Here is a 137,963-nt window from a genome sequence, read left to right on the forward strand (position 1 = left end):
CTCAGCTCTCGCTGTACAGCCAACGTGGCGTCAGAGACGAGTGCCAGGCCAGTGATGTGCTCTGTGTACAGTTTTACCAAGGTGCTGCCAGCTCTGAGCAGTCAGAGACAGTCTTCTTCAACAGTGATCTGCTTGAATTGCTGATTGTGAAATGTTTGCTTCTAGTATTATTTGTAGGACAACATTAGAGCGTTTCAAATGTGTTTTTTTTTTTTTTTGTTCTTCAAAGGAGGTGACATCCTTCAGGATTTGAACAGTTTTGTCCTGTGTGTCTCCTTATGAGCAATCCTTTGGGTGATCTTCCCAAAGCTTAAGTGATAACTTTTGATTTTTTGCTGACCTCGCCCTTGATGTCAATGAGTGGTTCCCAGTTTTTCCCTCTTTTCGGATTCCTTTAAATGTGTGTGCTTCTGACTGGTATTGCTCTAGGGCTTTTAAGTATTGGCTTGGGAATCTGAACACCAGACAATGCCAGCAGTTTTCTTTTACTGCAAACTCTGGTGTTGTTCTCCCTTTGCAGTTAATTCAGTTTGCTCTGTTTTGAGTCTTTGATTACTGGCATTCATGCAAAATCCTGCGGTTGTACATTGCCAAAGCTAAGCAGGTTCTCAGCAGATGTTCAGAGCTGTCAAGGGAAGCAGGGAAACTTTCCCTAATTCCCTTTGTTGTGACATGCTTTTCCTTTCCCAGTAACGTCCTTGTCAGGTGTAGTGACCTTAAGTCATTAGGTCCTAGTAGTGGGTGCACTGGTGGTGCACTTATTACATGGAAGTTTTACTCTGATGTGTTTTATTTTTTTTGGGTGGTTAGATGTAACAAGTCACTGTTATATGTTGAGGGTGTCTGCCTTATTGTTGCTGTCTCGCTAGTCCAATGTCCTGGGTGGACATTTAAGGCTATGTCCACGCAGGACATAGCCTTAAAAAATTTAATATTAACTTCAGTGGTCCTAGCTTTCATGAAGACACCATAATGTTATGTTTTACTTAGTGCTCCCTCTTCCCAAAGACAGTTGAATTTGTGACTGTCTTGTTTATCTACTTTTAAAAAGGTTAATCCCAAACCTTGGTAGTTTGTAGGCTCTCAAAAGCTTGGTAGCCAGAAGGTACCAGAACCTCCATTTCACTTTTTCAGAAATAAAAGCGAGGCCTTTGATGCCTTCAGGTGGCAGCCAGGCCTTTATTGCTGATGTTTGGGCTTGGCAGCTTCTGCCTTCAACCTGGAGGTCACCTAAAGCCCCTGGCACTGTGTGAGGAGGGGTCCAAGCTCACAGGCATCAGCCCCGGTCCTTCTGGGGCAGGCACTGAACGGTGAGGCCGGCCGGCCACGAGCAGCGAGCCCTTCACGGAGGGGAGACATCTCGCCCCTCTCTGCCTTCAAAGCTCGCAGGCTGCAGCTGTCCTGCTGGCTGAGGTGCCGGGCTCTTGTGCAGCGAAGTTCTGCAGCCTGGGGGGTCTGCGCTCACCCTGCTGCCTGCATCTGGGCACCAGGGTTTGGGTTCCAGGTGGGTGAGTTTGAAAATAGAAATTTTGATTTTTAAACACAGTAAAATGTGCTGCAACTAACACATACCTAATTAAGAGACATGAACTTATCTGTTCAGCATCCATCGCTCCTCGGAAGTGGCAAAGCCACTCTGAGGGTAGCGTGCTGAGGGAGTGACACAAAGAAAGTAGATTTTGAGGTAAGATGATTTCCTGGGGGAGTTGTTTGTCAGAATATACAGGAATATCCAGAGGGCAATTTTAATGGTGACTAAACGGAGGAGGAAAATTCACTGATCTGAATTATTCTGCTGCTAGGCCAGCGCTTCCCCTCCCTCAGGTGCTCCTCTGGAACCACATTTCTGCAGCAAAGTTACGCGGTTGTGATCGGGGCAGCCCTGCCCTGGGTGGATGAGCACCAGAAGGCAACACTGTACGAGGACGGGTGCGCGTTGCACAGCAGCAGGGTTAGTGCCCTTCTCAGCGGGAGCTGAAGTTTCATGCTGCTCCCTTTTCTGTGAACTCGTAGCAGCGCCTGGCTTCCTGGAACGTCAGCCTTTGAGCAGGCAGCGCGGGCACAGCCTGAGCTGCGGAAACCTTGAGCGCAGCGTGGCGGGCAGGCAGCAGGCTGCAGGGCGTTTGGCTGGCGCTCTGTGGAGCAAGCTGTGAGTGAGCGAGGCTGTGGGGGTGCTGCCTTAGATCCTCGTTCTGCTCGCCATTACCTGCGATAGCTCCTGCCTAAGGTGCAGGCCTCACACTGTGGGTGCGTGGCACATCCCCGGTGTGCAGGTTGGGCCCTGGGACAGCCGTGTTTAGGGTGCAGCCCTGTGGTTTGGGTCTCTGAGGGCCTCATCCTGCCGGCTGCTGAGCGCCAGGCAGAGGGTGATGAGGAAACGGCAGGAACGGGCTTCGCGTGGTCGAGATCTTCCTGCAGCCCAGCCCAGCGGGATGGTTGGGAGAGCAAATGACTCACCGGCTCCAGCCCTGTTTCTGTGGCGGTTGAAGGCATAAAATGAATGAGGGTGGGGAAGGCAGGGTGAGGAGGGGCACCTGCAGAGAAACTCCATCTCCCTGCGAGTGGGCAGGGGTGAGTCACCTGGGCATCAGCCTTTTCCCTTTGCTTTGGGATTTTATGGGGTGAGGGGGGTATTTGAGCAGTTACTCAGTGCTCACATCCTGCTCGCACAGTGCTGCGTGTCCCATGGGGAAGGGTGGCGCAGGGGGAAGTGTGTGGCCCAGGCAGGGCGAGTGGTGCTGGGTGCTGACCCTGAGGGTGCAAATCGCTGGTTTTGTCCTGTGAATTAAGGACCCATCCCTGTGTCACAGAAAAACTGCGTCAAGTCACAGCCTGGCTCATCTCTAATGCCTGGTGCCACTTCCTGAGGCTGCTCCGAACACAGTTAGGGCCGATGGGCAGTGTTGGTCGAAGAACAGCTTGGGCTGAGTGTGCTTTGGAGGAGGGAAAGGATTTCTCCGCCCAGCCCTCCTTGTTCCTGTGGTACTGGCTTTGCAAGTTTTCCCAAGCAGCAGGCGGCTCTGACGCACCTGGCTCAGGGAGGAGCCGGCCCCCACTCAGCACCCGGGCAGGGGCACTGAGGGAACAGGGCTGAGGTTTGGGTTGCTCCTTGCCATGCATGGAAACTGCTCCCAGCCTCTGCTCGGATCACTGTTCTTTGTTGGGATGAACCAAACCATGGCTTGGCCACGCTGCTGCTTTGTCTTTTGTGACAGAATAAGATAAATGTGTGTGACTGCAAAACATTCAGTGCATGGACGGAGAGGCAGCTGGTGAAATCTGAAGGCTGCAGAGCCACAGAGGTGGCTTTGGCAGCCCGGCCGGATGGGGCAGGGCTCCCAGGCTGTTGCCTCTGGCATGTTTGTTCAGTTTAACGAGTGCTAATTCCTCTCTGGATTTCGTCCCTGGCTCCCAGCTGACTCCTTCCATCCTTTCCCAGGCCATGAGCAGTAGCAGTATGAGTGCTGTCCATGGCACCGTGTCACCCTGCGGGGGCAGACTGATCCACAGGGGTGTTGTGTGCTGAGGGTGGTGCTGATAGCTCTGGCTCTGACTGCCCTGGGGGGTTTGGGCAGGGGCAGCCTGATCTGTGCTCACTACTTGCTTCTCTCCCAGGCTCTCAAGAAATTCTCATTGACGAGAAAACTGTCAGCCCCCACCTGAGCCTGTCAGAAGACAAGAAAACCCTGACCTTCAGCCCCAAGAAAGCAAAGCTGGACTTGGACTGCCCCGACCGATTTGACCACTGGCCCAACGCTTTGGCTACTGCAGCTTTCCAGACAGGGCTCCACGCATGGAAGATCAGCGTGGAGAAGAGCTGCGCCTACAAGCTGGGGGTTTGCTACGGCTCGCTGCCACGGAAGGGGTCTGGCAACGAGGTCCGCCTGGGCTTCAACACTGCCTCCTGGGTCTTCTCGCGCTACGACAAGGAGTTCAGGTTCTTGCACGCAGGTCAGCCCCAGCCTGTGGAGCTGATCAAGTCCCCGGCTGAGATCGGCGTGCTGGTTGACTTTGCAGGAGGGGAGGTGCTCTTCTACGACCCCGACTCCTGTGCCATCCTCTTCTCCCACAGGGAGACCTTTGCGGCACCGCTCTATCCCGTCTTTGCAGTGGCACACCACAGCATCTCGCTTGTCCAGTGAGCGAAGCGTTGCGCTCGCCGGCGGGGCATGAATAGGTGATTGTATGTGCAGGGATTGTATATACAACACACAGTGCCTTCAGGTGGGGAAGGGTGCCCAGGCTGGGCTACCAGCTCACGCACAGTGGTCAGAAAAGACCTGCCTTCAACCTGCCTGTTCTCTTGTTTTACAACAGCTTTCTTCTCCTCCTTCAGGCTACCCCATACCTGATGTGTGCCCTCTGGGACCCCACTATTACCTTGTAGCAGGGACTTTTGGGGGAAAACCAGCATCAGTTCCACTGTTCCTCTCCACCCAGTGCCAGCCTTCCCGAGCACTGGGGGATGCCACGGGTGCATGCAGGTGTGCAAGCCGATGGCCCTGAGCATTGCAGCTCAGCCACAACCCCCTCTCTGCTGGGAGCAGACTGTGCTGCTGCTGTAACGTGCTGCTGCTGGCACTGCCTGGGCCAAAGGCTTTTGTGATCTCCCCTTAGCTTCAGTGCTGCTGGCTGGGCTGCAGGGCTGGATGAGGAGCTGGGTGGTGCAGAGCTCCTGCTCTGCAACTGGTTCCTGCTGAGCCCAGCTCTGGGTGGGGGGACCTTGGTCCCAACACTGCATTTTGCTCAGTGTGGAGCTAGGAGTGCAAGTGGGAGGGAGCCAAATTGTGAAAGCAGCTGTGCTGCAGCATGGGGTCAGCGTAATGCCTGGCTCTGCCAGCCCTTTTCAGGTGAATCATTTAATTCCTCTGCAGAACAAGGGCTTCTTTCCAACCCTGGCAGGGGGAGGTGCACAGGCAGGGGGCAATTCATGTTGCAGGAATGAAAAACCTTTAGTAAAGGTTTAAATTTGATGGTGGGGTTAAAAAATAAAAATAAAAATAGGGAATAAGATAAGTATGGAGAAACAACAGGGAGGAGGCGCATAGCAAGGGATGCTGTTGGGGACACACTTGAAGGAGACTCCGTGCTGCAGGAAGGATGCCACCAGGTGGGGCTGTCACCCATGGGGGACCCGCATTGGAGCAGAGACACTCCAAAGGGACTGTGGCCCATGGAGGCTCCCATGCCAGAGCAGAGCAGTAGAAAGTAACCCTTAGCACTGACCGAAACTGAGCTGCTTGTTGCTCACCACAGGGATAGGGAAGGCTGTGTGTAATGCAGTGAAAACGGGTGTTGCTATTAGGAGGGGAGAGAGGTGTTGGACTGACATTGCTGCTGGGTGAAGGGGAAGGAAGGTGTTTTCTTGGTGTTTAAAATTTGTCATCCATTTCTCAATACCCAAATTAATAATTAAAAGTTTGTTTTTTGCCAAAACGTTAAACTAAGGAGACATCCCCAACTCCTGACTGCTTTGCCTGCAGGAGGGCTGTGACTGCCTCCTGCCATGGCTCCAGGGGAGGGGAGGTGCTGGTGAGGTGGCAAACCTGAGGTCCACCGGGGTGTGGAGGGTCAGTGCCTGCTGGGTGCTCTCTGCTGGCTGCCAGTCACCAGGACAGGAGTACCCACAGCTCTGTGTGAGCAGGGAGTGACTGAGAAGGGACAAATCTTGATGTCTGCCTCCATCCCTCTGGACACAATTGGACAGGAAGGACTCTGGGTGAAATGCATCCTGTGCTGCTCCCAATCCAGTCCCCAGCTCCAGCAGGGGAAGACACCACCACTGACCCTCTCCCATACAGCATTTTGAAAGAACACAGCAGGAATGCTGAGCGTGCCAAGTTTACTTTATTGTATTAATGACACTATTGCTCTGCGGGCACTGCTTCTCCCTGCGCTCAGAAGTGTTTGTTTCTTTTCCTTGTCCCAAGCTGCAGCAAGAAATCACAGCGATGAGTGGCTCACTACTCAGCAGCGGCACTGGTCCTTCCCCAAAACGCAGCTGTTACAGCTACCCCTTCTCGATGAGGGCCAGCAGGTGGCTCAGCGTGGGCAGGACATGCCCTGGGGGCACCTCTGGGTGCCCACCCTGCCCGGCGGTGCGGAGCAGAAAGCTGTGCATGCCCACCTCTCGGGCAGCCCTGTAATCCCTGGCGTAGTCGTCCCCGATGTGAGCTGCCTGCTCGGGCAGGACCCCGCCGAGGCGCAGGGCTTCCTCAAAGATCCTCCTGTCTGGCTTGGTGAAGCCCACGGCCTCCGAGGTGAGCACGAACTCAAAGTGTCGCCGCAGGTCGCACTGCGCCAGGATGTCCTCCAGCCGGTTGTCAAAGTTGGAGACCACCCCCATGCGCAGGCCGTGCTGGCAGCACCGGCTCAAGGTCTCAGCGGCTCCGGGCAGCAGCTCCCAGTTGCGTGCGCTGCAGAAGTCCCGGTAAAGGTTTTCGGCCATCAGTGCGAGGACGCTGTCTTCGCGCACACCCGCGAGCCTGAAGGTTTGCTGCACCACGTCCAGCCACCACTGCTTGGAGCTCAGGCCCTGGCCTTGGCTGTAGTTGGGGAAGCGCCTGCTCTGCGCGCCGTAGGCCTCCCGGAACGCCTCGCTGAGCGCCTGCGGCTGCACCCGCAGCCCGTGAGCCTGGGCCTCGGCGCTGTAGCTCTGCCCCACGGGCTGCCGGAGCCGCAGCAGCGTGTCCTTCACGTCCCAGGTCAGCAGGCGCAGCCGGAGCATGGCCCCGCTGCCGGCCCGGGCTCAGGGCACCGCGCACACACACAGCGGGGGCGGGCGGGGAGCGGCTCCTGCCCGCATCGCCCGACGAGGCGGGGGGGGGGGGGGGAGAAGCGCGGTCCCGGGGCAGCAGCGGCAGGGCCGAGCTGCGCTGCGGGGGGAGGCCGGGCCCGCACCGATCTCCTCCGGGAGCCCGGCCCCGGTCCCCCCCCGGCGCCGCCCGCCGCGCTCAGGCCCGCCCCGCCGCCGCCTCCTCCTTCATCCAGCGCAGCAGCTGCGGCGCGAAGTACGTGATGATGGCGTCGGCCCCTGAGGGAGGAGCAGCGGGGCTGGGGCTGGAGCCGGAGCCCGCCCGGTTCCCGCCCCCCCCCTTCCCATCCCGGCCGCTTCTCACTCACCTGCGCGCCTGAAGGCGGCCATCGCCTCCATCACCGCCGCCTTGAGGCTGAAGGCTCCAGCCTGGGCGCCGTGCCACAGCATGGCGAACTCCCCCGAGACGTGGTACACCGCCAGCGGGTGGGCGGCGTGCTGCGGGCCGCGAGGTGAGCGGGGGGCACCCAGCGGGGTCCCCTCGGCCACCCTGAGCACCCCACCATCACGCCAAGTCGCAGCCCCTCTGGTTTTGAAGTGATGCTGCTGGACACCCCCCCACACACCCACTTCCTCGGGGGGTTCCCTGTCCCTGCAGGGAGCCCGCGGGGCTTACTCGGTTCTTGACGTCCCGCACCAGGTCCAGGTAGGGCATCCCCGGCTTCACCATCAGCATGTCTGCCCCCTCACGCACGTCCCGGTCCTGTGAGGAGAGCACGCTCGCGATCCCTGCAGCTCACAGCACTTGTCCAGCAAGCGCCCCGTTGGTTTTCCCAGCAGTTTTGAGCTGGGGTTTGCTTTTCCCAGGGATGCAGAAGGGTTGGGTGAGCCCCCAAAGGCCACAGGAGCCCATGGAGGAGCTGGCACTGTCCTTGCCAGCTGCTTGGTGAAAGCCAGGGCTGTGTGTTCCTTGTCCAGGGACATGTCCTTGTGCCCCCAAGCCCCAGCAGGGAACAGCACACCCAGCTCCACGGCCCCGAACACGCAGTCCTCGGGCCCCTGCCATTCACCAGCTCTCACTTGTAGAAGGCAAAGACCCTCAGCCCTTTTGGCTGGCGTGCCTCCCCCCTCCTGCCTCCAGCTTGTCCCAAGCCCCTCTGCAGTGCTGGGTGTAAGGTTTCTTGCCTGGGCGCTGTGTGAGGGGTTTCCAGTCCCCACAGCGACAGAACTGTGAGGTTTGACTCACCACAGCTCGCAGCCCCAGGCCCCTGGCGCCCGGTGGCAGCTGGTAGCATCGCCGGTCTCCGAAGGCAGGTTTGGATTGTGCAGCATCCCTGGGAACAAGGCAGAGGGCAGGGATTGGAACCAGCACGGCTCCTTCTGCCTCTCACCCTGCACCGCTTCGTGTGTGAGGACAGGCTGAGAAGACGGCCAGAGCAGCTGCCCCTTCTTCCCCATCCACAGCAGGATGTGGGAACAGCTCCAGCAAGTGCAGGAGCTGTGCTTCCACACCTAGAGGGCTGGGGTGAAGTTACTTCAGACATTTTCCTTTTGCTCTTTTCTGGGCCAGGTCCCTCAGGGATTCTCTTGGGGTCATGCCTTTCTTGGGATGTCTACTAGCTGGATGAGCTGAGGCTTGTCCTGAAATGCACCCTTTGGTGCAACACTGGCTCCTGTGACTCCCTGCTCCTGTGACTTGCTGCTCCTGGCAGCTGTAGGCAGCCCCCTCTGCCTGCCAGGATGGGCAGATGGAGGGGTGGGACAGGAGATCACCCAGGAATTCACCCAGCACTTTCCCACCAGCAGGCCTCTCCTGGGCAAGGTACGTTTGTTCCTTCTTTCACCAAGGAAATATGAAGAAGGTGCTCCAAAGCACACAGGTAAGCTCCAGCCCTGGCTCTGGCTGAGCCCCATTCCCAGGTGATGAGCTGGGACACACCTGGCCAGCCTGGTGCTGGCTGGGGACATTCCCTGCAGAGCCTCACCTGAAGGGACCGTAGAAGCATGAAGCAAATTTGGCGCTGTAGCTCATCACCGAGACCTGCAGAGAACGGAACCATGAGGGCCAGAAGCTCTGTGCTGCACCCCAGCTCTGGGGCAGTAGCGATTCCCTCCTACAGCTGCTTTATACTCTGCCCCACATCCTCCTTCCCCTGCCACAGGCCTGGCACCTTGCTTGCCCGTGTGTCTGGCTGAGGACCTTCCCTTCCTGCATGCAGTGGGGCAGGAAAACGCCTGCAGCATGTCACGAGCAAGGTGGGGGTTCACTTCTTCCACCCTCTGCCCAGGTTACTTCGTGGTGCGGCCCCCTGTTGGTGCTGCTCCTGACAGGCCCCACACTCACCTTGTTGCCCATGTCACTGGAGATCAGTGCCTGCTTTATGGCCGCGATGCGCCCATCCATCATGTCCGAGGGGGCAACGATGTGGCAGCCTGCGGGGAAAGGCCGGAGATACTGAGACCTGCCCAGGGCTCTGCCTGCCCGCAGGAGGCGACCCCAGGCATCTCCCTCTTGGGGCCAAAGGGAAGGGTCTGGGGTCCCCGCAACCTCCCGAGGGGTGCAAGTGGAGGGCAGGTGGAGGCTTCTGCAGCCCAGAGTAAAAGCACTCCCACTGGAGCCAGGGCAGGGTTTGCTTTTGGGCCAGCTCTGAGTGAGAGGGGGCAAGTTTGCAAGAGCCAAGTGTGGGCACTGCTGCCAGGAGACTGCTCACCTGCTTTGGCGTAAGCCAGAGCCACTTCTGCTAGCCGCTGGCAACTGAGCTCATTCTGGATGGTGCCATCTTCACGCAGGATGCCTAGGGGACAAACATGGAGTCAGCCAACAGGCAGGACAGCTGGGTGACTGCCTCGATCCCCGGGGTGGGAGCATGGCTCTCAGAACAAGCTCTAGAGATGCTCAGAGCAACCGTGGGGAATGCGTTAGGGAACTGGGTAAGGAGGGGCAGCGAGCAGGAGGCCAACAGCACAGCCCCCGTGAGCTGGACTCAACATGTGGGTGCTCCAGGGCAAGGAAGGCAGCGATGGGGAGACCTGGATGGGTGCTCAGACAGATTCAGGGACAGGGAGCCGGTTGTTTATCCACGTGTGCCTCCCACCCTGTCCAGCTGCTGGCAGAATCCAGGAGGTCTCCCAGGCTTAATGCAAGCACTGGGAAGTCTTGAGGGAGGAGCTGGCTTGGCCTCACCAGCGCCCAGAGCTCTTCAGCAAATCCCCAGAGTCCCAGGCAGGGGAAGGTGCTGCTGTGGGATGGTGCCCGCACAGCAGCACCCCAGGACCCACGCCGTGCGCTCACCACAGTGCCCGTGGGAGGTGTAAGGGCACAAGCAGACATCGCAGGCAATGAGCAGCTCTGGGAAGGTGGAGCGGATCTTCTTGATGGCCTGGATGGCAGATGTGTCCTCTGCATCAGCGGCAGAGCCTCTCTCATCCTGTGAGAAGAGAAATGCCTGGGTACAAAGAGCTGAGGGCCTCCCAGCAGCTCCTCCATGGCAGGAGATCTGCCCAAGAAACACGTTTTGAACCCTGTACCATAGAGCAGTGAGATCACCAGTGCTGGAAAAGGGCGATGGAGCAGTGACACCAAGCTGAGCGCAGGTCTTGGGGCCACCCTGCAACAGCTCCCAGTGCCGGGCAGGGCCAGGAGAGGGAGCACAGGGCACGGCCTCTCGAGCCACCCATCCTGCTGCCAGCAGTGCAGAGCTCTCTGCTTTCCTCCACCCTGCAGTGTCACAGCACATCTTCACAGGGACAGGGCAGAGACACCCAGGGTTTCCAGGAGCATTTTGGGTGTTGCTATGGTTTCCCATCCCCATCCTGCTCTGCACAGTGTGCCACAGCCCCTGAGCTGCCTGTGTTTGATATGGAGATGCCCTCCAGTCCCACACTGCTCTCCCCCACCTCTGTGGCTACCCCAAGCTCCCTGCCACCACCTGCTCACACACACTGACCTTGGGGACCTTGCTGGGCACCCCGAAGATAAGCACACACTTCAGGCCGTCCTCAACAAGGGGCCGCAGCATCCCCTCCAGCTTGTTGACTCCATACCTAGGAGCAAAGGGAAGTTCAACAAGGCCAAGTGCCTGCACCTAGGCTGGGCAATCCCAAACACAAATACAGGTTGGGTGGGGAATCGAATGAGAGCAGCTCTGAGGAGAAGGGTGTTGGTGGATGAGAAACTGTCCTGGTTTCAGTTAGAGCGGAATTAATTTTCTTCCTAGTAGCTGGTGGAATGCTGTGTTTTGGCTTAGGATGAGAAGAGTGCTGATAACACCCTGATGTTTTAATTGTTGCAGAGCAGTGCTTCTACCAAGCCAAGGACATCTCAGCTTCTTGCTCTGTCCTGCCAACAGGCAGGCTGGGGGTGCAGTAAGAGCTGGGAGGGGACAGACCCAGGACAGGTGACCCAAACTAGCCAAAGGGGTATTCCATAGCATCTGACGTCAGGCTAAACAATACATAGGGGTGGCTGGCCGGGGGGAGGGGGCCGGACTGCTCGGGGTTAGGCTGGGCATCGGTCAGCGGGTGGTGAGCAATTGCATTGTGCATCACTTGTTTGTACATATTATTATTATTTTCCTATTATCACCATTGTATTATTATTATTATTATTGTTATTATTATTTTCCTGTCTTATTAAACTGTCTTTATCTCAACTCACAGGCTTCACTTTCCATTTCTCTCCCCCGTCCCAGAGAGGGAGGGGGGAGGGTGAGCGAACGGCTGCGTGGTGTTTAGCTGCCAGCTGGGTTAAACCACGACAGAAACTCAGTGTGACCCAGCACCGTGCTCTTGCAGCCCAGAAAGCCAACTGTGTCCTGGGCTGCACCAAAAGGAGCACAGCCAGCACGGCGAGGGAGGGGACTGCCCCCTCTGCTCTCTGCGAGGCCCGACCTGGAGCCCTGTGTTCAGCTCTGGGGCCCCCAGCACAAGGACATGGAATTATTAGAACAAGTCCAGAGGAGGCCATGAGGATGATCAAGGGGCTGGAGCACCTCTGCTATGGGGACAGGCTGAGGGAGTTGGGGTTGTTCAGCCTGGAGAAGAAAAGGCTCCGGGCTGACCTTACAGCAGCCTGACAGTGCCTAAAGGGGTTGCAGAAAGCTGGGGAGGGAAGTGTAGTGATAGGACAAGGGGTAATGGCTTTAAACTAAACAAAGGGAGGTTTAAATTAAATATGAGGAAGAAATTCTTTACTCTGAGTGGTGATGCCCTGTCCCAGGCTGCCCAGAGGAGCTGTGGGTGCCCCATCCCTGGCTGTGCCCAAGGCCAGGCTGGATGGGGGCAGCCTGGGCTGGTGGGAGGGGTCCCTGCCCATGGCAGGGGTTGGAATTAGATGGGCTTTAAGGTCCCTTCCAACCCAAACCATTCTGTGATTCTCTGGTTCCATGAAGGGGGCTGCCAGGCACCAGCAGACACCGTGTGCGCCCACAGTGGCAGCACACAGCCCCCCGGCCTGACGGTGCTCAGCCACCCAGCCGGCCGTTCACAGGGCCCTGTCTGCAGGGCTGCTCCGATGGACCTGGGCTCATCACTGACCCGGGAGCAGGTCTGTAAGCAGCGCCGCACTGCAAGCAGCAGCGGGAGATATGGGGGAGCTGGTGCTGGGAGGAACAATGCAGGACCTTATCTGGGGCTAAGGACAGTTATCTGCCCAGCAGGGACACAGAGGGGGCTGAGCTCTGCTCTGTCTCTGCTCTGAAAGGACAAGCATGCCCTGCCCTTGACTCCCTTATCTCTGCTTTCCTGCTGCAGCCCTGAAAGCCGAGTTTGGGCTCGGCACGGTGAGCTGGGCAGCAGGCGCAGGTCCTGGCGTGGCACAGAGCACGGACTGTGCTGCACACGCTGCTCACACAACCGTGGCCACGTGCCCAGGGCCAGCAGAGCAGAGCTGTGAGCAGCGAGGTGCTGTGTGCCACTTGGCCGAGGTGCCTGCTGCCCTTCCCACACCGACCCACCTCCTGCTGCCCCGCAGCAAGGACAGATGTGGAAATCCTGCCCTGCACAAGGGAGATCCTGCCCACCCCCCGACGGGAACATCCCCCTCTGGCCTCCAACCAAGCCTTGCCAACACAGCAGCGAGTGAGGACAGGAGCTGATGGAGCAACAGGACCTAACGCAGGACAGGAGCCATGTCCGGCGCTGCTGGGCTCCCCGTTCTCTCCCAACTTCTCTGTGTGCTCAGCCCACACCGTGCGAGTGCTCTGCAACGTTGCAGGGCCCTGGCACCCTCCCTGCCCATGTCGGTATTTTCCAAACATCCCGATCTGATTTCTTTCTCTCCTTAAGCAGAGGGATGCTCCCACCCTGACAGCTGCTGGGGGGTCTCCAAGGCAGGGAATATGGAGGGCTGGGAGCGTCACCCCTGGCCTGTGCTCATCTCAGGCCCATGTCAGCCCTGCTCATGGCAGGGGGCACGCAGCTCAGGGTCTGTGCTCTTACCTGGCTTGTCCAGGGAGGCTGGCGATCGGCTCCACCGCATCAGGGCTGTCACTGCAGAAGTTGGATGGGACAGAGATGTGAGCACGTGGTGTGAGAAGGAAGATCGGAGGTGGGCAGTGCCCAGAGAACCCAGCCCCCATCCCAGGCTCATCTACAGGGAGTCTTTTGGGGGGTCTAAACCCAGCCGACCGCTCAGGGAGCACCCGAGCCCGTAGCTCTACGTGCAGCCAAACTGAGCTTGATTTGTCCCTTGGTTTGGCTCACTCACGTGACAAAAATTGGGTAGATGAGGTTGGAGGCATCGAAGGTGCTTGCTGTGCACTGCCAAGAGCGTAGCACGGGGTGGAAGTAGCCACTGTGAAGGAGCGAGTCCGCCTGCATCTTGGGAATTCACGAGGAAGCCGAGAAAGGAGACTGAAACACCAAAAACATCAGCTTAGTGGCTGGGTGCTAGCAGGGCCCGGCTATCAGAGTGCACGGGGAGGGGGCTGAGGCCCAAGGGCTGTCCCTGTGCTGCCCCTGTGGGGAGTGGGAGCCGCAGCCATACACGGGGATGGTGCCAACTCCTCCCTGCTGCCCCTTCCCATTCCATGCAGGAAACCACCGAGTTCGGGCCACCAGCAGCATCCTGCAGCACAGCCACACTCACACAGCTCAGTGCCACCACCCTGCAAGCTCCGCACAGCCCCACGGGCTCAGAGCCTGGCCAGAGGGCACATGGAGCTGGGGCACCCCACGGCTGGCCCTGGGCAGCTGCTGCTCCCCCACAGCAGCCACTCGCTGAGAAAAGCTCATTTATTGCCCCGTGCTTGCATCCAGCACCTCGTGCCTTGACAGGTACCAGCTGGAGAGCAGCCGGCCCCTCTGCTGTCGGCTGTAGGGGAGCTGCCCCGCTCCCTGCTAGCTGGGAATCCCAGCTGCAGGACTCAGCCAGTGACCGCGAGGTGAGTTACGAGAGCGTGGCAGCCCAGCGTGCTGTTCTGGCCCGTATCTGGTGAGCTGTAGTGAGGCAGCAGCAGCGAATTCCCCAGGGCATCTGCTTCCCAGGCAGCGGGGGTGAAGCAGGAGCCTCTCGCCCTGTAACCCAGTAAATACCATAACACCTTTGTAGTGCCCAGCCACAGGCTCTGTACCACCTCCGCACGGCCTCAGGACTTGCCCAGCGCTGCCTGGAGCTTTGTTTCAGCTTGTGAAGCTTGAACGGTGATTTTCTATGATGAGATGGTCTTTGCTAAATTCATTCTGCTTTTGCTTAGCTCTGTGTGATACAGCTGTGTGACACAGACAGCAGTCGAAAATTGGGCTGTGTAGCACAAAGTAGTCGTGGCCACAGTGGCAACGGGCAGATACCGAAACGTCTCGGTGCTGGGTGAAGATGAGAAGCCACGGGGTGGTGCTGAGCCACGAGGCTGTGAACACCGTGGTTACACAACACCAGTGGGTGCTTACCTATGGCCTGATAAAGAAATGCAAACGTGGGAGTTGGGCAGAAGTGCTTACGGAGTAACAAAGAGCAAGTATTCAGCATGCACAAAGCGAAAATAGCTGTGTTATTGTGGAAACTTCTTCCTTTAATGACTTCTTTTTTTCTCCCCTGCAATAATTACATCTCACTAATAATAATTGTGACTAGATAAGTCAGATTTAAGTTTTACAACAATAAATCCTTTGCTTTGCTTAAGCCACGCTGCCTTTTGCCCACAGAAAAACCTGGGGTGTACCACAGGGCTGGCACCAGCGCACCCAGAGCCGGGGGCAGGAGCTGGTGTTCCCTGGGGACGAGGCAGCCTGGGAAGCACGGCCCAGGGGCAGGCTGCTCCTTCGGGGCAGCTCTGAGCACTTCTGGCTGCACCCTTGGGCCTCATCCAGACAAGATCCTGCAAACACCCCGAGTGGAGGAGCCTCGGGTAGAGGAGCCGGAGGAGCGGCAGTGCTGGCCCCAGGGCAGCAGTGCAGGATTTAGGGCCCCCGGAGTGAGGGCGTGGAGCCCAGCCAGCTCCCGGGCAGAGGTCACGGGCTCCCCCAGCTCCATGTCTGCCCAGGAGCCAAGGTTCAGCTTCAGGAAACAAACAAACTGCACAGCATGGACTTTGTTTTGAGAGCTTGAGGGTGGACAGCTGGGGACTATACACTGGGGACAGCCCAGACCTGACTGTGTGATCCATCCCAGAAGCAGCCCCCGTCCCCAGTCCCATCACAGCCCTCCTGGGCCCTCCTGTTTGCTGCCATAAATCCGGGACCTGGGAGGGATTTCCCCAGCAATAAACCTCACTGATCCTCCTCTACCCATGCCCACCGTGCCCGGCTCTCTGCAGGACACAGAAACCTCTGGGTCTGCCCACCAGGACCATGGTCCAGGGAAAGACGGCTTACATGGGCACTTGCTACAGCAGGCAGCGACAGAGCTGATCAGGAGATGGCTCTGTTCCTCTACAAAACCTTTAATTTGAGGTGTTCACCTGTGCCACACTGGGATAAGCTCAAGACCCTTCAAACACTCCCACACAGAGCCCAATTCCCAGTCAGCAGCAGAACACCCCACTTGCAACAGGGGCATCACGTTCAGGCCAGGCTTGAACCGAGTCCTTGTGTTCCTAGCTTGGGGATACAGAAAGGGCACCTCTCGATTACTTGCCAGCTTACATGTATAAAAGCACTATAAAAAATTACAGCGGTGTTTGCGTGGGATGCAGACGAGCTGACAGCACGCTGGCAGTGTCAGGGCACCACTTAGGAAATAGCTGAGAGACCGGGGCTGCTGCAGCCGTCCCTGCTCGTGGAGAGCCCCCGGGCGCTGCTTGGGCAGGGCTCCAGGCAGGCTGGCAGCGGGCAGCCACTGGGAACAAAGGGTTCAGTGAGCAAAATGCACCTCGAGAATCCAGAAAATGCTCCGGCAGTTAATCCTGTGGGAGGCAGGGGAGGGGGACGGGGTGGGATGGGAGGCAGCCGGCCGCCACTGTGCTGTACGGGACAGATAGAGGCCACCACCCTCTGTGGGGAAGGTCCCAAGGGCCTGCAGAGCAGGGATAACAGCCACAGCTGGGGGTACCCCTGCCTGGGGGCCCCTTTGGCAGAAGCTGAGCCGCTGCATGCCCCAAAACTGTCTGAAAGACGGGGCAGGGCTGCAGCGGGCAAGGGAAGGGCAGCGCGAGCGGCTGTGAGGTGCAGCCCAGCCGGGAGATGTGACCCCATGGGCCAACGGCCCCAGAGCCACCCAGATCCCCGCACAGCTCCCACCCTGCTGCAGCTCAATTAACAGCCACTAACAAAGGTCAAGGCGTGAGGAAAGATTTCATCTTCCATCTGGAAACCCATGCACTTGGAGATGCCGAGAGAGCATCCATGTGGGAATCAGCAGGGTGCCAGCACTCGCTGCTTTGCACCCTCCCCACGGCCCCAAAACCCGGTACAGGTCCCTGCGGGGCACAGCCGGGCTCGGGCCCTCACAGTGCCTCAGTGCCGGGTCCTGGCACCAGCAGCGGGCGCAGCACCATGTGCCAGCTGGGTGCCAGCCACCGGCTTCATCACGAGGCACAGCCCCAGAACGGCCCCGAGCGGGCAGGGATCCGCAGGGGGCACCGAGTCCACCTCCGGGCTCCACACGGGACCACCCCAAAGCAGCCCCTGTGTGGTGGAGCTTTGTCCAAACGCTCCCGGAGCTCCGGCAGCTCGGTGCCGTGCCCACGGCCCTGGGGTGCCTGTCCCAGCCCCCGACCACCTCTGGGTGCAGACCCTGTCCCCCACCCCCACCCTGCCCCTGCCCTGTCCCGGCTCCACGCCGTCCCCTCGGGTCCTGTCGCTGTCCCCAGAGCTCAGCGCCTGTCCCCCGCTCCCCCCGGGAGGGATCTGCAGGCCGCCGGGAGGCCTCCCCTCACCCCCTGTGCTCCGTGCCGGGCAAACCGAGCCCCCCCCGGCCGCAGCGCGCCCCCAGCCCCTCGGCCACCCCCGCAGCCCGGCTCGGGGCACGCTGCAGGGGGACGCGGACGGGAAAACCGCCAGGCGCCGAGCCGGGCCGGGCCGGGCCGGGCCATCAGGGTGCTTCCCGGCCGCGGGGCGCTGCAGCAGCCCCGGGCACAGCGGGGGGACGGGGACGGGGACACCGAGAGCGGTCCCTGCCCGGTGCCGCTGCCCGCGGGCCCCCCGCCGCCCCGGCCCGCGCTCACCTGCTGCCGCCGCTCCGGCCGCGCGAGATTTGCATAACCCCGCCCCCTCGTTCGCCTGACCACGCCCTCTTTCCCGCCTCTCGGTAATTCGGCGGGAAGTCTCGCGCGGCCCCGTGCGCGCCCCCGGCCCGTCCCGCGAACTTCTCCCCCCCCCCCCAGCCCCTGCTCTCCGCCCTGTGGAAATGAAGGAGGCGGCGGCTGCAAAGAGTCCGGCTTTTATTCAAGTATTGGTCCCGCCAGAGCGCGCGTCCCACATTGGTACAGGAAGATTAAAAAAAAAGCTGGAAGCACCACTTGTGGGTTGTTCAGATGGGGAAGGCGCCGTCAGTGCAGCCTGTGCTGTTACTGACTGAGCGCCAAGTGGAAACCAGACAGCAGATCACTGGTGACTGAGCTCCCTCCAGGAGCTGGGTCTCTGCACGTTGTCACTGTGCCGTACAACTGGCAGGGCTGGGCAGCTCTAAGGGGTGCTCTGCGTCAGCTTCAAAAAACACAGGAGGTGCTGCTCCTCCCATGTGCTCATGATTAAGCTGCACATCAGCAAAACCGGGGGGGTTACTTAAATGTACCTAAAATGTTCTTCATTTCCTTCGCTAGCTTCGCTGAAATATTAGGTTTATTAGTCTTGAAAAAAAGATCAGTCAAAGAATAAAGCACTGCGTCCAAAAGAAGCTTATTCTAACCGGTAATTCTGCTGGTTTGGTCCCATTTTCTTGATGGGTACATGTAAAAAATTCACAGACTTGAGGCTGGCCTTCCTATGTAGGACTGCACTGCCCTCACTGCACTCCTGGAGGCAGGCTGCACACCCTGAATGTCTTCTGAAGTAATTAGTCCACTCCAATTCAGGAGGAAAAAAAAAAAAAACAAAAACCCACTGCTATTCTAACACTACATTTAGACTTGCAGAAAAGCCACCAACCTGCCTGCAGAAACTGCAGCTCTGCAGAAGAGGGAGGTGAGACCACCAGATCCACTGCTGCCCTGCAAACATCCCACGTGAGCCAGCCTTCTTTTTACTATTCCTCATACACATTTTTCCAGTTAGTTTTGCTTCATATTTTTCATTAAAAAAACAAACTCTTCATCTCCAAGGGCTTTAAAGACACAAAACAAGCACTTTCGGTATTTAGTTTGCATTGTACACAGTGAGGTTTTTTGATTTAGATTCGTTTAGGGAGAAAACCAGTTCAGTTTGCTGGCCCTTGTACAGTTGTGCTGTATTGCTGCACACTGCTGGTAAGGCTGAAAGACACAGCATCACTGCCAAAGAGCAAAAAATAGAAGGCACAGACAGAATGCAGGAAACCAAAGAAAAAAAAACTTTACATAGATAAAAAGCTTAAATGGTCAGCTTCTAAGGCTCTTAACATCATTGTGTAGTCTTTAAACCCCAAGGGGTTAACAAAGATTCAGCCTCTGACTTGGTTTAAGGAGCTTATTCAACAGTTCTCTCAGGTTCTCCTGGCCAGCTTCTATTTTTTTTCCATTCTATTTCAGAGCCAACCCAGCTTTACTGCCAGCTCAGAACCTTGGGAGGCTGCCAAGTCCCCTGCGCACAGGGATGAGGTGGTCCACCCACTAGAAATGTTTTAGCCAAATCCTTTATATACAAGCTAAAGCCAGAGATGGACCCCAAAAGAACAGTACAATGCTCTACTGGAAACAAGAGGGGACACAGCAAGATTTCTTTACAGCATTTATATCCCTACAAAAACCCAACCCCTGCATGTCTCGTCAGCAAGCTCAGTTGTCCACCTCCTCCTCCTCGTTTTGTTCTTCTTCCTCCATCCTTTCATCATCATCATCATTCTCTTCCTCTCGGCTCTTATCTTGTTCCTCTGAGTCTGTCTTTTTGTCTTTATCTTTTCTCGCTTCTTTCTTTCCTTTCTGTTCACGTCTGTAAACTAAAAAGAAAACAGTGAAAAACTGCAAGCCAGCCACTGCATGAACATTACAGTAGCTGAAGTCCAACGTCCACTGGCTCTCCAGGCTTATAGCAGGAGCAGTGAACTCAGAGCAGCAACTCACCCTATTATTTGAGCTGTGCTGACCAGCTCCATAGGAAATCAGGTTAAGTTTCAGCAGAAAAATGCTGAAAAGGTCGCAGGAGTTCACATTTACAGGCAGCACCTAAGACTTTCCTTAGATAACATAATAGGGGATTGATATCAGATGAGACTTTCTCAATCCTCATCAGTTGTGAAATAATGTTATCCCAGTTCTGCTAAGGTGCACATTATTAATCCCCAGGCAACCTGCAGTGTAGGATGCTGGGCAAAGAAAAGAGAAACAAGACAGGCAAGTAAGTGTTGCTTGTCCAATGTTCAAGAAAAATAGGACTTGCTGCTACTTCATTTCCCTTGACATGAGCTGAGGATGATACCTTCCAGGGATTCTTTCAAAGGGGCTACAAATCGCTGAAACTCCATTTCCTCCATGGCAGAGAGAACATCGCCAGCATTCAGGGTTTTCCTCTTCCCCTTCATGGCAAAGTTATTTGCACTAGGCAAAAACAAGAAGAAGACGGATAATTGATAAAACTGTCATCAATTTTTTCTTGTTTATTAAAGTCATAACTTCAAGAAAGAAAATCTCCTGAATATTCAGGGCTCTTAAATCACTTACTATAATAGTTTAACATGCCCTCTTGCTTACACTGGCTGTTAGTGTTTTCACCTAGTTGCATTGGTTTCCCACAACTTTAAGTTTTCTGCTTGCATGAACCTTTTCTATGAATAGCCAGGGGGAAAGAAGGAGAAAGTCTGAACATGGGCTACAAGGTGGTAATTCCATAAAGCCATGAGAGTACTCAACACCAGAAAAGCAACTGCTGGCAGAGCATATTCTTGGCAAGCACCCACCCCCATGCTCCCCACCCCCCAAAGACGTTGCTGTATCCATGTGGCCCACTCCAAGGCTGACTCTGCTGGCTCACATCTGCCCAAATGCAGTCACATGGTGAGCTTGGAAAGTCAGCTAAGGGTTCTTGCCTTCATCAAGTTGTAAAAGGCAATCCAAACCAAACTGTGGCAATCTGGTGGCGTGGGTTATGCTAAGGATTATTTTATTTAGTCAGACAATACCAGCATGCACACTGAAACAGATCTCCAGGACAGCCAGCACAGAGGTGAGTTACAAATCAACTGCTCCCATTATGTGAAGTGACAAATTCTTACCACGACGTTGCATAGAGCACGAACACACTTGCTGCTCGAGATATCGCGCTCCGAGCTTCTTTGGAAATGTTCACCCCATCAGGAAGCTAGAAAGCAAATTCAGGTTTTATCAGCAGCTGCTGTAAGCGACTTAACTTGCCTAACACACGTGTTGGGTTCTCTGACAGCATTCAGAGAGCTGAGCAGGACTGGAAACTCTACGCTGATCTCAGACACTACCGCAGGAGCTTTGATGCCAACCGATGGCCACCAGCAATTGGACTGTTTTCTCTCAAGCACAAGCTAGGAGGAGGCAATGACACCGCCTCACCCGGTGACCGCCACGCTGCCGATGCCCCGCAAGGCCCCGAGCTGCTCGCTGACGCCTGACGGCCCCAAACCCAGCGCGGCGCTGAGCAGGGCCGGAGCCCCCCGGGGGTTTTGGGCGGCGAACCCGCGGGACAGGGAGCCCCGGGGGGGCTGTGTCCGTCTGTGTGTGTGTGTGTCCGTCTGTCCGTGTCCGTGTCTGTCTGTCCGCCCGCCCGCAGCCCCCGCTGGGCACCCACCGCCTCCTTGATGATGCGCGTGATGACGGCGTTGGGCAGGTTCAGGTCCTCCGGTCTCTCCGCCATCCTGGGACCCCCTGCAAGGCAAGGACGGCGTCACGGGGCGGGGAGCGGGGCGGGGCGGGGGGCGCGGCACGGGCCGGGCCGAGCCGACCCCAGCCCGGCCTGGTCCCGCTCCCGCTCCCGGTCCCGCTCCCGGCCCCGGCCCCGCGCTGCCGCTCACCTCCGCCCCGTCCCGGCGTGCCCCGCGCCCCGCCCTTCCCGTCCCGTCCTGCCCCGCGCCCGCCGTTGCCTGGCGACGAGGAGGCGCCGGAGGGGAGGGGCGGGAGGGAACTGAGGGGCCGTGAGGGGCCTGGCCTCAGCTTCCATGCTGTTAATTTCACGAGTTTTTCTCTCTTTTGATAACCTTATGAGGTGATTACAGAATCACAGAATCACAGAATTTCTAGGTTGGAAGAGACCTCAAGATCACCCAGTCCAACCTCTGACTTAACACTAACAGTCCCCACTAAACCATATCCCTAAGCTCTACATCTAAACGTCTTTTAAAGACTTGCAGGGATGGTGACTCCACCACTTCCCTGGGCAGCCTGTTCCAGTGTCTAACAACCCTTTCGGTAAAGAAGTTCTTCCTAATATCCAACCTTAAATGAACTCACAGTGAGAGGGGGCAGTAGGTCAGTGGTAGCACTGTGCTGTGTTGGGGCGCTGCTTGGAGTTGGGAGCAGTAACTGGCGGTGCAGCCCTTTTTCCCCAGAAAGCCCACACGTTCCTGTGGCAGGGGCAGTATTGTGCTGGGGATGGTTTATGGGCGTTCGTGAGACAAGTTTATAGGTAAAGGTTATAGCTTGCGTTACATGTAATAGCACGCTGGGGACAGGGCCTGGCATTCGGAGCACACAGAGGTCAGACCCGAAGGAAGGCTTGTGTGCGTGACAGCTTGATTGCTTTTCCACTTATAGTGATTGAATTAATAAAAGGCTATCGCTTTACATCCAAATCACGTCTCTCGAGTCTCATTTCCAGCACGCTTTGTTCTGCTGTTAACTCTACGGTTACTTTGTGGCTCTCGGAGGTGAGATGCTGCAGCAGGTGGTGCATTACTTTTTAATGAAATAACAACTGATTGCACCGCTCCGTTTGTAACTGTAACAGACGGGGCTAGTGCCGGCCTTGGACAGGCTGTCAACTTGCTGTTGTTAGAAGAGTCATCAGAAGCTTGGTTTGTTTTCTGTTTTGCCAGAGGGCGAGGTTGTTTCCTATATGCCTAATTTAAGAACAAAGCAAGGCAGAGTTGTGTTATTGTGTGGCGGAGGGGCCAGGCTGGAGTTAAAACGGAGATGATGCTGGCCCAAAGCCAGGGGCACAGCCCAAGGCTCCTCCACTCTCAGCAAGGCTGGTTATGATGGACCCTCTTTCTTGGATGCAATGGTCACTAAAAAAAAGAGTGTGTGTGCCTCACTGTAAGCTGTAAATGAAACTTAATACTGCAAGTCGTGGTTTATATGTTTTATACATGATGAGACCAGAAGAGGTATTTGAGTATAAAAGCTCTGGAGCTGTGGGATGTGATGCCAGCTTGTCAGCCTGTGATGGCCTAGGATGCGTATACCTGAGGAGAACCCACACTGATTCTCTGCAGTTTTGTGCTGTTAACTTTATTTTACACTGTATATATTCTATTTATTTACTTATTCATTTATATTTCCTGCTAAAATATTTTGCACAAATTTTCTGTTCTGCAGACTGTTGACACTGATAATACCATCTTCCTGCTCTCCCTACAGGGGTAGTTGCAACGATGATGCCTGCAGATGTGAGCTCGTGGGATGAAGCTATTTGTGGCATGGTTACTTGAAAATATCCGCAGTGCTGGGATACACTAAAGAGAATTGGAAAGGAATGTGCTTAGATCTATTTAGGAAACTGATTCAGGTTTTACAGCCTTAAAGCGAAAATAAAGTTATGGTTAAATTTTTAATTTCACTGAAGGAAGGAAAAGAGCTTTCTTATGCCTGGAAAAACTAGCTTGGAATCCTCATGAAGTGAAGGCAGTTCTTGTTTTTACATGAGATAGTTGGTCGAGTTGAACACTTCTCACAGATTATTTTAGTTTATTTTTTAAGATGGAAGTGATCATTAGGTTGCCCAGTCTGACCTATATAGCAGGTGTCTTCACCAGAATTTATCTCAATATCTTGTTCAAATAAAGAATCTCTTTGGTGAGGTAAACTTGACTCCTGACTTCAAGGAGAAGATCATTTATTGCTTTGCTTGGCAGGTGGTTTCAATGACTTGTGAAGTTTAGGTGCTCAATTTTCAACATGATTTTTTTTCCTCATTTATATACATAAAACCTCATGCATTAATGATATAATTCTATGTGAGAACCTCAGCAACTTGCTTTGGTTAGGTCTTTGTAAATGAGGTTTGTATATCAGACTACCAGGAACTTGCTTTACGAACTCATTGATCACCACTGTTCCAGTGATTGCCTGTAGGTGTGATCTCCCGTTTAACCAAGTGATTCATCAGTATTAGACAAATCTTGTGGTTCTGTCCTTAAAGGGTTTTCTTCTGGCTGTCCTCAAGAATTGGATCACCACTGACAGATAGTCAAGAAGAAGGAATTGCTGTGCTTGCCTTGTATAATTTCTCAAGGTAGCACTGTGCGCAGGAGCCCGGCTGTTGTGGTTGCAGTAACCTTCATGCTCTTGGGAGGGCTGAGGGTCTGCAGGTCTCCTGCATGGCTCAGAAAACACCATGGGGTGGGAGATCTCAATTTCTTGCATTTTTATCACATAGGCCCTAGGAGTGTGGTCTGCATAAAGAAAAATTACAGTTGCTATCAGGTGAATTCCTGTTTGCTTAGCTGGAAATGCTGGCTGCTGTATAAATGGGGTCAGTACACCAACGGAGCTGCTGTGGCAGTACACTCCACAGTCTTTAACCATAGGGTCCTCAGTGCTCATCTTACATTTGCTTTACTTTTCTCAGATTAATTTCTATCACCAGAACTTGTGAACATCTCCCTGAGCCAGTCTTCAAGGAGATAGAGCAGATGTTTCAAATGTCACAGAGCTCTTTCCATCTCTGCTGCACCCTCTCTTCTAAAAAGCTCAGAAGAAAATACTAACGTTGGGTGGTGGTAGCCTGATTGTTTTTCTCAGAATTTCACAGAAATATTACATCTATGTTTCTGCTGCAGTGGACACAGCTTACTGAGTACCTTCTGTACTGTAAGGAACACACCATTAGTATAGATTTTTTTGAATCTTGCTTAACTTCTGTGAAAATGATACTTCAGTATCATCATGACCAAATAAATTATTATAAAAAAAGTACAGGTTATTCTCATGTGGAGTAGTTACTGTGGAACAAATACATCCTTTCCATTATTGTTGAAGCCCTGCTATGATAGATGTGATGCAAGAAATGCAGGTCCTGTAATATTGAGGCTGTCACTGACTCAAATTACGTCTAGTTTAACCTTTTCCCCTCCTCAAAACTGGGGAGGAAATATGCTGTAAAGTGGTTCACATACCCGCTGAAGCTCCAATCCATGCAACCTTCGCTCTGTGCACTGAGCACAGCCCCGCTGGTTCTGCCAGGGTTGCTCTCAGGCTGCAGGATCGGTGTAAGTAAGGCTCTGTTAGTCCCTAAGCTTGAAAATTATCAAGTGTATTCCTACCCCTGTAGGCTTGTGAACCAATTCACACCCCTTCCCCCTCAATGACACAAACCCAAGGCTGCTATTCCAAGCAAGTTGTCATTGGACACAACTCAGAGGGGACTGTGAAGTGCTCAAGGCCAGAGCTGAGCCCATGTCCTACTGCCTCTATCAGTGCTTGTAACAAAGAGGACACCAAACGCTCACAAAGCTGAAGGAAGGCACAGAGCTCAGATCTGAGTGACTTCAGTGGTATGGGCTAATGGGATATTGTTACAAGCGTTTGTTTTTACTAGCTTCTAGTTTAAATTTGTCTTATCTTAGAGACTGTCCCTGGCTGCTCTTTTTTTTGGTTTGTTTGTTTGTTTTGTTTTTGTTTTTGAAGGCAAATAAGTTTATCATTATTACTTTATTTTTTATATCTTCCAAATTGTCAAGTATAACAGTCCTGAAATTTGATTCCAATGTCTGGAATCATTCCTTTTTCTCCATTTCCTACAGAAAAAACAGCCACCGCACAGGAGTCCAGTTCCCAGTGCAGTGTGCTAGCACGCAGGTGCCACTTGCACACTTCTCTTCCAACCCCAGGTCTCTTAAGGGTAGATCACCTCTGTTTAAGGTTCTCAAATCCAGTTCTTTCAGCCCTGAGATATCATTCTGGGATCCTCTTTTACCATAAGCCAATTCAGTGGTTTTGACTTTGAAAAATGACCAGCCTGAAATTCTGCTGATTGAATAGATGTTCCTATCTGACCGAAGAAAGATATTTGGACAAATTATGTGTACAAGTTAAGGAGCTATTTTCAGCTGCATGTACCAATTATTACATTAATGGTAACTTTGTTAATTCACTTTGGAAAGTTAATTCACTTTCCTTTTGAAGAGGAAACCTGTAGGGTAACCTCTGATTTGCCTTTCATACTGTTTGCTTGCATTTGTTTCGCCATGAATCTTGCTTCTGTTTGTACTGCAGCTCAGAAAGACCTATTTTTCCAGGCCTGAACTCTGCAGCAGGGTCAGACATTATCTCACCTAGACAGATGAACCTCATGCTCTTTAATAGCATTGGAAAAGTGAATGTTTTCAGCTTCGGGGAAGGAAGAGCCCCTTGCTGACTACAGAGAACAGAGCTGTCATGAAACGAGGTATGTAATAATGAGGCTATGCTCTGCTAATTGATCCAGAAGGCAAATGAATCTACAGAGGTTGCTTAAGGTGGCCATGTTAAGGCTGAACTAATGGTATGCCACCACCCAAATGGGATGGTTTTTGGTGACAGTAAGCTGTTGGACCTGCCTGGCAGTACTTCACGCCTTCATTCTTAGGGTTTAGTTTCCAGGCCACGAAGAGGTCATTTTCTGCTGTATTAGCGAGCTAAGCTGGCTCACTGAGGGGTTGGGTAGTGCCAGGCCCTGGGTGAAGCAGCAGGAAGCAGAGCCCAGGTGCCTGGTGCCCAGCCGCTGGCAGAGGAGCTCAGCCACTGAATGTGAGCACAGCGTCGGGCTCTGCACACAGTTCAGCTCAGGAGATGGACAATAGCTTCTTGATTTGACAATAACTTAGTTGCTTTGGTCCATGTGACCACACTAAGGAAAAACCACAATTCTCAAGGAACTTTTACTAGATTAAAACTTATCTTTTACGAGAAATATTTTAAAGACAGGTCAATCATATCATTTTTACTGCATTAAACTGAATAAGCAACAACTTAGTACTTAGCATTTGTCCAAATCCAGTAATCCACAGCAACACTGCAGGCTCAGAATTGGCTCAGAAAAACACACCTGTAGAAGCATCTCATGCTGTAGCTGTATGCTAGCTTTGAGCATTAAGTTTAATCCCTAGCACGATGTTTGCATTCTGCTGGGAGGTGCAGTTTTGTAGAAGCATGGAGCCTCGAGTGCATCCTGCCTACAGTGTGAGCAGACAGGGCAGCAGTTTGGCAAATGCAGCAGCAAGGACCATGTGGGAATGCGGTGCTGGTGCTGCGGCTGGCTCACAGATTTGGGCTCCGGTGGGACACGCAGGCTCCAGGACATGAGCAGAGTGAGTGAGGAGTTTCTAAAGATACCCTTGCAGCAGGGGAAATCTGTCTCTTGGTCCCAGATTGGAAAATCAGCCAGTCTGTGGCTCTACTGGTTCCTCACTGGCATTTTTCAGGGAAAGACTGCTGTGCTTGCTGCAGAGATGGTGTCGGGGAACCCCTGCTACGCCCTGGACTTGAAGTGTGCTGCAGACCCCAGAGAAGAGAGGGTTGCTGCAGTTCCACTGCTGGGAAAGTGCTGAAGTTTTGTGTCTGCCCGGTATGGCAGACTTTGGCAACCCCAGCAGGATTACCCAGAAATAGCCTTTCTGTTCCTAAAAACCCTCTTGTTGTCTGGGAAGGCAGGTAATTTTCCCAGCCTGATTTAGTTTGTGTAGTTTCAAAGCCAGATTTAACCTTGTAAGTTTTCTGTGTGCGTGTGGCACCGTTTTGCCTGGCGTAACTGTCTGAGCATGTTTGGATTTGAATATCCAGCCAAAGGCAGATCCCAGTGCCGACAAACTGAAGTTTGTGATGGAGAACTGTGTTAAATTTTAAAAGAAAGTCATTAACTCCCAAGCCAACCAGCTGAATGTGCAGTTTGCTGGGGACTGTAATAGAAATGCAGGTTAAGGTCAGTCTCCAGGGGTTTGAATGTTAAGAGGGAAGTTAGAAAGAGTCAGTAACTCGCTGTTGGGAGCCTGCAAAGAGCGGGGCATGTCTCTGCTGTCTCTTCCTGGCATACAACTTAATTTGTGACTTCTAAGTCACAAGTTCTTCTCCCTTTGGACATTTCTACGCTGTTTTTTCCCCCTCCTTTTCAGCAGTGCCAAGGTCAAAGGCTTGTGGCAGCTAAATCAGAGTGTGAGCACCGAGTGCTGGTGCGTGGACGTTGCTGGAGCGAGGGACCGTCCTGCGTGGGAGCGATGGAGCAGCTGGGAGCGCCACTGCTGGCAAGTGAGTGCTCGGGAGGTTCCTCTGCTGAGTGCACAGTGCTGCTCTGCCTGCTGTGTGAAGTGTGCATTGCGTCTGTGCAGTTGCCTGGTTATCACCGCCGAACCAGATCCTGGTGCTTGGAGGAGATGAGAGACTGTATCTCCTACAGGCCCTTGGTGGGGTGTCGGAGATGCCCAGCTCCCTGTGGGACTGCGTTTGCCAGCGGCAGACTGTGGGGCTTTCTGTTAGTGCCTTGTGCTGCAGGATGGAGCGGGCTTGAGCCTGCTGGGTTTGAGAATTAAGACTGACTTTTGCAGCTGATGAACCCCAATCCCTTTGGATTTGTGGGGCCCCTATGGCTTTGAACCCTCAGAGTCCCACAGGGACTCTTCACCTCTTCTGTTATTTTGTTTGGATGGGAAAAAAATCTCTGTAATGGGATTCTTTTACCCAAATCTGTGAGACAGGCTGCTGTAGAGAAACTGCATTTATTTTTTACTGTCCTGTTTGTCTTTCCTTTGGCCTTTTAACAGCATTATGCAATAAATACAGGGAGAGGGGAGACTTTGTGTGAGCCTGGGGAGCTCCTAGGAGACAGGATGGCCCCGTGAGACACCTCCAGCTGCGTATGGCCATGTGCCAGGGATTGCTGCAGGCTTGGCGGTGCTGGAGAGGAGCAAAGCAAACTGTGGTCTTAGTGCTGCCATGGGGATGTGAAGTAGGCAAGGACAGGATGAAGCTGGGGCTAATGCACACTTTGCTTCTGTTAACAGAGATTCAGGGAGGTTGCTGGGGCTGTGGAATGAATCCCTTGCTTGTTTCCCCACTGGGACTGCTTGGTGTTGTGTGTTCTGTGGGTTGAGGTGTGTTGTGCTGGTCACTGATAGCGAAACATGCAATCCCAGGTGTGTCTTTAATTTATTTTTTTTCTTCAAAGGACTAGTGCATTTGTTGGGATAAATTCTTAATTTGGATGGTTGGCAGATGGAGATCACCAGGGATGTCAGCAAATGGGTTCAGCTGAACAAAACGAGGGGAAGAGTTTTTGATAAGCGTGAAGGGAGACATGTTCTGAAGTGCCTGTTTCCCTTAGAAATCGCTCTGTATCCCTGAGCAGTGCCCGTCCCACCTGCCTGCTGGTTCCTGATTGCCCAGGACAGAGCCTTGACACCATTTACCTATGAACTGGTGTGTGGTGCCCCAGCATCAACAAGGCTTCGGGGGAATGCGGTGAGGGATGGATGCTGGGGGTGGTGGCAAGGTCCTTCTTCAACCCTCCTGTCCCAGGGTTGACAGCAGCTCTGACTGTGACCCAATGCAATTGGGAGGCTGTCTTCTGGGGACCTCCATCTGCAACCTTGCTGTTAGAGCTGTAAGAAAGGGGCTTTGAGCCGTCGCGAGGTCTGTCTGCACCCCCTGGGGCTGGGATGATGAGGAGTCCCCAGACCCTCCCTGTGGGGAGGAAGGGAGAGCTCCTGTAATGCTGCGTAACGTCGAGACATCTGACTTGGCTCCTTTCCCACATAGTGCCTGTGAGGACTGAAGGGGTTCATCCCCCCAGATTGTCTGTTTTAATCCCTGCCCACGCAAAGCAGCCATGCCAGATGTGGGAATCCAGGTACTTGTTAGGGCAGAGATGCTTTTATCACTGAGCTCCAAGAGCTGGGTCAGGCCTTTCTCCACCTGCATCCACCGCGCTTCACCAGACCTGGCCCAGGTCCGAGCTCGGTGCTTCGGGTGCCTGTAGGAGAGGCAGGAGCCAACAGTGCCAGCTCCACCATGTGTCCCCAGGTCACAGGGTCCTGAAGGACTGGGGAGCTCCAGAGGCTGCAGGTATCACAGGGAGCTGTGGGGCCTCCAGGTGGCCAAAGGAGTTAAGTTGGTGGCCCAGGCTGCATGGTCTGGACCAGTGTCACCAGGCTGCACCTCCTGCTCCCCTCACTTACGTCTGACAGCATCAGCCTCACTGGGAAACAGGGATCTGGCTTTCCTCTGTGCTCACATCCTGCAGTGTCGTGGGACAGGACAGGTGTGTGGGAGCTGCAGAGAAACCATGGAGGATGTGGGAGCTCCTGGTGCTGTGGCTCCGCCTGTCCCACGGGGTTTCTGCTTGCTGAAATAACCTCTGCCACTTGTGCACCCTCTGCATTTTAAATAGGGCAGCAACTAAAGAAGAAAACACATGTTTAGGGTCCTCCTCTTCATCCTACTCTAATATCTGGGTCCCTGTGGAGAGGACAGGGGATAGATCTGGAGCCTGCTAGGCTCCCAGGCATTGCTGTAGCGAGGCTGGGCAGCAGGAGGGCTGCTCAGGTGCCGTGGTGTGCCGTGCCGTGCTGTGCCATGCCAGCAGATCTGTGGATGGTGCCTGGTGCCTCTTCCTCTGTCAGAGGGGATGGATGTGGATCCCTGAGCAGGTCAGTGGCTCCCACGCAGCCCGTGGCTCATGCTGCTGCGTGCAGAAGGGATAAGGAGGCACCTGGCCCCCTCCTGCTGTGGGGCAGGAGCTCTGCATGGGAGCTGCCTGCAGAAAGTCCAGGACCTTGCAGGCTCTAAATATTTTAGGAGGCCAGTAAAGCAGTGGGTGGTGTTAACTGGCTGCTCGGCCAGGCGCCTTCTCAAGGCCTGTAGATTGCCAAGTAGATTGCCAAGGTTTGGGCTGAGCGCTGCGGGGGGCAGGCAGCCCAAACGGGGCCGAGCTTTGTCTGAGGCCTTTGGAGACTCCGGGCAGTTATCTGTCTCCTCCTGATGCCCAAAGGGGCTGTGATTTATGGCAGTGGTACAATAGGTGTCTGTCGGCAATGATAAATTGGGCTGTCCAGAGAGCATCCCTCCCTTCTTTCCTCCTTTGCTCACTCTGTTCCTTCTGTTGCTTTTCCTGCAGTTTCAGACAGTTTTACTGGTGTAAATCCAGCTGGACCTGCCCAGAACCCCTGCCAGAGAATGCCAAACTTTGAGGGAAAAGCTTTCCTAGCAAGCAAGCAGCCTTTCCAATTCGACTACTTCCCCATGCCAGGATGCTGTGCCGAGGGCACATCTGTGAAGATGCAGCTGGGGGCGTTTGGGGGCCCAGAAGGCATCGTGCTGTGCACTAGGCGCTGTGTGTCCTGCTGTGCTCACTGCTCCCAGCGGCTCCGCCTGCTTGCGGGGTGCCAGCGGAGCTGTGTGGCTCCCCGTGATGCTGCTCCTTGGCTGCCTGCCTCGGGTCCGCAGGGAGGGGTTTTGTGCGGTCAGTAAATTGGCTGATTTCCTTAGTGGGAAATCCAGTGAGTTTTGGAGAGCCGCTGTCCCAGCCAGGCCATGTCAGGGGGCTGAGCAGCACACCCTGGCTCCAGTGGGATTTTGATTTTGTATTGAGATCACAGATCAGGATCTTCTTCTTTTATGGATGGTGTAGGGGGGCATGGCTCCATCATGAGACAAGGGGTGCTGCTGTGCCCCCTTGCCCTGGTGGGGGAATTAACCTGTGCCTCTGCAGCTCAGGACATCCCATGGGATGTTAGCACTGTCTCTGCATAAGACAGTTGTGCTGCACTAATCCCGTGCTGCTCAAATCTGTGGGAGACACATAGGTGGATATTTGTGACTTCGAGTAGTTAAACTGGGCTGTGACGGTTCCTCTGCTGTGAGCTGCGTTTGGGAGGTACCTCACTGTCAAGTCTCCCATTTCTGGGTCTTTGCCCTTTGGTGGTGTGATGGCTGTGACCAAGGAGGGGCAGGCTGGGGCTGCTGTGCCATCTGCAGGGTGCTGGCCACAAGCAAACCCCTCAATGCCTCCCTGCTGCTTGGAGCCTGAGCTCTTCAGCAGGTTGTGGGCTGGGTGCTGGGTCCAAGCTGGCACCTTGTAAAGCTGTCCTGAACACCAAGCGGTGTTGTGGCAGCATCTCTAGCATCCTGGAGAGTTGCCCGTGGGCTAATAAAGCCTGATGGGGCCAGTAGCCTGTTTAAAATATAATTGAAGGCAACAATTGACCAAATTGGCCAAAGAGGCTTTGGCATTGACCAAATGTGTCAAATGACCACTTGGTGCATGGCATGGTAATGGCTGAGGCTGCAGCTGAGATGTGCACGATTCCCTCTGAGCACGGAGCTCTGCTCTGGTGCAGCACTGGCTGTGGCATATCGCTGTCTCTCCTCTCCATCCTTCCTGGGCAGGGGGTGATGGTGTGGGAGAGGGGCAGCGCTGCCAGGGCAGGAGCTGGCCAGGGGAAGCTCGGCACTGACCTGGCAGCGTGGTGTCCTGGAGAAGGCTGGGGGCAAGGCGGGCACACCCTTGTGGCTGCTAAAACAAGGGGTACTGCAGAGCTCTGATGTCCCCTGTGTCCCTGCTCCGTGTCCTGGCCCTACCTATTCCCATCTCCTCTTTTCTCTGGCAGGGACGGGGCAGAGCCCCTGGATGCTGGGGCCAGAGCACGTGGCAGCACTGCTGGAGGGGCGACGTGGGGCTGCACCATCCTCCCCACGGAGGCAGAGGGGGCTGTCAAGGGGCAGAAGGAAGATCAGCCACGCACGGGTGAAAGGGAAAGGTAAGTGATGGGGCTGTGAGTGCTGGCTGGGAGCATGGGGAGGAGGGCAGGGTGCGTGTGTCCAGTGTCCCGGACAGTGCAGGAGATGGTGTCTGGACTGCTGGAGATTGCCCCCCACTGTGGGTCCTGCACTGTGGGAGCAGGGCTGCGTGGAGCTGTGGATGGGAAGCAGAGAGCTCTGGGCCAGCCCAGGCACCAGGGAGAGGTTTTGCTCAGAGAAACCACCTCCACCTTTCCTCCGCACACTGCAGAGCTTGTGCCCACCTCTGGGTGCCTCCCAGTAAGCTGTGGCACAGTGCCTGCAACTGGTGGGTGCATTGCCAGCCCGCAGGGGCTGGGAAGGGCTGCTCTGGGGTCTGCAGACCTGTCCCCTGCAGGGCTGTGTGCCTCTTTCCCTGTGACATGAGAGCCACGCACATAACCCCTGCCCTGCTGCCCCTTCCCTCCCTGGTTAACCCCCCAGAGGTGAATTCTCCTGCACCCCTTCCTTGCCTGCAGAAATTTCACCGGGGAGCTGTGCATGCCGCTGTCCTGAGCTCATGCTCGCCAGCCCGATGGCAACCAGCAGAATTACAGCCCGGCACGGCGAGTGGGAGAAGAAACACTGCAAGGTTTTCCCTTTTCCCAGCAGTTTGTTCTCGGCGCGTTGGCCGTGGCTGGCCAGGGAGGGCAGAGGCTGCCCGCAGCCCAGCGCTGGGGCCGGGGCCTGTTTGCTCACCCAGGTGCGGTCTCCATTCAAATCCGCGGGGCCAATGGGAACCGCGCCGCTCAAACGCCCGGCGGTTGGACCGCGTCCTTTGGAAACCCGGCTGCACGCCCGCCTGGCCCTCCTGGCTGAAACGGCCGCACGGCTTTCCCAGGCGAGGCGGGGGGGCTCCAACCGCTGGCTAATTAGAGGTGTCCTGCCATGGAGCCCGGCAATGTCCGCAGGGTCTCGCTCTGCACCCGCCGGGCTGAACCGCTGGGAGCTTCCTTCTACCTCAGCACCTTTGGTAAGCGGGGAGCCCCCGGGGTGCTCGTGGTGCCGGCAGTGCACGCGATGCTGGGGGGCTGTGGCTGTGACCCTGGGTGACATGGCACGGGGAGCCGCAGCAGCCCATGGCCACAGCCCCCGTGGCTGTAGGAATGGCAGGCGCTGCTCCCCGAAGGCGTTAACGCTGAGCAGCCCGCTCACTTCTGCCTCGCTGAGCTGCAATAATGCGTGGCTTGATCAAGCAGGCATGGCAGGCAGCGCCCTGAAGCCAGGCTGCAGCCGCCGAGCAGGTGCTGAATACCCGGGTCGGCTTTGCTAAGCTGGGATTGCTATGTGGGGCCGGCCAGAGCCGTCACAGAGCCCCTGTTTCCTTCCTTGCTATGTGTGGATGTTTCTGTGGCCGTCCCGGTGCTGCTGCGTGGGCTTGAAGAAGCCCGTGAGCCCTGTACAGCCACCCTGAGCGGGTGACCGCGGCAGCAGGTGTCACGGCCTTTGCTTGTGGTGTGTGGCAGCTTGTCTGAGAAGGAATTTGGTTGCCCTACACCACCTTCTAAAGCAGAAGTTTTCTTTCAGAGCTTCTGCTTGTTTTTGTAGATGAGCGGTGCAGGCAGTCACGTGAAAGAGGCCGTGGGATCGTGGGGAAGATTATGCGAGAGGAGCAGGGCATCCCTTGGGCAGCCAGGGCTGCTGCTCCTTCCCCTTTTGGCTTTTATGCATCAAACGGCTCAGGACAGCATGGAAGCTGAAATCCTCTTGTTTGTGAGCCAAAGACTTTATCCATGCCCAATCTTGTGAGTTTTGTGGTGCCTTTTGCACCTGTAACTGTGCTGGGCCCAAGCATTGTCTTTGCAGCCACAGCTCCCTTTGCAGGCTGACCAGGTGTGGCGAGATGTGCTGCAAGCAGCAGCACCCAGGCACGGCAGGGCCAGCGCAGCCCCACTGTGTGGGTCACTGAGGTCACTTCAAAAGGGCTGGTGCCAGGCCCTGAGGCCTTGTGGTGCTCTGCCTTGTGCCCCCGCACAGACACTGCTTTCCCCTGCTGAGAATGCCCCCTTTTGGGTAGGAGCACCCTGTACATGAACTGTGGTTCTCATCTGTCCTGGCCTAGGCAACAACTGCATTTTCCCTCAAGGAAACCAGAAAACTACTTTAAGGAGCAGAAACCTCATTTTTCCATTCACCAGAGATGATCAGCAAGGACGAGATTTTCCCTCCTGCTGAATCTGCTCCAGACAGATGCCATTAGTGTGTGCCCTCCTTTAGCGCAGCAAACTTCTCTCACGGTTGGGAACTTGTTCAGCTACCAGCTCTGCTTGTTCCTACCTGCTTTATCCTTCTCCTTGTGCCAGCTTTGTTCTTCAGCTTGAATTGCCTCTTTCCCAGCTCCTGGGGGCCAGAAGGACGGATGCTGGGTGCCCTCTTAGCAGCGGTGCTGCGAGCCTGGCTGAGCCCTGCTCCCTGTGATGGGGCGTGCAGCCAGGAGCTGCATGTGGGTCCTGATGTGGGCTGAGCTGCCTGCTCTTTCCATTTCCTCTGGCTTTTCACTGCATCTATTTTTATTTATATTAACCTTATTGATCCAGGCAACTTGAGTGAGCTGTGCTGGGTTGCCCTTGCTAAAACTGTTTCCCTTGGCTCATCTTCAGGGTGTACTGAAAAAGGTAAACCAGGGGAAAATCTTTTTCTGACCTTTTCCTTTTGGTGAGTGGTAGAAATGCAGTCTAAGAGCTTGCCTAGACAGGGGTTGTGTTTCTGCTTACCCAGTCCTGGAGGAAGGTTACTGCTCTGTGCATCCCAGAAAATGTGACTTCTGCCACGAGGCCGGTCTGTCCAAGTGCACGAGTTGGTGCAGCAAATCCCCTCCACCAGCTCAGGCTGGACTGGCTTCTTCAACAGCAGCTTTGCTCTCCCATCCTGGCCCCACAGAACCACCAGAATTGCTGCAAACCCAGGAGTGCTTCCCCTGTGTGAGTGGGCTGTGACACCCTTGGGGTAAGGCAGGCTGGCTGGGGCATGTGCGTGGAGTATGTGATTTGCCCTTTGTGGCTTTAGAGATGCTTGGTAGCAAAGGCATTGAGAGAAATGTTTCCTGCCCCTCATGGGAAGGAGAAGACCTTTCCCGTTGACAGTCCCACATCCTGTCCTACTGCAGGCCAATTTTTGGTACTTCTGGTGAAGGCAAACCTGCTCATTTTCTCCCTGCTCTCTTCTATTTGGTGCTGGTGTCACCAGCAACAGAGGGGCCACAGGCACTGTCCCTGCACAGCTAAAACCAGCAGCAGCAGCAGCAGCAGCACATGCGATGCCTGAGGCTGTGGTCCCATCGGACCCAATCCCTTGTTCCATGGCCCCAAGGACTGCCCCCGGAGCTGAGCAGCCCCAGCCACTCTCAGGCCAGGGCTGGGCATAGGAGCTTCCTCCCCCCGAATTACCCAGCACAAAAGCTTCCTTTCTCCTCCCCAGGGCTTATTCATTACTGGCCTGACTCCTTGTCATGCTTGGTTAGGCAGAGCGTTCTGCTTTTGCGCTGCAGTGGTTGTTAAATGCTAATAGAGGAACAGCGAGATGGTTCCCACCGCGCTGGAGATTTGGAGATAGCAGAAGAGTTAAAGTCTTAAAAGGCTGGGGTGGCTCAGGTGGCATGAAACTGGGGCAATATCCTCAGTGTCATAAATTGGTATTAGACAGAACTGCCCTGATTTACCCTACCTGGGGAGGTCTGTGTCCTGTCTTTACTTTCTCGCCTTGCTTTCACTTGCACATGTACACCGGCATAGATTTCCACATGCACACGTAGGTATGCACTCTCAAACACGTACACACACGTGATCTGGAGAGAGATTTGAAAATTTTCTGTTAACGTTCTTTTATTGTGTGAAAAATGAGGTACAAGTTCTGTTAATTGTTTCAGGTTAAACAATCGCATAAGATATCCCCACCCCAGTAAATGCACTCCTTCAGTGCGTCTTTTACATTTTTTTTTTTAAAGTTGAAATGATGTCTAGATGTGTGCAAATGATGTTTGCAAGTTAGTTTTGTGTTTTTGTTTGTTTGTTTGTTTTGTATGCCAGGAAAAAGAAGTGTATCTGGGCTATTTTGCTTTGGACTAAATAAGATGTTGCACCAGAGATATTTTCCATCTGTTTGATTCTCCAGCAGTGTTTGAGAATGTTTAGTTTTGGGTTGGTCCAGAGCACTTACACAGATGTCAGACCCTGCATCACCCCCAAAATCTGCACCTTATACCCAGGCTGGTATGGTGGTGGGCAGCAGCTCCCTTGGAGCCCTTTCAGAAGCTGCTCGGGTTTCAGAGCCTGCTCCAACACCAGCAGTGTTTTGCCTAGAAAGCACCGCCAGCTGAGCCTTTGTGCCAGTCTGGGTGCTGTGGGCAGGCTTCAGGGCTAATGCAGAGTTGATGGTGCATGGGAGTAAGGACGTGTAGGGGTGAGCTGGCAGAGCAGAGCTGCTGCCTGCAGACCCGAGCTCTTGCTCAGCCGGGGAGGGGGGGGGGGTTGCGTGCGTGGCCCTCCCAGGCACTGGGGCTGTGACCACTTGGCTGTTCAATGCTGGGAATCAGCTGCCTACGGACAGGTCCAGGCAGTGCCAAAAATCACAAATTGCAGCTCCAGATAAGAAGCGGGAGCTTAGGGATCTGGCATGGGTGTTGTGAAAGGCAGCAGGAACTGCAGGTTGGGTTTACAGCCGTGAAAGAGCTGGATTTTATTCTCAGCTCTGCTGAAGGGCCATCACCTGCATGCAGAGCAGGCTGTAGCAGTGTGTTCTCCAGGTATGGATGCTGTGCTTGCAGGTGGTGACTTTGTTGCCAGCCAAAGGTGTATTTGGGGTTCTCCTTTGTTGGTTTGTTCTTAAGAAACAATCCTCCTGTCTGGTCCTTGTGACTCTGCAGAATGCTTTCTGGATTCAGAGGTCAGCCTGGGTCCTCCAGCCTTGGCAGTTAGGTTTCAGCTGTCCCTGTCCGTGGCAGACTTTGAGCTCTCTTCTGGTTTATTTCCCCACCTGCAGGGGGGCAGACGTGCTCTCAGAAGTGCTCTCCCTCTGCCCTCACCAAGATCTGCACCCTTGGCCTGCTACCACCAAGGGCAGGCATGGCTGCCCTGGCCTCGGCCCTGCCAACCCCCTTTGCATTTTTATCCTGGGCTCCGACCTGCTGCTCCCCCCCAAGGGAGAAGGGAGGCAGTCCCACAGGAGGGAGGAGGGCCGCTGTGTGCTGTGTGTCTCACTTGGCCCTGTATCTTGCTGGTGGGTTGGAAGCACAATCTCCTCCCTGCTCTGGTCTCCAAGCCCTGCAGAAATGTAGTGTAAAACTTCCTTCTTTTTGTCATCCATGGCCAGAGGTGCTTGGTGGGTGTCTGATTTAGCCCCTGCTTGCTCTCCCCACCCCTCTGCACAGCGTCAGGCACTGCTGTGTGACTCCTGCCACAGACTTTGTCCCAGCTGCGGTGGTTTTAGCAGGTTGGGTAGGTCCCAATGGTCCAGCCGGTGCCGTCTCCCTGTTTTGCTCCCTAACTTCCACCTTTTGGTCAGTCCGATTCTGCTCCTGGTGCAGACCCTCAGAGCCCAGGGTCAGCTTTTTAGAAACTGTGTTGGACCTGGAAAGCATGCCCGTGGCTTTGGCGTAGTGGTGGTCATGTCTCACCCCCAGGCTGCTGGAGCCGTCCTGCCTGTGGTCTCTTGGCTGATCCGCTCTGCTGACGGTGATGACAGGCACCGGGCCCACAACCTGGCGGGGGTTTGCGGCCGAGCCAGGGCACTGGGGCCAGGGGGATCTCCGTCCAGTCCTGCTGCAAAGTCACGTTGTGTTCATGTAGCTCCTCGAGGCTCTCCCGGACCCGACCTCCCTGATCAAAAGCCCTGGGCTGCAGGACGGTGCGGTGCTGCTTGGCCTGGGGTTGGCAGCTGCTGGCCTTGTTGGCCTCCTGACAACTATTCAGTGTCAAAACACGTCCAAAACCATTCTTGTTTAATCCTAGATTAAAGCAGGCATTGACTCCTGGTTTTAGGAGATTACCTGTCTGCTACCAGCCCCAGCTGGCTGGGATCCCCAGGGAATGCAGCCCCGTGGGGAGGCTGCGGGGTGGGTGCCCTCCCCATGCTTTGCTGCCTGGCGGCTGGGCTTGTACTGCGAGCTGTGTTGTGCTGGCCCTTGTCACCACATCCTCTCTGCTCAACAGTACCCGTGATAATGAGCTGTTACTGGATGTGACAGCCACTGAAGGGCTTTTAAAGCTTCTCCATTTCCCCTGCACCAGCCGGGTGAGGCGTGCAGCAGGGCAAGTGGGGGGAGGTGTGTGAGGAGCGCGGTCCCGCAGCAGCGGAGGCATGAGACCGGGTTAGTGCCTTGGCTGACCCTGTGCAGGCATCTTCCTGCCACCAAAGGCACTGGTTGTCCTTGGCCTTCATCCAGGCCATCTGCAGCTTGGCCCACTGTCACCTCTGTGGAGGTGACAGCCCGGTGCCCGCACAGAAGCTCAGGACAGAGGCACAGGGGAAGTTGAATGCAGGCGGGGGGAGAATTTGAGCACATGGCATCCATTGGCAAGGCTAAGCTCACCCTCTGCTAAATCAACTATTCACCTTGATGCTCTCCCTTCCTTTCTGCCATGGGCTTGTACCAGATGCTAGCAGTTTACTGTGTGCTGAGAAAAAGGTATTCAGTTTTTGTTAGAATGGTTTTTGCATCTGAAGGCATAAGTTTTTGGTAGCAGATGTTCTCACCTCTTTCCCCTGGCTCCATGAGAAATGCCTTGTGCCCAGGGCAGAGCAGGATGGCTTTGGGCCTGCACAAGCCTTGGGGCTGTGAAGTCCCCATGCTGCTGAGCGCTGGTGTGAGCTCTGCCTCCCTCACTGTCTCCCCTCTTCTTCCTCCAGGCCAGCTGAAGCTGTCCATCGAGCTGCGGGGCCGGATCCTAGCGCTGCACGGTGAGTGTCACCCTAGGGTGCATGGGGAGGTGGCCCCAGAGCCATGGGGGACTAGCGATGGGAGCAGCACTGCCATGCCTTGCCTTCAAGCTCTTTCAGACCTGGGGGAATCGTGGTGCTTGTTGGGAACAGCTCCACAGCACAGCAGTTCTTTGGTTTAGTGGCCAAACCAAAATTTGTGGAAATTTAATTTCCAGGTGACCACAGTGTGTTTTGTGTTCCGATTATATAAAGTTTTTATTTTGCTCTGTATGAAGAGATTAAAAGACAAAAAAAAATAATAATTTGGAAGAGCAAATCTGAAATGTTTTTTCTCCTCTGAAATGTCCTTTTTATTGGTCGAAAACATTGCCCAAAAATATTGGCAACGGCCCACCTTATGGGCAGCCTCACCCCTTCCTGCTTGTAATGAAATGGGGGCAGAGGATGGCTTGAGCCTGGTGTGTCCATGAGGACCAGCTGAGCCATGCTCAGCCCCTGTTCTTCTCCACTTGCTGCCCTTTTCCAGCTGTGCAGAGAAGCTTTGTAAAGCTTTCTTTGTAAAGAAACAACAGCAGGAAAATGTTTTTTGGCTCCCACCAACCCAGTTCTGGCACAGGCTTCACCCCAAATCCCTCCATCTGAGCAGCCTCAACATCGATGCAAGTCACTGTCTTATTTTGGATGTCGTCCCCCAAAGTGGGGGCCTGGAGCTGAGAAATGGTCGAGCAGAGGCAGAAGTGTGGCCCAAGGCCTGGGACCTGACATCCTGCCACATGCACTGGGTGCTCAGGGCAGTCAGTGTGTGCAGGAGGAGGTGGGTGACGGTGGAGTGATCCATCCTATTTCTTCATTCTCCACCCCAATGTACTTAACCCCAAAGCAGGTCTGTCTGGAGCAGAAGGCTCCTAGTGGAACCTGTCCTGGAGGAATCTTGCAAACTGCTTCAGAAGGCACCAGAGGGTCTTGCAGAGTCCTTTCCCCTTGTGCATGGGGCTTTCTGCCCAGATTACCATGTTTCTTAGGAACACATCTCTCTCCCTGACAAAGGCACTATTGCCTTGTTGGGGATATTAGGAGCGAGCTTACCGGGTAGCCTGTCCTGGGCTATCAGGGCTCTGCAGCTCAGATGTTGCCTACAGCTGCATGCCTGGGAAGGGCAGGGCTCCCCACTGTTGGCAGCAGGATGGTGCTGAGTCCCTGCTGGCATGGCTGCCTTGGGATGCAGCCCTTGGTATTTAACCTGATGGGGCGTTTGGCTCCAGGGCAGGGAGCACAGAGGTGTGTGAGGTCTGGCAAATGAAATACAACTTGCCACCTGGATGCTGAACTGAATCTGCTGCCATCCTCACCACAGATGCCAGTAGAGCACGGCTGTGTTAAAGAAAAAATACAGCACAATGCCTGCCTGTCTGTGGGTGCCTGGCGAGGCTGGGCTGTGGGGAGGTGTGCGGGGTCTGGCAGTGAGGGCAGGTTCAGCCCTGCAGAGCAGAGCGCTGCAGTGCAGGGAGATGCCTTCCCTGGTGCTTTGGGCCTTGACTGCCTCGTTTCCTTTCCAGTCATGGAAGCAAAAGGTCTGCTGGGGAAGGAGTGTCGGCCGTGCAACTCCTACGTGAAGGTGGGTTCTGCTGGGGCTCTGTGCAGGGTGCTTCGTGCTCTCTTGGCGTTTTGGGGTTGGCTCCTCCCAGGCATGCTCTGGGCTGCCTTTCTCTTCTGTTTCCTACTTGGGCTTCTCTGTCCTGCTCTGGCTGAGCACCCGCTGTGTGCCAGGAGGTGGCTGGCCTCTCCCCAGCCTCATGGGGTTTGTTGGCACAGCAGAGAAGGAAAGCAGAGTGCACCATGGTAAGGGCGATGTTAGCCATTCGGTGCAAGAGCCTCGTGCTGGGTGACCGAGGGAGAAGTGCACAGCCAGCACTGCATGGCCCTGGGCTCTCCTGTGAGGGTGCTCCCACCACAAGGCACACAGTGCATGGAGCATCTGCCCTGCGCGGGGGCTGTGGGTCGGAGAGCAGCCAGCAGGATCCACTCACATCTGCCCCTGATTTTCTGCTATTCTCCTTCCCCTGCACTCTCAGGAGTTTCGTAGTGCAATAGCTTGGCATACATAGGGTAGAGTAATCTAAACCACCCGTTAGCATGGGCTCAGTTGGATCTGTGAGACTTAGCCACCCATAGAAGTGGCTGTGCCATCTCCTGCCACCATAGGGGCAGGGCTGCCAGCTGCGTGCCGGGTGCCTGCTTTGAGATGGCTGATGTGCTGCTTGTTTCCTTACGTAAAGATGTCGATCGTGCCAGATGCTGACTGGAAATGCAGGCAGAAGACGAAGACTGTGCCAGACAGCAAAAATCCCATCTTCCACGAGCACTTTCTTTTGTGAGTATGACGGGGCAGCTGCAGCCCCGGGTCATTGCTCAGCTCTGTTCCCACTGAGTGGAGGGGGACCCGCGTGGCTGCTGTCCTGGGCACCCTCGCAATGCCAAGAAACTGTGTTTGCTTTTGCATTATGATCTGTAATAAACATGCATCATGCATGAGCAGGTCTGCTGCAGAGATGAGGAGTGACAGATGTTATTCTGCTGTTTTTTATAGCTGAAATGCCTTGAGCTTTTGGGCAGAGCTTTGTGGAGGCTCATAAAGCTGTCAGCACACAGCATGGCAGTGGCACTCCTGCACGGTCGTACTTTTCTTGGTGGGCAGGATTTGGGCAAACACACTCCATTTCCTAGACTTTACACCTCTGCAATAGTATGGGCACTGGTACGAAGGAAGAAGGTAAAAGGATTTACTATAGCTAAAGCATGTTTCTGCATGGGAAAGGAGCTGTATGACACGTAACATTTCGGTAGAGCTTGTTATTGCTAGTGGACCAATCTGTCAGTCCTCTGTCCTAGTGCAACATTTAATCTGGGTCAGGACAGTTATTTCAGAGCATGAACTGTTCCTTGTACTTGCTTTTCAATGGTGGATGTGTGTCTTTCTGCATGACACATTTTTTCTCCTTAAACCACCTGAGCAATGTCCCCAGCACCTGCCCAGAGGAGGTCACATCCCTTTGTGGCTGTTTTTCCAGGAATGATTAAATCAGGGCAGCAGTGGCTCATGTGGGGAGATTGCCACCTGGGGGGATGCTGCAGTGCTCCGTGCAGGGAGCAGAAGAGAAGACCTGGCTCTGAGGGTGGCATGAACACGAGGGCAGCCCTTGCTGAGTGCTCTGGGGCAGAGCAGTGCTCACAGGCTGTCCCCTCTGCTTGTTACAGCCCAGTGCAAGAAGAGGATGAGCAGAAGCGTCTCCTGGTCACAGTCTGGAACCGAGAGAGAAATTCCAGGTATGGGGCTGCCAAGGTGCATTTTGCACTCTTTGAAACAGGGCTGGCACCATGGTGAACCCATCATCTGCTCTGGCCAAGCCACTTGAGCTCCTCTGGTGCCTCAGGCCTTGAGCACTGTCCCTGACGTCAGTGCAGCACGTGCAGGCTGGGGAGAGGGAGTCCTGCCCTTGGCAGTCTCTGTCCACATTGCGGCTGCTCGGTGGCCATCACCAGGTCCAGCATCAAACTGGGTAAAGCCAAGTGGAGCTGGAGACTGGGCCAGGGACCTTCCCTCCCTCCTGGGGCAATGCAGGGAGGAGGAAAGTGTAGCAGCAAGGGGCCTGGCACCCTGCAGGCTGCCTCTGCCTCCTTAGCTGGGCTGCTGCCAGCAGCAGGGAGGCTGGAGGTGATCAGGATGCTGCTGCCCAGCTCCTCCCTGCCCCTGCTGCAGCCAAGCCATGTGGTTACACCACGTTTGCTCAAAGCATGGGGAGAGGGGCACGTCCTGGGCACTGCCCAGCTGCTGGTGTGGGCAGGGATACCTGCGGGGCCCCTGCAGAGCTGTGCATGGGGGAGGTGGTCTGCGGGGAGGTTTCAACAAGCATGTGCTGATGGTCTCTGACTCTCTGCAGACAGAGTGAACTGATCGGGTGCATGAGCTTCGGTGTGAAGTCCCTCCTGGCCCTGGACAAGGTACCTCCGTGCTGGAGCGCTGCGTGTTGGGCTGGGGCTGACCCTTGCAGGCCAGTGGGTGGACATGGTGCACCTTTGGGGCAGGAGCAGGGAGGAGCTGGCTTCTCACACTGTGGGGCAAAGGTGCTTGGATGGTGCCCAGGAGCTCCCAGTGTGGACGGCCGCTGGGAGACTGGTGTCGGTGTGACGGCTGGAGGCAGGGATGGGGAGGCTGCTGGAGGAGGGGTCCGAGGCAGGGAACAATTGCTCCTTTCTGCGGGGACACAGCAACCAGGGGCTTCACCAGCTGAGGTGGTGCTGGGGAGGGCGAACGTAGAGGTGGCCACATCTCGAGATGTTCCTGGAGGCAGCGGTGCTGCCAGGACCCCGTGCTGGTCTGTGTCCCTGATGCGGCAGGTTGGCCACTGCTGCTGCCCCAGCCTGGCTGCTGCCTGCTAATACAGCTTTCACACCGCCCGGGTTTGCCTTCCAGATGAAGCCGGCAAGGCTCCTGCTGTAAATGGCTCCTGCTGACCCCCTGAAACACCAAAATATTTCGTCCTAACCACCGGTGGTTAGGGTTTTCATCCCTGGCCAGCCCAGGTGTGGTGTTGGCACATCCGAGGGGACCTAGGCAGGCTGCAAGGGCTTCGTGGAAGTGTTAATTCATCCCCCGAGGTGTGGAAATGTGCTCCCTAGCAAGAGGTTAAAAAGGAGCTATTTGTTGCAATTACCTGAGACAAGGATAAGAGGTAGCCTGAACAAATGAGATGCAGAGTGGTTTTCTTTTTCTTTTTTCTTTCTCTCCCAGCAGTGCAGATAATTAGACAGAACAGCTCTGAACTGCAGCTGTCCCCAGGAGCAGCCTCTGCTCCAGTCAGGTTTGTCCCCTGCAAGATGTCCCCTCCTTGTCAGACTTTTTAACCTCTGTTTTCTGCTGGCTGCCAGGGGGGCAGTGGGAGGCTGTGGTGGCTCCCTGGCAGAGATGTGAGGGGTCCCCAAAGCCAGCTCTGCACTCCCGCAGCACAAATGTGGGGCAGGGGCAGGGGGAGCTCTGCTGTGGAGCACCCAGCTCTGCTGCAGGTTGGTCTGGGCACCCAGCTCTGGTGATGAGGCTGGAGCCTTGTGCTCCCTGCGAGGCTGCCAGCAGCTGCAGACACTATGTGGATGTTTTTACTTGGGACTGTCTGTCTGCCTGCCCCCTGTCTCTCCATAACACCCTAGGAGCTCATTACTGTCATGATGGCTGGTCCCTCCTGCGCAGGCATGGGAGTTTAGTGGTCCACATCTCCTAAGAGAAGGGCTCCAGGCTGCGCCTCAATGCACAAGCGTGTCTGGGTGGCCTCACAGCTCTGACCAGGGCAGCTCCAGCAGCAGGACCCCTCTGGAGCTTTGGGCAACCAGATTGAATTAAACAGGGCTGGAGTACCTGCATCAAGCAGTTTCTCTCCCCCCGCCCAGGAGATCAGCGGCTGGTATTATCTTCTCGGGGAGGACCTGGGCAGGACCAAGCACCTGAAGGTGGCTGTGCGGCGGCTGAAGCAGAGCAGAGGTGCGTCTCTCACGGGGACTTGGGGCTGGGCTCTGGCTCTTGGGGTCCATGCAGGCTTGTGGGGAGCTTTTTCTCTTGCCTTGGTCTCCTTGACATGCTGCCAGGGTGAGGGGGCAGCGCCTGTTCCACAAGTGCAGACCCCCTGGGGCTTCCATGCAGGGCTGCCCTGGCCCAGAGATGTCCTCCTAGCACATAAAGATCTCATTTATAGTGTGTGGATGTGGCACGGGGGGAGAAAGGCTATCAGGAGTTGTGTGCTGTTGGGCTGATGTGGCTTTATTATTATTATAATTATTTATTTTTTTCCTTAAGAGCCAGTGCCGGGAAGTCAGGATGCAACATGTGAAAGCCAGGACACTGCCAACATGAAGCAGCTGAAGGTAGGTGTGGTGGGGCTCTGACCCATGAGGTGTGTGGGGATGTGGGGCTGGGAGCCGCCGGGATGTGGGGCTTTCGAATGAGCTGGAGGGTGGGAGTATTATTGAGGATGGTGCTGAGGTGGGAGCTGCATCATCCTATCGACACCATGGTTTTTGCAGGCAATTAGTGTTCCCAATCAAGCACTGATAGGCAGAGGTGGGCAGTGGGGCTGGTAACCCCACACTTGCTCCCTGTTGCTATATAAGGACCTCCTTGTTTTCCAATGTGTCACCACAGAGACAAAGTACCAGCCGTGTACTGGGAGTGACGGGAACCAGGAGCGATGAGGACAGGGCTGGCTGGCTGCCGGCAGCACGGCATCGGCCCCTGGCCGGCTCCAGGGCTCCATGGACGGGTGCGTCTGCTCCCCTCCTCCTCCTGGGGCCGTTTGCTCTGGGAAGGGAAAGGCCCACGGTGGAGCCTCAGTGATTTATAGGAGAGGCAAGGGTGGGAAATGGGAACGCAAACACATGGCCTGCATCGGAAATCGGGCTCGGCCGGCCCCGTGATTTATCTGTGCTGAATTCCGCTTTGCTGCTTCCCTCAGCTGCGTTTTCAGTTATTTGTTTTAAAGCGTAGGATTGAGCAAGACAAACAAAGCCAGCGCCCCTCTCCTCCCTTCCTCTCCGGCAGTCGCCACGGACTTGAAAGATGGTGGCTGGGAAGGAAAGCTGATCCTCCTTCCAGCTCCAGCCCGGCAGCTGGGACAATGCGCCCGGAGCGGTCCCGGGAGCGCCTCCGGCAGCTCCACCACACTGCTGGGTCTCCTGGGAGCACCGGAGCTCCTTGCACACCCACCCCAGCCGCCCTCGCTCTGCCACCCTGCCTGCTGGGCAAGGGAGCCCGGGGTTTGGGTTTCCTCGAGCCTTTCCTCTCCTTTTCCATCCCCACGTAGGGGTGTAGAAGGTCGTGCTGCAGCGCTGGCAGTCGGGGCTGCACCGTGCAGACTCGGTGCGTCCTGCTTTGTGCCCTGCTGCTGGCTGGGCTTGGAGTTTCTCTTTGTCTTTAATTTTGAAATTACCCCATAGGTAAAATTCAGCTGACCTCTTTGCTTCCCCCTCTGTGACTTTGTGAGCAAAAAGCATTGGGATGTGCGTATCCTTTGGGTTTGTGCTTCCAAAACCAAACTTTTTCTTTTTTTTGTTCTTTTTTAAAAAGTTAACAAAACATCTTCTCTGTTGTCCTCTATGAGTGTAATGAGTGCAAGCTGTCTTTTTAATGAAGTGAAGCTCACACAGCCGGTGCCTGTGAAACGCCGCTTAAACATCCTCAGAGTGTTTGTGAGAACATTGCAATAACAAAGTGCTCCGTGCGGCTGAAGAATGCCGCGGGAACAAAAGCCACATCAACAGAGCGGGGACTAGGGAATACTAAATAGTTGACAGGAATTTTAATATAAAACTCTCTCTCTTCCTTGTCACTTAGGGTTTTCAGGAAGCCCTCTGGCTTATCGTAAAGCGGCATACAGCGCAGACAGGGGCTGGGGAGGTGAAAGGTGGCTTCCTGCCATTCTTCTCTGGAGCTGGGTTCCCATGGGCGGTCATGCCAGTTTGACTGTGGTTTGTTCCACACTGGTGCGACACGAGGAGATCGGGATCACGGCTGCTGCGGGGGACTGGATTTTCATGGGCTAGCGGCGAGTTTAGGGTTCCCAGCCATGAACCGCTTCAATGGACTCTGCAAGGTGTGCTCGGAGCGGAGATACAGACAGGTCTGTGTGGCCCCGTGCCCGTGGGGAGATCCGTGTGCCACAGCGTGCACACCGCTGCAGCTTGAGTTCAAGGCTGTCTGGGGGCTTTCTCCCCCTTAGGAGCTGTGTGTGTGTGCTGCTGCTACTTGTTGATTTGCTCTAGTATGTAAATGGTAATACTAGGAATAGAAGGAAAACGTCTTTGGCCAGGCAGTTCTCTGCTGTGTGCAATGGGGGTGGATGCAGAGAGCGTTTACTGTGTAACTTAAGGGTCTGACTTAGCACGCTGACTATGAAGGTGCTAACCTGAGAGGTGTTGCCTCAATTTAATGCGTATTGTCGTCTATAAAGACGACACGCAGGCACACACGCAGCCAAGTCTCTGCCAGGCTGCTGATCTCTCTTTTAAAAGGTGCTTTAGCATGAATGCATGTGGGAACAAAGTGTTGCGTGAAGCTGGCTGCAGCCAGTGGTGACCTGCTGTGTGAGAAGCTGGTCTCTGCGCTCTGCAGAAGCTGCCGTGAGTTCTCTCGGACCCACTGTACAATGCTGGTGCTGATTTTGCTTGCACAGGTCCCAGTCTCTTATACTTTCAAAGTTTTTCCACTGTAGTCTGGGCCGGGGCTCCCAGCTCACGGTCAGCTTTTCTCTGTGCTCCTGTGTTAATCTTCCATGTCATGGTTTAGCTCAGTGGGGATTTCAGGAAAAATTAGCTTAATTAAAAATGACCATTTCTCATTGGGGCTATAGTGACTGCCTCATGCAGGAATGCAGCTCTGTTTTGTGTTAGTGACAACAGTGATTTGTGTCTTGGACCTCCTAATTTTTCTGTTCTGGCAATTTCTTCTGCACCTTTTGATGAAGTTTTGGGCACAGTGAATCTGTGCCAGCCGTGGTCCTGGAGTCTGCACCATCCTGTTGTCCACCTTGCAGCTTGTGTCAGGTGCTCATATTTCTTAGCTCTGTGCAGTGGCAACTGTGGATGTTCAGCTCGCTGTTACTGGGCATGGTGGTGGGAGCTGAGGAAAGTGAAGATCAGCAGTGAGAAGCTGCTGTGTAGGGAACACAGGGAAGGTGTCTCCATTGGTGGTGGGCAGGAGCCAGCCAGCTCGTGGAGGGGTGGGAGAGCTCTCAGCATGCAGAAAGCTTTGGGCTGGGAGGTGGATGTGGAGGGGAGATGCTGGGCTGGCTCCCACGGTGCTGGTGGTAATGCTTCTGTAGAACTTGGATCCCCCAAGCTTTGTGTTTAAGGTGTGAGGTTGGTTTGAAGGCACAGGGCTAAAAGCAGTCTCTGCTATTTGAGAATCCACCAAACTCCAGAGAGAAAAAACCATTCAGCATAGCGGGACTGGACCTACTTTATGATCCTGTCAGAGAAAGACAGTTTCTTTTTTGAAGACTTCCCCCACCTTTTATTTTATTTTATTTTTATTTTGTGTGTGTGTGTGTGTGCTGAGCAATTAGGCAGAAATGAAAGCTTGCTGGATTTGCCCTCCTGTGGTAAGGGAGTGTGGAAGCAGTTCTTGGCTGCTTCACTGGATTCCTTCTCATCTCTTTGACTGCTTGTTCTCTAAATAACACAGGTCATAGATGTTGAATTTTTTCTTTTCTCTGTCCATAAAGCAAGAACCTTGACAAATGTCTTGGGGAGAATCAGGTATTTACAGGAACCATCATGCTGAGCTGCTGCTGGAAGCCAACATCAAAAAATAAATATAATTTTATTAATAAGCTCATTGTTTCTAGAGTCAGGAGAAGAAATGAGCCTAAATCAACACAGCATCCATCCTATTCAAACTCAGCAAGAGAAAACATACCCCAGCTAATGGGGTAGCACACGAGAGCCCGCTCTAGCACAGATGCCTTGCAGACAGGAGTGCACTGATCCTCACGGCTTCCTCTGGAGAAGAGGAGTGCTGCTGTTTGTGTATTGCCCAGCTGGAAATGAAATGTTTAAGTGACTTGCTTGGAAAAGCTGTGTTAGAAATCAGTGTCAGAGTCAGACTGCCAGGTTTTCCTTTCCAGCGGCTTGTCTGACCTTTCCTTACGCTTGCAAGAGCCGTGAATGAAGACTTGCATATGCTCACTGAACACTTGCTTTGTGTCGCTCATCTCCATTGGTCTTTGGACTTGATTTCACATCGATTTTTAGTGCTCTTTCCATCCCCTTGGCTGCAGCAGGGGAGAGACCCATTGTCTGGGGGGGTCACAGAGTGACAGCGTTCCTCACGGCAGTTCCTTTGGGCTCTGCAACTGCTTCTGGAAATGCTGTGTGTCTGTTTTTCTGAAAGCAGCATGTGGCTGGAGTGAGGGATGCTCGCTGATCACATACGGTGGGTGCTTTCCTATTTAAAAGGGTGACGCCGGTGTCTCTTTCCAGATTACGATCCCTCGAGGAAGCGATGGGTTTGGCTTCACAATCTGCTGTGACTCCCCAGTCCGTGTGCAGGCAGTGGACTCTGGTAAGAGATTGGCTCATTTTCATCCTTCTTGATTTGAATGACTTTGCTCCTTTTTGCTTCCCAGAGCGGGCTGTGGCTCAGAAGCTCCCATGCTTTGCGGGACTCTGGCTACCTTGAATAAACTTCACTTACTGAGTTCTCTGTTGCCTCTAATGAGGACAGAGGCCACTGGGTTACTACTTTGGCAGCGAGTTGCTGTAATGTGCAGAGATTTTGTTCCCTCTCCAACCTGAGATCTGTCTGGGTGGTTGGTAGACCTGCGGGAAGCATCTGTCAAGAGAAGCCAGATCAGCACAGAAGGAGCAGGACTGGAGGAGCCCTTGGTTGCCTAAATGGATCCTTCTGGTGTGAATCTCCAGGACTCAGCCTCCCCCTGGTGTTCCCCACTGCACACCAGGAAATCCCCTGGCTTCCCGTGTCAGACTATTGGCAACACCCTCTCTGTGACGAAAAGCGTTTCTGGTCAGAAACTAGAATCAGAGACCCATCTGTTCACATCCTGGAGTTTCTACACAAAAACAACGCTTTCATATTATTTTCCTGATTCGTAATGTTAATATATAATGCATATTTAACACAGCAAACTGCTGAGGAGGTCGTTGTGCCCAAGCACTGTGAAATTCATGGACTTCAACAGATTTCAATCAGTTCCTCAGTGATATATTTAACACTCAAAAAATACAATGCATAAAACTGAAAAACAACCTTAGCTCTGTTAGGGGAAGCAGATTAGTTTTGTTGCAGTGTGTGGTGCAAGCTGTGAGGCTGTGCTACGCAGGTGTCCCCTCACCCCAGGGCATCCCCTGCCCCAGCACGTTCAGCTCCATGTCCAGCAGGTGACTGACACCCACACATCCCTTCCCTCCGCAGGTGGCCCAGCTGAAAAGGCCGGTCTGCAACAGCTTGACACAGTGCTGCAGTTGAACGAGCAGCCCGTGGAGCACTGGAAATGTGTGGATCTGGCACACGAAATCCGGTGAGCATCAGTGCAGGGCTACGGGAGAGAGAGTTTGAGGGAACCCTGGGCAGGGGAGCAGGAGCTTTGGGTGGCTGCAGAAAGGGGAAGGCTTTGAGGGATGCAGGACTCTGGGAAAGGACTCCTTGGAGGGGAAGAAGAAAGGATGCAGGGGCTGGGGAGGGAAGGGCGGAGGCGTTGCGGGGAGGAAGGGCTCATGGCTGTCCGACTGTGCCTCGGGGTGCCTCACTCCCCGCTGCTCCATCTCTGACTCGCCCCGTGCTGTCTCTGTCAGGAACTGCCCCACAGAGATCATTCTGCTGGTCTGGAGGCTCGTCCCGCAGGTCAAATCAGGGCATGATGGCATGATCCGCAGATCCTCCTGCAAGTCTGCCTACGACCTGCAGTCACCGCCCAACAAGCGGGAGAAAAACAGCACCATGCCCCCGCGGGCCGAGCAGCGCCGGAGCTGCCACGTACTGTACGACGGGAGTGACGGGCTGGTGCTGAACGGCTGGGAGAGGTACACGGAGATTGGCAAGCCAAGCCCGAGCACCATGCCGCCCCTGTCCCGGGTGCCCTCTGCTGCTGACCAGAACTACATCATCTTAGCACCCTTGAACCCGGGCAGCCAGGTAGGGCGGCCTTCCAGCCCCACGCTCGAGTTACTGCATGCAGCTGTTGGCTGTGCTTGCTGGGTTCTCGCTTGGCCCACGCTTATGGGGCATCTCCTCTACATGTCTGCTGGAGCACATGCCATGTTTCTAAGCCAGAGCTACCTTGGGAAACCTTCTGCTCTGTTCCTAAAGCATTTACCACTAGGACTGAGGCCAGTGACCTGCTGCCTCCTCTCAGGGCTCGCTCAGAGGACGGGGGTATGGGAAGTGCTTCCACCGTGCAGGCCACAGCACAGAACATCGCTCTCATTTTCTGGTGGGCATAAAAGATTTTCACCTCTCTGGAGTGCTTTGGCTTTGCTGGGTTGGGCATGCTGAAATTTGCTGTTTGTTGTTATGAAGTCTGCCTTGAGCCCGCTTCAGGTGACTGTCTCCTTTCCGGGTTGTGTCTTACAGCTGCTGAGGCCTGTCTACCAAGAGAACAATGCTACTGTGGGTAAGTTGCTGATCTGCTGGAAACACTGCTCAGAGCACCCAGCAGAGCTAGATCCAGTCTTTCCAGTGCTAGCTCTTGCTCTTAGCCCTGCATTGGAGTCCCTCACATTTTGAGGACAGTGGCAGGAGCCTCAGGCTCTTGGCTGTGGCATCTTCCCATTCTTTGGGTCAAACATAAAAGCAAGAACCCTTCCACCAAGCCCAGAGGAGAGCACAGCTGCTGATGTGACTGCATGAGCCTCATGGTGAGAAGGGCTCTGTGGGTGCTCACAGCATGGCTGAAGAAGGGAGGCTGGTGGTAGGGGCTTTCCACTGGGGGATGGTGAAAGCACGAAGTGTGAAAGTGCTAAATATTTATGCTATGGCACTTCCCCAGGTGTCTGTGGGTCTATCCGTGACGTGTTTCCCTTCTCAGTCACGATACTGTACCTGGGGTGCTAATAGTGTCTCCCTGCTTTGCAGCTCATTTTATCACTAGGGGAGTGAGGATGGCTGTGAGCTGTATTTCTGCAGACAGCAGTGCAGGCTGAAGGGCCATGTTTGGGGAGTATTCATTTCCTGGGTTGCTGCAAGGTTGCTGGCAGTCTCTGGACCAGCTTTCCTTGAAAATCTTTGAAGCATAAACTCACTTTTTGCAACGGATCGGCTGGAGAACTGTGTGTGGCAGGGCTTGCAGGGAGAGTGGGGTGGGGTGTGTGGCAGGGCTGGGGGGACCACATGAATCCTGGGCTGCGAGAGAGGGAGCGGGGGCCAACAGGAGGTCTTCCTGAGCAGGACAGCAACAGGTGACTGTCACTTGGCATGGGAGACCAGGGTCACAAGCAACCCAGGAGTAGTGACTTCTGGGGATACTCCCCAGTGTGTTCACTGGGTGCTGTTGACCTTACTAACAAAATTGCAGTTTTCAGCACACTCACCTCCTTGCAAAAACACCTTTTGCCTGCTGCTTGATTCAGGAACTTTAGGAGGTAGCACTTACACTCTGCTCTGTTCGGATGCCCAAGGGTTATCTGCATGTCTATAGCAAAGCCGACCTCCTAATAGGTATGATCTTGCAGGAGTCTTTGACTCAGCTGTCCCTCCCTGACATGGGCACTATTTTCAGTGCAATTTCTAGCTAGAAAAGTTTGTGCTGCATATAAAGATTGGGCAGTGCCCAAGGATGGTGAGGTGTGTGGCTGGTAAAGCCGTGATGGGGATGCTGGGGAGCAGGAGGGAGCCTTGGTGTTTGAATGCCCCTGTCCTTGGGGCTCTGCAGCTGGAAGAATATCCCGTGGCTGAGCTGCAGGGACTGTTCTGCACTGGGGATAACTGCAGCTCTCCCCCATTGTTTGTGGAGCCTGTGCGAAGATGAGCTGAACCATGGGGACTTGTTCTCACAGCAGAGTGGAATTTGACAGACTCAGGCTTCTTCCCACAGTAATTTTTAATGATTATTTTCAGTTTATTTAACACTAAGTCTTCAGAGAGGACGCAGTAGTTAACCTGAGTGATGATTAAACGTGGCAGTGCGGAGGTGGCCACCAGTCACACTGAGACAGGAGCTGTTGCTTCAGGCAGGCTGGATGCGTTTCTGTGCCAGCATGTGAAAACGGGACTTGTGCAGGTGATGAATGCCTCAAATGAAATGAGGTGATTTAGGGATAAGTGGAAAAGCAAACCCTGAGTGGCTCAGACAGTTTACATCTGTCCTGTGTTGGGCTGTCTCTCGTGCTTTGATTTTTATCTGGCAGCACAACCATGAGAAAGGGAAGGAGAAAATGTCAGAATTATTGTACTTAGAGGTGGAAACAACCTCTGGGTCACACGAACTGCCCCCCTGCAAAGGCAGGCTGTTAAAGCAAACAGTAAACAGCAGGTTTGGATTGCCAGCAGAGCGTGGTCTGGCTCTGCTGGCATTTATCTGAAAGTAAACACACTACTTCCTAATACTTAGTGGAATATATAATGTTGGGTAGGTTCATATGTTTGCTTTGGACCATACCCTATCTACTCTGAGCCATGTTCAGAAGTGTTTCGGCCCATTTCTGCTCAGGAAGGCTATGGGTGTTTGTTGCTGAAGCCACCACGCTGAAAGCTGCTGTGACGGGAGGAAGGGCACGGGGCTGCTTGGGGGTCTCTTCTGCGGCACCCTTCTAGTGGGGGTTGCAGGAGGGTTTGCTCCTCATAGTTCTGAGACATTGCCATGGATGAGGGTCCTGGGCTAATGCTCCAGCTTCTCGCCTGGTCTACCTGCTGGACCTGAGCTGCTTTGGTTCATCAGCTGCTGGAGAGAGGAGATGCTGTAAGTTTTCAGAGGGGCTTCTTCAGAAGAAACCTTGAAATCTTGGTTAGAGACCCATTCATTTCCCATGGGAGTTGTTGCCTGTGAGTTTTAGGACAGAGCAGGGTTGACCAGAGGGTGCTAAGGCTCTGGGACCTGATGGATCATGTGCTCTCAAGAGGAAACGTTGCAGAGCTGCTCCCTGCTGGCAGCCGTGCTGTCCTTGTGCACCAGAGAGCAGAGCAGCACAGAGGGCAGCTGGGCACCTCCCATCTGGTTCTGGTCCTGTCTGTTGGTCTCCCCTTGGCTCCATCTAATGGGTCTGGGGAGGAAGAGATATGTGAAGGCATCCTCAGCACTGGTGCCTCCAGTGCATCACCCACTGAACTGTTTTGGTGCTCATAGGTGCTTGTGAGTAGAGGCACCAGCTCCCAACAGTCTGTGATGCTCTCACCTCATCTCTGAGATAGTTTCTGCCCAGGGACAGCATCCTCAGGGCACTCTGTGTCCTGTGCCTGCACTCATGAGGCAAAATGCTGCTGGGAGCTGGCTGGATGTATTCAAACACTGGGAGGAAATGGTTTAGAAATCCTATACAGCAGCCGTTACCCAGCAATAGGGAGAGGAAGGGCTCACTCAAGCAGCAGGCAGTATGGGACAAGAATAATCCATAATACTTTTAATCAGAGAATTATCAATTATTTTGGAGATTCTGGGACTGGTCTGGCATATCACCTAATGTCTCCTGGCCTTGAGTGATGCAGGCTGCAGGCATGGAGTGGCCATGGGAGCTGGAGTTGGCTTGCTGGGAGAAGTCATAGCTGTGCTCGCCCAGCTGAGGCTGGGTTACACCACTTCTGTGTAATCCCTCTGTTGGGTGAGGATGATGGCTTTTTGTGGTAAAGTGGGACAGAGCAAAAAGCCAGTCAGGCTGCTCGGACTTCTTCCAGCACCAAAATGTGATGCTGAAAGACAGTGGATGATGTTGTGCTAGCCTCATGCAAACTGAGGTCATCCTTTCCAAAGTCACCCCCATGTCTGAGTAACCATCACATCCCGGAATGATTTGGAAAGATTGGAAAGGTTGATCCCTTGCGCATGAATGTGTTCATTGCTTATGTCCCTTTCTCTAATCTGAATGTCTTTTAAAAGCTGTGATTAAAAACATCAACCCCACCCCATGATGTGAAATTCCCGTACTTTTCTAACTCCCATACCCTGAATTCAGCACAGGCAGGACTTCTGTGGATAAAAATATCTCAGGGCTTACATTTCCAGTGTTCTTTCCCCACCCAGAGTTAATCATTGATGATTTTCCCCCACTGGAAGGGGAATGGCTGTAGTTTGGTGGTGCAGGCAGCTATTTCCTGATGGGGGGAATGGGGAAGCTCCTTGATGCTTGTGTGATTCAGTTTGTGTTTAGGGTTGTTCTTTGTTTTTCATCTTGTGCTCTCGTTACTGCATAGGGAGGTGTATATAATCGCACCACATCACTTTCTCTGAAACACTGTATTCATAAACTGTGCAGAAGACAGCATACACCCAGACACAAGGAGGTGTGCTGGCCTGCGGCTGGGGTGGCTGTGACTTTGGGTTCGTGTTTGTGTGCACACAGATGTGTTGGTGCTGTGGGGTAACCCAGTGGAGTCCTGGTCCAGCAAGAACGTAGCTCTTGATTGTGCATAAACGTGACGAGGCATCTCATTTTGCATTAGGAAAAATGAAGTCAGTGCTGTTATTTCATGAAACCCCAAGAGACTTTGACAGCAGAGTGATGAATGTCCCTGCAGCTCCAGGCTACAGCTATTCCCATTAGATTTTGTGCCATCCTCCAGCCTGCGAGAGCAGGAGCCGCGCCAGCAATGTGCAGTAGCTCTGTGAGAGCTCTCTTCTGATTTTCTGTGTGCTTCTGCTTCCTCTCTTGGTCCAGGAAATGGATGCAAAGGGAAGTCACACACGGGCTCTGGGAGAAAATCCAGGCTGATGAAGACTGTGCAGACGATGAAGAGCTATGGGAACTACCAGAACTGTACCATAGTGAGGCCACACATCCCGCACTCCAGCTATGGCACGTACGTGACACTGGCTCCCAAAGTGCTGGTATTCCCCGTCTTCGTGCAGGTGAGTGTGGCTGGAAGTATATTAGAAGTACATACCAATGCGTGGATCCCCTGTCGGCCTCAACTCTCTTCCCTAGAGCTGGCTGTGCTCAGCATGGTGCCAGGTACTTTCTCTGAGGAAGCTGTGTCCTGCCCAAGCTGGACTTTCCCTTTTCAGCTTTCAAGTCAGGCCCTTGAGTACTTGCTTGGAACAGGAGAAGGTATACCAGTGTTCAGGCTTCAGCAACCAACTTGGTGCAACTGAAGATCAATATGGGTTCTTCATGCTGTTATTAGTGTGTGGACAAGGCTTTTGTAGTCCAGTTCATGGCCAGCACTAAAACAATTGACAAGGATCCAGAGCAGTAGTGTCTTGGCAGAGGATGCTCTCACTCCCCAGTTCCACAAATGACTTTCATAAAATCACACCTTAAATGTGGTGGTGGTAGCTGTAACTACTTCCGTGCCTTCCATTTTTGCCCTTCATATGGCCAAAACCCCAGAAGGTCTGTATGTTTGGGGACATTACTGATGGATACAGCATCTCTGAGGCTGTGGGAAGCCATCATTCCTCCTGTTAGCAGCAATACTATCGTGTCAGCTCAGGCCATCTGCTTTGGGCTCAAACCCATGATCTCTGTTGTCTGTGACTCTGGCCTGAGACAGGGAACTCCTCAGGGGTAGACAGGGGCTGCTGTTGTGGGCTGGCCTTGTTCTCACCTCTGTCCTCCCCAGCAGCACCTGGGTGGCCACTGACATTAACACGCTGTTTGGTGTTGGGTAGGAACACAGTTAGCACTCCTGGCTATTTACTCATCTGGCCAAAATTTGTCTTAGGTTGAGTCTGGGCCGTTTCTGCCACTTCAGGAAGTGGTTTTTATGCTTTGCACGGTCTCGTCCTGCACGGCCCCTGAGCAGGGTTCCCTCGCCTCCGCCTGCTGGCCGTGCTGCTCCGGAGGATCCTCTGAGGGCTGTGCTGGGCTGTCTGGGCTGGGCAGCAGCTGGGACAGCCAAATCTCTCCTGCTCTGCTCTGGTGTGAGACTGAGATGAGCTGGAGGCACTGATCTGCGAGCTGGATGTGGCATGGGAAGGCCAGCCTTCTTAAAGTTGTTTAAACTTATGTGAGAGGCATCCATAAAATCATGTAGCAAACGTCTGAGGGAGGTGGGAACCTAACGTGCTGCTGCTGTGGTTGTGCTTCCTGCTGAAGAGCACCCGTAACCCAGCCTGCGTGGTTCAGAGCTGTTAAAGTACAAAGCAGAGAGCAGCTGATTATTGTCTTTTTATAGATGAGCCTGACGTAGGTGTTAGGTGTAAGGTTTTCTGTCACGGTGCTGGACTGCATGCTCTCTGTCCTTTTGAGGGCAGCGTGGGGCAGCTCTCCCTGAATGAGTTACAGCTTGAAGTGAAGACAAAGTGGGTTTGGTGGGTGGAAAGTTTTTCTGGCAAACCACACTTCCAGTGGAAGGTTTGACTGTTTCTTTTTTTTTCTTTTCTCTCTCTCTCTTTTTTTTTTTTTTTCCTTTTCCTTTCAAATGTAGCCCTTAGATCTTTGCAACCCAGCCCGGACTCTGCTTCTGTCAGAGGAGCTGCTTCTTCATGAGAGCAGAAGCAGGACTATACAGGTAAGATACTTTCCATGCTGTCTGAGCTTTCTAAACTCACTTTTCTACACTCATATAGTATACTGAGAAGGGAAATGATCTACAGTGCAGTACTTCTATTACTATGATATCTAGAGAAATTTGTAGCCAGTTTGCCATGGGATAAACTTAATGTTGATATGTTCATTTTTGGTAGAAATCAGCTTTTTTGTCTTCCTTCACACTCACAAAGGAGAAATTGTGGAGGATAAATTCATGCCAGCCTCAGACAGGCCAAGGAAGAGGGAATTTAAGAATATTTTGTGCCAGTTTAGAGATCTAGCCATGGAACACATCACAGAGCTTTTTAGAAATGTAGTTCATGAAGCAGGTCTCGTGTCCTTTCCAAAATCCTTTGTGTTATTTCATCTCCTTTTCTGCAACATTATTAGAAAGCTATTAAAAATCTGGGGAAACGACTAAGTTTTGGTTGCATGCTGAACCCATGTATTCGACAGCTCTCAACATCCAAACTGGCAGAGATTGGAAATGTTGAGTACATTTTCTGTTGGCTTTGCTCGCCTCTAGCTGTAAAGTTTGCAAACTGTGCAACGTGGACAGAGAAGGTGTTTCAGTGAAGAGTGCAGCCAGGACAGCCCACTCGTGCACTGTTCACTAGTGCTGAAGGAAACTACAGTTTCTTTGGGGGCATTTTCAGTGAATCTTACTACTGTACAGGATACACTGTACAGAATATTTTGAATTTAGTTGGACTGAACAATGTGTCATCTTCACAGAACTGCAGAAGGTTACTTTTACTTGAGTAATCTTAGTTTCTGTGTAACACCTTTTGGGTGGCAGAATCCCAGAAATTATTTGCTTGAATGGTACAAAACCATTCAGGATTGCCTTGAGTGACTTCTCTCGCTGTCCCTCTGGTTTTCAACATGTAATTCATCCCTTATTTTGACTTGATTCTTTTTTTATTTTTTTTTCCTGCCAAGCTCTGTGAAAAATTGTATCACCCATTAGGAAACTTGTCACTCATTTATAAATAAAACTCTTCCCCTGTCTGTCCTGCTGTTCTTTGCTGTTCAGGGTCTTCTGGCCACCTGGTTGAATGAAAAGTCAGATAAATGCATGGATGTGCAGCACAGCTGTGCTGCGACGGCTTTGAAATGTGGTGGCTATCTTGAAGCCGGGATGCTTCTCCTGGATGGTTTGGAATTACTTGCCTTCAGGTCAGACTCAGAGGTCTGAAGAAGCAGCCAAATGTAAAATAATTGAGTAACTCACACCATTTTTCAGCCTGGGTGAAGCATGTTTACATGAGGATGTTCGTATTTAGATGATGGAGAGTCTCAGGACAAGCATGTTTGAAGGAGGTGTGCTGCTCTGCCACCAAATGGCCACCTTAGCTAGTTTGGAGACCCAGTTGTGGGCAGGATTAGGAGAAGGTTGTCTCAGGGAAATGACTCTGTTTGCTTATGATGCCCTAAGGATGAGCATGAGGCTGGAAAAGGATTTCCCAGTTGGAGCTGCTGCCAGGAAAGGGCAGGATGCTGTACAGTGGCCAGGAACATGAGACAGCCTTTGAGAATGATGGTGCCTTGAGGCTGTAGTATCTGTGAATGCCTGGCAGAGGGGCAAGGCAAGAAGCTGTGACTAAGCGCAAGGGAAAAAAAATAGAAGCAATGAATGGGAACAAGCATGGGGCAGCATCTGCTTTGGAAGGCAGGAGTCTTTTCTCAGCATGAACTGGGGTGTGGTGCTGAGCCTGGTATTGGCAGGAGCCAGAAGCTGTAGGTAGGACCCTGGGACATAAGCCACATCCCTGGGAATGTTTGCAGTGCATCACTTACAGCATCACAGCAGGGCTTTGCAGAGCTTCAAGGAATTGGTGTGTGCTTTTCTGGAAGGCCAGAGACCTCCTTTCTCCAGTGGAGCAAGGCAAGGGTGTCTGCTTTAGTCCTGACAGGCTGTGAGAGAAACTTCTGAGGCCAGTAGGACCTAAAGTAGCCTGGCCATAACAGATTCCCATGTTCAGAAGGGCTCTGACTTCTCTTTTCACTTGAGCTCACTCCTGTTCCAGACTTCTCTGCTGCCTCAACAGAGGCTGTCTTGTTTCTGACGGGTCCTTTCTACCTTGTTCCTTGAATCTTCCCACTTTTCCATTGCTTCTCCCATGCAGCCTCTCTCAAACTGGACCACTGCTCCTGTGATTTGCAGGACTGCTTGTTGTTCTGGTTTGCTCGAGTGGCTTGAGAGCCCAGGTGAAGGGGTTGGAAATGGAGATTGCGTCTCATTTTTATTTTTTAAACCGGAATATTTTCCCCTTGGCAGTTTCCATGCCTGGCAAGGTATTCTTGTCACTGAGCAAGCTCTCTGCCATCTCCTAAAGGAGTCAACCTATCTCTCTGGAGGCTTGCCAGAATCTGTCCTTTCCCTGACCTTACCTCTGGGGCAATCCTTATTCAGGCCTTAATCACATCCTGTCTAGACTTTGTTGCAATTCCCGCTTTTATGGTCTTCTGAAATCCCTCCAGCCTGCGGAATGCCAGAGGAACCTGCGTGATGCAGGCAACTGCGCTCAAGGTGTTGAACGTGGGTTTTGTCCTTCTTGGTGCCTTTCTAACATACCTGGAGGCAATTTTGCAACACCCTGTGGTACTTTCACACCATAGACCACACTCAACCCCTTCTCAGCTCTCTGCCATCCTGGCAGGGTCTGCAGGTCAGGACGGTCCTACCTTGAACCCCGAAAGCGCCAGCTCTGCCAGAAGCCTGGTGAATGGAGACCAGCACACCCAGGCTTTAGGCCCTTCTCAGCAAGGCAAGGGCCTTATGTTGTTTTTCCCAGGTGTTGAATGTGAGTTCTTGGCCCTCCTGGCCATTGATGGAGTTGCTAGTTCCCTGTTGGTGGCTGGGTTTGGCCAACACAATGGGTTGACTAAAACCCTACTTCCTGGCACAGATCCTATTTTCAGTCTTTTTTTAGACAGCTTCATTTGGCTGACAATATCAGAAGCTTATGTTCACCTCCTCCCTCCACCACATTAGTCCTACACACTCCATTCCTTCTTCTCCACTGCTTCTTTATGTCCTCATCTTCATCATTTCTGAGTTGGGTGGCACCATTTCCCCATCTGCTCAGCCGCTGCTTATACTTGTGTTTGAACATAGGTGCACAACCCTTTGAAGTGCTTGCTCTCCCCAAATGCTCACAGTAGAAAAGGGTTTGATTCCAGTAAGCCAAGGTGAGGCTCAAGATTAACAGGTGAAATCATCACCATGGATCTGCTTTAGGCAAGTGTGGTGTTGTATCTTCATCAAAGTCTAGCTGAGCGTATAAACTCCTTGCTGAGTATATAGCCCCCTTGCCAATAATCTTGACAGAAAAAATGTGTGAGGTTGTAAAAGGGTAAATGCATTGTGGGCTGAAAGGCTTAGGATGTCTTTGTAGGAGAACATCTATTTATTATGGACCCATTTGGAAGTCAAAATCTGGGATGATGGTTAGAGGGCTAGGGCTGTAGCATGGCAAGCAGCGACTCAAAGGCTTTAGCATATACTGAACCTGATAAAATTTCCCTGACCTGGGAAGTTCATGCTGTCTCCAAAGCACTGTGCCCAGTTTGTGTGCACCTACCCTGCCTGCAAAGCTTAGACCGCTTCTGTACTTAGACTGGGGCTCAGCTGACTGATGCTGATGTACTAAGCTGTGGAAACTTGATTATTTTTGTTTGTGTGCTCCCATTCCTGTGGTCTCTGTGAAAACCAAGTGAATTACTGGCTGTGCAGAGCTGTAGTCCAGAAAGCTGTGACTTTGAAGCATGTGGTGGGGGAGCAGCAAATAGAAGTGTGTGGGTGTTAGCAGCCTGTATGTGGGGAGCAGCATTATTCGTGGTCTGGTGAGTCCACCAGTCATGTCTGCTTCCTAGAGTATATGAGATTTGCATGGGCCCCCCAGACAGCCATGAGGATAACTCTAGATTTGGAAAACTTGAGGAAGGTTAAGAAAACTTCATTCATTTATATCATCCCAGTGACTGGGGACACGTGAGCCTTGCAGATACAACCCTCATGCTGTTCTAACTGGACTTTGAGGTTGCACCCATTTCTTTTGGAGGAGAATCCGGTACTAGTAAATGGATACAAAATGTATGTGGATCAGTCCTAGGGAAAGATGTGTGATCAAGATAGCTGGGCTTGCTCTAGCCAACTGCAGACAACAATCTCTGGCCAGTGATGCAGGCGATCACCACTGTGTGATCAGCATCTGAGAGCTCTGTCATGGAAGACCTCTTCTTCACTTTGCCTCTGCTTCACTTCGCTTCCTCAGCTCCCTCTGCTTTGCTAGGCATGGCTGTGAAACTGCTGCTGGAGAGGGGGAGCTGTGTCAGCAGGCAGGGTGGGCACTGACCTGTCCTGCGGGGCTGTGCTGATGCACCGCCGCGGTTACTGGATGCAGACCCCTCCCTGCCCTACCCCAAACAGCAGCAGCAGTGTGTAGGTATGCAGAAGAGCACAGGCTTAGGAGGAAAGTTAACTATTCTTAAGCCTGACTGCCAAGGTGCTTTGGCTGCAAGGCTTAATTCCTGAGCACCTTTCTGTCATGTTGTTTTTGTGTTTTTTTTTTTTACCATGCTTTGTTTGAGGAGGCACAGCCATCGCTTCCCCCTTCCTGCGGCAGGGCTCTGCGGCGCTGGTCCCCTGTTCTCCTCCTGGGGAAGCACATAACCCAGCACTTCCCACCTCCCCTCCTGGCTTTCATTTTCTCATGTTTTCTTTTATGAAACTCTTTAAATGTACCTCTTCCTTCTGTAACAATATTTTGCTAGTTACATTCTGTAGTTAGTCAAATCTATCCACAGAAGGGTCTTTGCTGCTTTGCTGTGGAGCAAGCACACACTGATGAACAGTCTGAGACATCAGTGTCAGCCTCTCCAAACTTCTTTTTCCTGTACAATCTACTCCCTCCCACTGAAATGTCGGTGTGACAACTGCCATGTGGCCATGCTCCACTCTAGTAATAACACAGGTGTGCCTGTCTCCGCCTTCAGAGGAGTCCTTTCATCATCCCATTCATTTTTGTTCTCATTTTAGAGTGCGAAGTTAGCTCTGGAAAACAGACAAAGATACTCAAACTCTCTGAGGAGCAGCTCTGGTGGATTCTGTGCCATGCCTGGATGAGTGCAGGCGCTGTGTTTATTTTTTGTTTGCTCTTTCGCTCTTGTGAGCCCTGTGACACATCACGGCAGGTACCAGACCTGTCTGCAAGGGGCTGTTAGGGGCACACTGCCCTGCGGCTGCGGTGTAGGGACAGCCCTGGCCGGCTGGCTCCATCCCTTGCCTCTTCTCCCACCTCCTGGCTGCTGCCCAGGGGTCGCCAGGGCTCCAGGCTCTGTGCTCAGCCCTGTGTGGGGGTCTCGCTCCCACCTCTGCCAGCAGGACCAGCTCAAGCCCTGACTCACAGCACCGGGGTGCTGTCGGTGGACTTTGGCTATGTGCCTGTGAGGGGCAACCTCGCATTGTGCGCCCCCCCCGACATCTGTAAACCTGCCTGCTGTGCAGAGCCGCTCTGAAATCAAACATCTTCCTGGAAGCAGCATCTAATAGAGATGCTCTTACTTAACCCACACCAACCGTGCTTTTATCTCCTCTGCATCCTGAATTCAATCAGTCCCATCTTCCCGTAAAAGCCCAATGGTACCTGCAAACACTTGGCACGTGTTTGTGTTGCCATGTTTACCCATTTAAATCCATTTGGTTTCAAAGTAGCATTTTTTCCCTGCTAGTTCTTCTATCCCTTTTTCTTTCCCTTTAAAATTCCTTGTGTGTTAGGTGTGTGTTTTCTTTCCTCCATTTCTTCTCTTATCACTTGCTGGTCGTGCTTTTACTTCCTTGGCTTTGCTGAGCTGCTCTTCTTGAAATGCCTGAACATCTCATTGAGACTGAGGGTCCTGGGATGGCACTGGGGCATGTCCCTCAAAGTGTACCGCGTGGAGCAAGAGAGGCATGGGAGAAAGTATAGTGTGGTTTATACTTTGTTGTTCCTTGTATTAGTAATAATAATGTCAGAAGTAATGAAGAAGGGAAATGTGGGCACTAGGCCAATGCCATGTTGAGAGCAAGAGGAAGGGATTTTCCAAATAATACAGACAGAAACAGACACTCCCTGCTTTAATTGTCCATTAAAGCTATGCTGGTAGCTTTCTGCTTATTAAGAATCCCACAAAAACGAATTTGCACAGCAAGGAGAAATCATGTGGGAAGGGCCTGATTTTGGTTGCAAAGTCAGATGCGCTGTCCTGACACGCGACTCAGCGCCATGTGATAAATTGCTGCCCAGCTCGTCCCCCTCCTGACATGTGCCCGTCAGCCGCCGGGCACGGAGACAAACTGTACCGGGAATGCGTCCCCATAAACAGTGACTCAGACCCTGTCCTGGGCAAAGTCACCTTTCAGAGTAGTGACTTGGTGGTGGCAGTGGTGCCAGCCCCTGGGATGCTGGGTTGTTTTCTGCTTTTGCAAATGAGTTGCTAAAAGGCCACAAAACCCTCCTTGCTGCTGCTCGGTGTTGTAAAGTGCTCTCCTTTTGTGCTGGGAGGCATCTGGGAGCATCCTGAGGAGTGGTTAAAAGCAGCTGTGTGCTCATGTGCAGTGTCCGGAGACCAGAGCAGAACATGGTTCAGCATTATGCAGAGGGTCCAGCATCAGTGTGCCCCCTGGCATGTTGCAGCCCCTTCCTGGCATCTTCTAAGCTTTGCTGCATGCCCCCACCTTCTGCTGAAGAGCTGGACAGGCTCAAACCCCAGTTCCTGGCACAGCGATTGCACCAGGCCACTCACCCAACCAGGCTTCTGGGTCAAGGATCTCCAGTACAGCGGAGGAGCTGATTCTTCCATTTTAAAAAACACAATAATCTGTACTGATTGAACGAGCAACCTCAGGCAAGAACCAGAAGCAGAACACAATCTGCCTTTTCAGTTGTGAGCACATACTACTGCTCTGGAGTAGCTCCCAGCTTCTAGGACACTTGAGTGGCTGCTCAAGCACAGATCTGGGCAGACGTGCAGTTCAGTGTTTGCTTTCTACCTGTCAGTGGTGTTTAAAAGCTATCAAGTTTGCTCCCTGCAACTGCTCTTGTGGGTTCTGCTTTTGAAAAAAAAATATTTTTTTTCCCCCTCAAACGGAACAAAACAGGGCATACAAAGAATGAAAATGGGGAGAGGCTCCTCCATGGGTGTGTTCAGGGAGACCACATTTGCTTTTAGGCTGCAAATTCTGCAGTGTGCTGGGATTAGTTGGTAACTCATTCTCTCCTCCTGCTCCCCTGATTTATAACTTATGTAAATGGGAAGTGACACGAGAGAGCAGAGAGGGTGTGTTTGTGCGGTGCTGCACTGTCGGGCAGGTTTATCCCTTCTGTCACGGGACTCCACAAGCCTCAGTAGGTGGCTGCCAAGCTGGGGGAGCCTTGTCCGAGGCTTTCTGGCAGCTCTCTGAGGGGTGTTGCAGCAACCAGTCCCTTAAGGCAGGGGTGTCTGGGCCACCTCTCATGGCTGGTGCGTCTTCTCGGGGTGGAGGAGTTTTCCAAGCCACTGAGTGCCGACAGATGAGTTCCTGATGCCTTCTTTGCTGCTCTTGTGCCATCCAGGTGACTCTCTTCGTGTACTCGGACCTGCTGCTCTTCACCAAGGAGGATGAGCCCGGGCGCTGCAATGTGCTGAGGAACCCTCTCTACCTGCAGAGCGTGAAACTCCAGGAGGGTGAGTGTCTGTGGCAGCAGCTGGAGGTGTTTGGGTCATTTTCTGGGCTGCTAGCTATAAAGTCACCTGGCCAGCAACAGGATAGCACCCCCCTGTCCCATTGCTTCCAGTATGCAGCAGTGCTGGCCAGCTCATGCTGCCAGATCATCCTTTGTTGGGGTGCAGGTACAGCAGCACCCTTCCCAGCCCTGCATTAACCCAGTCCCTGGGAGCTCCATCCCCTGGCGTGCCCTGGGGACACTTCAGTGGCACAGCTTTGGAGCCCTGCCTGAGCAATTAGGGATGGGGGCTCCCTGGGGTCTGGCTCTTCTGGGATGCTCCCCTCACCGCTGTTACCCTGCCTACAGTAGGAGCTTGCTGGGAAAGGAAACAAAGTTTTGAGGTTTTTCCCCACGGTGCCTCAAGAGAGCTCAGAAGTTGTCTCCAGGAGAGGCAGGCTGAGCCCTCCTGACCTTTGCTCCACTACTTGCCCCTTTGGCTGCCCATGGTTTCCCTCCGCTAGCATTGCTCCCCCTGCACACCCCGTCAGGGAGGAAAGAGCAAACCCTGTCTTTGGTGGGAGGCTGTGGGCTGTGCCCTTGCTCACTTCACCTTGGTTGGGCTTTCACATCCTGCTGAGGGCTCAGGGAGGGCTTTTAGGGCAGGAACATGTCTTGAAATGAGTTATTTTGAGATGAAACTTTGAGGCTGTGTGGCTACGATGGCCATAGCTACTCGGGGTCAAAAGAGGAACGAGCAAATTGCTCTACCACATCCTATTTCCTACAGTGGAGCCACTTCTTGGCCACAGGCCCAGTCCTACCTTGTTCCTTCTTTGGTGTGGTCGCTCTTTGGCCACAGGCTCATCTTGTGCATGGCCGCCCGCCTCCGGCCACGCAGGGCTCTGGCAGCCCCAGGCAGCCGGTACTGCTGGACAGGGCTTGTGGAAAACTGGGGTTAGGTGTGAGGAACAGCTTTCCTGTGATGAGGGTGCTCAAACGCCCAGAGAGGCTGTGGGACCTCCATCCTTGGAGGTGTTTGGGACTCGAATGGACACAGCACTGAGCACCCTTGGTGCTGGGGATCTGCAATGGCACTGCGGGCTGCCCATCTCTTATTTCCCCCTTCCAACAACTTTTCTGCTCCCAGATTCATTCACTAACCTGTTAGTTAATGTGGGGCAGAAACAGTGAGAAGGAAGAGGGACACGGAGGGCACAAGCTGGTTAGAAAAGCCATTGAACTTCTCTGGGATTTGTTGAGTTTGTTCTCAGCAGCGTTTGTTACTAAGAAAAGGACAAAAGAAATTGTTCCTTGCTGAAGCACTTGTCGGTCAGCGTCTGCTTCATTGCACGTGCAGTTCCTGGCTGCTCTCAAAGGCTGCTGCACAGCCCTGCTCTTGTTCTCCTCCTTGAAGAAATCACCTTCATGCTGCACGTCCTGGCAGCGCAGCGGCGGCTCCGTGCACCAAGGTCTGTTGGCAGCTCGGCACAGGAACGTGCCTCCTAACCTCAGGCAGAGCAGTTGGATTTCGTGAGCAGTTTTCTGCCACTTATTTCCTTGTTACCGTAATAACTTGGCTAGATCACATCTGGAGTAGCTTAGGGAGCCTCTCCGAAGGGGATGTTTGTCTCTGCCGTGCCGGACCGCCCCCCGTACGCCCGGAATCCAGCACAGTCGGTTTTCAGGCAGCTCACCCTCCTGGTTTGGGTAGGGCTGCTTCAAAGGCGGGTGGAACAAGCGAAAAGATGCCTGTCCCTTTTGGCAGAGATTTTCTGTTGGTCTCCTAAATAACTGAATGGCACATTAATAGGAACAGGCGTATTGCTGAGTATAACAATTGAGACATCTCCGGTACACTGAAGACCATTGTGATGTTTCCTGTTTCTGCCGCTCGCTGCACTGTGCGAAAGCAAATCAGTATAATCTGCTTTACAATGCTCTGTCTTCCTGCTTTAGAAGCCGAACATGGCTGATGAGCACCACGCTGGCCAATGTTTCCAGTGCGACAGGGCTGGCTTCCTCACTAGATACTGTGGGAATTTCCATGCTATCACCGCTGCCTTGCTGGGATCCGGCCCCCTGGGGGTGTGTGCTTGGCTTGGGGACAGAAGAGCGATCCCATTTAGCAACCCGAGAGAGGACCCCCACCTGTGAGCCCCATCCCTAGGCCAGATCCCGTTGCTGTCCCCAGCATCCCAACACACTCTGTCTTGCAGCCAACAGCTTCATGATATCCAGAGGACCAGACTCTGATTTTTGAGGTTTTTGCCATGCCCTATGGGCTCGCACCCAACCACATCTCCCTGGGGACACATGCCACAGAGGCTGACACGCTTGTCCGCTCTCAAGTGCTTGGTTTGGATGTGTACAGCAGCCTTTCTCTCTCACCACACACCCAGGGCCCCCCAGCACCCTGTGAGCTCCTCTTAGAGTACTGGATGCAGCCCTGCCCTCGCTGGGCAGATACAATGGCTGGGGAGCTGGGTGCCCTTGTTGTGGCTGTGTCACTGTCCCCTGTGCCACACAAGGAGGCTGTGGAAAGGAGCAGGACCATTTGTTTTCCATTTTCTCCCTTCTTCTTGACCTGGTGTGCACCACCCGAATCCCACGACTGGCGCATTTTCCTTGGCTTGCACAGGGGAGGTGGGCAGAGGCAGGGCGGTGCTGGAGACTGCTGCTGTGCCAGGAGCTGCATAAATGCCTGCCCTGCATCAGCACAGGCACACGGGGCTTAGCCGGGGATGGGGACGTGTCCCTGCAAACCTCGTACGCTCCTCTTGCTTGTGTTGAGCCTGTGCAGCAGCCCAGCCCCGGGGCAGGGATGGGTCAAGTTACCCTGAAAGACAAGCCAGTCCCAGTCACAACGCGTCATGAAGAAACGGAAATATCTTAAAGTGAGTTTTTTTTCCTCCTGCTTATTTCCTTTTAGCATTTCAGGGTATTTGGCTGAGGGTGTTCGCACTGTTCGGCTCCTGAAAAAAGGCACAGACAGCATCGGGTGGGGACAGAGCCCTGCGCGGGGCTGCAGCTGCCCCTTTGTCCCTTGTGGCCTCGGTGGGCTGCAGGGCAGGGGATGAGCAGCATGAGCTGGGCAGCTCCAGCCTGGCCCTGCGGAGACTGGAAAATCCCCAGGGGAAGAATCCCAGCAAACGTGGTTTGTGTTGAAATCTGCGCTCGGGTCTGTCCTTCCTGTCACTGCCATTGCTCTCCTGCCTCCTGTCATGCCTTGCTGGGGATCGGCATCAGCTGGAGCCCAGCTGTGGGGCTGGGCAGCGTGAGGAGTCTGTTAGTTCCTAGTTTTTCCCAGCTGAAGGCAATTCTTCATGGAAGAATGGGACTGGGGCAGCTCCTTATTCTAGGCTGGCTCCCTGCTCTGCGTGTCCGATAGGCACTGTGAGGCCTGGCCATGTGGATTATGAGGCAGCGAGCTTTAGGGATGGGGACAAGACCTGATGGCTGTGGAGATCACTAGCACTGAGATAGAACAGAACTTAATTTCGGTGGTTTTGGGCTTTGTTGGGTTCACTTCTTACTGTGAAAAGCCAGAAGGAATAAGTAGGGGCTCAAAGAGCGGGGTCTTACCTCAGGCTGTTGCACTCCAGCATCACCTTTCCCTGTCAAGGGTGCACATCTCTGGGGGTGGCCTCTTCCTCAGGTCAGACAGGGTTAAAGCTCCTGAGGACAAGTGGCTGGGCCATTGCTTCTCCTGCAAGCTGCTTTGCAAGATGGGCTGGAGAGCTCAGGAGCTGCTCTCTGCTTGCTGCCTGGAAGATGCCTCTTGGGCCTCTCCTCTCTGTGGTGAATTTGGTCACAGCTGATGCTGTGCATGAGCCCAGCTGAAAAGATGGGACTTCTGGTGCTGTTGACAACCATGGGGAAGCAGAAGCAGCAGAAAGGGTTGATGTGTGCCAGCAGGAGGCTCGGATCCTGTGTCCAAACCCTCCCTCCATGGGAAAAACTCTGGATGAGTGCCTCCCATCGAAGGCTGTGGCTTAGCAAGGAAAACACTCCCTGATGGTCCTGCTGGGCTTTGTGGAAGAGGGTGCTGGGAGAGCTTGGGCAGAGCTGTGGAGAGCGGTGAATGGGTTTTGCATGGTACAGAGGTGGGCATGTGCTCCATCACCACTGCCCTCCTGGAGGTGAGGATGCAGCGGGGCGGCAGGGGGGGACCCCCATGGAAACACCTGGGAGCTCCTCATACAGGAGGCCCTTGGCACTGGTACTGTTGGGGCTGGGCTCCAGCAGCGTGTTATGGCACGGTGTCCCAGTGTCCCTTTAGTGACTTTCCAGCCTGTTTGCTGCAATGTGCCCTAAAAGCAAAGCTGGCAGTGGAGGCAAGCCTGCTGTCCCCCAAAAGGCAGCTGGAAGAGACATCCAGCAAACGGCTCCAAGCTGTCGCACTTGTTCATGGGCTTCTTGTTGCCTGCAGAGGGACTCAAGTGACATCTGAGCTCTGCAGTGGGTCACAGCCCTTATCTTTACCTCTGGGCTGCTGCCTGTGGCAGGAGAATCGCTGCCCTCTGGGAGCGGGGTGTTTCCACCGCTGTGCGGAGCCTGTTCCATTGTGGGCACAGCAAGGGCTGTTGAAACGAAGCAGAGCCTGCACTGATGCTGCTTTGGAAAGGATCTGCAGCCGTGCCCAGACTGTGGAGCTGATCTCACGGCAGAGATAACATCATTAAAAGGGTTATGAAAGCTGCTGCCCAGCCATGCCACACGCTAGTGAGGACAAAGCCTTGGCAGTGCACGCTGGTGGGAAGTGTGGTGACACAGCAGCTCCGGGAGGTGGGTGTCCTGTGGTGTGCCTTCATGTCCTCCTCCCATGTCCCATGTCCTCCATGTCCCGCGGTGGCTTGATGTCCTCCTGTGAGGCTGATGTGTGCCTAGGACTGGGCAGACTTGTGTCCCACCAGTGGGGATCAAAGACCAGGGAAACCCTCAGCAAAGCCTTTATGCTGGGGACAGGGAAGGCTGGGCCTGCTGGAGGCAGCCTGGTGGAGCAGCCAGAGCATGACACATCTGTCCCCAGGGACAGCTGGTGGGGAGCAGACCAGGCTGCTCTGTGATTTAGCACGACATGGGTTGCAGCATTGGCCATTGCATTGCCTCCAGCACCTCCTCCCTTCCCAAAGCTGTGGAAGGGGAGGTCCCTTGGACAGGTCTCCTGAGTGGCACCGTGCTGGCAGGACCTGGGGGAGCTGCCCTCAGCCTTGTGGAGCAAGAGTGGGCTCTTGCCACTGCCCTATCTCAGTTGCTTCCCCATGCCCTGGGGTTTGGCTCCAACTCCTTGGAGATGCACCAACCCCAGCTCCTTGCTCTGATGGAGGCTGGGACAGGCAGCACTAGGCAGAGCTGCCCTTTCTGAGGGTTCTTGAGGGGGGAGAAGCTGGGAATGAGTAAGGACATAGGAATGGGAGCTGCTCTGATGAGCCCTCCGGGGAGCAAAGCATTTGTGGAAATGTGGAGAGACCAGACCCTGGTGCCCAGGACAGGCACCCAAAATGAATCGAGCTGCATGTGCTGTGGCAGACCAGGCAGGAGAGTGCACACGTGGCCTCTGAATGAATCAACCCTTTTCCAAAAAGGACAAACCCAAAGAAGAATCTGTGATAGCACAGTGAGTTGATGCAAGAAACCATGCAGGCGCGGCCTGCCCGGTGCATGGCCCCGCAGATGCAGCATACATCACTCCCAGATCACAGCCTGGTACTGTAGGATGACAACAATAAATATTCATTAAACGCTGTCTCTTAGCCAATTCCTCTGTCAGTGTCCCCACTTGCAGAAATGCAGTTGTAGCTCGATTGTGATCCTGTTTTCTTTTCTTTATAGGTTTGGAAGATCGGAAATTCTGCATCCTTTACCTTGCAGAGGTGAGTGTTGCTGGTTTCCAGATTAACTTTCCAGTGGGAGCTGAACACGTACTAACAACGCCGCTTCTGTCTGCTGGGGCAAGAAGCACAGGACGGGTTGAATTTAACTTCCTTTTTAATTTGTTTGCCAGAGGTCTGGAAAGGAAACATAATAGCTGTAGCCAGAATATATTAGTAAGAAGCTGCTAAAAGGAATCTGAGAGCTGGGAGAGGCTGGGCGGCACTGAGACAGGCTTTCTTTCCCCCCCGTGCACTGCAGGTGGACATTCCTCGCTGCATCTCATCTTTGATTTCTCCTGGGGTTCTTTCACCCGGGGATTCCTTGCTAGCTGTTTTCACTTTATTTTTCAGGGATCTTGCTTTTCTCGTTTTCAAGTGCCCAGGTTTGAAGCCCTCTAATAAAATAAGGAAGCTCAGACAGACACAATCATAGCTCTAAAAATGTGCGTGGCTGGTCCACAGCTAAATGCTCTAAACAGATTTGAGATCGCTCAGACGTTGGCACGGTTACTTTTGTGTCGTGAAGCAGCCAAGGAGACTGCAAAATTGGTTCACAGTGACTGGTCCTGCCTAATCACTAAATGCTGCAGCTGTTACTATTTTTTTTTCCTTTCAACTGACTTTAGTGTGTTCCTGGTTTCAAGGCCTTGTGTTTTCAGCGTGGAAGTTTGGGTCTGGGAAAGATCCCCAGGGCGCTGAGGAGAAAGGCAAACATTGCTCAGCAGCACCACAAAATAATAAGCTATTGTGAAAGTTGGATGAAAATGTCCAGGATGGAAGTTGTTCACCTTGAGCGGCTGGGACTTGGGCCAAAGCCTGACTTGCTGCGCAACCGTGGGCTGGCGAGCTCGCTCTCAGGTCCCCCTCTTGTTCCTTCTCCGTCTTTATTTCTTCTGGGGGTGGTTGGGCAGGACCTGCCTCCTCAGGGCCTTGCTCGGTATGGGTGATGTCTCTGTGCCCAGCTGTCCCCATGCTGTGACTCACACACCGCGGCAGCTGCCTGCCGGTGCCGTCCCGGCTGGGCGATGGGGTGCTCCTGCCTTCTCTTGTGTGCTTGGAAAAATGCCTGTGGATCTTGGAGTTTAATTCAGAGCTCTAGGCCCCTAAGTAGGAGTAACTGAACAAGAGATGGCTGCGTTTCATGTGGCCCTCTGAGGCTCATCTTTGAGATGTAGCAAGGGCTTAGCTTTCACCTTCTGTTGGGGTTAGGTGGCCCTGGCTCTTTGGGCTCTGCTGAGCCCATTGCACTTGGAGCATTGCAGTTGCATAGCAAATGTGAAGCATTTGCCTTCCTCCAGGCATGCTCTTCTGTAGAGGACGGTACCTCTGGACAGGCCATGCTTATGGGTCTGTGCAAAACCCTTCTTGTTCCTCCTGTCCACTCTAGATATTTTGGAGTAGGCAGCCTTGTGCCTGTAGCCAGCAGTGGGTTCTTGTACCCTGCACTGTGCCAGCCCCAGCTTTCGGGTGTCTTCAGGGCAGCCCCTAGCGTGAAGGTGGCATCCTGCTGAGCAGGAGGTGCCCCGTGCCACCCCAAGGCCTCCTCCTGGACCCCTGGGGTTGCTTTGGGTCCCAGTGGTCTCACCAAGCTGGGGAGATTGGGTTTGATGTGCCCCAGCCTGCGGGGTACGTGGGGGGTTCCCCAGCCCCATGGCCTTGGTTGGGTCTTTCCTGCAACAACAGGAGAAAAAGGCTTTTCTTGTGGCTCAGTGAACTGTCCTCAGCAGAAGGGGACCTCAGGTGGGTGGAGATGGTCTCTTGCTAAGTGATGAGGTGCTGTCTTGGGCACCATCCTGGGGGTGTTCAAGCATCTTCCTGCAGGAGAGCTAAGAAGAACGTCACAATCAGGTCACCCCTCTTTTTTCCCCCCCCCCACATTTACTTCCCAGCAGTGAAGCTTTAGTTGCAGGGACCTGGGATTGTCACTGGGAGGCAGTTAGACTTGTTAGCCCCTGGGAGGGAAAGGTCCTTTTTAAAGGCATTCCTGTGGACTGGCTGTGCATGGAAGCATTGCATGGGCTTGGATGCTTTGCTGAGCTGGTGGGGGCATTGGTTTGTGCTGTTAAGGATATTTCTGTGGAGGGGTGTATTTGAGACGTGGCCTGCTGTTAAATAAAAGCAGCAGCTGGGACCCACCGTAGCAGTCCTGTGTTGCAGTGGCACAAGGGGTCTGTGCTGGGGGTCTCCAGGCCAACCCAGCCCTATTGCCTGACGGACGTGGGGTCCACTGGGTGCCAGGCTCCTGTGTGTGACCTCCTGTTGTGCTGGTGCAAAGCTCAGCATCCTTGTCTGGGTAACGAGACGGTTTCCATCTGCAAGGATGACTGCCTACAGAGAGCAGCTGGCTCTGCTTCAAGGCTGTGCTCGGGGCAGTGGGAGGCTCATGAGGGTGTCCCCAGTGTGGTGGTGGCCCTGGCACACTCCCGGCACCCTCAGGATCCCACCACTGCAGTGCAGCAGTGCTCTGAGCCTGCGTCCTGCTGGCAGAAGCTTCTGTCCTGTTGCCCACCCCCACAACAACCCCTGGCAGCTAGAAAGCTCTGAGGAAGGGTGCAGAAGGAAAGGACACTCGTGTGGATGTGGCTCTTCTGTCCCGTGTCACCCATGAGGGGTATTTCTCCCTCCTGACCTGCTCCCGGCCTGCCCTTTGCATCCCTGGGCTGGTCAGCAGGGCCTTGTCCTGCTAGGAGCTGTCTGTGGGCTCTGTTTTGTGGGGGCCTGGCTGGAGCATTAGGGTTGGTCCCAGCTTCCCCATCACCGTGGCTTGAGCAGACAGGTCCCTGTGCTGCCGTGACAGGGCCTGCGGGTGGGTGGAAGCACTCGTACTGCTGTTTCTTACCCACAAATCAGCCACAACGAGCTGTAATGTACTTAGTGCTGCTGTGAGTTGAAAGGGAGCCCACGGGGCCGGGCCAACTTAACATTTGCCACAGGAATATTGCTTTGCTGAGGCCTTGAGCAGCCTGTGTGCCTCCTGCTCCTTTGTCATCCAGAGAGGTGATGTTGTGGGTGATGTTTTGCCCCAAAAGGTGGTATTTGTGCATTTGGATCCAGTGCGATCAGAAATGAAAGTATGTTTCAAAATGTCATAATTAACTTTCAACAAGAAAGAAAACTCCAACCTTCAGGGAAACTGGTGTGTCATGGAAAAGCTGCTGTTAGTCATCCTGCCTAACCACGTGTAAATAAGACACTCACAGGGCTTAAATCCTGTGCATTATAGGCATTTGCAGGCAGATGGTAAACTGTGATCTTTACAGCTTGGTGTAGGTTACAGCAGGAGTGGTGTTTATTTCACAGGTTCTTCAGGGTGTGAATTGTGATATTTGGAGGTTCTTGTGCAAACGGCCCTGGTCCTGGTGGAGCACATGGCCTCCTGGGTGGGAAATGCTAAACGTAGGTTGGTGTTGGAAAGGGTGCAGGACCAGAGGAGGGTCTGCTCTTGGCTCCTTGTGGTGGTCGTGGGGTAGCTGTGGTGGTCCCAGCAAGCCAGGATTTGGGTAGTGAGGATGGTACCTTTTGGTCAGGTAGACCTGGAAGCTTGTGTAACTTCTCTAATTGCCAGCTGTTATTTGAATGTGCTACCAACACATGCAAACCCAGTTCCGTGTTAGTATTTTAAATCCAAATGAAACGTTTTAACAGCAGTTGTGCAGCCCCTGCTTGCAAAAGCTTCGGGCTGAGTCAGTGTGGGCCCCATTTCTCCACCCCATAGGACTCAGTGTGTGGGTGACCGGCCCCATCACCCCCTTCCTGCAGGGCACAAACAGCCCCTGTGATAACACGTGTAAAACCTGTCAGAGAAAGCAAACTACTGTGCGGTGGGAATGGATCGCCTCCTGGGGAGCTGGTCCAGAGACGTGAGCGTGGTCCAGGACCATATTCACACCCTTTCCCGCTCCGGAAATATCCCGCTGATAGGAAACCGCAGATCAGTGTTTTATTGCATTGTTAGAAATTTTTGATTCAAACCCAACATGTTCAGAACAAACTGACTTAAAATCAAATAGCTTGTTAAGTTTTTCATTGTATCAGTGCTAGCAAAATCGATCTTTTTCTCTGGAAGTTTTCATCTGCAGACACTGGTGTTTCTCTGGGGAAATTGCTCTGACAGAAAATCTTTCCAGTAGCAGCTCCTTGGCCTGCTGCACTGAGCACGCTTACAGGCCCAAGCAAATTAATGCTGTGGATCTGTGCTTGATCTTGTTCTGCCTCAGAGATGTGCATCATCGGGAGATCCTCTAGGCAAGCCTCAGAGAACTGACACCGTCCCCCCAGCCCTGGGTCTCTGCAGCCACGTCCCTGCTCCTGTGTGGTGCTGCTCCTGTGCGCATCCCCTAGTGGGGATGGAGCTGTGTCCCAGCTGCTGGCAAGGACACCCCTTGAACAAATGCTCCTTAACCTGATCCACTGCTGCACTGAGGGCCGATACTGTGCCTTGGGTAATGTGCACACTTCCATGGACTTCCTGGAGATATCCTGGCTTGCTCCGTAGAATTAATTTTCCCCATGGTGTCCTCTGTTCCTCCCAGGAACAGGGCATTGCTAAATTTAATTCCCTTTAGGGCCCAGTCTCCATGCAGGGAATCTGAACCTAGAAAAGCAGTTTACGTGTGGTACAGAGGCCTTAAAGACTCAGGGACACACTGCAATGTGGTAGATACTGGAGCAGATGCCCTCAGAGGCACTTAGTTTGCCGTGACGCAACACGGCCTGGAAACCTAGAAAGACAGGAAATTGCTGTGGTACCTAATAAATAGTTAAAAACCCTGGTCTCAAGCCTCAACAGCATCATCTGTGAGCACTGCTCTGCCTGGGAGAGCTCAGGAAGCCTGGCTCTTACTTTATTGCATCCAGAATAGTTGTTGACATGGTAGAAAACAGCAAATCATGCCTGATAACGTGTGTGTATGACTCAAAATTTGGGGAAGTAGGAGGTGATAAAGAGAGTAGTTGAGTGACAGAGCAATGGGGGTTAGTCGTTAAGGTGGGTCAAAGCTAATGCTGCTTTCACAAATCAGGAGGGTGGGAGGACTGCAGGGGTAAGAAGTGACTGAGGAAGGTTTGTTGGGGAAAGAAAAGATCAGCAGCCACAAGCTCCTGCAGTGTAAAGATGGCATCAGTAGTGATAAAAGTTTGGGATTCAGTTCGGGATTTCCCCCATTCATCTCTTCTCTGACCCAAAAGTGACAGCCAGAAGAATTGCATTTTGCAATGAATTTGTTTCTACTCCAAACAGGATGTTTTTGGCAGTCAAAGCCAAGGAAATTGTTTCCCTTTTCCTTTTTTCCTGGCATTTTAGAAGACCTGGTACCCTGGGTTGGGCTCTGCAGTGTGGTTGCCCCTCCTGGTTCCTCTGCTCCCTAACGAGGCTTGAGCAGCCTCCGTGGTGTCTTGGTCCCTTCTTCTGAAGTGCTCCATTTCTTCTTTTGGTGCTTAATACAAGAAAGCACCCACAAATGGCTTCAATTCAGCGCCAAAAAACCCAGCTTAACTTCAAGGCTGTACCTGGCTCTGACCCCAAGGCAGCCGGAGGGCCCGGTCTGTGAGCCCCCAACACAACTCACTGTGTGAGGGCTTTAACTGCAGCTGCTGGAGAAAAAATAGCAGTGATTTAGGAGTCCCTCAGCCTCAGCTAAACACAAAATCCTGAGCTTTGTACTGTGATGGCCTGCCTGATGATGGAGCGACACGGGGTGGAGGTAGCTGGGGTGCCTGAAAAAAGAAAGTCAGGAGTCTGCTGGCACTGGGTGCTGCATGCAGGATGGGAGAAGGTGGGAGATGAGCGGTTATCTGTGGGGTGGATTATGTGCTCAGTTCAAGTTGTATCTCATTCCCTCAAATTTGTAATCGGAAAAGAGATTTTTGTCAGATTTGTGGGCAGTGTTATTTGTCAGATGAGCTCGTGGCTTGGGCTTGTTGTGCTGCAGTGAGGTGGAAGATCCTCTGGGATTTCAAAGTTCATCTCTCCCAGGGGCTGCAATGGAGCAAACACCTCAGCCAAGGCTAGAAATGTTGGAATTGGTCACGCTTAAGGGCTTCAGTAACAAAAATCCAGGCACACTTCTTGCTGCCTGCTCCTGTCAGTTTTATTACGTTAATCTGAATCACATTTAGAGAAGATGCAGTGTGCTCCTCTGCCTCCCCCTTCTTGCTCCCAGTCCTGTTTGGCAAAAAGGATGATTCCCTCCCCTACCCGCTGAGTTGGTCCTGCTCAGGAGACGTTGCCAGATGAAAAATCCCTTCCTGCTCTTTGACATTTCCCTTGATTCCTGTGTGTCTTGCAAGAGGTGGCTCATTTCTGGCCTTCCAGAGCTGCACACCAAGCGGGGCTGTGGTGTGCATCACCTTGAGTCACCCAGCTCACGTGAAAGCTGGGTGCTCGATCTGCACATGCTGAATCTCTGCCGTGTCACGCCTGCAGCATCAGCTTAACTCTTTCCTGAATGGAAATTTCCATTTTCCTCCACCCAAAGGATGGCAGGTCTCAGTCACTGGATTTCTCTGTGCACAGTGCTGAGAAGTCCAAACTGCAGGCACGGGGATCTAACACCAGAGCAAGGCTGCCAATGTCTTGAAAAGTGCTTCTCAAGGATGTCATGATGTGAACCCATGCACAGATTACCCCAAACGCTGATGCATTGCTAAAATACAGCCCTACCCCGCATCCCCAGGATGCGCCCCACATTTCAGTGCACCTGGAGTGCTTGCAGTTGTATCAGAGGGTCTCTCCTTCAAATAATGTTCATTTGGTTCAAGCCAGCACTCTCCTCACATTTACGCTGGGCCAGAGCATGCAAAGCCGTGGCTCTGGAGCTGGTGGCCAGGCTGCTCCTCTGTGCAGACAGAGCCCTGGGCTCTGTCTCTTCTGCCAGTCTGTGTTCACCCAGGTTAGATGATATGAGGTGACACCAGTGGCAGAAGCTCTGGGTTGGCATAGTCCATGGCCAGGTGTTACGACAGCTCTGAGTTCAGGGCAGAGCAGGGAGGGCTCATGTTCCTCTTGGAGAAACAGATAAGCAGGGGAACTTTGCCTCCTTGGTTCTGTGAATCTTTCTGCTGTTCAACATGAACCTGAGTTTTGAGATGACCACAAAATGTACTGTTTGGAGAAGTTCTTATTTTTTTTATCCTGGTGTAAATTCTGTGGTCTAATTCCTAGCAGTTGGGAAAAAGAGCAGCTTATATGATGTGGTTAAAGTCTTGGAGAAATTTAAAAAAAGCTCAGGCACTAGCCCCCCTTCCTGCCTGAGAGGGAAGGGTGCTTGCAAAGCAGGAAGGTGCTGGACCTGATCTCTGTTTGCCCAAGCAGTGTTTGCATGGGAGCTCAGTATCTAGCTAGTCTCAGGGCTGGGGATTCCCGTGAAGGCTGTTGCCTTCACCATGAACCACTTAAGGGCAGCCTGCTGCTCTGCAAAAACAAATTGAGCCCTGTCTTTGTTGGCTGCTCTGAAAATGGGTGAAAAAAAAGGTTCTTTGTGTTCTCTTATCCTCCTGGAGGCTCAGCACCCTACAGGCTGTGCCCCCCTGCAGTATCCCTGTGGCATCGTTCGTCCCCACAGCATCGCTGTGCCAGAGACGCAGGTGGGGGAGCTGGGGACACGGGTGGCTGTGCAGCGTGGAGTGGCAGTGCTGCCTTAATGCTGCCACCGCTCCCTGTCCATGGGTGGCTGTAGGACAATGAAAACCCATTTCCAAGGAGCCAGCCCTTGGTGTTGCAAGCAAGGATAGGGTGCATCCATTCTTTACCTTCAGCTATAGAGCCAGAAAAACAAGCCACACGGCCACAAGCCACTCTTCTCTGCAGAGACCGCTGTGCTCCATGCACATCTTTTGCTCAAGCACCTGTGAACTCCTTTGGTTATCCTGGCTTTCAACAGGACCTGTGCTGTTATCACCAGTGTTCGGTTTTTGGGCACCACCACTGTGCCCAGCAGTCCAAAAACCACAGGAAGAGATTGGCCCCCATGTCCCCCCCAGCACAGGAGCAGACTGAACTTTCTCATCAGACCTAGCTCTGTGGGTCATGCAGTAACCAGCCAGCAGTTGCCCATGTTTTGTGCACAGGATATTCCCAGGGCTTGCTGTTTCGCCGGTGGAGGGTTTGCTCTGTGATTTGAAAGCTATTGTAGTCTGGAGCCCATTTCCGAGGTACTTCCCCTCTGGGATCTCTGCTGGCTTTGGCCGTGGACCAAGGCTCAGAACGATCGAGGCCAGGGGCTGGGCAGAGCTGAGCTGGGCTGTGAGCCGTGGCCCTGCAGCACCTTGCCATGAACCTTGCAGGGGGGTTATGGAGCTGGGGAGGGGAGCCGAGCACATCCCCTGATCTGCAGAGGGTAACAGGGACCTGGCTGCCCTGGGATTGCATCTGCTGGTGCGAGGGGTGTTGGCAATGAATGGGCTCAGCCCCTGGGCTGGGCTGGTTGCTGAGCTCAAGACTTTGAAGGTGTTAGGCTGAGGCTGGCTCGTTATTATTACATCTCTGCTTTGCAGCGATGTGTAGAGCTGTGCTTGTGCACACAATGCTCTTGTGCTGCGTCTTGCACCCAGGGACGTGTCTGCAGCACAGGGACTTGGTGTGTAGGGTCTGGGAGCCCTTCCTGAGCCGTGGTGCTGCTCTCCAGGAGGCCCTCGGCTGTGGAGCCAGTGTCCACCGGGGCACCTTGGAGCTCTGCCTGCCCTGACACCAATCCTGCCGTCTCCCCGCAGTGGGGCTGGGGCTCAGCCCAGGGACACCCACAGCAGGGAGCTTTTCCCATATAGCAAATGGGAGTCATCCTTTGGGCAATCCCTGTCTGAAAGAGGGTGCATATGAGGCTTGTGTTGGCCAGTCTGGGTCCTCCTCTACTTACACGTGTTTTACTCCCTCTCTCCCATGGGTCCAGCCCTGGTGCGGGGTCCGGCGCTGCCCCAGAGCCGCGGGCTTGCCGGAGGCTCCTGTGTGGCACCTGCAATAACATGTTTTTCGAAACGCTGGGGTGAGCGCAGTCAGAAAGCAACTGGCAGCCACTTCAGTCGCTCACTTTATCTGGTCACAAACGCCCCCTTCACGCCATCTGCATCCTCCTTTCCCAGCACTGTGAGCTTAAACCCTGTTTTCTCTTTGTAAATATTGGCAGGCGAAGCGGCAGCCTCCCTGAGTGAAAACAATAGCAGGGAGGCCGGTTCCCAGAGCGGCTCCCGAGCGCGGCAGCTCACGCTGCAGCCCCGCTTCCCTGCTCCAGGCTGTGCTGAGCTGCTCAGCTTGGTCCCTAGGCTGGGGCTGGCCTCTGGGGAGATGTGCCGTTAGGTAGATCTCCGTCCCACGTAGCTGTTCTCCGTCTGGCTGGATCCCAAAGCACTTTGCAAGCAGGAGCCTGTGCCTTAGCAGCTGGGAGTGCTCAGCCCTGAGGTTTGGGCTGCGTCCTTCCCCAACACAGGTGTACGTTATCTGGGGGAGCAGTTTGAGAGATGGTGAAACATGGTTCTTCTCTTTGAAAATGTGTTGGAGAGGTTTAAGATCACTGCAAAGGTGCTGAGACCTCACTGCTGTAGAGTAGAAATGACAGCAAAATGTGTACAGATTGGGCAAATGCAATTTTGGCCATTCGTGTCCCACCTCAGCCCTGCCCATGGTGCCCCAGGGATCAATCAGCCTGTGCTCCGGGGTTGGATAAAACTGAAATAGAGCTTGGAAAAAAAAAAGGGGGGGGAGCAGTTGGCTTCCCCATCTGACTTCTTGGACTGGACCAGAGGACGATCTCCACTCCTGGCCTTAATAGCACCGGGCTGGGGCCGGGCAGTCTCGCCGGCTCGCTGAGGCTGAGTGGGAGGCAGAGGGGCACTTTGCTCTCGGCAGCCGGCGGCGGCTGAGCATCGCTTTATGCCAAATTCAATCAGGGAGATGGGGACTGTAATCAAATCAACGAGGGGCTGCACAACAGGGGTAGGTGAGCCGTGCATCTATCATGAGCAAGGGGAGATGAGACGCCCTCGGAATCACTTTAAACCTTGCGCCTGGGGAATTGCAAAAGCTTGGTAGGGAGCGGAGCGTACATTAGTTACAGCATCATTGTGGCACTGGGCTCTTTGCAGCAGGGCTGTTAGTTTTTAGGCTCCGTTGAGTCCTTGCCATTGTTTGCTTCTGCCCCAAGCAGGGTGGGTAAGTGCCAGCCTGGATTTCCAGCACGGCAGATGTGCACCCATCCCCTCTGAAAGCTGAACCAGTTAAGCGCTTTTTGAGGGATCAGTGAGTGTCACAGGGGTACAGCCTGGTGATCTGCCAGCACGGGACTGGGAGAAACCAAGACATCAGGTGTGGGAAAGAGCACTGTGCTGTGTCAGCGGGTGCACAGAGCATCAGAGCAGTCGGGAAATGGGGCAAGGGGAGGCACAGCACCTTGTGTCCCTGAATCACAAACCTCTGTTTGATTTTGATGGTTTATAAGCAAGCCTGAGTATGCATTTTCAGGATTTAAGCCCATTTCTGCTCTAGGAATAGATGTTGTGATGCACAGACATAAGAAAAATCAAATCTTGTCTCTCTGGAAGTCTCCTTGGTGGGGCAAAGAGCTGGACTAGAGATCTGTTTTTCTAGAGCTGACATAGGAGGCTGCTTTGTTTACCTCTTTAGAAGGAATTTTGAATTACACGTGAACGAGTTAGCATCCAATGCAAACAGAGTTTTAAATGCTGTGACTAAATGGCATTTCCCCTTTTGGTTGTGTTGTCTCTGGAGTCACAAAGTGCAAGTTCCTTAGTTCTGTCTGACCTTTCTGGGAAAAACAGGCTAGCAGAGTCCTGCCCCTTTGCAAGGAAATCCTAGGGGGAAATGAAAGGCCTTTTTTATACCCTCTTAGTTTGTGACTTTTTTCTTCCTTTTCAGTTCTGTCCCAAAGTTCCACTCTTTTTCACATCTGACCACACAAGGAGGTAACCCAGCCATGGGCATTTCTGGGCCCTTTTTAAAGCGAGACCTGCAAAATTCCAACAGGCATCAGTTGCTACTAAAGCCTAATTTATTTTTTTTTTAGCACAAAAGATGAGCATTTTAAGCACTGGGAGACATTTGTGAGAGAATTTGGTAAGAAGCTTTCTTAAATGAGAGGAACCTGGCCCAAAGAAGCCATGTCAAAGAGGAACAGGTCCATATCACAACAGGGCTGTGTAGGGAAGGGGCTGGGGCGGTGGGCAGGCTCTGAGGCTTGCAATGGGCTCAGCTGGGGTGGGTTCCTGTCCTTTCTCTCCTCCCTTGCTGCGCGTTGCTCACAGGCAGCGCGTGACCAGAGCTGGAGCATCCTCCTCCAAACGACCCCGACGCGTGCCTTAATGAAGGAGCAAGGGAGAGCCTGGCCTGCCCCTGCACCCCTCCCAGCCCTTCCCAGCGCAAAGGCAGTTGTTTTCATCAGTTCGCATTACAGCCCCTCACTGATGTTTGCATACAGCAAAGAGCAATTTCCATCATCTAATTTGGCTGAATAAGCAAGTTTGCACTGTGATGGCACAGGGTGCAGAACTGCTGGTGCTCTGCCCGCGCCGTACTGCTCTGCTCCCACTTATTATAGCAGAAATCTGCTGCTCTGCACCGCAGCAGCCTCTCTCCCTCTGTCTGGAGGAGATGCCACTGTGCAGCTGATTTCCCATCAGTTTTACTTTCTCATGCCCAGAGCGCCGGACGCTGGTGCGTGCTCTCCTGTTACACTCGCGTTCATCTGACAGTGCGTTGGAAGCGAGTAGTTTGCAAACAAAGCTGGGGCCTGCGACACACAGCTAATGACCTTCTCTCTGCCTGTGTTTCCTTTACGTCAGAAGTCGGAGTGCTTATTAAGTTTGGAGGCTTACTCCCAGGAGCAGAAGAAGAGGATCTGCTGGTGTCTGGCTGAGAACATCACCAAGCAGCAACATCCGGCATCGGCTCCTCCGGAGAACAAGGTAAGCGACCTGTGCGGACACAGCCCTGCTGCTTGAGATCCCTGCTGGGAACATCACGGGGCTCTGCCTGCGGTGGGGGCTTTCCTCTGGTGATGCTCATGCCAGGTGGCTCGCTCCAGGGGCTGTTTTTTGCCAGGTGAGGAGTGAGTCTGCATTCAGGCACTGCTGCATCTGCAGCTTCCCGCCCTGCTTGGGGAAGCGGTGGCTGCGTCTGCATCCGCTGACCCAAGTCGAGGCAGACTTCAGCTCCTGATGCCTCCTAGCATCTGTATTTGGACAGCTGAGACCGTGCAACCCAGTGTACAGCCTCTCCAGAGAGCCTGGCTGTAGGGCAGGACTCAGTCCAGAGGGAGAGGTTGAGGCCATGATCTCTGGGTCCTGATTAAAAGGCTCAGGTCATGGGAGCAGCGGTGCGGAGACACGTCCCTTCCGTGCACTCAGATGGACTCTGAGGCTTGGTCCATCCCCCACTGACAGCCTTAAAGCACAGAAAGGCCCTTTGAGCGCTGGTTTCCCTACATAGCACGGCTGCACCAGCACTTTCCCATACTGAAGAGGTTCAGCCTGGCCTGGGAGTGTGGTCTCGGCAGTGCTGGCAAGAGAAATGTGTGCGTGGATTGGGTTTGGAGCACTGTTGGGCATGTGTGCCCGGTGTGGATGTGGTTAACACCTCTGTCTGCTTGCTTCATGTCTGGGGATGCCTCTAAGGGGAGGTGTGTGACAGTGGCAGTTTGTGCCGGGCTCCTCTGGTCCCCCAGGTGGTGGGTTCGGATGGCTGGTGGGTGACCCACAGCTGTGGGACTAGGGAAACACGCTGTGCTGAGCAGTTAAAATGCTTTAAGTGATGCAAATGTGAATCTTGGGGGCAAAACACCCAAATACCTCCTTGTGCCTGGTGATGAGCAGCTCCCGTGCCCAGCTGTCGTTTAGGTGCAGCCTTGGTGCTGAGTCTGGTCAGGCTCAAGGGCAGGCGGCTTTTGCTCTCGCCGTGTGAGCTGTGCTGCCACCAGACCCAGAGCAATGCGGCTTGTGCCCCACAGCATCCCACGCTGGGTCAGCACAAACATCAGCTCTGCAGGAGACGGAGCCTCCAGATTCCTTTTCCTGCCTGTTCCAGACCTACCAAAATAGCAACAACACAAAAAGCCTGAGAACGTGGTTAACAACCAAAGCTCTAGCAATGCGAAGAGCCCAGGGCAGCTCAGCCTGGTGACAAGGCTCTGCCACCTCTCTCACTTGCCTGTGCTGTGGCTTGCCGGCACAATGTGGTGCCGTGGCTCTGCCCCCGGCTGGGTGCAGTCCAGGCTGGGCTGGGGGACCCTCTGAGACAAAGCCCCACAGGATCTCATTAAATCTGAGCTTCTCCAACGGGGGAGATGTTGTCAGCTCTCCATCACGATGTGAGTTCTCTCTCCCTTTCCACCCCAGAGTCTGCGTCCAAGGCAGGGTGTGGGGTTATGCCCTGGTTCTGGCACTCTGCTGGACCTACAAGCCCTGTGGCTCAGAGCAAAGCTCTGGGGGGTGCCTGCTTCCTGGGCTATTTCAGGGGCCTGGCCACCAGACAGGTGCAAAAATGCTGTAAGAGAGGGCACAAATCTTTCTAAGGCTTTTCTGTGCCTCTGTGGAAGAGAGAAAGCTTTGGAGAGTGGAGGACAGCCAGGGTGAGCCCTCTAGGGCTGTGACAAGGGGACTTTGTCTAAACGTGCTGAAGTTGGTGGAAATCCCACTGGCAGCATATAGGAAGGGAGAAAAGAAGCAATGGGAGCAACTCCCTGGTGCTTAACCGAGTCCATAGCACCATCTTCCATCCCAGCAAGGTAGAAACTGCCCTGTCTACAAGTTTAAAACAAACCTGGTCCTGAAGTGCAAGAGGAAACAGTGCGGGGAGCAGCTCCCGTGCAGCAGGATGAGGATGCTCAGTGGGGCATCAGAGCGCTCCAGGTGCCTGCGCACATGGCCAGGCTGCAGCCAGGGCTGCCACAAGTGGTCTGCATCAGGGTGGGCATCCCTGGGGACACCGACACTGCGGGAGGTGTGCGGGGGGCAGGAGCTGGGAAAATGTTCCAGAAGACGTGGAGAACATGTTCTAGAGAACAAGTCTTATGCCTACTGCTACTGCAAAGGGGTTTGTGGCGGGGTGGGGGTCGGTCTCTTCTCCTGAGCAACAAGCGATAGGATGAGGAAATGGCCTCAAGTTGTGCCAGGGGAGGTGCAGGTTGGAAATTAGGAAACATTTCTCCATGGAAAGGGCTGGGAGGAATTGGAACAGGCTGCCCAGGGAAGTGGTTGAGTGACCATAACTGGAGGTATTCAGAAGGTGTGTAGATGTGGTGCTTGGGGACATGGCTTAGTGGTGGACTTGGCAGCGCTAGGTTAAGGGTTGGACTTGATGATCTTAGAAGTCTTTTCCAACCCAAATGACTCTGTGATTCTGTGATTCTAAAATCAGTTTCTTCTTGAAATGGAGAAGTGGTCCATTAGCTTTTGCTTGTTGCTTGCAAGCCATTTGATATTACGGCTATTTAGGGAAATCGGCCGGTGTCTGTGCTCTGTGAACAGGCAAATTAGGCTGGGAATATCAGCTTCTGCACGGCTGATTTTTACTCCAACTGGAAATTTGATTTTCAAAGCCTTCGAAACTGCTCCAGCTTGGCGAGAGGCAGCTTGTCTGGGGATGTGGGCTCTACTGGGTGTCGAGAGCCAAGAGGCAGCATGGCCTCGGTGCCAGGCAGAGCCGTGCGCTGTGCCAGCTGCCTGCTGCAGCCAGAGGAGGGGACGCTGCTCGGGCAGGGAGCCGCTCCTCTGCAGCCCCCACGGAGGGAACAGCTTCTCCCCCCGACACAGTAATGCTGCTGCTGGTTCTGCCACACGGTTTGTGGTGGGGCAAAGGTGCTCTGGCAGGATGGTCCGATCAGGAGAGCAGGGGCTGTACTGGCTGAGTAAAGCTGCATGGTGGTAACTTCTTGAAGCTGTGGGAATTCAGACAGATTTAGCACTTTGGGATGGCACTTCTTGGGTTTCAAGGCCCCTAGGGTCTTCTCACTCAGGAACTTGGCTCTGCGCAGCCACTGTCACCACCTCTGGGAGCATCTTCTGGGAGGTGAAGCTGCTGGGGTCTGGGAGCCACCAGCACTTGGTGCATCCAGCCCTGGAGGTGCAGGAACAGCCCCAAGGGATAAACCAGCTCCAGCCGTGGTCCCGATGAGCTTTTCCTGCCAGTCATTGCAGGCTGAATGTGTGGTCCTGCTGGCCAGTCCCTTGGTGGCTCCTGCAGAGGTGCTGGGCAGGGATCTGTGAACCTGCACTGTAAAACACATCACCGGGGTTACCCCGTTCAGTGACAAACATCCCCAAACAGGGAGGTGTGGAGCCGGGAGGTGAGCCAGTGCTGGTGAGGAACCACAGCCATGGCAATGTGATTACAGCAAAAGAAGCTTTATGAATTAATTGAGTTAGCCAGGCTGCCTCCTTGGGCCAAATAATGGCCATCTGTGCAGAGCACGGTGCTTTTTTTAACCCTGCATTGCTGCACTGGTCCAGTTTCCACATTAGCAGGACTGACGAGAGGGCAATCTGCAGGGCAGGGGCGAGGATGAGGCACCAGGGCTGGAGCTGCTCCAGCTGCTTTGGCTGCCGGGGCAGAAATTAGTGGCACAACACCCTGATGATAACGAACCTGCTACGACCGTCTGATTCTCACTGCTTGTTTCTTTGTGTCTTCCACACTCAGAACGGCTGATTACTCTTCCTTCTGACTCCGTGACCTGAGATTACCTCGGAGATGATGGCTGGCTGTATCTGAAAGATGTAGATTATCCTTAAGCTAAATAATTACGGACACTTTGTGGTGTGGACTTTGGGCCGTGGGAGCCCAGGACAGGCGCTCCCCTTGTTTCCCGTGGGAGGTGGTGGATCCGCAGCACTTTTCAGATCCCGGCCGCCGCTCTCTGTCCCGTGGCTGCCGACGGTGCGAGCAGGCGAGGACCGATCCTGTACCCCGGCTCTGGGGCTGAGCCGCCCGCGGGAGGGCCGGGCCGGCCCCATCCTGGCCCTTCCTCTGATCAGGAAGGGCAGGGCTGATTCTCTCACTATTCACAGCGTGCTTGACAAGTGCAAGTAAATGTGCTGTCAACAAAAGCAAACAGTGTGTAACCGAGGGATGATTGAAACCAGGGCCGCAGCGGGTGCAGGAGGGCTCTGTGCCGAGGTGGCCGCGCTCCCCAGGCGCCTGCACTGCAGGGAGAGGCTCCTGGCGGTGGGGGCGACCCCTCCGCTGTCCCCCACGCCCTGCCTCCTCTTCCTCACCCCCGGGTTCCCCGCGTGCCCCTTGCTGTGTGCCTGCATCCCTTTGCCCTCCCTGTGCCTAGCAGCTCGCTGCCCCCAGCAGCCCGTTTCTCTTTCTTCCCCATCCCTATGCAGGCTGGCTGTGCGCGCCCTTGAGCTGGCGTGGCCAAGATGTTGGGGTGGCAGAGACAAGCACTTGGGTGGGGGACACTGGGGAGATGCTCCCCCTCACCCAGCACTCATGGTGCACTTTGCTCAGCAAGGGCATGGTCAGCACCATCCGCTGTTTGAGGGGGAAGGAGGGGAGGGACCTGCACCTTGCTTTGCTTTCGGACCAAGGTTTCAGCCCACATCACGCAGTACCCACAGGGCCAGCCTGGCCCCTGCCGCGGGCCCTCCCAGCCCCCTGCTCCTGCTGTCAGGCTGCTCACATGGAGGAGAAAACATCGGGGTTTATTCTGCCTCAGTAAGGGTTAAAGCCTCAGCTGGCAGTGCTTATGAGCCAGGTTACAAAAGTAAAGCAAATAATTATGTTGTTCCAAGCCAGCGAGCACAGCCCAGTCTCGCCCTGGGCCGGAAAAACTTGTTATTAAGGACAGCCAAAGGCTGCTCTGGTAATGCCGTGAATTTGGGAGGCTGCAGGAATGGAGACCCTGTCCCCCTGCAAACCAGGGACCAGCTCAACTCCGACCACTGAGAAATCTGGAGGAAAACGTCTCCGTCGGAGGTCCCCATCCCACCAGAACAAGTGGGACCCTGAATCCACACTGGTGACCTCGATGCACACTGACGTGGGGAGCTCGCCCTCGGCACCCAATGGGCCAGGAGGACAACATTGACTCTAATTCAGCTGCGATAGGAGTTAGATAGATAGCAATGTGTGTGAATGTGAACGTAGAAGTAGATGCAGCTTGAGCCACCCAGATGTGGCTCCCAAGTGTGGCTCCAGAGCCATCCCGAGTGTTTAGTGTGCTCCCTTTTGTGGTCAGCTGTCCCGGGAGGCTGGTAGCCCTCTTCCACAGGAGCAAGCCCCAAACACAACCTGGCCATTGAAGGCTACATGGGGGGATGCTACTGCTCTCTGTGGGGCTTCAAAGCACGTCCCAAACCTCTCTTTATGAACATAGGGGTGCTCTTTATGCAGGGTCTTGTCCTGACCTGGCTGTGAGCTCCCTGCAGTGCAGGCGAGCCCATGTGGGTGCTGAGGGCTCCTGGGCCTCCTTCATCCCCCTGGCCCCTTCGTGCACAACAGTTGGCTTCTACTCCCAAGCACAAGGATGTGGTGAATAGCGTGGGGTGGCAAGGGTTCATCTGGACAGGCTTTTTGGCATTTTCCCCCGCACCAAGCCCTGGCTCCATCACGCTCAGTGCCCACCAGTTGATGGTGGCACAGAGATGTGATTGGGGCCACAAGCCTGGGACAGACGCTCGCAGGCTCCCAAGGCACGTGCGTACCAGGAGGGGTGGCAGAGCAGATGGGGCCAGCTGAAAGCCCTGGCTCCAGCTTTATTTGTTCGTTTGCTTAGCTGGACTCCAAAGCCATTAGGAGAGCAGACCTCTCCCCTCCAGCAAACACCAGCTCCTGTTTCTCTGGCGCCGTGCAGTGTGCTTCTGTGTGCAATGTGCTCCTGCGTGCAATGCCACGTCCCCCCCGATCAGGAGGACATGGTGGTGGAGTGTGGGCTGAAGCAGCCGCTGGCACCTCTATCACAGCCAGGGGCATTTTTAAACCCTTGAAGGTTGTTCCTCACGAATCCCCAGAAGGACTCGTAACAGCAAGCATGCTGGAGGGAGCCGTGCCAGCAGCCTGGGGGGGGGGGGGGGGGGGGGGGGGGGGGGGGTTGAGCATCATTGAGATCATTTCCACGGGTTTGTCAAAGGCACAGACTAAGTGGTTGAAGCCAGCGCTGATGTGATTTAATGAAGGCGCTGGAAGTGCTTTGGCGCAGCACTGCCTGTGGCGGGGGGATGCTGGCTGCGCGAGGCAGGGCTGGCACCGTCTGCTGGGCTGGTTCGGGAAGCTGCTCCTTCCTTCTAGCAGGGGGCTGCGAATGCACAGCCAGGCTGGCTCTGAAGCTGCTGGTGTCTGTGCCCCATGCTGCAGAGCTCCCTAAGGCATCACGTCCACACAGTGCCAAGATGTTGATGGGGGATATTGGGGTGGTTTTGCACCAGTGCCCTTGGGGACCCTCTAGTGCCCCAGGGAAATAAGGTGGCCCAGGGGAGAGGGGAAGGGGGAGGAGAGGGGGGGGGTCACCGATGCCATTGCCATTGCAATAGTTACTTGAACCCTGAAATTTTTGCACAGCTGAAGGATGTTATTTTTGAAGTACTGGGGGGCTCTGGGTGGTGATGCCCGGAGTGCTGCAGGAGTGGGAATGCTTCATCCTGCTCCCTCCAGGAGCCTCAGAATCCTGCCCCGTAAAAGGCACCTCCTGATGCAGCTGCAGGGGAAGGCTTGGTGACCCAGGTGGGTTGCGTTTGGCTTTGCAGCCACCCTTGGTGTCTTTGGCACCATCAGGATACCTTCAGACACAGCCCTGGTGGTGCTGGTCACAGGCAGAGCTGCTCTGCCAGATCCCCCCTCTAAGGTGGTCGTTTCCTTGCCACCGTCCATGCCAGCAGCAGCAGTGGCTTTCAGCACCGACCTTGTGGTCCTGTTGTGAGTGACCCTGGGATGAGTCCTTTGTGACAGCTCTGCAGTGGCTGAGTGCAACAGCTCAGGCTCCTGCCATCACCTCCCTCATCCTGCACAGGGGGACAGTGCTCTGCCCCTGCTGATAACACCACGGAGAGGTTCCCCTCCAGCCAGCACCGCACTGTGTAATGTCTGCCTGCTGCCCCAGCAGGGGAAGGATGCTGAGGGGTCAGCCCTTGGGATGTGGGGACACATTTTGACAAACCGGGTTTCAGCCTGGCTGCGCTGGGTGCAGGAGATGGCTCTGCATGGCCGTCAGGTGGCTCACCTGTACCTGTGTTGGGGATGCCAGCCCCCACAGCCATCCCCATCGAGCTGTGGGGCTCTCCTGGGGACACGCTGGGGGTGGCAGCAGTGGTTGGGCTCTCCCTGGGCAAGCCGTGGCCTCTGGGATCACATGGATAAGAGGAAGAGTTGGGATTTTGCTCAGGGCCGGGACAGGACTGAAGCTCAGATGCTGCTACAGGACCTGCTCAACTCTGTGTGCTGATTGTGCCCCTCCGAGCCCCACTGTGCTGCTGCTGCTGCTGCCAGGATCTGCTCCTTCTTTCCCCTTCCCCACCCTGCCGCTTTCTTACTGCCAGGGATATTTATGACCCAGACATCATCTCACTGCCTTCCTGCGCTGGGTTACCTGGGTCGGAGAGGCTGCAGACCAAGGCTGGTGCCCAGCTTGGGCAGACTGGAGCCGTACCTCCAAGTACTGGGCTGGGGGTGCTCTGAATCCCGGGAGGCACCCCTGGCACGGTGACACCCTGGGCTGTGCACCCCTGAAGAAAAGGAACTGAGCCCCCGCAGCCGTGGGCATCCATCAGTGAACGGTGGCAGTGGTGCAGATAACCCCTGGCACACCACGCCGCAGAGCATCCCCCACTTCAGAGCTGCCCCTTTTCCATAGAAAGTACTTTGGAAAAAACCCAACCGCCCACCTGCAGCAGGGTTTCATTTGCAGCACCGAAATTGGTCTGCGGCTCAGCGTCGCTCAGGGGCAGGACAGGGCAGGAGAAGGGGAGAGCTGCGGGAGCCGAGGCAGCGGGTTTCGCTGTGATGCATGGCGCTCCCTCCAGGCAGAGCGGACATCCAGTGCTACCAGCAGGTAATGGTGCCCCCAGGGATGGCTCGCAGAGCCGTAAATAGCACGCGGGGCACGAGGGAGCAGTGTCTGGGAGAGGCTGGGGCGGCTTCAGCTGCTGCCTGACACAGACGTTAATAACGGCAGGGGCTGAGCTGCGCTGCGCCAGCGTCCGCCAGACCGCGGGCACACGTCGGGGCTGGAGGGAGATGCTGCTCCAGCTGGGATGCATCTGAGAGCCTGCGTTTGGTATGTTTTGCTTGCAAAGTTTGCAGCCTGAGGGCTGTAGCCTTGGTTGGGCGGGATCTGGCAGGTCAGGGAAGCTGTGCCGTGCCTCGGGAGTGCTGGTGGAATAACCTGTTTAAATAACAGGTCCCGGTCCCCGCGGGCTGGTCCTGGCAGTCTCCTGGGGAACTTGTTGCACCCACCCGGCTTTGTTTGTGGCAGCATTGGAAGGGCTGGTAAAGAGCAGTACTGGGGGGCACATGGGGGTGTTTGCAGTGATGGGGACTTTCTGAGGTTCCCTTGCAAATCTGGGCTGTGTGTGGCTGTGCCATCGGCTCCACATCGGCTGGCTCTCACTGCGGAGAGCGGCATCGCAGCGAGCCAACAATGCACCTTCTGCCCCAGGGCTTTTTGCAGCTTGGAAACTCTCCGTTTACTGGCACTGGGAACAAGAGAACAAATTCAGCCCTTGTCACTGATTTCAGAGCTGGATGCACGTTTGTAGCCTCAGGGAGAGAGGGCACTGGACTGGGGTCAGGTTGGGGGCCAGGGCTGGGGTGGCCGAGGCTGTTTGGGACCAAGGGCTCGGTGCTGTGCTGGCATTAAACCTACATTAACTGGAGCATGTGGCACGGGGAGGTTTTGTCCCATGTTGTTTGCTGACACCTTCAGCCATTCGATCCCAAAATGCAGAGTTCAGGAGCCACCCAACCTGGCTCTATCCTGTGTGCAGCGGGACCTGACCCCTGCAATGTAAAACCCAGGTCCTGCCACACGCCAGGCTGCTGCCCTTGGCACGGCAGCGGCTCCTGTCCCCTGCTGTGTTGCAGGGAGCGGGCAGCTCCGGGAGAGGCGCAGAGTGTGGCCGCAGGGCTGGGCAATGCCCCAGTCAGGGCCCATTTCCAGAGCCATCAATTGGGGATGGCGGTAATGGGGTAATGGGATTAGTGCAGGCTGCTGGCATGGGATCATTTCCTCCCACGGAGGGCAGCTTCTCCTTCCAGGGCTCCGAGACATTTCAAGCCCAGTTTTCTTTGGGCAGTACGGGCACTCACACCCCCGTGGGTGTCTCACTGGAGGCATACATCCACCCTCGCCACCCTGCCACGGCACGCTGTTGGATCCTGCTGTTTGGGATTATACATCCCTGCTTGCTTCTGCTGTTGCGTTAATTGCTCTGTATTAATTATTCATCGATGCAGTAATGAAGCAGGGAATGGGTAGAGAACCCTGCTGTGCAATGTGCCCTTGGCCTCTGGCCACACTGCGCCGAGCCTCTGCAGCTCGGGAATGAGGAGCGGCGCTGCTGGGGGGTGATGCTCAGGAGCACTTTCAGAATGACCAATGAAAATTTTCTCAAGTTTTGGTAGTTCTGCTTTGACTTTCTGGCTTCATTTTGTTCCTGTCAGTCCCGTGCTGTGTCTTTAGATGCTGCTTCCCATAGCTACGTGTTTGATTGGTCTTTAATGGCCACTTTTTAAGTTTTGAGGGGCTCATCATCAATGATTTTGGTAGCATTGCAGAGGGCCAGTTAGAAGTTTCTAATCTGATGGATCTGCACACAGTCTGTCCTATGCTAAGACCCCTGAAATTATTATTATTATTTTTCCCCTACCACTTTGGGAAAAATGTATTTTAGAAACATTGGTGTTTCCCTAGGGGGATGTAGGTGCTGCTCCCACATCCCATCTGCCCGGGGGAGAGGTGTTCCACTGCGCAGGGAATGCTCTGCGTCCTCCCCAAAATCTCCCTGGAGAGAGATGTGGTCTCATTGCCATGGGGTTAAATGCTTTTATGGATGGGTGAGCTGGGGGCACCTTTGAACAAGGGTAGGATTAAGGGGAGCAGGAATCAGAGCAGTTCTTCCATGGGACTGAAGGAGGACAGGGATGCTGCAGTCCAGAGGCAGCCCATGGGAGCAGCTCCTCCAGCAGTACCTTGGGAGCTCCAGCGCAGTTGGAGCAGCATGTTCTGTGCTCTCATGCTCTGCTCAGTGTCCAACAGTGTAGTACCTGCAGGGACCTCCCTATTTTCCCATCCTGATTTTTGTTGAGGAGCCGCCTGGGCACAGGGCACTGCAGTTATCGCAAGAGGAAGATGCACATTGCAAATACAAATCTGAGCATCCACATCATGAGCCAGGAAATGCTGAATTCAGTTTTCTTGTGTCCAGGCTTTGCTTGAGCCACAGCATCTCCATCGTCATGAGGAGCACAAGGTTTTGAAATAAGAAGCTGAGGCCCTCAAAAAAATCCCCTGACCTCCCGTAGCCATGGATTTAGGGCTGTCAGATATCACAGCACTTCTGGCAATGTGTGAGAACTGGCAGCACAAGGGGAAGGCCAGCACAGGCTTCATCTCACAGCTGTGCTGTCACTGTGGCCGGTGTTTTCCCAGCTGGAAGTCCCAGCCATGGGCCACCACAAAGGGCATGTTATTTAAAGAAGTGCTGGAGAAGTCGAGGCCGCGCTGACAAACCCACATCTGCTGGCTGAAGGTCGCTCTGCTGGCGTCAGAGCAGCAGCAACCAGGAAAACTGGATCAAATTGCAGACCAAAGAGCAGAGGTTTGCAGGCATTCTCCTTCGTCTCGGCATCAGGAAAACCTCCGTGGCAGTGACCGAAGAGTTGCTCAAAGGCAGAGGGAGTCCAGGCAGCGGGTAGAGGTGAAGATGCTGGAATAGGCAGGACGAAATCTGGCTTTTTTGAGGTGTGTTGAGTTTTGGTCAATGGGGTAATCAATATTAGGGACTCGGTAGATCTCAGAGCAAGCCTTCTTCCTTAACACTACCCCAGAAAGCTGTGCTGGGGCTTGGAGGCAGTTCTTTCTTCTACTTTCTCTTCCCCTTCTTGGGACATGCTGCCTTGGCAATGAAGTCTGAAGCAGAAACTGAAAGAGTGATGTGTGAGACCCCCTGGGGAGGAGGCGGGGAAACTCCTCAGCCTCCCTGGCTCAGGACAGGGAGACCCAGATATGGTGGACAGGAGGATGCAGACTTCAAGGATGGAAGACCCAGATGTTGAGGGCAGTGAGACCAAGTTGCTGAGGATAGGAGAACACAGATGTTGTGGATGGGGAGACCCAGGTTTTGGCTGCTGGCCCCTGAGCTACTGATGCTGGCCAAGGGAGAGGGACCCTTGCTGCAGGAATACCTTGGGGTGCTTCAGCAGAGTCCTTAAGTTGTAAGGACAGATGTCCCCTTCCCTTCCCTGCTGAGACAGCAGCAACACTGCCTCCATCTCCTGCCTCCTCCTGGACCCCTTGTCTATGATGATGGTGAGAAGGAAGCCTGGTAGTAGCTCTGTCCTCAATGTCCCAAACCGGCCTTGCCCAGCAAGGTGTCCCTTGGCTCTGTGCTGATGAAGTCCCTGGTGCCTCCAGCCCTGGTTGAGCTCATTGACCAACCACGACCACGTGCCTGTCCCATCCTTCCCTGCCTTTCCCCACCACCAGGTGACATTCAGCAGAGCTCATCCATGGCTCTTCTGCAAGGACAGGATTTCACAGCCCTGGTGATGCTTTCAACCCGAGATGAAACCTTCACTCGGTGGCAAGTCTCCTGCTCACATCCTCTGTGCCGCTGAAGAGCTGCAGATTCTCTGATTGAATTAGTGCAGGGATTTAATTTAATTCCCAAATGTCTCTCATTTTAAAGGAGCCTGTTAGTTTCCTTCTAGGGCCTTATCAGATGTGGGCAACCAGAAACGTTCAGCAGAAGGACAGAACAGATAGGGAGCTGTCAGGGACAGGGAGGGCTTTGCAGGGCTGCGTGGGTTTCTCCTCTAATTATTTCATGAAATAATGATGACAGTGATTGCAATACAAATAAGGCATAAACTGCATCAGTAAAACACACACTGGTACAAATAGCGTCCTTGCACGGCAGGTCTGGAAACATCCCCTTTTGCAAGAAATTACACTGGGGGAGTGAAAGAGCCCCAAGGATGGGGTGAATCCAGTGTTTGCTTTGTGCCTCCCCCCAAACCCAGCTGTTCTGGGGCGGTTCAGATGATGCTAAATTGCTGGCTGCTGCAAGTCAGGGCTGGAGGGGATGAAGCTGGTCACAGGTGTAAGGGGACAGCTCTGGGGATGACAAAGGCATGGGCAGCCGTGGGCGAGCTGCCCTGTGTGCTGCCCAGGTGGCAGCTGGCTGTGGACAGCTGAGCCTCAACAGTTTTTGGAAAACTGGCTCACTTTTGGGGCCCTTTAGGAGGTCCCTATGGGTGCTGTTGGGTGCTGTGTGGTCTTTGCACCCTCACCTCTCTTTGTACAGGGATGTTTGGCTGGATGGGCTAATTCCCAACTCCTTTTGGAGTAAACCTGATTTATATGATGGTGGTGGCTTTGTTAACTCTGACTTTCTGCTTTCCACTGGGATCTTGAAAACACCCAGATTGTATCTGGGGTACGGTAAGGGCTTTTGCTGTGCGACTTGTTACCTAGGGTCCTGTATAACCGTGTCTGTCCCAGCACACCAGCATGGGCTGTGCTTCCCGGGGTGGGGGCTTTCTCTCTGCTTCACCCCTGCTGAGCTGGTGCTGCCCGTTTGGCTCACCCAGCATCTGTGCTGAGGGAAATTCCGGGGGACAGGATCAGCTGTGGCAGGGAAGCTTGTCACAGGCTCCTACGGCTCACGAAAAGTCCTTGGAGGTTTTTTCCCTTGGGCTACCCCAGGCTTTTGCCTTTGAAAGGGCAACGCTTGCTGGAAAAAGACGGCCCCGAAGGCTTAAAAAACTGACCAGAGCTGGTAGGAGCGGCTGTGGTTTTGCAAGGCCACAGCGCGTGGCCATGGGGAGCCCTGTGGCCATGGCACCCGGCCGGGGGGGCCGAACTGCTCAGGGCTGTGGCCGGGCTGAGCCTTGGGCAATCGGCCGATGAGCAGAGCCCGGCACTTCCCTCCTGCCCTTAATAATGCAGGGCAGGAGAGGCTGGAGCTGTTGGGTGAGTGTTTCTGGGTTTCCCTGCCTCTGCTGAGCCCCTCAGCTGCTCCCAAAGGGACGAGGGAGCTGTTGGGGTAAGGATGCTGCTCTGAGCTCTGCCTCTGTGGTGGAGCCACCCACCATGACCTCCGGTTTCCTTCAAACGCGCTTGCCCACGGTGCTGCTGGAGCACGGAGCTGGGTGGCCCCATCCCACTGCCACCCCATAGCCACAGGGGGCCATGGTGCTCTGGGGAGCGGGACTGGGACAGGATACTGGGGGGGACAAGGGGACAACGCCATCCCACCCCACTGTTAGGGCTGTAGGGTTTGGGGCCAGCCTCGTGGTTGGGATGTTAGGAGTGGAGAGGCTACATGGGAGGGTGGCCAGCGAGAGATCTGGGATGCTCCTGCCTTCATCCTTCTTTATCTCCTGGGCAGATGCTGGAGACGGACGCTGAGAAGCCGGGGCAGATGCACTCAGAGGATGGGAAGGCGGCTGCAGGTGAAGCTCCTCCGGCCGCAGAGGCCCCAGCTCCGGCTGAGGCACCGGCAGCTGCCCAGGGGCCTCTCCTGGCAGAGAAGCAGCCAGAGCGGGGAGAGGAGCGGCACGGCGCCCTGCCGGCCTTCGTCATCCCCGAGGTGCGGCTCGACAGCACCTTCAGCCAGAGCGCAGCGGGCACGGCCGGCGGCACCACAGACGGCGAGGACGAGGAAGACGAGGAGGAGGATGAGGAGGAGGATGATGAGGAGGAGGAGGACGATGACAGCGACGAGAACTACCTGGAGAGGAGCGAGGCGAAGCGCAGCAGCATGATCGAGACGTCGGGCTGCCAGCCTGTCTACACGCTGAGCGTGCAGAACTCCCTGCGGCGCCGGACCCACAGCGAGGGCAGCCTGCTGCAGGAGGCCAAGAGCCACTGCTTCACCTCCGACACCACCCTCAACTGCTCGGACAGCCAGGGCACCAAGGGCCACTGGGCCCTGCCCTCCCCCAGGACCCTCAAGAAGGAGCTCACCAAGAACGGCGGCTCCATCCACCAGCTCACCCTGCTGTTCTCGGGTCACAGGAAGGTATGTGGAAGGTGCTGGCTCCGCGGGGTGGACGGGTCCTGCTTGGCCCTGGGGATGAGTGATGTCCCCAGAGTGGAGGTGCCCCCATGTGGGGGCCCCCTCTCCATGACCATGGCAAAGTTGGTGTCCAACAGGCCAGGAAGGTCCCCAGTGCCAGCTCTGGGGGACACTCAGCACCCTGGGGGTGTCACCATGTGCTGGTGTGGGGGTGGGAATCCCCATGGTGCCACCTGAGCCCACAGGGCCCCACAAGAGCCACCACCTGCCAAGATCCACAAAGAGAGGCACACATGGGTGTTTGCATGTGTGAAATGCTGCTCACAGTGGCAGGGACAGGGAGAAGCCAGGCTCTAGGGAGCCTTCTGTGACAGGGAGTCCCCGCTGTGCTCAGGGACACTGGGAGCTGGGTGTCTTTCTGCCCTGACCAGCCTCTTGCAGGGCTTTGATCCTGGCAGGGCATCCAAGTCTTAAACAGGCTGAGGAGGAGCCGTGCATCAGGCACCAGGAGAGCAGTGCTGGCACATGAGAGCCCACACGGGAGCTGGCCCCATGTCCCCGGTGCACAGCTTGCCAGCTTTAGCATAACAAATATTTATGGAACCAACCTGCCATTGCAAAGATGGGGTTTGTGGAGGGCTGCTTGCCCCAATCCCCCTGGGTGAAGGCACTGAGAGTGGCTGCGTGCTGTCCTGCCTGCCTGAGCCCCTGCCAGCTTCTCTCTGCCAGTGGCTGTGGGTAGGGCTCTGCTTGGGGCTGGATTGCATGGTTTGGGATCACATTGTGCTGTCTGGGACTGCACTGAATGGCTTAAGGCCATGTTGCATGGCTTGGGACCTTGTTGTGCAGCTTGGGATCTCATTGAATAGCTCAGGACCATTTTGCATGGCTTGGGACCTTGCTGCACAGCTCAGGACCACGTCACTCTGCTTGAGAGCACCATGCAGAGCTCAGGACCACATTGCATGCTGCACCCTGGCTGGCTGGTGAGAGCTCTTATAGGGCTGACAGGCCACCCAGATGGGGCTGCTGTGCAAAAGGGAAGCCCAAACCCTCTTGGAGGCTGGTGCCAGCAATTATGGGGCTGGGGGGGCTCCCAGATCCTATACAGAAGTATGCCCTTGTGGCAGGGACACCTGTGCTGCTCGGTGCAGAGGCAGTGGTGGTGGTGGTGATGGTGATGAGGCTTCTGAGGTGCCGGCATGGCACGAGGCAGGTTTCACAATGCTGCTGTGCATGAAGCCTGGGAGCACACAGCTTGGCAGCAAGGGGCTGCTGCAGCACCGGCTGCCACCAGGCTGCAAGTTGAGCTCCTCCAAACGAAACAGCCCCGGTGCCTATAAGACTGGACTTTTTCAGAGCAGAGAAGGGGACAGAGTGCTGGCAAGGGAACCTCTGGGTGTCCCTGTTCCTACAGCGGCTCCGTCCAGCCCTGCATGGCTGCTGCTTCAACTCACCTCCCCCAGGGTCCCCCAGCTTGCTCCCACCACACTGCCTCTCTGTGCACAGGGCTTCGGCCACGGCCATTCCCCCACCCTCCCCCTGGGAGGGACTTTTGGAGCTCTGTGCATTTTGAGGAGTCCAATGAAACCCTCCGAGCTTCCCAGACCAGGACACTGCGTACAATGTACAGTTCCCCTTTGCATCCCCTCCCACGGCAGCACCGAGCCCCAGCAATGCCTGCAGGACTACGGCACCCAGTGGCCTTGCTATGTCCACCAGGCTGCGTTTTATTCCCCGGCAGCACTGCAGAGGGGCTCGCGTTGTTGTCCCTTTTAACACCATCATGCCCACGGATCCCTGCTCCCCTCCTTCCCGCGGTCGGGGCCCTGTTGTTCTAGGAGCACATTGTGGCCAGGAGCGCTGGGACCCCTCGGGCCGAGGTTTGCCACTGCTGCCTTTTGTCCCTGAGCGCAGCGGGGCCTCTCCGGACAATGGCAGGAAGCGTGCCCCGGCTGCGCGTCGCCCTGGCCGGCCCGCCCGCCGGGCCCTATCTGCAGGGGGAAGGCGCTTTGCAGGGACCGCATTGTTTGGGGCCGATAAACTCCGGAAACCCGGGCACAGAATGGAAGGAAGTGTCAAAAGTCTCGAGCCCAGGGCCGCTGGGCTGCGCAGCTGGTTCCCACGGCACGGCTGCGGGACAGCGATCCTGGAAAGCGCCCTGAACAAGCGGCGTGGGGCTGGGCTGGGTGTGGGGCTGGGCTGGGTGTGGGGCTGGCCATGAGCCCCTTCCAGCCATGCTCAGTAATGGGTGAAGTAGCAAAGCCCCTGAACGAAGGTGGTCCAAGGGGTCCCTATGCCTGGCCCTGGGCTTCACAGCTCAGAGGCTGCACTGGTGCCACCCCAACCTTGCAGCCCCTCCGAGGTCCCCTTGGTTTGCCCAGGACACCCCAGGGTGGTGGTCAGGGAGAGGAACTGCTGGGTGCTCCCCAAAGCTGCCATGATGTGGTTCAGTTCTGGCTGAGCCTCTCTGGGGGAACCCTGAGTTTCTTTTGGGTGCCCAGCCCAGCTGGGATTGAAGTTTTGGGAAGGGGAATGTGGGTGTCCTTGCAGGAGGTGCTGCTGTCAGTACTAGAGGGGAACATGGGCCACCACCTGTGAGGTGTCCATTGTGGGCTGGGGGTGTGATGGGCAAGGGGGCACAGGTTCCCATGGTGGAGGGGAGAGGAGCTTGGCTCCCCTCACTTTGCTACAGCCACATGTGGCTGCGGGAGGGAGCCACGTGGCTGCTGTGTGGGCACGGGGACTCATAGGAGATGCTGGCAGGGCTTTTTGGTGGCACTTGGCACCTACACGGTCATGTACCAGTATGGTGATGCAGACGCTGTTTTTCTCTTCCCTACAGCTGAGCGGAGGTGACGCCGAATGCAGCTGTGATGAAGGGGATGAGACCTCCCGCAAGAAAAGGAGCAGGAGCCTGTAAGTGTCACGCTGTGGTGGCATCGGACTATGCCATGGCTGCTTCCCACAGTCAAACACCCAGGCTGAGACCTGCTCATCTGGGAAACCTTTGGGGTCTCCCCTGTCTCATTCACCCAAGCTTTGCCAGGAGGGAAGCAGCAAAGATGGGCATGAGCTATGGTTTCACAGAGTTGTGATATTCGGGGAGGAGGTGGGATGCGCTCCGGGGACATTGCCTAGCCTGGCTGGGAGCATCTGTGACTTGGTGTTACTTTGATGGATGGGACGAAGGAGCTGGGGGGACAGGGATGCAGCTCCTCGGGGCCAGCAAAGCTCCTCTCTGGCCACACTGGGTTCGGTGAGAGGATGTGTGAGTTGTGAAACGTGACCTGGGGGCCTCCTTCCTGCTGGCCCCATGCCGGGAGGAGGTTTCGCCCTACAGGGACAGGCTGTGGGGCTTGTGCATCGCAGCATGCTGGCAGCATGGTGGGAGCAGCCCCAAGCATGGGGGCCACCAAGGGACACCCACAGCCCTGCCAGTGCCGGTAAGGATTTGGGGTGTCCCAGAGCTGATCCAGGCAAGGACAAGGGAGCCGTGGCCTTTGCTTCCCACGATCACAACTGCAGCTTGCTGGAGGCTGGCGTGCCGGCAGGGCTGTTTTGGAACGAGCTGCCTCCGGTTTCGCAAGGCAGGATGCGTCGGGGCATCGTGGCCGCAGGGTGCTGGGGCCCGGGGCCGTCCCCGCTGCACGTGGCCGGGGCAGGTGGAGCAGCCACACGTGTTTGCAGCTGCCCCGGCTGCCCCAGTGGGCGGCTGCACGCGCCGGCTCGACGGCCTCACGGCCACGCAGCTGCCAGCGAGCGGCACTGTTGTCCTGCGCGCTCCCACGCACTGCTGCAGCTGGCTATTTTTAGCTCTTTTCATTATCCTCCCCCCCCCCTTACTCCAGACACTTGAAATTAAAATAAATCCCTTGCCATCTGCAGCAGGGACATCCCCCATGTGAGCTGGGGGAATCGGGGCGGCGGGGGGCCGGGGGCGGGTGCAGGGAGGGTTTTGTGCTCACCTTGAGGCAGCCGGCGGCGCATCGCACCAGCCGGCTATTGGCTGCACGGCTGGGTGGCCAGCTGGCCACCAGGAGTATTTATGGTGCAAGTGGCCGGGGTTCGGCACTCGCCTCTCTGGCACCGTCTCTGCTCGCGCGCGGGCGCTCCCCGATGTACCACACCATGGTGGACTTTTCCGAGAAATACCTGGAAAGGTAGGAGCGGAGCTCCCTGCGGGGACAGGAGATGCGCTTTGCAGGGACAGGGCTGGATGTGGCATGGGGAAACGGGGCTGGACGGGGCCTCGCAGCTGTGCTGAGGGCAGATCACTGTATAGGGGCGACTCCAGACATAAAGCAGCAATTTCTTATGAAATGTTATTTTTGCTGTGGCAGCTTATGCTGCAGATTGGCTGCACCTGGGGGCTGTGCATGCCCACAGCTGATGCTACCAGGTTTTGAGCTGTTTGTTACTTATTTACAAGCATCTGCAAAGGGAGCAGTGAGAGAGTGGTGTCTTGCAGGTTTCAAATGTGGGAACTCCTCTGGGTGTTGCCTTCTGGTGTATTGCAGCTGGCAGATCTGCCGGTGAGCACCTGCAGCCCGGCACTGCGGAGCTGCCCACTGCGGGTGGCCGGTGCCTTGCAGAGGGCTGTGCAGGGCGGGCAGCCCACGTGTGCTGCTCCCTCGCACGGATGTGCACACACAAGGGCTCCTCAGTGCTTTTCAGCCCGGCCAGGCTCCCAGCTGCAGTGGCCGTGTTGCTAAACTGGGAACAGTGCTGAAATTGTTGCTCAGAACTGTGTGGGGTGGCTTGTCCTGTGCAGTGGCTTACTGGTGGGGCGGTGATGGGATGCAGATGGGGTTTGGCGTGTGAGGCTCCTCGCCTGCATCCATTTGTCCCGTGTTAGTGCTGTGATGGTGCCTGGCAGCAGCTGGGGACAGCTGTGGGTTCAGACAGCATCGGTCAGAGTGGGGCAACTTGAACCCTCCCATGTCCTGTGTGTCCCCAGCCAGCCCTGGGCACACTGTGGGGCTCAGGCCATGTTCAGGGGTGGCTCCTCCAGGCACCCAGCGATGTGGGACCTGTGGGAGGTGGCTGGGGTTGTCCGGCCGTGCCACCCTGAGGCTCCATCCACCCTGCTGGCCTCACTGTCCTCTGTGCAGGACAAGCACCCTGTATCACCCTGCATGTCTCCTGTGCGTCCCCTGTGCACCGTGGTGTCATGCAGGAGCTGTGCCACGAGGGGACAGCATCGTCCGTGTGTGTCCTTGCCCCGTCACCTCTGCCACCTTCCGCTGCCCGCTGAGAGCCTTGGCAGGGCTGGGCCCTTTCCCATGGCAGCTGCCAAAACTTTCTGCTTTGTGCTGGTGGCAGCTTCCTGGGGAAACGGGGAGCCCCGTGCCCATGTGCACATGTGTCCGTCTGTCCAGAGATAGCGGTGTGGGGACGCATGCAGGGTGGCGATGCCAGTGCTGTGGGTCACCAGCATGTCCCAGGCACCCCGTTACGGAGATGTCCCTATGGCCATGCCCACTCCAGGCTGGCACCAGACAAGTGTGAGCACCAGCGGGTCCCAGTCCCGCAGAGGGGACACAGCGAAGCGCTGCCGTCCCCGCTCAGCTCCGAACCCTCCTCAGCCCCGCCGCCGGCCCCGCTGCATTCCCCAGGACGCCCGCGCTCTATAAATAGCGCTCGTAAATCCCCGCCGCGATTATTTTCCCCGCCATCCCTTGAAAGGCCCCAACTCTCCGCCCTCGGCGCTGCTTTTTCCACCTTTCCTTGAGTTTCCCCAGCAACGGCGGGGCTGCCCAAAGCAGTGGCGGGGCTGACACAGCCCTTGCTCACCCACGCCTCGTCCACGCCACGCAGCGCCCGTGCTGAGCCCTCCCACTTCCGCACCCGCTGCCCAGGGCAGGAGCACGGCCCCGAGCCGGCGTCAGAGCGCCCGAGCGCTTGGCCGGGCCGGTCTCGCCGGGAGCCGCCGTCCCGACAGCCATGCCCTTTTTCCGTGACCTTTCCAAGCCTCAGCCGTTGGAGTTTCACGCCGAGATGCTGCTGGGCGTGCAGCGGCCGCACAACGGCAGCCTGCAGCGCCGGCACACCATGAAGGAGTAGGTGGTGGGCGAGACGAGGTTGCCGGTGGGTCCCGGCACCCTTGGGTGCCCTGTGCGCCCCACCTTGCCCGCCTCCTAACGCTCGCTCTTCTTCTCTAGAGCCAAGGACATGAAGAACCGGCTGGGGATTTTCCGGCGGAGAAACGAGTCCCCAGGAGCCAACCCCTCCGGCAAGCTGGACAAAGTGCTCAAGTCGCTCAAGTAGGTGCCGCGGGCGGGGGGCGTGGGGCACGGCACCGGGGAGCACCCAGGTGCACGGGGGGCTGGGGACAAGCCCCGGCTGGGCTGAGTGTCACCCCCGGGGTGGTCACCCTGGCTGGGGGGAGGCTGCGGGAAACAGCTCGTGTAGCCAGAGCTGTGTTAAAAACATTTTTTGGCTGAATAACCCCCTCAGGCAGCGGGGAGGTCCCTGCCCTGTGCCAGTAGCACAGCAGCAGCTCGGGCTGGAAATTTCCGTGCTTTTGCCCAGTACGTGAAACTTTCAACTGGCTGGAGGATGCTTTGGGAAACCGCTTGGCTCTGGAGGTGCTCCAGCAGCCGGAGACGAGCCCTGCCCGGCCTCGTGCGCAGCGTCTTGAATGGGGAGTCTGAAATCCCTGCTGCACGCAGCTCCTGGGCATTGTCCTGAGCTTTTCCAGTGCTTGCCCAGCCACAGCTGCCCAGCCAGCCCTCGGTATATCAGATTTTCTTCCTGCCACTCGAAAGGCAGAGGTTTCCTTCCAGCAGAGCCACTGCCTGTGGCTGCCTGTGTGCTGTGGGTGCCGATGCTGGCTGTAGCAGGGTGTGCGGCGATACTGCTGCTGCTGGAAAGGATTTTGTCCCCGGGCAGTGGGGGCAGCGTGTGGCAGGCAGCGGCCACAGCTTTGCCAACACACAGCCCTTCTCCTGCAGGCCTGCACCAGAGGAAGCTCTCAAGTGGGGGGAGTCCTTGGAGAAGCTGCTGCTGCACAAATGTGAGTGTTTGCCCCTCTCGTTTGCCTTTGCCACCAGGGAATGTCCAGGCATGTGCACGGGGAAAGCTGGGATTTCCTCTGTTAATCCCTCCTGTGCCTAGGGGAGAGCAGGGGGCTGGCAATGAGCTGTCCTTTTCCTGTACCCGTTTTTCTCCTCCCAGGCTGGGGAGGACTTTGCTATAGGAGTTGAGGGGGGGAGCTCCTGGCGAGGGAAAGGCTCCGATTTGCGTGCAAGGCTCTGTGGAGCAGGAGCTGCTTTAGACCCTTTCCCCTTTTTGCCCTACCATGCATCACAGCTGGGGCACCCCACATCATGCTGACATCCCTGTGGGGATGGCAGGGGGGTCCTGTCCCCATCGCTGTCCCCGCTCCCCACCGAGCCTCTTCTTCTCTGCTCCGTGTGCATGACGCTGGGCTGAGACCTGGGCATTCAGCACACGTGTAACTCACGTTGGCGCTGCCAGGCCAGGCAGAGCTGCCTGCACTCTCTGCTTTGCACAGGAATTTGGGATGGATATTTTAGGGGGTGATGCAGGGAGGGATTTTAGGTTGCACCTCTGTGAGTAGAGCCGTGTGTCTGTCCGGGAGTAGAGCCGTGTGTCTGTCCCGCAGATGGGCTCGCAGCCTTCAGGGCCTTCCTGCGCACCGAGTTCAGCGAGGAGAACCTGGAGTTCTGGCTGGCGTGCGAGGAGTACAAGAAGATCAAATCCCAGTCCAAGATGGTCTCCAAGGCCAAGAAAATCTTTGCGGAGTACATCGCCATCCAGTCCTGCAAGGAGGTGAGGCTGGCTCCTGCCCTGGCGCGTGGCTCCGTGCCTTGTGGCCATGCAGAGCTGCTCACGGTGCTGCTCTCCCTTCCCACAGGTGAACCTGGACTCGTACACGCGGGAGCACACCAAGGAGAACCTGCAGAACATCACCCGCAGCTGCTTCGACCTGGCGCAGAAGAGGATTTACGGACTGATGGAGAAGGACTCGTACCCCCGCTTCCTGCGCTCTGACTTGTACTTAGACATAATTAACCAGAAGAAAGCCAGCTCCCCGCTGTAGACCCAAGGACTCTCTCGGGGCAGACTGGGAGCTGTGTGTTTACATGGAACCGGCGGTGGTGGCCTCGCCGGGGGGACGGTGGGTGCGTGCCTTCCTGCTGCTGGTCGTGCCCCCGAGCCGTACCCCTGCGGCCGATGGGCGTGGGGCAGCTGAAGCCACCGAGCACGAGGCTGAGGGGACCAACAAGCCAAGCAGTCTGGTACTGCTCCATCACCCACCCCATCTCACCATCGCTGGTACGACGCCTTCAGGGTGGCTCCGGCATGGATTTTAGCCAGGAGGGAAGCTCCCACAAGACTACTGTGAAGCCTGAGCTGTGAGCATCGCTGGAAGGCGATGAGTGATCCCAACTCGGCGAGGAGGAGGGAGGAGGAAGACTTTTGTGCAGGGCTCCGGCAAGGGGAAGACATCACCGAAGTGAGCACCATCCCTGGACAAAAGACTTCTGAACTGGAGCATCCCCGTGGTGCTGCTGCGCTTCCCTTGCTGGAGGTGCCTCCTGGCTCCCCCAGAGCAGCCAACTTGCAGGAGCCCGGCGCTTTCTTCGCTCGTGGTGGGTCCTTGCCCTGCACCACAGGGGTGCAGCCGACCCTCCTGCTCCCACCCCTTGCCTCCTGGTTTATTTATTGACCTCCTGTAGCTGGACGCATTGCTGTATAATAGGAAATCCTTTTGTCCTTTCCCGTTCTGAAATTACAAGTGCAATATTTGTGCGTGTCGCGGCGGCATTCTCCCATGGAGCGGAAGCCTTCTCTTTTATGAGTGCGTGCAACATTTTCTAAGTTTGCAGGTTTTATCTGAAAAAAAAAAAAAAAAAGAAAAACAAAAAGAAAAAAAGCGTTCCCTAGCAGCGGGCCGCTGGGGGAGCCTGGGTGTACATATCCTGCCCTGACGACAGAGGGTTTGCTGATGGAGATAAGCAGCTCTGTGAATCAGATGCTCTCCCTACTCTGGATAAAAATATTGCGTTTTGAGACGCAGGGGTTGTTGCTGAACCTGGCGGAGCTGGATGGACTGCATGTGTCCGGATGCCCAGTTTACAGTGCAAAGCATCTCTGCAGCTAGCAAAAATACATTGTCATGGTCATAGGTAAATAAAAGGAGAATATAATTTCTTGTAGCCTTTTCTTCATGGCATGTTTCTCAGTGCTGGTGGAGCCAGGCTCCTCCCGTTTCACCAAGGAGCATAAAATCCTGTTATTGCATAGCTAAAGATGGGAAAAGGCTAGTTCCATGAATTTCTGAGCTGTTTTTTATGATGCAGCAGCTGCCAGATGCTCTTGGGTTAAAGGCTGAGGCCAGTAACAGAAAGTTTTGCCCAAAATGAGTCTGTTCCCAGGGACAGCATTTGCTGTGTATACACAGTGGGGCACGAGCCTCTGAATGAGGAAATGCCCAGAAATTTACGTGACCTCATGTAGTGCCAGGTCCCTCTGGGGACACACCAAAAGAAGCAACAAAAAGCTTGGCATCATCTGCAGGGGCCGGTCATGGTGTGTCCCATAGTTAAAATTTCTTATGCCCATCGCTGCAGCTGCTTGTAGTCAGACTCAGGAAGCTCGATGTGCCCGTGGCATTGCGGGGCTGTGGCTCAGGGAGCCGTCCTTTTCGTGGAGTGGAGGGGCTGCTGACGATGCCTGGGGATGGAGGTGACATGGTGCCCGTGTCCTGTGGGCACAGCTCCCCCAGCATGTGCAGTCCCTTCTTGGGATCCATCTGCACCTCCCTCCTTATCCAGCCAGTGGGTGATGCCCAGGTGGGGAAACTGAGGCAGGGCTGAGGGACCCTCTGGAGTCGGCTGGAAGCAAATCGCCCCCAGAATGCCTCCAGGCTGCAGAATGCCTGCAGGGCTCTCCTGGGACTTTTGGCACCCGTGCCATGGCCCCCAGCTGTGACCTGGCCACCATCACTGGTGCAGCCTCCTTGCAAGTGCTGCTGGCCCTGGCTGGTGTAGGGATGTCGAGATGTCCTCTGATCCCCATTGCCCAGGCAGAGCTCTCCTCTCCAGGGCAACAGTGCCAAGGGTCCTGGCATCCCAGCTCTTTTGAGCCCCAACACGTGGCCCAGGACATCCGTGTTGCTCCAGGATGTCCCCATAGCCCCATGAACCACCCTGTGTCCATGTCTCTTGTGGGGCAGTGCTGACCTGTCTGGCTTCTCCAAACTCTCTCACTGTTCCCATCTCTGAGCCTTCAGCTCCTCTCCTTCCCCTGGGGCTGCTCTGCTTGGGGGGGCTGCGTGGGGACAGTGTGCGCAGCTCAGTGCCTTGTGCTGCCTCTGGCTGCCATGTGCCCCCTCCTGAGGCTGGGTGATGCCCTCACAACCACGCCTGCTTGGGTGAATTGTCTCAACCTGTCTGTCAGGGTGGGCAGCAAGGGCTGGAGCTGCTCTGCGACACATGGGGCAGGAATCTGGTGCCCAACTTTGCATCACCACCACCAAGCTCCCTGCAGACAGTCCCCACGGGGACGGAGGCACCGGCGTGTGAATGATGGAGATAGGGGCACTCGGGGTCGCTCCCTGGAGAAGACGGAAATAGCCCCGCATTAGCGATGGAGGTTTGGTTATTGCTGTAACAGAATTTATTACCAGCAGCTCAGGTTAGCATGAGTCATTCTGCAAACACCATCCCCACGTGCTTCGGAGATGCTCTGATCTGTCGGAGAGGTGGGGCTGGGGTGGGAGGTGGAGATATCAGGTGTGTGACCCTTGTTTGGGGACTGGCACTGCCCTTTGCTGGCCCACGGTGGCAGGATGTGTCTCATCACACACCCTGCAGTGACGCTGGAGCTCCGGCGTTGTCCCCTCTGTGTCACGAAGAAGATGAGCTGCCCCATCTTCTCCGAGACTTCATGTTCTGGCGTGAAGGGCATAAGAAACTTGTAACACCTGGGTGGGAAATGGATGTGGGACATTGGGTTATGAATGGGGTTGTTCTTGTGGGGTCACCTGGCTGGGGGTAGAGCTGGGGTGGAAAGAATGGCCTTTCACACAGAAAAAGCCATTACCTTTGCCCAAGATGTGTGGCAGCACCCTGGGCGCTGTAAAAAACCGCTGCCACAGGCAAATCCCCAGTGGGAAATCTCTGCCTCCCAAAAAGGAGAGATGCTGGAGCGGGCCTTATCTCGGCAGATAGCAGGGATTTATCCTGGGGCTAAAACTCTGTGGTTGCGCAGCTGCTGGTAGTCACAGCTCGGCTCTGTTTGCTGTGTGCACACAGGGTAAAGTCCGCCAGGCACGGGAGCCCTCGGCGTGCTCACAGGATGAAGCTCACCAAGGGGACGGCAGCCAGGGGGCAAAGGGCCCCAAGGAAATACTTCAAAGGGGAAAATGGGAAAAATGATCCGGAAGTGCTGAAGGGCTGGTTCAAAAAAATGCAATGACACTAAAGGTGATAAAGGTGAAGACTGCTGGTAAAAATGTCCTGAAGCCGTGGGTTTGGCACCATGGTTTTCCCACACTCTAAGTGGTGAGGAGGCTGGGGTGAACCAAAAGGGCTTGGGAGGCTGATCAGTCAGGTTTACCAGGTCTTCACGTGTCCCTCAGATCAGAGCTTCATCAGCTGAAGCAGCTGGAGAAGGGTGTTGGCGTCATCTGTGATTTACAGAATCAAATGAAGCTCTGAAAATAGAAAATTGAAATATTTGAAGTGGCTGAGCATGTTGTGGATGAAGGTTTGTTGGGAGAAGGTAATAAGCAGCGCGGCCACCCCACAACAGCGGGGCCAGCTGTGGTCATCTCCTTGTCTGCGTGCAAAGGAGCAGCCGCAGCACGTGGGGACGTGCAGTGCTATGTGCACTCAGGTTCAGCATGTCAGCATCACGTCAGAGCTGCCAGCAGTGATGAGCATAAAGCCTTTCTCTCATTTCTGCACAATTAGTGAAGAATTTGCCTTTTTTTTACAGGTGTGCACCGTGTCCCAAGACACTCCAGCACCACACAGACTTTCTTGGGCTTCTCCAAGGCACCCATCCTGGAGCATAAACTTATCCAAACAAACATAGCTTTCTACTGAGCAAAATAATTCCTTGGACCCCTGATTAGACAAATATTCTCAGAATAGAAACAAGGCTACTTTATAGCCATAGACTAAACACAACTCAACAGCTAGATACTGAAACTGCAGACACAAGAATTCCCCTGCCCCGGTGAAACAGCTGGCTTTCTGTGTGAGCCACTTAGCCATGCTCAGCAAGTTATTTAGGTGGTCAGGAGCACACCGAAGTCTTTTCTGGGTGGCTGAGCTCCCCGGAAGGTGTCTGGTGACCTGCTGCAGGAGCACCCAGCCTAAGATTGCCTGCACGGTGGGGCTGGAAACTGGGGGTCTCTGGGTTTATCTGGGGACTTTTGCTTCCCCTGGGAGGGCTGGGGCATGCAGGGGAGTTTGTGCCCTTCCCAGCTGTGACCTTGGGAGGCTCAGCGTTGCCCTGCCTGGGGCTTCATCCTGCCCAGGGGAGCAGCAAAGAGCAACACACCTCCAGGCGCATGCTTGGATTTGGGGCTGGAAGGACAAGTGTCACCAAGCTCTGGGGCTGGTGCTCACAGTGCTGCTCCTGAAAAAATCCGGGGGAGCAAAAAAAGGAGAAAATATCACACTCCTGAAGTAAAAATAAAAACAGACTCAGATGCTGTCTGTCAAGGAAATAAAGTAAGCCCAGCTGGACCGCTGCCAGGACAGGAAATCCAGCGGCGGTAAGAGTCCCCTGGGTGCTGCTAACTCATTCGGGAAGCATTGTTATGACCCTCTCATTGCTCATTTTCTGATTCTTCTCTGCATTAGGTCATTTTTACTCAGACCATCCAGCTCACACATTCCCTGGTGTGGGGGGAAAAGGCCAACAATGCCGACTCTCAGCTTGCCCGGAGGCGCTGCGGAAGGCAGGAGGGGAGGATGAAGGATGAAGGATGCTTCCCTTTGCGGCTGAGTGCTCTGCAAAGATGTGTGGTGGGGAGGACAGGAGGGACCTTCTTCACAGGGTGACCCACCACCAGCATCCCCTGCTGCCGTCTGGGGAGCTGTGCAGGGGGTGTGGGCAGAGCTGGAGGTAGAAAACAGGATCTCCACTGTGGAAGAACCCAGCACACCCCCCCCACACTCTCCCCCTGCCCCTTTCCTGCCTTCATCCTTGGGCAGAGGAAGAGGAAGGTGGGAGAGGAGGAAGAGCCAAGCGGGAGCAGGTGGGGACCAGGGACGGAGTGTTTGCACAGGAGCCATGTGTAAGTCATTTCTTGTCCCTTCCTGAACTAATAGGGTAATTATTTTAGAAGCATGCACGTGTTTCTAATGGAAAGTTCCACGCAGGCTGTGCGTCAGTTTATTGGTGCAGCAGCCCTGTTCTCCCCGATGCCTTGCAGCACTTCTAGGCAAAGACAAATGAGTGAAACCTCCTGCTCATGGGACCGGCGATGGCAGTGACCGGTCACCGAGCACCAGACCAACCTCCTGGCCCAGTTCTGCAGCAAACAGGCTCACGTGGCACAGGCTGGCTGGCAAAGCAGAACAAACACTGGTCTGTTCTTTGATGTATCTCCCGTGCGTGTCCCCGGGTGTTTGGACTGGTGTGTCTGATTTTGTGGCCTGTCCCCTGCAAGCGGCTCAAGAGGGAGGTGGAGAATTGGAGAAGTTCCTGCAGGGGCTACTGAGGTGGATATGGACCTGGGCACAGGACCTGTGCGGAGGGATGGAGGAAGCTGGGCTGCTCCAGTTGGGTGACAAGGAGGCAAAGGGGGCATCTGGCAGCACCCTGCTGCCTGGGGAAGGACCATTACAAAGGTGATGGACCCGAACTTTCCTTGGTAGCACCAGGTGACAAAACAAGAGGCAAGTCACAATGTGTAACAACTTTCAGACCCTCAGGTCTGAAAAATCATGAAAAATATTTCCACAATAACACTGAAATAGCAGAAAAGCAGGTCTCCAGAGATGCAGGGGTCTCCATTGTTGGCTGTGGTCAAGACTTGGCCAGACAAGTTCATCCCTGACCTGACTGAGTGTTGGTGAGGGGTTGGGCTGGAGACCCCCAGGGATGTGTTCCCCTGGCACACTGAGTCGGCCCCTCACTTCCCTGGTGAATGTGGGCAATGTCTTCCAGGACATGAGCACACAGGAGATGTGGGATGGAGATGCAAAAGGCCAAGATCCTCATGGGACTGAGTTGAGGCAAGAACTCCTTCCTTTTGCCATCTGACCAGCTCTGAATCTATTTTGTTCTGGGTAAAAAATGGGAGCTGGGTGCCAAAGATCAGCCTGGTGAGGGCCTGGTCTGGGCTGTAGGATGATGACATGGAGCACAGGTTTCTGCCCTGTCCTTTAGCTGGACAAACTCATTTCCATAAGTGATGAGACAACAAAATTTCAATCCCCAGATTACCCTGTTTTCCAGTACTAATTTTAAAAATATTTTTGGCCCCACAGATGTGCTGACCAGATAACACCTGAGCAGCATTCTGATACCTGTGCAGGAACCAGACATGGGATGGGAATCCTGGAGGGCTCTTGCAGCTATTACCCAACATATTTCATTTAATCTGTCATTTGAACACAAACAATTGACTTAATTAACTAGATTATTTTTCAGGAAACCAAAAGGTTGTTACAGGTGGGAAGCCTGATAAGTTAATTCAGACAATCTTTCCTTTTCCAAGATAAATAGAAAGGAAGGAAGCAGAATGGGAGCCCTTGCAAGTCATGCTTCAACGTAGTGTCAACTTTTATCACTAAGCCATAAAGTAGTAGTCACTGAAGCACTGGCACAGCATTAATTAGATGAGAATTATAGACATACTCATTACTGCAGCTTCATTACAGCCCAGGAATTGACTCCGGCAGTGAGCATAGTGGGTTCTGCTGTACCAGCACCCATCTGCTGCCAGGTGTCCGTGTGTCGGGGAAGTTATTTCCCAGTAGCGCTCAGCACCGAGCTGAGTGTGCTTCCCACCGGCTGAGTGTCAAACCAGGGGGTTCAAATCTGGATGTTGTTCTAGGTCCTGTGTGTGTTTTCAGGATGTATGGGGGCTTTGAAGTGTGCTTACAGACAGATCTTGCAGGAGGCAATCCAGTTCTGTCCTCCATGCAGCGCAGAAGCTGAGGAGCAGTTTTAGGGTCACTACTTGAAGAGCCAAAGAGGGCCCAGCTTGAACCTGCTGGTCTGTCGCCACAGCTGAAAAGGCTTCAGGGGAACTGGCCCCTCTGCAGAGAAGAGTTGTGAAGGGATGAAAGTTTGCTGGGAAAAGTAGCAGGCCTCATTCAGACACACTCCCCTTGTCCAGAACATACAGGTCTCCACTGGAGCTGGCCTGGCTGCCAGGTGGCTGCTGGCATTTCTCCTCTTCTTCCTCCTCCTGCTCCTCTTCCCACTGCCCAGGACCCGCTGGTTCCCCTGCCCACCTCATCCTCCGTCTTTGACCACACATACGGGCTCCCAGCCTCCAGTCAATAAAAGTAAAAAAAAAAAAAAAAAAAAAAAAAAAAAAAGACAATAAAAGTCTTATGTGGCTTTGCATCTGGTGGACATTCTCTGGGTGCTGGGTGGGATGGGGACGCTGCTGAAACTGTGCCACCAACTTTTTGGCTGCACAGTTTGTCTTTGCACAAAAATCATAACCAAATTTCAGGTGGAGTTCAGGAAAAGCAAAAATCATCTGGGCCAGACAGGAAGGCCCCAGAGGTCCTTCTTCATCTGATCTGAGGCTGATCATCCCCAAGCACCCCAGCTTTGAAGCCCTCTGCTGCCTGGGCCCCATCTGCTCTGCTCCGCAGCCAGCCTCCCACGGTGCCGCCTGCCTGCAGCTGTGCAAGGTCACCGATGCATGTGTCAGCTCCCCGAGCACAAGGACAGGAAAAAATCTTCCCCTTCCCCCATGTCTGCACAGTGCAGCCTCCACGGTGCCAGGCCAGGTGAGGGACGTGTTTCCCGGGCTGGAAGCTGTGCTCGGTTCTTTCCAGCTGTGGTTTCTGGAAACATTCAGCGCCTTCGCCACTTTTAGCTCTGGCGGCTGCTCTTCATTTTCTGGAAAACCTTAGAGTGCTCCAGAGTGTCAGAAGAATGGCAGCTTAAAGGAAAACAGAAAACAGAAAAATAAAACACAACATTTTTCCCATCTAGCTACAGTGGTGGGTGTTTTATTAAAGAAAAGAAAAGAAAAGAAAAGAAAAGAAAAGAAAAGAAAAGAAAAGAAAAGAAAAGAAAAGAAAAGAAAAGAAAAGAAAAGAAAAGAAAAGAAAAGAAAAGAAAAGAAAAGAAAAGAAAAGAAAAGAAAAGAAAAGAAAAGAAAAGAAAAAACATATCTGTTTTCTTCCTGGATCAGACTGGCCCTGCAAATGCACTCCCCTTTGTGCTGCACTCCTAAAATAACTGCAGTTGTTCATGGAAATAAAGCCCTTGGAGATGCACTCATTTGCATCTCATCAGCCTGATGCGTTGCAGACCCTGCTCGGGGTTGCAAAGTTCTGCAGGAGCAGTCCTGCTCACATCTCTATGGCTGGCATGAATTGGATGCCACACGGGGACGGCCGATGCACATCCTGGGCTGTTCTGGGGCTGGGGGTGTTTGCTATTTGCTCATCCCACCAAGCACAACAAGTGTTCATACAGTCCCTGGTTAAGCTGGGGTTAAACAATGCCCAGACTAATTTGGAGATGGGAGAGATGAAGATCTGGATGTTCCAGGTCAGGAAAATGAACAGTCATGGCACTCCATGTTGGAAATACCTTAAATAGCTTTTTACATCCCTTTTCACAAATCTTTTCCTAATCTCCTGCTGTCTCTCTGGACAACAGCTCTCCAGATGCTGATTCAGAGCAGGAACCTCAGCATCTCCTGGTGGCCTCTGACAGTCTCTGTTGACCACCACGGATCAGGAGCCAGCAGGAGCTCTGGAGTTATCCTGGGCACTGAAGATGGGGCATTGGTGTCTTCCAGGATACCTGCAAGCCCATCCCTGCACCACTCTCTGGGTGTTGCAGTGAGGGCAGAACCAAAGCAGGTGGCCCCAGAGGTCCCATCCTCAGTGGGGGTACCAGGATTAATGTCAAGAAACCTCCCTAACAGTGGAGAAGAAAGGAAATGGAGAGTTGTCCTGGTGGATGGCAAAAGTACCTTCCTACCTTGCACAGACCCTCATGGGAAATGCTCTTTTGTGGTGGCTCAGGTCTGCAGCCTTTCTTCTGGAGATGTGCTGCATGAGCAGGGCTCTCTTCTGCTTGCTGTCTCACCTGGGTGCCACTCCAAGTCCATGGGGAGCCCTGCTTGCAGCTGCCTGCAGCACCTCAGGGGCTTTCAGGGCCTTTCTCACGATGTGGTGGCCTTGTCTCATGGTGGCAGCAAGTGTGAGAGCCCCAGGCACTGAACCGGGGATATCCTCCCCTCCTGCCTGGCCTCACTGCCTGCTCTTGCACAGCCACAGATATGTTTTGTGGGGACCTCTCTGAACATATTATGCAATAAACCACAAAAATCCTCCAAAAATACAGATTCAAGAACAGCCTCTCTGGGGACGATGCCTTGGTTTGGGGCCACAGTGGCTGCCGGGCATGGCTTGGATTTCCTTTGAAATGAGAGAGCTCTGCCAGGGCTTTTGCAACAGGACCCTGCTGCTATCAGCAGTGCAGGCTCACATCAATCGTGGTGTGCCGGCACTTCTCCACCTCTCTGCTGCTTGCCCCAGCAGCTTATCAGTGCTCACTCCTCAGCTCAGCTTGTCCCATCCCCATCCTGCAGCCATCTGGGAGGGCAGCTCCATGGGGAGCAAGATTAGGAGAAAAGTCTGTAGCCAGAGGGGTTGGGGTCGAGTGTTGTTGTCTCAAGACCTTCCAAAGGCAGGGGCACTGCTCCCCAGAGCATCAAATTGCTGAGTTTGCTGCAGAGGCTGGCTTCATTTTAATTTGAGAGTCTGTGGGTCACCTTTTCCAATATTTTCTGCTGACCCATGTAACTGGGAAGCCGGCACATGGGCAGGAATGGATGTACCTCCTCCAGACACCAGGGAAACCCCAAAAGTACTGGGAAGTGGAGTGGAGAGACAACACTTTGCCCCAGCCATCCCATACAAGGACACCCTTGTGTTTTGGGAGTCCTCACCCTGAGGGAGCTGAACACCAGCCCTGGCCAGCTGCAGCAGCTCTGTGCTCCCTGGCCCCTCTGTCTGGTCCCCAGTCCTTTCCTGTCCCCTTCTCACCCCCCAGAGGGTCAGCCCCAAACAGCATCACGGCAGTGGCAGGATGAGTTTAGAACTTCTGAGCCTGAGTTGGTCTGACCCAGATGTCTCATCACAACCAGCACCGAGGCCCTGAGCACACATCCTTCCCCGGCAGGTTTTGGGCAGGCCACCCATGTCTTTTCCTGTCCTCTGGCCAAGGTCTTTGGGAGAACAGGGCACATGGCCAGGGGCCAGAGGGCTCGCTGCTCATTTGGGGCTGAGGAGCCACAGGAGCAACGCTGCGGACTCCACTTCTCTGCCAGTAATGTTTCTCAACAAAAGGCAGGAGAACCAGCTGTGTTTAGCACAGCTGACCCCCTCTGGGGGTGCTTGCCTGTGTGGCCATGGAGAGGAGATCTGGGTGGCTCTGTCCCTTGCCAGCATGAGGACACAGCTCCCCTGCCCCTCCATTCATGCCCCAAGCCTTCTGAAGTGCTCGTGGTCCTCCTGGGAGCAGTCTCCAGTTTGGGACTGCATCCAGTTTGTTGCAGTGTTGTTTCTTAGAAATTGACTGAGCTTCTGTTTTAGTCATTTCCCTGGCTGCTTTGCTCCCGCCTTCCAGCCCAGCTCCTGCCACGGGACTATTTTCATTTCACACACACTCTCATTTTTGCAAGCCATGAGCTCTTCTGCTCTTGCAATAGCTACACAACCGGCTGGTGCGTGGGTGGGGAAAAACAACAGAACGGGATATTAGCCAGGAATGTGAGAGTAAAAGGCTTTACCCATGCTTGCCTCCAGTGCTCCTGTCCCCAGGGTGAAAAGGCACCTCCTGCGCACAATGGAAGGTGAGCTCACTAACTGCCCTAACCCTTCCCATCCTTTGACCCTGCCCTTGGGGTGGCTGGTCTGTGGCAGGATTCCTCCAAAAGTGGAAAAAGGTCCAGTTTTATATTGCTGTGAGGCATAGCTGCTATCACCCAGTGCTGGGAGGGGAAGGGAGTGGCAGCTCTGTTATGTCCCAGGCAGTGGCACTGTGGAGTGAGTCAGGAGTGGCACGGCATGCCCAGGTTCGAGGGGTTTGGTGATTCAGCTAAGGAGGACATTGCAGAAACCGTGGCCAAAATGGTTCAGAAATAGGATTTCTATAGCATGGACCAGGATCTTGTGGCTGGGGGGATCTTGCCCCTTGGATCACAGCAAACAGCCTGTGTGCAGGAGGGCAAGGTCCCCTCTCCTGCAGCTGTGGGGGTTGTGATGGGCAGGACAGGGTGTGTTTTGTGCACATACCCTCTGAGGGGCACATGAGGATGATGAGAGAGTCAGACCTGTCCTTCAGCTCCTCCCTGTCCTCGAGCAGCTCCTCTGCATGTGGAGTGTGTGCAAGCTGCCTCCCAGGGATGGGCTCTGAGCTCCTCTGCTAGACAGGTCGGACTCGCAGACCACCCAGGGCTCTCCTGTGTATCAGAGCTGGAGAAAGCAGACCCCAAAGAAGCCTCTGCCCAACCAGGGCCCCTCCAAGAAGGAGGGCTGGCTGCATTTGCACATCCCAGGAGGATAACGCTGATCTGTGCTGGTATTGCCTGGGCCAGCCTGGGTGGTCCTGCAAGTGTTTCCAGGGCATGGTGTGAAGAGAGGAGTTTAGAGCATCTACCAGGGCATGTGTTTGTGTGATGGACAGGCCACAGCCTCCTCATCCCACCCATGAAGACAGCAAGCAGCCAGGGTAGCCTGCTGTCCTTCCTTGCAGGAGCAATGGGATTTTCCTAGAACATCCCTTTTGATATCCAGCGTAGGCTGGTAGGACAGAAGAAGGCTGAGGGAGAGGGTGTTGGCAGACACTTGTGGCTCTCCTGGACCTAATCCAGCCCTGAGTGTGTCTGGCTGGCACCCCCAGTTGACCCCAGCATGACTTGGAGGCACTTATCTCCACTGACCGTATGACAGAGTTCCTAATTCTCCCTGGGTCAGGACCACTCAGCAGGACAGGAGAGCTGTGTCCCTGCCTCTGCTAGCAGAGCCTTGGGAAAGCTTCCCTGCACTGCTGCTGCTGAATGAGCCCCTCGCAGCAGGGAAATGAAAACCCATGTCCCTTGGCTTTCCTGCACTCAGCATTTAGGTCTTTGTTCATGCCAGTCAGGCTCAGAGAGACAAAAGGCTTGGGTGGCGCCTGCAGGATGGGCACCTACCAGGGCTGGGGGCAAGGACTTGCACCAGGCTCCCAGCTGTGACAGAATCACAGAATATAATATAATCACGGAATCATATAATCACAGAATCTCAGAATCGCAGAATTGCAGAATCACAGAATGGCTCAGGTTTGAAAGGACCTTAATGCCCACCCACTTCCAACCCCCCTGCCATGGCAGGGACACGTCCCACCAGATCAGGTTGCCCATGGCCTCGTCCAGCCTAGCCTTAAACACCTCCAGAGATGGGGCACAGCTAATCTAAATCCCCTCTTTCAGCTTAAAGCTGTCCCCACTTTTCCTGTCATTGCCTGCCCAAGCAAACAATGCTCCCAGGTGAATCATATTGGAGGTCAGCACCTGACCAGGCTTCAATGGAAAGCACTGATTGGGTGCTGTTTTACCTTAAAATGACAAGGTGGAGGCCAGGGGTAATGCAGTAGCTGCTTAGCAAGAAAGCAGTGTAGAGAGTGTGCCTAAGGTTAGTGGTCCTAGGTCCTAAGAGAGCCTAGATAACCCTGACAAGTCTGTGAGGAATGCTGTTGGCATCTGCACAGCACGACCCAGGGGAGAGCGATGTGGTCCTAGAGGACCATGTCTGAGCTGCACCAGAGCAGCAGGCTGTAGTGATGCTGTAAGCTGCTGTGCAGGTTTCCTTTCAGGGCAATCCTACTTGGACCCACCAGCATGAGTGAGACCTGAGCCCACCTCCAGTGATGGCCTGCTCTTGCCACCATCTGCTGCTGCCTCGTGCTCTTTTCTTCAGTCCATGGACTTCTTGCCCTGTAGCAGTCTCTGCTGCTGACATCTTGGTTTCTTGGCTTTTTTTTTTTTTTTTTTTTTTTTTCTTCAAGTACAAACTAGGCTGAAGGCTTCCAGGGTGTTTCTGCAGGGTGAAGACTACAGCACATCATTTTCTCTTTCTGATGGCAAGTTTTAAAGCCTAAGGTTTGTGTTTGAGTGTTTCTAAAGCAGCTAAGGATGTTGTTTGTCTGTGGCTGCAAGTGTTCACCCTCTGTTCCCAGGGGGTCAGTAGCTAAGGGTTGCTCTGCAGGGTCCCCTTCAGAGGGGAGCCAGCAAATGGCATGAGTGTTGGGTTTTCCATCTGCCATAAAGGTTAGCACAGGCTCTGGAAAGTGAGCTTACTGAAAAAAGGCTGAACTCATCTCTACCTAGGCAAAGGGAGCAGGACAGTGCTGGTCTTGGATAGCCTGGCCCAAAAGCTGATCACAGCAAAGCTGCTGCACAGACCTTACATGCAGTTGGCTCAGCATCTTGTAGCAGCCATCTGGACTTCCTCATCAGTCCTTCCTCAGGACCTTGATGCTGCATTTGCAGCAGTTTCCAAAAGAAATAGCCTTGAGCTCTGCAGTTAAGCTCCAGCTGGGCATGAAATGGGAGTCACGACTGGGCAAGAGGCCAGCACAAGGCTCAAGAGCATCCTCTGATGCTTGTGCAAAGAAGATGACTGGGAAGTGGCACTGCAAGTCTGTGTCTGTTTGCATCTGGGCTTTGTGGGGGAAGTTCCCTGCAGTTAAGTTTTCAAAAAGAGCCTGCAAGCAGCACAGGCCATTGGACACATGCAGAGATTGGTCCCTTGCCTGTGTGTCCTGTGTCTGCAGGGCAGGGACAGCCCTGTTCCTTCACCATTGCAGTTCCCAATAATGTGGAAGTGATTTAAAACGCATACCATGAGCTGTTAAGGCCAGCTGCTGCTGAGGCTTGTCCACAATTGGGATGCCAGGGTGGGACTGGCTCTGTAAAGCATTGTCCATCTTGTGCCAGTGGAGACCACACCAGTGGTCCCACAGCTCTGGGCTGTCTCAGAACTTCAGTGGATACCCCGGGAGATGGTTCCTGGCTTGCAAAGCAAGCAGGGGTGTGTAACCCCTGTTGGGATGGGGAGAAAAATCCCTGCAAGATGGCTGTGTCCATGGTGCGCACTGAGCTGCACTGCCCCATCTCTGCACTGTCCCATCTCTAGGGCTGCTCCAGAAACACGTGCTGTGTGGCCAGGCCAGTTCCCTGGGGCACAGTCTCCCTTTGATGGCCTTCAAAGAGCAACGTTTCTGGTGGAAGAAAAAGTCCTCAGCAACACCAACCTGCATGGGCAGCAAGTGGGATGTACTGCAGGGGCTGCGGAGGGAGGAATGGAGGTGCTATCCACAGCCACTTTCAGAGGAAGATTCCTCAGATACTTTGCAAGGGTGGAAATATTCTAATAGCTACATCTCAAAGAGGTACTTGTCTGTGATGTGAGCCTGTGTGTAAGCTGGAACCAGAGAACCACTGGAAAGGAGTGATTATGAATTTTTAACACCAGAAACTTGGGGGAGTTTAAAAAAAAAAACACCTCAATTTCTTTGGGCTCCATCCAAACCTATAAGGATTCACGGGAACCAGCCAGGACATTTAATTCTACATTTCCCCTGAACACTCTGGATGTTCCCTCCTTCCTCAGAGACTGCTGGAGATAAGAGCTGTGACCTGGCACCAGCTCTGGGAGCTCAGGAATTTCTAACCTCATTTTTTGATAGGAGCCCTGACAAAGCCTGCCCCAGGATGTTAGAAACAGTTGTTTTTCATGGATACTATGCAAGGTCAAGTCATCTAGCAAGGACCACCCTGCACTTACGCTGAACAGACCAAAATAATGATGGGGAGCAAGGCTGTGGCACAGCAGACCCTGCACCTCACAGCAGGGCACAGACTTGTGGGTTAAGCAACGTGCGGATCCTGCTCACCCAGGAGAAGCAAGGAGGGGAAGGGCATTAGGAGACCTGAAACTGCAGATTGAGATGCATACACTGTCCCTCTACAAGGGGAAGGGGTCGCTACCTGGTGGGTTTGTGTTGCCCACCCTGGCCAGCAGAAATGCCTCCATGTCTGGAGTACCATCTCCAGTGAAGAGCGTCATCTTCTGGCTTTAGGTTTGATTAGAATTTGGAACCTGCAGAGAAGCAGTGCTTCCCCCACCATTTTGTGACCAAAACCAGCAGTTGCATCCTCTTCAGGGGAGTGAGCCTGCTCACCTGAACAAGGCGAGAAACCAGGCTATATCTGAGCAGAGCTGGCTGCCTGCCATCAGCTGCAGATCAATAACCCCGTTTCCAGCTCTGGCCCCCTCTGTGTGCCATATCAGTGTGATGGCCCTGTGTAATTCTGTTCAGCCCAGCAAACTGCCTCAATTTCCTTAAAATGGAGCAACTTCAGGATGCCCTTGCTGCATTCAGCTCTGTTTCACAGCCCAGCTGATTGCTCTGTGCTTTCTGTTGGGTTTCATGGGGCAGACGACTGGCACAGAGCACTACGATGGCCATGATGTCAGGACAAGACGTGCTGAGTGTCAGGAGATCTTCAGGCTGGGTATGGCAGGACAATTCATCCTGATGCCAGATGCAGAAGAGAGAGGCCAGGGCAGGCAGGACAAGCTGGACACATCAGGGTCTTGCACTACCCCCTATGCTGTGGTAGCATTGAAAGGTGCTGGAAAAATACTGGTGGTTGAAAACTATCAAGCAGCTGGGCCCATTGCTGCCTGGAAAATGTGGCTTCCACCCCTCATACCTGCTCATTGAGCTGAGAAAGGCCTTTACATCCCCAGAGGATGGGCTGCTTGGTGGGAAAGAGGTCTTGTTAGAAGAGGGCAGGGAGTCACACTCATCCCAAATCCCTCATGTGTTTGCCAAAGGGGCAAGTGAGGAGATGGTAGGTGCCTTGACCTGCTGAGCAAGCAGGCCTCCACGCGGGAGGCTGTGCAGGCTGGGTCCCACCCTGCTGCTGGTGGCAGCCACAGAGAGAACACCTGGGTTCCTGCGAGTGGTCCTGCAGGGGTGGTGCATGAAGCTTTGGTGCTGGCGGCACTTTCTCGTTCATGCAGACTGCTTATTTAGGAGCTGATCCAGCAAAACTCTTGAGCACAGAGGTACCATTGAGTTCAGAGGGACTGCTCACCTCCTTAAAGGAGGTGCTTATGTGTTTGAGGCTACGGACCCCTGTACGCTGTTTGCTGGATCAGGGCCTTAGGGTGTAGCACAGACTGCAGGATACTGAAATGCTTCAGGGCTGAGATCACTCTTGGCTCTGTGAAATGAGTGTGGAAGATTTATCGCCATTTATCTTCATTGCTGTAGAAAAATGAGCAGTGCTTGGGCCAGAAACCAAAAATCAGACTCTTGGAAAAGGAACACAAGGTGGTTCCAAAGCTGCCGTGTACTTTGATACAGTTTCCCCCAGCCTGGCCCGTGCAATGCTCCCGCAGTAAAGCCCCAGCTGCATGCCCATGGTAGATGTTCCTGGAGCCAGGGCTGCTGAGAGGGGCTGAAGCTGGCCATGATGGGTGGCTGTGGGACATGGAGGGTTGGTGAGAGGCCTGGACACTGGCCTGGGGAAGGGAGTTTCACCCTTGGTCTCCCAGGTCACCGTGAAGGGTTTTTCTGCCTCAGTCTTGGGGTCTGGCCAGGTCAGAGCAGCACTAGCACCATGACCTGGGGCAACCTCTGCCCACCACGACAGGGTTTGGAACAATTCAGAGACTTCTGGCCATGTGAAGTGATGACCTTTAATTACATGCAGCTAAACAGTGTAAAGGAACAGCTGGGGAAAGAGGGAGAGTTAGGAGTTGTTGATGTGAGGCCAGAGTTGTAGCAGGCACTGTTTGTAGGTTCACACAGTTGTGGTGTGCATCTCCTTGAACTGGAGAGGTATTGAAAGGAACCTCTGAGACCTTCTTGGACATGGCTAATGCTGACCTGGTTCCTTGGTCTCCCTAGCACTGGGTATGGAGCAGGGCTGGCTCCCTGCATTGCTACTGGGAGGGCTGAAGGCCCTCCTGTGGTTAGATGTTGGACCTTATGCTTGGAGGTTCTCTGGGGAGTGGTGAGGACCCCAGGGTCTGAGCACTGTGGCAGATGGAGGAGGTGGTTACAAGGAGGGTGGCCGTGTGTCCTGCACAGCCAGTTTGGTCTCCCAAGGTCCATCCTGCATCCCATCCAAGCAGCAGAAAAGATACTTAGGCTGTTTGGGAGGCACAGATGTTTTGTCTGAGTGCATTGGCCAACTGAACCAGAGCAGCTGGTGACTGCTTGGCTGGAGGCTGTTACTGCCACACAGCTAGGTTTGGTTGGGCTGTTCTCCATCTCTGTAGGGAGAGCTGAGCATCCCCCAGAACACCAGGACCCACCCAGAGGCAGATGAAGGCAGGGCTCTGCATGGGAAACCTGAAGTTACTGTCCTTGGGGGAGCCAAAATGTGCTGCTTGCTGTGGGGGGTGAGACTGTCTTTCTGAGCAGAGGGTCTTCTCCCCCAAAGACACACCACCCTGGACCTGACATCCTTAGCAAATATCTGGAGATGCTCTTGAAACACGGTCTTTTGATACTGTATGTCTGAGAACTTTGCTAATGCCCTTTGCTACTCTTGCAATGTCTCATTTTTTTTTTTTTTTCCTTGCTCAAAGGCATATTTTTAGCAAGGAGCTGCATATGCTCTGGCTGCAGTTCTCCTTGTGAGTCCTCCAGCACAGATAAGGAGGCAGGGAGGAAACAATTGTGGCCTTGGTTATTTTTGGCTATGAGAAGATCCTTATTAACAGCATAACTTCTTAATAAACAAAATACCCCTTCATTCAAGGCAAAGGGGAAACAATCAGTCCATTTATCCCCTGCACTAACGAGGCTGCAGAAAAGGAGCTAATGGGAGCTCAGTTGACTAAGCAGAGAAGGGGCTGCAGAACAACAGAGCTATTCTGGGAAGGGCAGGAAAGGCTGCTGGGATGGGAGGCTGTTTCCTCTCCACCGGTTGCTGTCCCCAGCAATGTTCCCATCTGCTGGTGCTGCCTCTGGCCAGCTGGGAGAGGGCAGAGCTGTGGACACGGGTGGGTAGGAGCCCACCCACCCATCACTGCCTAGTCTTTTTCTTGAGGGGATGTCCAGCCCCTCTGGAGGGGCTCAGCCATCCCATGCTTCCTTCAGGGGTGGTTGTAGGTTTGGAGAGCCCTTTGGAGCCTCTTTCCTGGCTTAGCCAGACCTTGCTCCTTGCCCAGAGTTGGGGCCACATCTGGATGCTTGCCCCTTGGGATGTCTTGTAGCAACCTGTGGTGGGAGGCAAAAGTGTCTGAAATGCGGGAAGGGCCCAACAGCCAAGTCTGGTGAGGGGTGGTGGTTTGTTTTGGAGGCTGCAGAATGCATACCCCCTCTCTGCTGCCCCTTGAATGCTGCACATGGGCACCCTGGACCTGACTGGTGAGGCCTGGCAGGGCTCTCTTAGTCCGTCTAAACCAAGGGTCTCACAATGTGTGGGTGAGGGAGCTGGAATCTGTAGCCTTTCCTGCTGATGTTTCCTTGAGCACAGCTCTACAGCTGCGGTGTGGGCAGTGGCAAAAGGAGCTGGGGGTGCCCTCTGGTGATGGCACACCGTGCTGGGGACCTGGGCCACCAGTTGGTGTGAGGTGTTGAAGGGTGTCAGGTCAGGTCTCTGCAGCTTGCTTTTGGGATTTCAAATCAACATGCATGTCCTGGTTTGATCCCTGGCTGGTCCCAGGGGTAGGAAAAGCAGCAGTTTCTCCCTTCTCCCATTCTAACTACACCCCAAAGTCCTTAGGGGACAGAGTCAGCATTTCCCCGAGCCCCTCTACCAGCAGGGACTGCACCATCCCGCCCTGGTTGCTTTTGGAGTCCTGCAGGGCAGGAGGGACCTCTGTCTTCTGCAGCCCCTGGGCCATGATTTGGGAGATTTTCTCTGCAGTGAGAGCAGCCAAAGGCATCTGGGCGCCTGCTGCGGGTGGCACAGGGACACGGCCAGGAGAAGGCTGGCCCAGCACAGGACATCCAACACTGCTGCCTCCCACAGGACCCTGCAGCTCCCACGCTTTTTGTGCACGTAAATGCTGGGGCAGCTAAAAATTATTTTCTGGCATTTCTGTCAAATCAGGCAGTGTCCTGGAAAACAGGAGCACAGCCATGCTCAGAGCATGCAAAATCACCTTGTCTCTGTGCTTGCTGGCCTTGGTTGTCTGGAGACTTTTGGGTACCCTGTGGTTTTGTTTTCTGTGCTGCTCCACGAGGGAGGCTGGTTCACTGGGAATGGATCATGCAGAAAACATGAGATAAGGATATCCCATAAACGTACTTTAAGGCAAGGAATATACCTTCTGGAACCAGGCTGTGTGGTCCTCATGAAAGTCCTTCAGAGATGCCCTTTTTGTCAGTCCCCAGTCTGGCGATGAGGTGACATGGGGCACTGGCTCTGCTCCAGGGGCCGGAGCAGCAGGAGAAGAGGCCTCTGCTCCCAGCATCATGCTCAGATGTCTGCTGAGTTTCTCAACTCTCTTCTGTGCTGTTGGCCAACCTTAAAAAAGAATTAAGTCTCCTCTGGAGAGATGTGGCCGGCTTATCTATAAACACTTTCAAGTACTCTGAGCTCTGCAGATGAAAGGGGCTATTAAATTGCAAAGCGTGGTCTTCTCATAGATGCATTAACCTTTTGTCTGATATACAGCCCAATTTACTCTGTTATGTGGAGCCTTTCAATTCATTTTGATTGCTGTGACAGCAGACCATTGCAGTCAGAAGGACGTATGTAAAATCTCCTGCAGCAGTAACAACACATTGCAGCAACCAGGCCTTTCCTTGCAATCTCCATTCAGTAACGGTGTCAGGAGAGATGACTGCTGGAAAAGTGTGCACCTTGGAGCAAGAAAGGCAGACAGACAGGATGGTAAAAGCAGGTTTTACTTTTATTTACAAATCAGAAATGGAGCAGTGGGTGTTTGGGCTGCATGGGCTCATGGTCAAGTTGATTTAATGTAGACTTGGCCTCTTTGCTGGAGGAACAGGTTGACCCTGGATTCTCACATAGGCCACGTGGCAGCATGAGACCACCTCTCACAAGTCCCCAGCTGTGCCATTCAACTTCTCCCAACATTTTCTGTGTGCTGGTAAACCTGCTCCTGCTACGAACAGTTTTGGGTGAGTGACTGCTCTTCCAGTGGTGACCTCCTTCCACGAGATGTCTGTGTGACATCTTCACTGAAAGCTGGGGTCCGCCACAGTGGCTAGAGGAACAAAAGAGCAGGAAGAAAAAAAAAAAAAAGTATTGCCTGAGCTGTTATCTCTATGAATCTGCTTAGTCTTGCACTATTCTGGGAGGCTTAGATGTGGTCAGGACTCTGGCTCTGGAGGAGGTGGGGGGAGCTGGCAGGCAGACAAGCATGACTGGAGCTCTGGGGATGTACTTTCCAATCAAGTGATCCCTCACAAGCTGGGTAAACATCCTTTGATTCCAGCAATGCTCCAGCAGACAAAGAGATCCTGTCATTGTGCTCTACCGGCTCAGCAGGTCCCAGCACCATCACGCTGTTGTCCAAGTTCCAGCTGAACCCAGATCTGACCCTACCAGTAAAATCCACAAAAATATCCCTGTTGGGACCAGGGCTGATAGGTTAGCTCTGGAGGGGAGTTTTTTGTTTGTTGGTTTGCTTTTCTCTGGAAGGGATGACGAATGGCTTGATGGCTTTCAGGGATGTGGCTGGTGATGTTGCCTTGGTGCAAGGGGTCTGAGCCCAGGGGTCCATGAGACCTCAGCCCCACAACACCTGTCTCATGGCTGCTTGTCCCCAGAAGAGTAGATGTTTCCCCTCAGAGGCTGGGGTGCTTCTCTGAGACAGTCTTTCCTCCAGGTTCCAGCTCCAGTGTCCCCTGATCTGAACCTGGTGCTGGGTGTGAGCTGAGTGAAGCCCAGCTCATCCCCACCCCAGGGCTCTAATTTTAGCCAGTCTCCTGCCCGGAGGTTCCTGGTTGGTTTGATGGCCAGAATAGGCCATACTAAGCTATCTTCTGTCAGTTTTGGGGTGATCTGTGGCCATCAGGATAGGGGCAGCCTGCTTTTGCCATGTTTTGCCCTCAGCCGGGAATGTTTGTGCCTGTAGGTGCCCCTGCACCAGGGTGTTTTGCCTGGTGGATGTTTCTGTTCTGCTTTCTACCTCACCAGTTGACCTTCACACCAGGCTGGGGAGGAAGCTGTGCAGCGAGATGGAAAATAGCAGGTGGGAAGTAAGGCTGGGATAGAAAAACCACCCCTGCTCTGTCTCTGGGGGAGCAGAATAACATGCTCCTTCCTCAGAGGCCCTGGCAAGAGGCCACTTCTGCAGAAAGGAAAATGTCCAGGGTGAGACCTGGGGTGGTGATAGAGCTACTGGAGATCAGACACCCCACGGTTAAGGCGAATAGCTCGGGCACTGCTCCCTCACAGGGCAGGGTCTTCCCTGGGATCTGAATGCCTCTCCTCCTGCAGCCCCAGGCCGGGAGGGATCAGTGGTTGCAGAGGCTGGGCTTCTGCATAGTGAGGCTTCAGCAGCTCCTTGATGATCACTCTACATCTGGTCTGCCTACATTAGGTACAGATCTTGGTGATGATCATCTGGGGAGCTGTGTCCAGGCCAAGGTCTATGTTCCTGCCTTTCCTGCCATATAGCTGGGGCTCAGCTTGTGGTTCATGCACATGGACACTGGCATCTAGTGCCTTCAGAGATGGCCTGTCTTTTCCTACCTTACTTCCATCTTCAGATCAGGACTGGAGGAGCCCCAGGCTGGGTCATGGCTGTTTAGGTACTCTAACATGTCTCAAACAGAACTTGGTAACCAAGTCCAAGCACTTGATCCCCCCACTCCAGGTTGCTGGGCTGGTGCTGCCGTACAGAGTCCTTTGACAACGGGGAAAGCTGGAGTTGTTATTGAGGCAGGTCAGAGTCTGGAGGTGGCTTGGTGCATCCTGCTTTGGACAGGAGAAGAAGAGCTCTCCTGGAATTAATGGGCAATAAATTTAAAACACACAAGAGGAAATATTTCTTCCCTCAGCATGTGCACAGCCTGAGGAATTCAATGGGGGGACGGGGACAGAGGGATGATGATGGATGTCGTCTTTGGATTGGAAAGGAGGCTGGATTGGAAAGGAGGCTGGAGCCTTTAATGCTATGCTGCTGGTCCCAGGGGCTCCCAGAGGGTTAATTCATCTCCTGCTCAGGGCTGGGGGAAGAGGTGGCCCTGGGAGCCCTGCAGTCCTGGATAACTGGATGCACAGTGAAATGCCATTGCCCTGAAATAGTGAAGTACCAGCACCATGGCACCCGCCAGAGGGGGGCTAAGGGTCAGAGCTGTCACCCCAGGTCCCCAGAGCGAGCGAGTGCTTTCAGGGCCGACCTCCAGACAACGCTGTAGGAGCTCTCAGGTTTAGTCCTATCAGTGGGAGTGCACAAAGTGTGGTTGCTGAGTTACAATTTTTGTGTGTGAAAGGTGGGGAAAGGCTGGAAGTAGAGCATGAATGTGGTCACTCAGGTGGAGAGGGATGTTTCCAGCCAGCTTGTTGATGTGTCTAGTGAAGCATAGCTGGATGCCTGAAGACAGGGAGCAGCGCTTGAAACATCTCCTAATTAATCAAGGAAACAAGTTATCCCTAGGGGGTGTGGGAAGACATTTCCTAAGTCTTTATTCACTCATCTCAGAAAAAGGTCTTTATTAAAGGCAAACAAACAATCTTAATCCTGGGTCATGCTCAGCATCCACAAGTGTGAAAGCAGAAAGTCTGCACAGGAGCCCTGACCACGTGCTGGTGCACAGCAGCCCAGAGGAGAATGAAAGAAACCTTTGGCTCATCTTGGTAGATCCAAGCCTGTTTTCCTTTAATTTCTGCTATCTCTTTTATACCATTTGTGAATGTGTTGCTCCTGTTTGACTCTTGGGAATAACAGATGCTTGCTTGCTTACACCACAACCCTGGCTTGTGATGATGGTAATTTCCCAGCTGGCTGCTAGACTGTGAGTCATTGCATCTCTCTGGGCACAGCAGACCCAAAAAACAGGGACTGAGCCTCTCCTGTAGCCCCAGCAGGCCAGAGCAGAGAAGCACATATCCTGTCTCACCTCCACTTTGCAACTCCCCTGCTTCCATGGGAGCTCTTGGTGGGCATCAGCTGCACTGTGGTGCTGAGCAGAGAAGATGGATGTTTTGGTCTTGCTCAGGATGTTGGATTTCTTCTGTGAAAGGCTTTTGGAAGTCCTTCAGCTCAGGTGTGAGCAGGTGGGTGGAAGCAACAAGTGGGTGGTGGTGGGGCTGAGGCTGCTGCTGCTGTCCCCATGGGTCCCTGTTGTGGTGCACAGAGCCTATTGCTGCTTGGCCTCATCCTGCCTGGAGCTGGGCACATTTCACGGGGCTGCTCAAAGGTGCAGGAGTGAGAAGGGAACCTCTTATTCCATGTCACTGCTTCCAGCTGAGCACCCTGTGCAATGCACAGGTGATGCTGGGTGACCTATGTGGCCTGTGGATGTCCCAGTGGCCAGAGGACTGGGTGAATATAGGCCCCAGGCAGGAGGAGGTGATGAATATCAAGCCCAGTTCCCAAACCCTGCTTCTGAAGGTGTTGTCCCATAGGGAATGGGGGGACTGGCAAGGCGTCCCAGGAGCATGAGACATGATGCCAAAGCAGCCAGGTCCTGTAAGGATCCCAGTTTTAGGCATTTTGTACCACTCCAGCGTGTTTGTCAAACTGCATACTTCCCAGTACCTTACTCCAATCCTTTCTTTTATAAGCAAGGAGACCTTTTTAGCAGCAATATAGTTCTGCATTTCATGTTTTCTTCCTGCATCCCATGTATCATGAGGGCAAATCTTCCTTTGCCATCATGAAACTGGAAACAGCATCTCTGATGAGGGATTAAGCTGACGCTCCCATGTCACAGCTTGTGCTCTCATCAGTGCCTTTTTCTCCACATAAACATGGAGGCATAAATTGCTTAAAGGCATGAATGCCAAGGATTCCACTGGATACTTCAATCCCCGTTTAAAAAAATAAATCCCCAGAAAAGAACTTGAATGATGCATATTGTAAGGCACCAGTGGTGATATGTGAGTAATCCGGGTTTGGAGCTGCCGTAGCAAGCTGCCTGCCTTGCCAGGATGTTGCTCAGCTCTGAATGCTTGGAGCTGTGCAGTGCTCTCGGCGGTGCCTGGAGCTGACTTTTCAAGCACAGAACTCCTAACGCATGGAGAAAGCCCCTTTCGTACATCTTTGCTCACTTACCGCTCCTCTGCCAATTAAAACTAAATGAAAACCATAATGCCTTAAAATCTGGGAAACATCCAGAGGAGGAATTATGAAATCATTTCCTCTTGGTGCAAGTAAGTAATCAATCTCTCTCAGCGAAACTACTTGTAATTCTTATATAATTACACTGCTTTTCATGATGCTAACTAATGATCCACAGCATATTTCCTACCATGATTCTGAATTATTACTGTTTTTGATGTGGGAATCTTTTCTATTTCTTTTGAAAGTGAACATCTATAATTCCATGGTTTATTTGGTATACATATTCTAAACGTTTATGTATTTCAACAGTAGTATGTTGTTTTTCCTAAACTTTATATTGTTGCAAGTCATGATTCCCCTCTTACATAGCCCCTGACTGCTTTCTACGCAAGCAAGATAGGCACTTCTGCCATTTTTTTCCTGATGACTGGTCCGGACCGTGCCTAACAACTACTGATAAATCTGAGATAATAAGCACCTAAACTACTTAGTTTTCATAATATAAACATTTTAGTGGTGATAATAATAACTCAATATATAACAATAATATAACACAATAAATTACATTACAGTGGAAAGAAAAGGACTTTGACACACCAGGACTACAAATTCAACCCCTGCTCTTTGCAGGTATTATTTCCTCAAAATTATTGGGCTGTGGAGGAGAAGACAAGTGTCTTGAAGATGAGCATCTCTTATTCCGGAGAGTAGGATGCAGGGCTGGCCGTGGTTCTTCTGCTAACTGCAGGCTCAGGGTGGGAGTGAAATGCTTGCTGCTTTATAAACTCAGAGCTTGGTGCAAGAGCAAAGGTAGGGAATGCACAGGGAATGCAATCAATACTTTGTACTGTATTTAGGAAGATGATGTCTCAGCCTGCTGGCAGCATTTATTTCTAAACAATAAATGCAGATTTTATGCTGCTCTGCTTCCCTGGTCACATCTCATGCTGTGGACTGCATTAGTGAAATTTCTGTCTCTTTTCCACTGTTTCATGTTTCAGCCTCTTTCCTTCACTGAGATCTAGGGGCTGAGATAAAAGAGAAAGAGGGATTTGGAGAAAGAAAAGAGGTGTGAAATGTCCCCAAACAATCCCATATGTCTCTGGAGCAGAGGCAAAGGGGTGGATCTGAGGTCTGGGAGCTCAGAAAAGCGGGAAGAAACTGAACCTGACCAAAAATGATAACTGTGGGTAAACATCAGCCAAAAATAAAGGTTGATTTTCAATCAGATCTTCTAGCCCTACTTGCAAGCACTCTATCTGTGCTTGTGGACTGTGCCAAGCAGTGTTTGCTCCAAATCTTGACATGATATCCTTGAATGGTGTTTGTGATCAGCATTGGCCTGTCTTCCAGAGGAGGGGATAGTCCTCCCACCCTGCCAGCAGCTCTAAGGCCACCACCCTGATGGGTGCTCAAGCCATTGTGGACAGTCTGTGGCATTTCTGGGTCCATTTCTGCTATCTTCTGCCTTTTCCAAGTGCTGGCAGCCTGTCTTGCTCTTCCTCCTCTTTGCAATTTATTCCAGGATATTGGTTCATGGCTTGAGCTTCTTGTTGCCTTACATAAATCACGATGTTCAGAAAAGCTGGGGAGTAGACACTCATGTCCCCCATCTCATTGTTTCCTTTTAAGCCAAGATATGATTTTGATTTTAACCCATTTTCTCTTTAGAAACAACTGTCAGGGGAAAGGAGGGAAAATCGTGGCACAATGAATGAAAATAAATGTAAGAAACCTTTTTTTTTTTCACTGCATCTTTCTGCTCACTGCATCTTTCTGCAAGAGCATGAAGAGCACAAATAAAAGTTGGCTACTTTCCCTTCAAAATGCATCTAAACCACCAATTTTTCTGATGCTGTAGCAACATCATGATTTGTTTTGTGTCTTTCAGCCTGAAGCATTAAACCCAGGCACATTGTACATTGTTTTATGTAGAGGAATCTTGTGGGCAAGAGTGCATGCCAGAGTATTTTGTTTTAATTAGCTTGTCCCTGAAACAGCAGATAGATGATGAACCAGACTAGCCCTATGTAAACCAGAAGAGATAAATTCTTCAAGACTGGACACCTGAGTCTTTTGGATTGGAGATGATGGCCTGACTCACAGTTCTCTCATGCCTCCTGCAGCAGGCTTCAAAAATACCCTCAATACTTGAATGGTACTTGATGGTAATTACAGATTCAGAAATCTCAGTGGTCTATAAGCACCAAAAATCACCATGAAATTCTGCCCACTGCTCCCTGGAGAAGTGTGCAGGATCCCATCCATGTGCAGAGATATTATTTTTTTGGGGCTGAGGCCACCTGTGAGTGGAGGAAGGCAAAGAGATGTTTTCATTTGGTCTTTATTAGGGCAATTAAGGAGCGATTCAACCTCCTGGACAGATGTGTCCAACACTTTTGGATACTATGGGTATCCCACCTTGCTCCAACAATCCCCAAGGGATGTCAGCGTCCTACAGCTTCTATGCCATATGTGCTGTCCCATGGGAATGTTCCTGCAGCAGCCAGGCTGGCACAAGACACTGATGTTTCAGGAAATGAGCTCTTCCTCTCATTCCCAGCAGATCTCTGGTGCTTGAATGTGTCCTTTGCTTGCTCTCAGAGATCTCTTGCCACAGGGAGGAGGGAGGAGGTTGGAAGAGTGTCCTGCAGATGTGGAAATCCCATCTTTGTGGGTTTTCTTCATCCATCTTTGTATACAGCCCTGCTTGGAGCAGGGAGGTGGACTAGAGACCTGCAGAGATTCCTTCCAACCTCAGTTACTCTCTTCTGTACAGCAGAAAATGCAAATAAGTCCAAAACCCAAAATGTTGGCATTTGCCCCAGAACAGATAACAGATTTCCACTCTGTAACACTGAGGTGTTTCTTTCTGTTAACGTCAGAATATAAACATTAAAATAATCACAGGACTGTTTAGCATCTATCCAGAGCATCAAATTTAATATATTGCATTACTTTTGAATTAGGACATTATTATTAAACCATTAATTTAAATCAAAGAAATGCACAGCCTGTAAACTACAAATGAAACTGCCCTGGCAGAAACATGAAACTAGAAATCAGACATTTCATTTTGGCCTGCTCTTATGAAAAGTTTTGGTTCCAGTGTGACCACATTCTCCAGTGGGAAACTCGCTCCCAGAACAGCTCTGTGGTGAGGTTTTATGCTGAAATTTCTCATGTGCTCCATTTCCTGCTTTGTGGCTCTTCCTGGGCCTTGGGGAGGGTCTCAGCCTGGTTCACTCTCTAGTCCTGGCTCAGCTGCACTTGGAAGACGTTTGTGTGCCTAATAACACGTGGTTAAACACCATGTGCCTCCTCTGCAGAGCTTGGCACGTCCCCAGGGTTTGATCAATATTGTCTTAGTTCATGGTCACCTTTTACTGCTCATTGCTATTCTTGGATAAAACCTGAAAAACAGATATTTTTTTTTTTCCCATGTGTTCCTGATCTGTGGAGAAGCAACCTTTGCTGTAAAGACACAGAGCAAGTGCCTGCCCTTCCTTGGTGACAGCTAAATTTGTCAGGTACCAGCCTTTTCTTCTGGCTGCAGAAGTAAGGACTATCTCCCCATGTCATCGTCATCCCACCCTGCCTTTCGTGGCTGAGAAGAGCAGTCAGTGGTGTGGGCTGGCAGCAGGAGCAGACCAAGCGCGTGGGCACTGTAGACCTGCCTCTTCTCTGCATGGCAAGGGTGGGCTCAGGCTGATTCCCAGGCAAGAGCTCAAAGAAGCTCTTTTTGTTACAGTGCTGGTCATGGGGAGAAAGATCCCAGACTCAGCCTTTGGTGGTGGAGTTCACCAGCTGCTTTGCCAAAGGGCTAGGTTGGTTTGCTGTAAATAACTTCTGGAGCCTGACTGTCGTGTCCCAGCCTGTGACGGCAAAAGATGATAATCGACTTCTGAGCACATGATCTTGCTGGCTCCTGTCCATCACAAAAATACCTCGTGAAGGACCCATTGATCAAGAACTGCCCTGTGTAGCTGGGTCACTTACAGTCTCTAACAATGTACATACAAGAGCAGCCAGGAATTATCTGGCCACAAAGCACTGCTGCTGAGGGAGGTTTGGAGTCCAGCAGAATCCACATGACCAAGGAAACTGAAAACTGAAGCTGGAAGCCAGGCTTCTGCTTCAGCCCCAAGGAGCATCCCACAGACAAAACTTTCTGACCCTTATGCCAGACAGCAAACACTGGCCAAGGGTCTACTTTCCTTGCTTTCTCATCTTCCTTTTGGCTTCAAGATCTTATCCACCTTCTGTAAATGCTTCCTGCCAGGAGGCCCTCTTCCCATGGCCCTCTTAGATCTCGCAGCACTTGTCAGCTGCACTCCTGATGCTGAAGGTAGTTTGTTCTGGTTGTTGCCTGTACGGCTGCTCCCCTCTCTGATATTTTCTGTTCTTCATTGTGGTCCCATTAGTTGCCCCCTCCTGCAATGAGTTGCTGGACAGGCTTGCTATCTGCTGCCCTTCCCGTGACATGCTGGGTGGGCAACCTTCTCTCCTAATGTTCTTCCAGGTAGCAGAAAAACATCAGAATAACCTTTCAGCCCACACTCAGCTCACCTCACAGGGGCTCAATGGGAGGCCTATGTCCACCCGGGGAGTTACCCATTCCCAAGTTCAGCAATAAGAAGGACTAGAGGAAGGACTTATCTTCTGAACCAACCTCATCTCATCTCCCATGGATTAATGTGAAATGCCTTGCTTTGGATTTCATCAGTCTAGAGAGAAGCAGTTCTTGAACAGGATCTTAGGGGGTGCCTGTGGAAAGGGAAAAACAGATTTGGAGGAGCAGGAGAGCTGTTCTGTTCTCCACCTCCCTTTGATATCTGAACTTCACAAATATTAGAAAAGTCCACTTGCTGCAAAGGAGAGCCTGAAAAAGCCTCTGCAAACCCTATATAGGTACTGACATGTCACAGGTCTGGAGGAAGAGTACTGATCTGTATGGATGGACTGCAGGGGAGGGAGGCAAGACAAAAATGACATATGAAGGCCAGAGCAGGGTTAAAAGATGCTTTTGACTGGGGAGAGGGGGAGTTTCCATGGTGCAGTCTTGCACTGCACACTGCCTGTGCTCAGCCTGGGATATTAATCACTCACTTTCACCAACATCAGAAAAAATAAATCCCTCCCCCCATGATATAATAATCAGAAAATTCAACAGCTCCAGTTTAGCCAGAGCCAAAAAAAACTCATTCTGGAAATATTGCTCCATTTTTCAAAGTCTGTATGCCTTTGAAACTAGCTCTTGATTTTATTGGGATGACTCTCCCTTCCCAAAGAGAGCTCCAGCTCTGTCTCTGCAGCCCTTCTTCCAAACCGTATGAATCACTCTGGCCTCAGGGAACTGCCACAAGTCACTTGAGCAGCTAAAAATATCTCAGAGGAAGAGGACAAAAATACACTTATCCGCTGCTGTAATGCTGGGCTGAGGAGGGCACGCACTGAATTAACTTGTTCCCTATTCTGGTGCTTCACTCCCTGTAGGTTTGTTAGTGAAAGCAGATCTGAACAGACATAGAGGTTTGTAGTAGATATTTTGGGAAAGCTGCTTTTTTTTTTGTGGGGAAGGAGGGTGGAAAAAACACGTATTTCAAAGATGGCTCTCAGCTCTGATTTCCAGGGTCTTCTGGCTAGGGGGTCTGTAGTATGGGGGTTTACTCCCAAGTGGGGAGCAGAGAAAAGCAAGGGGAGCTGAAGTGCTTCTCTCGAGGTCTCCCCTGGGTGGCTGAAGGTATGCTTGATGGTCTGCCTTGGTCTTCAGGGCTGGGTGTTGTGAAGTGGCAGCAGTGATTCACCTCCACCATAAGTGTCTTCCAGGACTGTGTGCTTATCTAAACTGTTCCCACCTGGAAAATTTCATCCCATCAACAAGAGAAGCCACTGTCAACAAGGGCCAGAAGGAAAATGCACTGAGTGACTCTATCTGTTAAGTGTGATGAGTCACCTAGCAGATGCTTTACCTATTTGCTGGCATGTGTACCATGCAATGGGTTTCTCTGGGGCCTGGAGATGAGTCCTCAGGCCCTCCACAGAGAAGAAGCCATGGGGAATCCCAGGCTGCCCTATGCAGCATGGCCAGGAAAGGACTCCAATATCCCATGTATCTCAGGAGGCGAAAATACCCAGAAGTAAATCAGTCTGTATGGAAAATGCACTCTTCTTTTCTCACATTACATTTCCCACAATGTCCTCCTTCAGACCAGACTCAGCTATGTCCAGCAACATCCAGTCTTGGAGCAAGGACACCTATAGTGTCAATGGCTGTAAGCACACGTGGGCTTTTGAGCCATCACATCTGGCAAAATGGGACTGATCTTACCCAGTGCCCACAGACTCCAGCTGAAGCCAAATATCTCCTGCAATGGTTTCTGTTCCATCATCTTATACCTTGAATTTATGGCACTGAGCTGGTTTCCTCTTCACTGTTTTTAAGGGGAGCCTGGATGCGTAGCTCAGATGGAGACATCTGCACGTGATGTGTTTGCAGTCAGAGTGATGAGTCTGTCCCTGCGTATCCTCAGGGGAGTCTATACTGTCAGAAGACAATATGCCGTCACAACCAGCAATCCCACAACAGCACTGGGAAACTGCCAGTACAATGTGAAATCAAGTTCATAGAATCCAACTGTCCTACAGCCTCTGAGAAACGTCACCTAAGTGATGAGAAGCTAACCAAACACTGAAGTCAGATGCTCTATGTGTAAACACATTTAAGAAAATGTTTCCAGCCTGAGGATGGACATGGACTATTGTTGCAGCAGCTATAATGTGTGACTACCTGTGCCAAAGATAACAGATGCTCTCAGTGCTGGTTGCTGTATATAGAATACTTACTTAGGCTTTATTACAACTTGGAAGAATGTCGTGTCCTAAATGGAAACTAGTTATTTCTAAGTAAGTTGGTTGTTTCTCAACTTCTGAAGCAAAAAATGCTGAAATGGTAGGGGACAGACATTTAGCTTGAAAAAAAAATATTTAAAAAATGGTGAATTGGACTGTATTGTATTGCTTCAGATGAATGTAGATACTTTTTGTTTCCAAAAAGTTGGAAACAGTTAAATAAACATCCTCCGTGATGATACTTTCAGACTCTAGACCCGTAATCCAAAACCTGCCTGGATTTGTTTATGCTGGAAGCAGTCATATCCGAGTTGAGGATTATGGCATTTACTTTCCAGAAACAGCCAGAAAATACAACCACTAAACATCATCTCTTGTACAAAGTTTATATCTGCCGATAGGGCATACCAGAGATCCCCAGACAGCTCATGCCCATGTGTTGATGTCATGAACATCAGTGTTTTGCTTGGCATTGCGGGAATTTATCTTTGAGCAGAGGATACCCAGTATCTAATTACAGAAATGTTGGGCAAATGATTTAAGCAAAGTTTATTTCACTGTGTTTTACATGATTCCATACATCCTCCATCTAGGTTGCTGCAGTTATTATTTCTTTTCCCCAGGTCCCTTTTAATGAGATGAAGTCTGAGTACCTGGGAGCAGACTGCTCAGCTGGAGACCTCCAGGCTGCTGCATCCTCGGTTTCTCCAAGAAAAGAGCACCAAAATAGAAAGCAAAGGAAAACAATCCATTTAAGCCCTTTTAACCCATTAGCATTTGCTTTATTTAGGGAGTACTTGATTTCCCCTCCCCAAAGGCAGGCAGGAGAGGGGCCAGATCTACACGTCCCTATGGAGAGCTTAGGGCCAGCTGGTGCTTGTGGGCATGAGGCCAAGGAACCCCAGCACTGGTGCTTGCGTTTCTCTGAGCAAAAGGAAACATGACATGTGGGTCTTGGCCTGCCCTCTAATCTGCTTACCCCATGCTGGTCCATAAGAGAGGATTTTTTATTTTTTCTTGGGAAAAACTCATTGGGATGAAGAAAGAAGTTAATAAGCCAAATGGAGACTGTCTCGCTTCACTGTGCCTCTTGGCTCCCTTCCAGCCTCGACTGTTATTAAATTACCCACCGTGACTCCGGAAAACAGGAGCATGGAGCCCTGTGCACCAGCTTTCCTAGCAGCCTTTGTTTCTGATTTGTGCCCATCAGCCCCAAAACATGAGCTGGGCAGTGGGACACCTCCATCGAGCTGCAGTGCCTGGTGCAGGAAGCTCACTGCAGATGATGCAAAACCAGGCAGCAGCTGCAAATGTGGCTCCATAAAATGGCACTGCCAGAGCTTTATCCTGAAGCTGGCAGCTCCCAGGAGCACAAACAGGACAATTTGAAAATTGGAGTGTAGCTTTTTGGTTGTCTTTTTTTTTTTTTTTCTTTTCTTTTTTTTTTTTTCCTGTGATGGAGTCTCCACTTCATGCAGCCAGCACGCCCCAGCTGTCCCTGATGGTGGCAGCTGCTCAGGAAAAGGGGAGGGCATTAGGGTCCCCCTCATCCCACTGGGGTTATTGCTCCCACTGCAAAATGGTGT

At 53.7% G+C, this 137,963-nt stretch overlaps 5 protein-coding genes across 11 annotated transcripts in view; 2 read left to right on the forward strand and 3 right to left on the reverse strand.

Moving 5' to 3' along the window:
• BSPRY (B-box and SPRY domain containing) overlaps positions 1-5,454 on the forward strand; it is a 10,591-nt gene extending 5,137 nt beyond the window's left edge. The window contains exon 6 of the mRNA XM_032200593.1: positions 3,616-5,454. Within this exon, the coding sequence (XP_032056484.1) occupies positions 3,616-4,142 (527 nt within the window). The 3' untranslated portion in view covers positions 4,143-5,454. The remainder of the gene's footprint in view (positions 1-3,615) is intronic.
• Positions 5,455-5,828: 374 nt separating this feature from the next.
• Positions 5,829-6,789, reverse strand: HDHD3 (haloacid dehalogenase like hydrolase domain containing 3). The gene has a single exon (XM_032200609.1). The coding sequence runs from the start codon at positions 6,725-6,727 to the stop codon at positions 6,011-6,013; it is 717 nt and encodes a 238-aa protein (XP_032056500.1). The 5' UTR covers positions 6,728-6,789; the 3' UTR covers positions 5,829-6,010.
• A 41-nt stretch (positions 6,790-6,830) lies between these two features.
• ALAD (aminolevulinate dehydratase) lies at positions 6,831-17,394 on the reverse strand. The gene is made up of 12 exons (XM_032200608.1): positions 17,356-17,394; positions 13,461-13,606; positions 13,193-13,243; positions 10,702-10,798; positions 10,047-10,182; positions 9,466-9,549; positions 9,099-9,187; positions 8,740-8,795; positions 8,001-8,088; positions 7,431-7,517; positions 7,123-7,252; positions 6,831-7,033 (listed from the first exon to the last, which is right to left on the reverse strand). Exons 2-12 carry the CDS (start codon positions 13,571-13,573, stop codon positions 6,954-6,956), a joined length of 1,011 nt encoding a protein of 336 aa, XP_032056499.1. The 5' UTR covers positions 13,574-13,606; positions 17,356-17,394; the 3' UTR covers positions 6,831-6,953.
• A 1,647-nt stretch (positions 17,395-19,041) lies between these two features.
• POLE3 (DNA polymerase epsilon 3, accessory subunit) lies at positions 19,042-21,318 on the reverse strand. 3 transcript variants are annotated; one of them, XM_032200384.1, is made up of 5 exons: positions 21,303-21,318; positions 21,080-21,156; positions 20,535-20,620; positions 19,742-19,860; positions 19,042-19,262 (listed from the first exon to the last, which is right to left on the reverse strand). In XM_032200384.1, the coding sequence occupies exons 2-5, from the start codon at positions 21,143-21,145 to the stop codon at positions 19,102-19,104; spliced, it is 432 nt and encodes a 143-aa protein (XP_032056275.1). In that variant the 5' UTR covers positions 21,146-21,156; positions 21,303-21,318; the 3' UTR covers positions 19,042-19,101. The 3 variants fall into 3 exon arrangements, 1 of the variants encoding a protein (XP_032056275.1); XR_004254053.1 differs by lacking the exon at positions 21,303-21,318 and adding an exon at positions 19,387-19,628 and having other exon boundaries at positions 19,233-19,262; positions 21,080-21,275; XR_004254054.1 differs by lacking the exon at positions 21,303-21,318 and adding an exon at positions 19,387-19,628 and having other exon boundaries at positions 19,240-19,255; positions 21,080-21,275.
• Positions 21,319-33,141: 11,823 nt separating this feature from the next.
• RGS3 (regulator of G protein signaling 3) lies at positions 33,142-106,236 on the forward strand. Of its 5 annotated transcripts, XM_032200550.1 has the most exons (24): positions 33,142-33,226; positions 39,097-39,147; positions 40,686-40,744; positions 41,406-41,500; positions 42,385-42,453; positions 43,068-43,128; positions 44,569-44,688; positions 45,013-45,039; positions 49,150-49,231; positions 50,102-50,207; positions 50,482-50,821; positions 51,260-51,303; positions 51,586-51,593; positions 55,492-55,682; positions 57,203-57,286; positions 64,905-65,022; positions 70,830-70,870; positions 82,658-82,780; positions 96,419-97,051; positions 99,894-99,967; positions 103,213-103,314; positions 104,005-104,066; positions 104,679-104,845; positions 104,931-106,236. In XM_032200550.1, the coding sequence occupies exons 1-24, from the start codon at positions 33,142-33,144 to the stop codon at positions 105,114-105,116; spliced, it is 2,928 nt and encodes a 975-aa protein (XP_032056441.1). In that variant the 3' UTR covers positions 105,117-106,236. The 5 variants fall into 5 exon arrangements, with proteins under 5 accessions (XP_032056441.1, XP_032056445.1, XP_032056442.1 ...); XM_032200554.1 differs by lacking the exons at positions 33,142-33,226; positions 39,097-39,147; positions 40,686-40,744; ... (10 more) ...; positions 55,492-55,682; positions 57,203-57,286 and having other exon boundaries at positions 64,961-65,016; XM_032200551.1 differs by lacking the exons at positions 33,142-33,226; positions 39,097-39,147; positions 40,686-40,744; ... (13 more) ...; positions 70,830-70,870; positions 82,658-82,780 and adding an exon at positions 90,794-90,858.
• The last annotated feature ends 31,727 nt before the right edge of the window (positions 106,237-137,963 follow it).

This window comes from Aythya fuligula, chromosome 19 (genome assembly GCF_009819795.1).
Source record: "Aythya fuligula isolate bAytFul2 chromosome 19, bAytFul2.pri, whole genome shotgun sequence".
In the NCBI taxonomy this organism is placed as follows: domain Eukaryota; kingdom Metazoa; phylum Chordata; class Aves; order Anseriformes; family Anatidae; genus Aythya; species Aythya fuligula.

Bases quoted from the DNA above. Each gene is read 5' to 3' on its own strand.
- HDHD3 (XM_032200609.1), bottom strand. From the start codon at position 6,727: ATGCTCCGGCTGCGCCTGCTGACCTGGGACGTGAAGGACACGCTGCTG.
- ALAD (XM_032200608.1), bottom strand. From the start codon at position 13,573: ATGCAGGCGGACTCGCTCCTTCACAGTGGCTACTTCCACCCCGTGCTA. The intron at 10,799-13,192 runs GTAAGAGCACAG...CTTTGCTCCTAG, and splicing joins AGCCTCCCTGGACAAGCCAG to GTATGGAGTCAACAAGCTGG. The intron at 9,188-9,465 runs GTGAGCAGTCTC...CTTTCCCCGCAG, and splicing joins TCTGGCTTACGCCAAAGCAG to GCTGCCACATCGTTGCCCCC.
- POLE3 (XM_032200384.1), bottom strand. From the start codon at position 21,145: ATGGCGGAGAGACCGGAGGACCTGAACCTGCCCAACGCCGTCATCACG. The intron at 20,621-21,079 runs GTGGGTGCCCAG...TTTGCTTTCTAG, and splicing joins CGCGCATCATCAAGGAGGCG to CTTCCTGATGGGGTGAACAT. The intron at 19,861-20,534 runs GTAAGAATTTGT...GTTTTTGCCTAG, and splicing joins GTGCTCTATGCAACGTCGTG to TGCAAATAACTTTGCCATGA.
- RGS3 (XM_032200550.1), top strand. From the start codon at position 33,142: ATGGAGCCCGGCAATGTCCGCAGGGTCTCGCTCTGCACCCGCCGGGCT. The intron at 40,745-41,405 runs GTGGGTTCTGCT...CCTTACGTAAAG, and splicing joins CGTGCAACTCCTACGTGAAG to ATGTCGATCGTGCCAGATGC. The intron at 42,454-43,067 runs GTATGGGGCTGC...GACTCTCTGCAG, and splicing joins AACCGAGAGAGAAATTCCAG to ACAGAGTGAACTGATCGGGT.